The sequence below is a fragment of the Salmo salar genome, chromosome 20 (assembly GCF_965601325.2).
Source record: "Salmo salar chromosome 20, fSalSal1, whole genome shotgun sequence".
In the NCBI taxonomy this organism is placed as follows: domain Eukaryota; kingdom Metazoa; phylum Chordata; class Actinopteri; order Salmoniformes; family Salmonidae; genus Salmo; species Salmo salar.
Genome location: NC_138310.1, coordinates 33,903,922 through 34,048,100, shown reverse-complemented (window position 1 = coordinate 34,048,100; position 144,179 = coordinate 33,903,922). Strand labels below are relative to the sequence as shown.

The window sequence follows — 144,179 nt, the reverse complement described above, 5'->3', positions numbered from 1 at the left end:
GTGACTCCAAATCCAGACCTCCATGGGTTGATAAATTGGATTTCCATTGATTATTTTTGTGTGATTTTGTTGTCAGCACATTCAACTATGTAAAGATAGAAGTCCACCTGTGGTAAATTCAATTGATTGGACAGGATTTGGAAAGGCACACACCAGTCTGTATAACGTCCCACAGTTGACAGTGCATGTCAGAACAAAAACCAAGCCATGAGGTCAATGGAATTGTCCGGAAAGCTCCAAGAGAGGATTGTGACGAGGCACGGATCTGGGGAAAGGTACCAAAAAATGTCTGCAGCATTGAAGGTCCCCAAGAACACTGTGGTTTCCATCATTCTTAAATTGAAGAAGTTTTGAACCACCAAGACTCTTCCTAGAGCTGGCGGTCCAGCAAAACTGAGCAATCGGGGGAGAAGGACCTTTTTTCAGGGAGCTGACCAAGAACCCAATGGTCACTCTGACAGAGCTCCAGAGTTCCTCTGTGGTGATGGAAGAACCTTCCAGAAGGACAACCATCTCTGGAGCACTCCACCAATCAGGACTTTATGGTAGATAGGCCAGACGGAAGCCACTCCTCAGTAAAAAGGCACGTGACAGCCCACTTGGAGCTTGCCAAAAGGTACCTAAAAGGTTCTCATACCATAAGAAACAAGATTCTCTGGTCTGATGAAACCAAGATTGAACTCCTTGGCCTGAATGCCAAGCATCACGTCTGGAGGAAACCTGGCACCATCCCTACGGTGAGGCATGGTGGTGGCAGCATCATGCTGTGGGGATGTTTTTCAGCGGGTAGTGACTGGGAGACTAGTCAGGATCGAGGGAAAGATGAGCGGAGCAAAGCACAGAGAGATCCTGCTCCAGAGCACTCAGGACCCCAGACTGGGGCGACAACCTTAAGCACACAGCCAAGACAACGCAGGAGTGGTTTCAGGACAAGTCTCTGAATGTCCTTGAGTGGCCCAGCCAGAGCCCGGACTTGAACGCGATCAAACATATCTGGAGAGACCTGAAAATAGCTGTCCAGCGACGCTCCCCATCCAACCTGACAGAGCGTGAGAGGATCTGCAGAGAAGAATGTGAGAAACTCCCCAAATACATGTGTGCCAAGCTTGTAGCATCATATCCAAGAAGACGCGAGCGAGGCTGTAATCGCTGCCAAAAATGCTTCAACAAACTACTGAGTAAAGGGTCTGAATACTTCTGTAAATGTGATATTTCCGGGGGGGTTTTGTGGATAAATTTGCTAAAAAATCTAACAACCTGTTTTTACTTTGTCATTATGGGGTATCGTGTGTAGATTGGTGAGGAAGAAAAATGATTTTAATCAATTTTAGAAGAAGGCTGTAAAGTAATAAAATGTGGAAAAAGTCAAGGGGCCCGAATGCACTGTATCATCTGTATTCACTATTTCAGGGCATGGAGGCCGCAAGCTTTTCCGCCAATCTGTTTTGTAGGCTACTTTGGTTTTATAGCGGAGCATGTGCTTAGTATTTAAGCATTAAATATAAGAAAATGTATTTCACGCCATACATCAACCACTAATTGAGGAGCATGCTCTCGCTGCCCGATGGGATATTCCGGTCAAACTCTGTATGCCATGGGCTCTCCGACCCTGTACACATGCTTAATTTTGGAAACCATGTGAAATCTGTTTGGGAAAAACACAACAAAACATACACTACATGACCAAAGGTTTGTGGACATCAGCTCATCGAACATCTTATTTCAAAATCATGCGCATTAATATGGAGTTGTTCCCCCCTTTGCTGCTACAACAGCATCCACTCTTCCGGGAAGGTTTTCCACTAGATGTTGGAACAAAGCTGCGGGGACGTGCTTCCATTCAGCCACAAGAGCATTAGTGAGGTCGGGCACTGATGTTGGGCGATTAGGCCTGGCTCGCAGTCAGCGTTCCAATTCATCCCAAAGGTGTTTGATCGGTTTGAGGAGATCAGGGCTCCTCAAACCGTATGGACCTCACTTTGTGCACGGGGGCGTTGTCATGCTGGAACCGGAAAGGATCTTTCCCAAACTGTTGCCACAAAGTTAGAAGCACAAAATCGTCTATAATGTCAATGTATGCTGTAGCTTTAAGATTTCCCTTCACTGGAACAAGGCGGCCTAGCCCGAACCATGAAAAACAGCCCCAGGCCATTATTCCTCCTTCACCAAACTTTACAGTTGGCACTATGCATTGGAGCAGGTAGCGTTCTCCTGGCATCCGCCAAGCCCAGATTTGTCCGTTGGACTGCCAGATGCGGAAGCGTGATTCATCACTTCAGAAAACACGTTTCCACTGCTCCAATGGTGGCGAGCTTTACACCACTCCAGATGACGCTTGGCATTGCACATGGTGATCTTAGGCTTGTGTATGGCTGCTCGGCCATGGAAACCCATTTCATTAAGCTCCCAACTAACAGTTATTGTGCTGACATTGCTTCCAGAGGCAGTTTGGAACTCGGTAGTGAGTGTTGGAACTGGCCTACCACTTCGCGGCTGAGCCGTTGTTGCTCCTAGACGTTTCCACTTCACAATAACAGCAATTACAGTTGACCATGGGAGCTCTAGCCGGGCAGAAATTTGGCAAACTGACATGTTGGAAAGGTGGCATCCTATGACGGTGAAACATTGCAAGTCACTGACCTCTTCAGTAAGACCATTCTACTGCCAATGTTTGTCTATGGAGATTGCAAGCTGTGTGCTAAATTTTACACACCTATCAGCAACGGGTGTGCCTGAAAAAGCCAAATCCACTAATTTGAAGGGGTATCCACAAACTTTTGTATGGTATATTTACAACAGTTTAGTGTATTTAGTGTAGTTTAGTGTATTTCACTAAACTGTTGACAGCCCATCTGCGCGCTTGAGAAAGGAATAAAGGAGAGCGAGAAGGAGATGGAAACTCATGGTGGTGAGATATTCTGTACAGCTAAAGGTAATGTGTCACCCATTTCATTATGAAACAATTCTCTATTACTAGGCTATTCAAATACAAATTCACTAATTGTATGCTGCCCTGCACCATCAATGAACCAACAGCATCACCTAAGGCTATACGTTCTCTCCCAGACTCATGGATAGACATTTTGGAGCGTAGCATAAGCTAACCAGTCCATCCAATATGTATAATAATACAGTCCACACTCAAAATTGTTTAATTTTGGAGTGTAGGCTAGACCAAATATGTACCAAAGACATGTTAAATATGTTAAGTTTGATGTTTTTCTGCCATGCGTAATATGTGATAGGCTATGTATTGTATTACGGCACAATCATCATTTTAATTCCGATTTTTGGGGGGGAGCTTTGGCTCATAAACATGATATGCATAAGCTCTAATATGCATATGGATGTTTTGAATGAATCATCACATCAGAAAACGCTGTCCATTTCGTTGTTAGGCTTTGAAATAACATCCACAACAATCAGGTTTTACACTGTTTCAAACTGCTGTTGAACTTCTTTCTTTAAATTGATCATCACAGTGAGGTGAGTTTTAAAGTAAGATAGGCCTACTGTTTTGATGGTACGCTTTTGATGTGATTTTCAATAGCATTTGCACTGATGTCAGTGGTTAGATGAACAATAGAGCCCTGAGTACCAGGCCATTAGGACCTGATGGTCATTAGCAAGTTGGGTTCTACCAAAGCATGTCCAGAGTGCATAAAAGGAGATTACCATGACTCAACGGTCACGCAGAATTTGACTCATGATTGCCGGAGTGGTGGTAATACGGTCAACAGCCCCAGTCAGGTTACACATGGGGTGTTTCAGTGTGGTGTTGTCAGGGGAGTGTGTAGGCTTCACTATGGAGACCCGTTGTCTGGCGCCCTTGGCTTTTGGTAACAGCCTTACAGCACAGCAAGTGTTCCCTGCATCTCTCCCTAAAGGGCTTTATTGGCATGGGAAATATATGTTTACATTGCCAAAGCAAATGAAATAGATAATAAACAAAAGTGAAATTAACAATTACAAATGTACAGTAAACATTACTATATTCACAAAAGTTCCAAAGGAATAGAGACATTTCAAATGCCATATTATAGGTATGTATAATGTTGTAATGATGTGCTTAAAGTTAAAGTACAAAAGGGAAAATAAATAAACGTAAATATGGGTTGTATTTATAATGGCGTTTGTTCTTCACTGGTTGCCCTTTTCTTGCTGCTGTGATGGAACATTGTGTACTCTCATGAGTGTCATGTTCTTGTCCAGTTCTGACATTTAGGTCGCCACAGACTAGTACATGTCCCTGGGCCTGGAAATGGTTGATGTCCCCCTCTAGGATGGAGAAGCTGTCTTCATTAAAGTCTGGGGATTCTATTGAGGGGATATAGGTAGCACACAAGGACATTTTTCTCTGTTGACATCATTTCCTTATTCATTTCCAGACAGATGTTAAATGTTCCTGTTGTGACTAATTTAATAGTGAGTTAGGTCTGCTCTATACCAAATTAGCATACCCCTTGAGTCTATTCCCTGTTTCACACCTGGTCGCTTGGTGGATGGGACTACCAGCTCTCTGTAACCTAGAGGGCAACCAGTTGGTCCGTCTCCTCTATACTATGTTTTTTGTAGGATGACAATGTCTGTATTTCCAATTTTTTTGATGAAGTCTGTTCCTGCTCTTTAGGCCAAAGGCAGATAAACTCAGACCTTGTATATTCCAGGATGAGATAGTAAGCTTTGTGTTCCATAGTGTCTAGTGTTGTTTTCGTGTGGTTTAGGCTGGGACCATTACAGTAGGTGTGAGCAGAGCATGTTGAGCATCTGCTACATACCTCTTAGGTCACGGGATGGTGTTTGGGCGGGTGTACTAGTGGGGGTTGGGCCTGTTGCTCTGCTCACGGCCTGGGCATATGTGCGACTTTTATGTTGAGGTCCTTGCTGCAGGGGTGGGGGGCAGAAGGGGCATAAGACTGATCTGGGGGGTCTATATAGGGTATTGCTAGGGTTTGTTTGGGGAGGGGTCAACTGGTTGGGGTGGGGATGTGGCTAGTGGTGCTGTGGTCTGGGTGTAGGTCCTCTTGGTGTGGATCCTGTTGGTGCAGATCCTCCAGGGGGATCACGCAGTTCTGGGAGAGTGTATGGCTGGTCTGGGCGGGGTATCCGTTTCTCTGTTGCTCCTATATGAGGTGCTGGGGCTGCGGTTGAGGGTGACATCCTTCAGGGTCCTGGCAAAGGTGGGGACTGCTGCCTTGTAGAGGTGGACCTGGTCATAAAGGCTGGTGGAGTGGTGGGTCAGTTAAACATTTGGTTTTGAGGCACAGTCCCAGGTAATGCTTGCATTCACCTGCTGTATAGTGGCAGAGTGAAAGTATTTTTGTGATAGCAGGGTGGAGATACAGTGAGGGAAAAAAGTATTTGATCCCCTGCTGATTTTGTACGTTTGCCCACTGACAAAGAAATGATCAGTCTATAATTTTAATGGTAGGGTTATTTGAACAGTGAGAGACAGAATAACAACAAAAAAATCCAGAAAAACACATGTCAAAAATGTTATAAATTGATTTGCATTTTAATGAGGGAAATAAGTATTTGACCCCTGTGCAAAACATGACTTAGTATTTGGTGGCAAAACCCTTGTTGGCAATCACAGAGGTCAGACGCTTCTTGTAGTTGGCCACCAGGTTTGCACACATCTCAGGAGGGATTTTGTCCCACTTCTCTTTGCAGATCTTCTCCAAGTCATTAAGGTTTTGAGGCTGACGTTTGGCAACTCGAACCTTCAGCTCCCTCCACAGATTTTCTATGGGATTAAGGTCTGGAGACTGGCTAGGCCACTCCAGGACCTTAATGTGCTTCTTCTTGAGCCACTCCTTTGTTGCCTTGGCTGTGTGTTTTGGGTCATTGTCATGCTGGAATACCCATCCACAACCCATTTTCAATGCCCTGGCCGAGGGAAGATTTGACGGTACATGGCCCCGTCCATCGTCCCTTTGATGCGGTGAAGTTGTCCTGTCCCCTTAGCAGAAAAACACCCCCAAAGTATAATGTTTCCACCTCCATGTTTGACGGTGGGGATGGTGTTCTTAGGGTCATAGGCAGGATTCCTCCTCCTCCAAACACGGCGAGTTGAGTTGATGCCAAAGAGCTCCATTTTGGTCTCATCTGACCACAACACTTTCACCCAGTTGTCCTCTGAATCATTCAGATGTTCATTGGCAAACTTCAGACGGGCATGTATATGTGCTTTCTTGAGCAGGGGGACTTTGCGGGCACTGCCGGATTTCAGTCCTTCACGGCGTAGTGTGTTACCAATTGTTTTCTTGGTGACTATGGTCCCAGCTGCCTTGAGATCATTGACAAGATCCTCCCGTGTAGTTCTGGGCTGATTCCTCACCGTTCTCATGATCATTGCAACTCCACGAGGTGAGGTCTTGCATGGAGCCCCAGGCCGAGGGAGATTGACAGTTCTTTTGTGTTTCTTCCATTTGTGAATAATCGCACCAACTGTTGTCACCTTCTCACCAAGCTGCTTGGCGATGGCCTTGTAGCCCATTCCAGCCTTGTGTAGGTCTACAATCTTGTCCCTGACATCCTTGGAGAGCTCTTTGGTCTTGGCCATAGTGGAGAGTTTTGAATCTGATTGATTGATTGCTTCTGTGGACAGGTGTCTTTTATACAGGTAATAAACTGAGATTAGGAGCACTCCCTTTAAGAGTGTGCTCCTAATCTCAGCTCGTTACCTGTATAAAAGACACCTGGGAGCCAGAAATCTTTCTGATTGAGAGGGGGTCAAATACTTATTTCCCTCATTAAAATGCAAATCATTTTATACAATTTTTGACATGCGTTTTTCTGGATTTTTGTTGTTGTTATTCTGTCTCTAACTGTTCAAATAAACCTACCATTAAAATTATAGACTGATCATTACTTTGTCAGTGGGCAAACGTACAAAATCAGCAGGGGATCAAATACTTTTTTCCCTCACTGTAACCACTTATGCATTGGGGAAAATGGAAGAGGCTTTTTCAATCACTCCCTTGGGTGCTGTGGCCACACTTTCCTACTGGGCTCTCAGGTCATTTGTGCCTGTGTGTATTATAATGTGGCTGGGGGCACCTAGTCGGTCCTCTGACAGCAGCTCCAGGGGACGCCGGGTGTTCGGACACCAGAGTTTAGCCAAAGTTTCCTCTCATCAACGTATTTCCCATTTGCGTCAATTAGGAGTACAATCTCTGTCTTTTGTGTGTCCTCAGTGGGTGTGGGGGTGTGGGGGTGTTGTCAGGAGAGCTATCCAGTGGGCTGACAGAGGGATGCCAGTGGGGGGAGTCTGCTGAGTTGGTGGATCCTTCCTTGTCTGTCCTGCTGTGGCGTTAAGGCAGTGGTCGAGGTCTAAAGTGGGCTGTTCTGTTGGCTTCTCTAGGGGGATGGCTAGCTCTCAGCTTTCTCACCTCCTCCTGCAGTGCTGCTAGCTGGGCTGTGTGTTCCGGGGGGATGCTCGTCTGGCGTGTGTGTCTGTGCTACCTAGACTGTGGACTAGCTCTCTGAGCTCCACCATGTCTCTCTCCAGCTCGGTGAATTTATCCCTCTCAATGATGGAGGAGCAGTGCAGTTGTGGGACCTGGGTGTGTTCAGTGCTGGGGAGTGACTATCTTCGTCTGCAGGACAGTTTGAAGAGGTGTGATCAAACTCGCTCGGGGTGGGGGAGTCGTCACCAAGAGAACTTCTCATGCCATGATCTCGCTTTGATTAATTCTGTCTCTCTCTTCCTCTCTCTCTTCCCCACTGCGCTGAGCACACTAAACTGTTTAGAGAAACACTGGCTCTGCTTACCACTGCTGAACACTTACAAATGTTAAATTAACACACTATCAGACATTTAGACAACTGACACGGAACACTAGGAAACTTTGACAGTAGTGACTTACAGGACTACAATATATAAACATACACTGCTGTAGACTACATAAACTACTATCCAGGTCTACAGTATATCTACCACAGTACTTACTGTATATGTCAAGCTAGTCTCTGTATGTCAGAATCCGAGCAGTGGTCTAATTTTGACCAACGCACTAAATAGGAAATAGGGTGCCATTTGGGACGAAGTCAAAGAGACTGTATCCCACTCAGTCAGACATGTAGCCTAGACAGAGTGTCTGCTCTGTGCTGTCTGCCAGCCAGATCCACACAGCCACCCCACACAATGGACACAATGGCTGCCCTATTGTTACCGCTGTCTCTCTATGCACATTGCACTGTAGCTTACTGGAGAGTAGTGGCTCGGGACGCACATCCCGGCAACATACACACACCCACCCTGGCTGGCTAGCAACACACATTCTCAGACACACTCATTAGATGTCCAGCAAGAAGAGCTGGAGAAGAAGTGATTGGACCACCTGATGTACACCAAGCCTCTATACACCAAGAAAAAAGGGTTCCCACAGGAGAACCCTCTTAGGTTCCAGCTAGAACCCTTTTGAGTTCAATGTAGAACCCTCTGTTCAAAGGATTCTACATGGAACCGAATCGGGTTCTACCTGGAACCAAAAAGGGTTCTCCTATGGGGACAGCCGAATAACCCTTTTCGGTTATAGAGAGTACCTTTTTTCTAAGAGTGTACATTGGCTGCTGTATAGCCTCAGCCTCTGCTGTACAGTATGTGAAATGTCTTCTATTAACACTAAATGTATGCGATCATAGGATACACTTCCACACTTCATCCCCTAGGTGGCAGCAACCGGGTCTAGGTGCTGAGCCAATGAACCCTCCAGAGTCTAAGCCCGGTCTAAGCCGGGGGAGGGTCTAAGCTAACATATGGAAATGTTTTAAGATGGTCATACCAAGGATGATTTAGTTATTTGATTTAACATTTTAAGATACCAAGGATCACATTGGCATTACTGCTATTAGCCAATAGAAACACATTGAATAACAGATTCACTACAACAGATAGTCTCAAAAAAATCTAAAGGAAGTTTATTCTGAAGTATTTGTTTTTTTTTTTACATGTAATTATCCCTTTATTTTAGGCACTGGCACTGTATACATAGGTGTGTCCAAACTAGTCGAAAGTTTGGACACCTACTCATTCCAGGGTTTTTCTTTATTTTTACTATTTTCTACATTGTAGAATAACAGTGAAGACTTTAAAACTATGAATTAACATATGGAATCATGTAGTAACCACAAAAGTGTTAAACAAATCATGATATATTTTATATTTCAGATTCTTCAAAGTAGCCATCCTTTGCCTTGATGACAACTTTGCACACTCTTGGTATTCTCTCAACCAGCTTCATGTGGTAGTCACCTGGAATGCATTTCAATTAACAGGTGTGCCTTGTTAAGAGTTAGTTTGTGGAATTTCTTTCCTTCTTAATACGTTTGAGCCAATCACTTGTGTGTGACAAGGTAGGGATGGTATACAGAAGCTATACAGCCCTATTTGGTAAAAGACCAAGTTCATATTATGGCAAGAACAGCTCAAATAAGCAAAGAGAAAGTTTGTTCATCAGAGTTACCAGCCTCAGAAATTGCAGCACAAATAAATGCTTCGCAGAGTTCAAGTAAAAGACACATCTCAACATCAACTGTTAAGAGGTGACTGCGTGAATCAGGCCTTCATGGTCGAATTGCTGCAAATAAACCACTACTAAAGGACATCAATAATAAGAAGAGACTTGCTTGGGCCAAGAAACACGAGTAATGGACATTATGTAGTGTACCTCAATAAATTATTTTAAACTGGTACCGGGGACCTTAGGAAGAGTATTGTGAGGCGTGTGGGCATCCTAGAGCAAAACAGAGAACTCCATCATGTTCATGAGAGTCTCAGAGAACGATTTTCGGGATGTCTCACGGTCTGTCACCTTTCACCGCAGATGTGGTGGATTCAGACGCGACCCATGCAAAAAAATATACCAAATATCTCTAGCTTAAACTGACAGATTTTGATGGGGATTTTTTGTTGTTATGTTAATTAGAATTCAACGGGGCCGCGGCTGTAGGCTAAGGGTTAAGGCTGCTGGTTTTGGTTGCCATGAGGCCTTTCGTTTGTTTTGAATCTTTAGTTTGGGCATGCCTGTTTGTAGTTTTCCATTTTGTATGTTAATTTTTGTCACCATCTGAACCAACAATAATCCGCATGGACTGGCCGACCAAGAGGTCAAGATAGACAGAGCAGGCCCTGGACCAAGGTAAGGTTGCTGTCTCCCTGGGCATCTAACACCGTCGTCAAATGCTGATTTCTCACATTAATGCACACATCAAGACCATGTACCTAGGCCTAAGACCCCTAGACATAACAAGTGCAGAAAAATCTGTAGGCTAGTTATATACTTTTATTATATTCCAAATATACCAAAAACATTTGTGTGCAGCCCAAGCCCACACACTGGGAGTGTAAAGCCATGTGGAACTCTGCGGGGCCAACAGGGGTCTAAATGGAGCTACATTAAAACTGTTCAATACAAACACAGACACACACCACTCACCGACACAGTTGCAGGTGGGGAACTCAGCCTGGAGGTCCTTGGCGGGCATGTCTAGCAGGCTCTTAGTGGGCGTGTCCAGGTAGCGTAGTGGCGACTCCAGGAAGCCTTTTAGGGAGGGGTTAAGGGGGAATCCGTCTTTAGTGGGGGTGTCGTCCTCGCCCCCATCAGAGAATAATCCAGTGGTGGAGAGGACAGCTACGTTCCCATTGGTCTCAATCTTCATGCGTTTGGGCAGCGGGGACGAGGAGAGAGGCAGCTTGGTTGCCTCCCGCTGCTCCTCCATGGGGCTCTCAGTGGAGGGCTGTGTGGTGGAGGTTACTTTACTCATACCCCCTGACTCCTCCTTGTCCACCTCCATGTCCTGGTCTGCTGGTGGGGCTGTGGTAGGAGCTAATGGAGCAGCGCTGGAGGACTGAGTGATGGTAGCGCTGGATGGTGATGGGGGCCTGGCTTGTCCTGAGTTAACTTTGGGATGAGGCTCTGTCACCACGGGCTGGGCTGAGGCAGAGGGGGCCTGGTCCTGGGGCTGGCTCTGGATCTGAGAAGGGCAGGGCTCTGGGGCCGAGGATGAACTGTCCCCGAACTCTGCCTCAAACTGGCAGATCAGCTCCTCGAACTTAGGGTCCAGGGAACTGAGGCCTGGTATGGACTGAGAGATGGTGGAGGTCTGAGGGGTGGAGGCCTGTGTGGCGATGGCCTCCGCTGAGCTTGCTGGGATGTTCAGGGCTACAGTGAGAGGCTGAGGGGTTAAGACGTCTGGAGTGTTTACAGACAAAGTGGAAGCAGCAACAGGGGGTGCAATAGAAGAGTTTAAAATGGATACCTGAGATTGGGCTGGGGCAGGGAGGCCTGCGGCAGCCTGAGTGGGGTTACTGAGGAGGGGGAAGGTAGGGAGAGGGAGAGAACCTGGGTGGGCGCTGGCCAGAGGCAGGGCTCCGGTAATGGTGAGGGGAGACGGTTTCTGTATGGAGATCTGTCTGTGAGGCAGGAAGATTGGCAGGGAGACCTTCTGCTTGGTCTTCTTGATGACTATCGTCTTGGGTTTGGGGCCTGGCTGGAACAGCATCCCACTCCCTGGGTGCTGCTTGAGGAGCGGAGATGTCCCCGCTGTGCTCTTCCTCCTCTTGGTCTCCTTGGGCTCCTGCTTGATGGCCACGGGGACGGGGTGGCCCTCGGGGCCCATCTGTTGGGGCCACCATTTGCGGAGGTTTTGGCAGGCCTTGGCGGGCCGCAGAGGGCAGAGGCCTGGGAGGCCGGGAGAGTTGGAGAAGAGGTTCCTCTTGTGGTGAAGGTGCTGCTGCAGAGCTGTCTGGGTGGAGTGGCGGATAGTTGCGCTGCCCGGGGAGAGAGGTGGACCAGGGTACCTAGGCTGCTGTTGGCCATTCATCAAGCTGTAGCAGCCCCCCATGGAGGTGCAGGCAGAGCTCTGGTACTCCCCGGAGTCTACCTCCTGCTTGTCCCGAGGCATCCCTGGTTCCTGCTTGATGTGGTGGTGTGGGACGGGCAACTTGAAGGGACCGTTTATGTACTTTCCGCTGGAGTCCCCCAGTAGCTGTTTGAGCTCGGACATGGGGTCGCCAGTGCTGTGGCCACCGGACGGAGGGGCGAAGCGAGGCTGCTGGGAATCTGAGTTCATCCACAGGTTCCTCTGCTCTTGGGATCCCCCAGGGCCCTGCTGCTGCTGCCACTGCTGGTGGTGAGGCAGGCGGCTGCCTGCCTGGGGCTGCCCGGGGAAGGGTGAAGTGGAGGACGGGAGAGGGGAGGTGTGGGCCGGATGGCCATGGGACTGGGGTCTGTGCTGCTGCTCCCACGACACAGGGCTCTGCTGGGGCTGGGGGTATAGTCCAGGAGGGACGGATTGTGAACGCGAGGAGGACAAAGAGGAGAGGGGGTTAGGGGAGGAGGGGACCAGGCGGGTGCCATGCTGGAGGTGTGGAGGGGGGTGTTGGGGGTGGTGTTGAGGTTGGCTGGTGGAGGAAGCCTGGGCAGGAGGGACCACGGTCTGGGGGACAGTGGCAGACAGCTGGGTCAGGGCCTCGATGGCAATAGCCGTCTGCAGACTGACGTTCTTCTCCTTGGCAATGGAGAGGACCTGAGGGGAGCAGGGGATAGGGGCTAGGTGTTGGCCCTGTTGATGTGGGCGTAGTGGTGGACAGGAGGGAGGGTTACCTCCATTGACATGGGGTTGGGGGTGGGGGGGCTGCTGTGAGTGTGGGGGCTGTTGATGAGGCGGCGTATCAGCGGTCATCTTGGAGCAGGGCATGTTGTTGTCCCGCCCCTCCCCTGCCCCTGTCTGTTTGATCCTCTTCTCCAGCCACTCCAGGTAGTCTGGGCAGTCTGGCCCATCACAGTCACAGTTGGGGGGCTTGTGGCCGTGCCGTGCCTGGCTCAGGGCATTCTGCAGGGTGTTCAGGTCCTCTGGGGGGCTAGCCTGGTTTCCTCCTTCTGGGGCATGGAGTCTGGCTTGAGCCGCGGCCCCCTCACCAGTGCCCATCTCCTGGTTGAACTTCTCATACAGCTGGGCGGTGTGGGACTGGGGCTCAAGGTGACCTGAGGGGGGCAGGGAGCCCACACTCACGCTGGCTGAGAAGGCTACCAGATTTCGTGCAACCTCCATGTCTGCCTCATGGACAGGCTTCCCAGGAGTCCTACCACTACTGCTCCAGCCATTGCAGTGCTGCTGCTGATTGGGTTGGGTGGCTTTGAAGTGCCCAGGTACACAGCCCTGTCCTGGGGAAACACTCCTTGACCGCTGGGGCTCCCTCTGGGGCCCCAGGCCAGCTCCACCCTCCTCATGGGTGTCCCTGGGATGCCGGCTAACCCCATTGATCGGTTCCAGGCTCAGCAAACCGCCTTCCTCGATGCGGTCATGTGACCCAGTTTCCATCTGGCCTCCTCTTCTGGGGCCATCCACTGAACGAGCGTCCGAAACAGTCTGAGTGAGAGAGTGAGAGGACACAGGTTAGGGACAAGGAACCAGAAAAACTAAATAGGAACTGTGCATCAACATGGAATAAACAATAGCAATCAATATACAAAAAAATATAGTTTAAACATGTTTACAACTAGTTTCTTCAGTTGATCATCTTAATATAACATTATACTCAAACAAAACATTCACAGAGAACAGACAAATAATAATGATTATGATAGGGCACTGGCTAGAAATCTCTCTCTGAGTGTTAAAGTCACATCATTGCACAGTAATATGCACACTACTACAGTAGTCAGACCATGTAAAGGTTTACCATCCCCCCCAAAGACACAAAGGATAATTGAAAAAGTAGTCAAACACACACAATTCAGGGCCATTATCTCAACATCTATTCTATATGAGGAAGAACAAGTGAAAGGCGAAGGAGAATGAGGTGAACTACAGCATCCATTGTATAGTGCATATCTACCATTCACTTCTATAGTTACTGGTAATAAACTTGCAACTCAACTTCCCCATTTGAATGTCAACATACTGTATATTACCAGTCTATAAATGTCAATTAGCTCTCTGTGTTGTCAACGACTGTCTACTATATTGGACAAATGAACAGTGTTGTCTGAATCAGGTTAGCCAAGCAGGATTCCTGGTTTCTGATCCTGTGGTCCTGAACCTCTCCCCCCCTCAGGCCTTTATGACAAGGGACTATCTACTGTATCTACTGTACCTCTACAAGACTGCAGCATTCAACACCTGTATGTCATATCACCATAATGTAAGACTAGACACAATCAATGCATGATGTCTCAACAAATGCAATACACGTGTGAAGGATCGAGAGAGCAAAGATGTAGCAAAGAGTAGCTATTGTTAGTATATGGTTACGTTCTTGATGCCCTTTCACAAGTGTGCTTAATAAGATGATAGTAGCGACAGTCTTCGATTAGCGTCCATTAGAGATAGAGCATAGTGCTGATGATCTCATCTGGGGGTTGAACCTGCTCATCCAATACATTAGCTGTGATGACATCACTGTTTACTTGACCTGCAGAAGGGAGGCTGCAACACTATGGACAGGATCTGGTCTGGCTGATGATTTTGGAGGGAAAAACTAAAAGTGACATTTTGACAGTGCAACCAAAGCAGTGCTGTTGTCAAAACACTCTACACTGAGTGTATAAAACATTAAGGACACCTGCTCTTTCCGTGACATAGACTGACCAGGTAAATCCAGGTGAAAACTATGATCCCTTATTGATGTCACTTGTTAAATCCACTTCAATCAGTGTAGATGAAGGGGAGGAGACGGGTTAAAGAAGGATTTTTAAGCCTTCAGACAATTAAGACATGGATTGTGTATGTGTGCCATTCAGAGGGTGAAAGGGCAAGTCAAATAATATAACTGCCTTTGAACGGGGTATGGTAGTAGGAGCCAGGCGCACTGGTTTGTGTAAAGAACTGCAACGCTGCTGGGTTTTTCACACTCAACAGTTTCCCGTGTGTATCAAGAATGTTCCACCACCCAAAGGACATCCAGCCAACTTGACACAATCGTGGGAAACATTGGGAGTCAACATGGGCCAGCATCTCTGTGGAACGCTTTCAACACCTGTAGAGTCCATGCCCCAACATATTGAGGCAGTTCTGAGGGCAAAAGGGGGTGAAACTCAATATCAGGAAGGTGTTCCTTATGTTTGGTATACTCAGTGTACATGCTGCAGCCCTCTCAACATGACACTGACTTTAAAAAATGCAACAGATCTCTGCTTGAATCGTGTATCTGCACTGTTTCAAGCACAGTTAAAGGGATACTTTGGGATTTTGGCAATGAGAGAATGCCAAGCGTGTGCAAAGCTGTCATCAACGCAAACGGTGGCTACTTTGAAGAATCTCAAATATAACATTTGTTTAACACTTTTATGGTTACTACATGATTCCATATGTGTTATTTAATAGTTTTGATGTCTTCATTATTATTCTACAATGTAGAAAATAGTAAAAACCCTGGAATGAGTAGGTGTGTCCAAACTTTTGACTGGTACTGTATGTTCAACCACTTCTACACAGAGACACAAATCTATGTCACACTAAATATCAAAATAACCAAATAATACATTTAACATTTTTATTTGCCTCTGAACATCTTCAAGTCTTATTCTAGAAGTTGTACCTCTACAATAGCCTAAACTAAATAAGGAAGTATTCAACATGGCACTATCTAATGGACCTGCCAGAGCAGGCAGGGCAGTGACATTGAGGCTACAGCAGGTAAGTCCTGCCCTATTGTTCAGAAAGACAGACGTTAATAAAGCCTGAAGCATTGTGAGCTCAGACAGACAGAGCTCTATAAGGATTACACACAGTCATAATAATGTCCACCTCACACACATACAGTATGCTGTACACACACATGTACTACACACACATGCACGCATACACACACACAAACATTCACAGTTTACTGTACACAGATATACAGGTACACATAAAGGTAGGGTACACCATTAAACATGTCTAGAAGAGAGGAACTAGACTGGTTTGTTGTTTGAGTTATGACCCAACAGGTCTGTGTACAATGCTAGTCAGTTTACAATGCAGACTTGATCATATCTACAGTATGTTCACAGTGAGAACACAGCTCTCGTTTGTAGTTCCTATAGTTGGTTGACAGCTGAAGTAGAATGACTGCTTTTCCCGTGGTTTGAATATATTTAAATGGGACTTTTGAAGTGTCTTATTGGACGGGCCGCTTGCTCAGGCCCTTATAATTCACCTTTTGTTCCGGGTGTCTGGTGGGGGTCCCTGGAGGGGTGGGGGGAGGACAGCCGGCCGACGATAAGTGAGAGGCCCAAGTTGCCCTACCGCAGACTGATCAGACTGAACTGAGACGGGGTTGTGAGTAACAACAGTTTGGATAACTAGTCTGTTGAATCAGCGTAGTCACAAAAATGCACAACCCACAGTCAGTCACATTGCTGCTCTTTTCTTCTTTTCACACAGTTGATACACTGACACTCTTTTTCTCTCTTAAACACATACAATAACAATTGTATCGTAGCTTTGCACGTCTCAAACCGAAACTTACAGGGATCTACTGTGCAAACAATAACACCATAATGACAGTTCTCATAACCGGTTAACTGGGACTTTCGAGATACATTCCATTCAGCCACAAGAGCATTAGTGAGGTCGGGCACTGATGTTGGGCGATTAGGCCTGGCTCGCAACCGGTCTTCCAATTCATCCCAAAGGTGTTTGATGGGGTTGAGGTCAGGGCTCTGTGCAGGCCAGTTAAGTTCTTCCACATCAATCTCGACAAATAATTTCTGTATGGACCTCGCTTTGTGCACGGGGGCGTTGTCATGCTGAAACAGGAAAGGGCCTTCCCCAAACTGTTGCCACAAAGTTGGAAGCACAGAATCGTCTAGAATGTCATTGTATGCTGTAGCATTAAGATTTCCCTTCACTGGAACTAAGGGGCCTAGCCCGAACCACGGAAAACAGCCCCAGACCATTATTACTCCTCCACCAAATTTTACAGTTGACACTATGCATTCAGGCAGGTAGTGTTCTCCTGGCATCCGCCAAACCCAGATTCGTCCATTGGACTGCCAAATGCTGAAGCGTGATTCATCACTTCAGAAAACACGTTTCCACTGCTCCGATGGTGGCGAGCTTTACACCACTCCAGACGACGCTTGGCATTGCGCATGGTGATCTTAGGCTTGTGTATGGCTGCTCGGCCATGGAAACCCATTTCATGAAGCTTCTGGCGAACAGTTCTTGTGCTGACGTTGCTTCCAGAGGCAGTTTGGAACTCGGTATTGAGTGTCGCAACCGAGGACAGACAATTTTTCATACACTACATGCTTTAGCACTTGGCGGTCCCACTCTGTGAGCTTGTGTGGCCTACCACTTCGCGGCTGAGCCGTTGTTGCTCCTAGACGTTTCCACTTCACAATAATAGCACTTACAATTTACCTGGGCAGCTCTAACAGGGCAGAAATTTGACGAACTGACTTCTTGGAAAGGTGGCAGCCTATGACGGTGCCACGTTGAAAGTCACTGAGCTCTTCAGTAAGGCCCTTATACTGCCAATGTTTGTCTATGGAGGCTGCATGATTTTATACACCTGGCAACAACGGGTGTGGTTGAAATAGCCGAATCCACAAATTTTAAGTGGTGTCCACATATTTATTATATATAGTGTATATTTAGCCAAATGAGACTGTCACAAATACCTTCTCTCTCTTCATACACGCCGTACTACACACTGCACTATACACACTGTGGCACGCTCACACCTGCAGGTACCTACCACGGTGCATCTGACAGTGCAGACCACGTGCTCCAAAAACTATTTACAGCGTGCCAGAGCCTACTCTCTCCTGCCAGGACACTCAGTCACACACACACGGCGCTTCCATTCCAAAACATCAACACGCCAAACCAGAAGAGACTGCCTAACCTGTTAGACACCATAGTCACTGAGACTAGTCCCTTCAAACAACATGCAACTGTACCACTACACGTCCGTCCCCACCTCCACCAGACCAAAACAGATGCCCTCAAGGTTGACAGCACAAAGCAAAACATTAGGGAGGGAGGGGAGACAAGAGGGTGGGGAGGAGGTGGGCATAAAGCCTGGGAGTAGACAGCTGAACATAAATCCACACATTTAGACACACTCCCTCCCTCCTTCTCCAACCCCCAACCCAAACCCCACTCCCTCCCAAGCTTCTCCCAACCCCACTCCCTCCCTCCTTCTCCCACCCCCAACCCAAACCCCACTCCCTCCAAAGCTTCTCCCAACTCCACTCCCTCCCTCCTTCTCCAACCCCCAACCCAACCCAAACCCCACTCCCTCCCAAGCTTCTCCCAACTCCACTCCCTCCCTCCTTCTCCCACCCCCAACCCAAACCCCACTCCCAAGCTTCTCCCAACCCCACTCCCTCCCTCCTTCTCCCACCCCCAACCCAAACCCCACTCCCTCCCAAGCTTCTCCTAACTCCCCTCCCTCCCTCCTTCTCCCACCCCCAACCCAAACCCCACTCCCTCCCAAGCTTCTCCCAACCCCACTCCCTCCCTCCTTCTCCCACCCCCAACCCAAACCCCACTCCCTCCCAAGCTTCTCCCAACTCCACTCCCTCCCTCCTTCTCCAACCCCCAACCCAACCCAAACCCCACTCCCTCCCCCTTCTCCTACCCCCATACCCACTCCCTCCCTCCTTCTCCTACCCCACTCTCTCACTACACCCACTCCTTCCTTCCCTCCCTTACTCCTTCTCCCACCCCCAACCCCACTCCCTCCCCTGCCTTGTCACTCACAGAGAAACCGTGAAAGAGGAACCATGAGAAAAAAAACAGCAAAGAGCCCCAGACAGCTCCAGTACTTACATGGGTCTAGACGTCCTGACAGTCGTAGTGGAGAAACACAGAGGGGAGAAGAGGTAAAGAGGAGCATGGAATAGTGGTGCTAGGACACTAGCAATCTGGTGGAGGCTTTTTTTTATAGTCAGTGCGGCACACATTCACAAGAGCTGACACGCACGCGCGCACACACACCCACACCTCCCCCAACCAACACACGCTCGCTCTCTGTCTCTTCTTATGGCCGTCGTCGCTTTCGGTTCTCTCCCTTTTCCTCTCTCATTATCCCTCTCTGATCCTTCCTTCCTTTTTCTTTCTCTAACGCTCACAGTCTGGTTCTCCTTGCAGCCCCCACCTTCCCCTCTCTCTCTCTCCCTCTGCTCCTCTACCTCTCGCTCAGTCAGTGTCTTTCTCCCTCTCCTCCCCCTCTCTCTTCTGTGTGTGCAGAGTGAGAGGCCATTTTCTGAGGCACAGTGGGCACGTAAGAGGGAATGGAGGAGTGTGCAGCTAGCGCGGCGAGAGAGAGAGGGAGAGGGGGGGGGGGGGGTTGGAGGCTAGTGGCAGTCCTAGAAACAGCAGCACATTGCAGCAGAGCTGTTACCAGGCAATGCTCTCTCTCTCTCTCACACAAACCCTTATTGAAAACTAACACTTTGAATACATAACAGTGTGTTTCATAAAACATGATGTTATATGTTTTAGTCTATCTAGTAACGTCTAATAATTTGGATATCATCGAGCGGAGCGGTTTTTGAGCACGGAGGTGATGGAAGCCGCTAGACGCAGGCGAATGCCAATCTCAGCAGCCCTCTCTGGACATTAACAGGAACATTGAAAAAAATGAAAGAAAAACAACATAAGAATCTCTGTAGGTGGTTTGAATCTGACCAATTCAGACTCCTCTTTCTCCTGCGAGACAAGCTGTACTTCCATCTTTAGGTCTGTTTCAGTCATAGTCCATTGGCCGCCACAAAGCCGATGACCATCTCTCTGTTTCTCTGCCTTTTACCACAACTATGTTAATAATAACTATTTATTTATTTCTCTACAGGTCTGTTACCTTCACCGCCGGCAGATGTGTCGCTCATTGCGAGGTAATACCGGAGGAAGAGGAGCAGTCTAGGACTTGTGAAGGCGAGACAATGCACAGCGAGTCTCCTACATACCAGAGGATAGCGATGGCTTGAGATGACTTTAAAAATGGGCCAATACGTTTTACACTCAATCGTTTCTAATGCCTTTCATTTCCTGATTCATACACGTGAAAGACCAAGAGAATGGAGGATTGAATGTGATTGAGAGAGAGGGATAAAGACTAGAGGACTAGAGGCTGGGGAACAGGACAAGCAGCGGTCGGCGACAGTTTGGCAACATACTAACCACAGGGATAAAGGAAGCTAGAGAGACAGTAGAGAGGAGAGGAACATAGAGGGGAGAGTAAGGAGAGATGTTGAGCTACAGAAATGCAACACTCACACACACATAACAACCGAGTAAGTTGTCTTATTCATGTGACTTCGGCTCTAGCAAAAGAGTAAACCATGGATAAGAGAAGGAAGAGGGAACAGAGATCGAGCGGCTTGTCGCTTGACAGAGAACGTCCGCAGTGACATGGTGGTACTAGAGACATCGACAAACAGCAACATCATTTGCACCAAAGCCTAAGAGGACAGAAAGGATTCCGGCGTCTCTCCTTCTCCATGGCGTGGCTGCTTTCCCTCTCCTTCCAGTCGGCCGGGTTGGTCTTTCAGTCTCACTCGGTTCCTCCAATGTTTTTCCAACGTTATCCCCTCACCATTGCTCAGCTTTAGCACCATCGTCGCTGGCTCGCTCCACTTGTTCATGCTACCCCTCTGACCACCCTTCTCTGCACCTTCTCTTCTCTCTGTCCTCACTCAGCAGCATTGCTAGAAGTTTGGAATCGGATTTATGGAAGAGGGGGAAAAAACATGGCCGACGTCTCTTCTCTCCTCCATACAGATGAGATCGTTGTCGGCTCCTGCGCAGTGTCATTCTCTTATTATCCCTCACTGAGCATGCTCTGCGCTGCGCACTTGCTGGATTAACTTGAGTAACCTCTCCCTCGATCTCTCTCTTTCGCTCTTTTTTTTCGCTCCCGTTTTCTCTCTCTCTAGTTCGGTTTCTGTCCCTTCCTTTGCTTTCCTTCACTCCAGGTTCATCGCAGACAGTGTCTCTCCAACCCTTTCTGAGGCTTTTACTCTCTGGCCCTGTTGTTCACAGTCTTCCACCAGCGCTGTCTGGCCCACACTCACACACACAACCCAAAGACAAACACGGCACAACCCAAGCCGGTGCCTAGTAAAGGGAAGTTTGTTATGTCACATGCCCAGGAAGCACCAATGAGAGAGAGAGAGAGGGCAGGTGGGCGTGAGAGCTAGTGAAAGCATGTAGTTATGACATAGCTGTTACATCATCAGAATCTCACAACCTCGCTCCCACCCTGCCCACCCGCTGCACAGGCTGGGCGGATGTGTCATATGACAGTGTGTAGACCCCCCCCCCCCCCTTCCCCCATCACACACACACTCTCATTCATCCACCCTCCTGACTACGCTCGCTCTCTCCCCCAGTACAGTGACACAGCATTTCTTGCGCTTAGAGCGAACTTAACCCTCTCCATTCTCTAGAATAACACACACTCTCGTTGGCTTCGAGCAGATGAGCATGTAAAACAACAAAATAAGCTAACTGTGTGCCACCGCGTACCACTCGGCAGTTTTTAGAGCCATAAATGCTACATTATTTGACACTTGAATACAACATGAATATGAATTCACAATATGAATTTGATTAGCCAAACCTATTTCTAAAAAGCTGTTCTCGCTATGTCATATAGATAGTTCTCCCATAGGGAAAAAGTTGGGAGTTCAGTGAAATAATCGTGATGTTTTTAAGCAACTAGTTGGCCACAAAATACAGCAGATGCATCTACTAATAGCAGTCTACACTCCAATTCTCCTGTCAGAACTATACAGTTTTTTTATTCATTTATTTCCAAAAACAAGTAAGCAAACATAATCAATGTTTGTTACGGTAACCCTGAGGTAGTTTTAGGTTAGTGCTACTGTTTTGTGATAGGCCGCCTGGGAAGAGCAGACCAGCAGCCATCATACCTCAGACAACAGACCTACTTATCTAGTATGGCAAGACCGCCACCTCACTGATGAGCCCTATAGGCCCTGGTAGTCACCTCAATACGTCAGAGTCACTTCAAAATTGAAGGCCATGTCCGGACTGTATTGTGGACCCATAAAGGGCTGTTTTCTGGACACAGATTAAAGAATTTCCATTGAGTTTGTTTCTAGTCCAAGACTAGGCTTAATCTGTGTTCACCAGTGGTGCGTATTCATGGATGCCAAGGGAAGCCAGGCTTCCCATAAAGTAACACACTCCTCCCCTCCAGCTTCCCCAGTGATTTTACCCACGCACCCTTACTGGTGTGCGGTAAACCAGCCCTTTATGTGTAGGATGGGGACAAACTAACATCCAGTCTTTTCAAACTGAAATGTAAATAACACAGTTGAAATATTATGGGGTATTGCGTGTAGATGATTTTGATTTGTTAGTATCCCCATTAGCCCAAGCCAATGGCAACAGCTAGTTTTACTGGCGTCCGACAATGAAAAATGACATTACAGACAAAATAATTTACAATTGACATGAATTTAAAAACATGAACATGTAGTGTGCGTGCATCTATCAGTTACACATACATGTCAGTACATACACACAACAAGTAGGTCACTTGGGGGAGAGGTGTTGTGCCGTAATGTATTTTTGTATTTATTTTTTATGAAACCAGGTTTGCTGTTCATTTGCGCTATATTTGATGGAAGGGAGTTCCATGCACTCATGGCTCTGTATAATACTGTACATTTCCTTGAATTTTTGCTGGACCTGGGGACTGTGAAAAGACCCCTGGTGGCATGTCTGGTGGGGTAAGTGTGTGTGTCAGTGCTGTGTGTAAGTTGACTGTGCAAACAATTTGTTTCTTAGAAAAACAAGAAGTGACGCAGTCAGTCTTTCCTTAACTCTTCGCCAAGAGAGACTGGCATGGATAGTATTAGATGAGTGAGAAAAAAGATCAATGTAATCCATTTTGTATTCAGGCTGTAACACAACATAATGTGGAATAAGTCAAGAGGTATGAATACTTTCTGAAGGCCCTCTGTGTTCTCCTAAAGCCCTAACAGACATAACAACCTTGTTTACTCTCTAATCACAAAGCACACAACTAGCACATAGACGACTTTCAAGGACTTGACAGAAAATAGAAAAGTGAGCGCTCTGCTCTCAAAACAATACAGGGTAGTTCCATAGCAGCAAATGATAAACTGACGCCCTAGTGAATAATAACAACACAGGTGCTGGTTTGATGAGGGACACCTATATGTGAATGTGATGATTCCAAAAACAGAAGGACAATTCAACACGTACAGTAGGAGTACTCTATTTGAACATGAGGTGCGTGGTGTGTGGTATCTCAGAAATGAAATTAACTTAGTCAGACAATCATCAGAAGGTGTGATTCAACATCTCAACTCCTCCATCTCTGTCTCTCTCCATCTCTCACTCTTCCACACACACACGCACAAAGCAGAGTATTGGCCTTGTAGGAGTGCTGACAGTATAGAGAAGTGCAGCTGTGTTCACATTTTTACCATGACTACGAGCCTGACTCATCTTCTCATCCAACCATTCACCCACACTGACAAGAAAACAACACACACACACACACACACACACACACACACACACACACACACACACACACACACACACACACGTATGTACCTACTTTACCAAGACCAGTGGAGGCTGGTGGGAGGAGCTGTAGGAGGATGGGCTCATTGAAATGGCCGGAATGGAATAAACGGAACGGAGTCAAACGTGGTTTCCATATGCTTGGTGTGTTTGATACCATTCCATTTATTCCATTCCAGCCATTACAATGAGCCCATCCTCCTACAGCTCCTCCCACCAGCCTCCACTGATCAAGACAGGTGGGGTGAATCTCAACGATGTAAATGACAAAACATGACAGAGCATATGATTTATTGTACAGGGTACGGAGGAGCCCAGCTCTCCGTGTAGAAGATGGCAGGTGTAAGACATCAGGTATCCCTAGCGGATGATGCAACCCTCTCCTCTCATGTGTGTCAGAACAACCACCTTGTCTTCCATTCAGGTCCCATCTTCTCGAACAGCAGAGGACTATGCAGTATACAGTGCATATCTTCTTATGAGGAACACAGCCTAGGTCATCAATAGATGACAGAGTCCAGACGCCCAAATCAGATCATTGCTCTGTTTTCCTGACAGAGCAGGCTTAACCCCCTCACTAATGTCTTCCTGTCACTCCCTGACCCACATTACCACATTACACACCCTCCTCCCCTCCAGCCTCATACCATCAAGGTCATCTGTTCTGACACACATGCTCCATGTGACACACACACACACACACACACACAGAGACATGCATAAGCACACAGGCAGAGAAACAAACACAGGCAAACACACTAAGGGTCACACGAACAGGGGAACACACGCAAATTAACATTTTAGAGGATTGTTCCTCTATCTGTACACAGAAGAGTGAATACTGCAGAGTACAGGCTGGCTGGCTGGCTTGTGTAACACATTGGATTGTGCTCTCACTCACACACACACAATGACAGAGGGTCAGTGGGTGCATTGGTGAGGATGAATGGTGAGTGGGACTGAAAGTGTAGCATAGAAAACAGAATAACAAAAATATCTGAGAATCTATCCTCATCCATCTTTCTGCTCACTAGTTCTGTTTTTCCTTTCTTTCTTTTATTGATCCCTCTCTGCCAGTGATTTCACTATTCCTCTGTCTTTCTCCCTCCCTCCCTCCCTTTTTTACTCTGACCCTGTCCTCTCCTCTGTGTTGTCCCTGACCCTGTCCTCTCCTCTGTGTTGTCTCTGACCCTGTCCTCTCCTCTGTGTTGTCCCTGACCCTGTCCTCTCCTCTGTGTTGTCCCTGACCCTGTCCTCTCCTCTGTGTTCTCTCTGACCCTGTCCTCTCCTCTGTGTTGTCCCTGACCCTGTCCTCTCCTCTGTGTTGTCTCTGACCCTGTCCTCTCCTCTGTGTTGTCCCTGACCCTGTCCTCTCCTCTGTGTTGTCCCTGACCCTGTCCTCTCCTCTGTGTTGTCTCTGACCCTGTCCTCTCCTCTGTGTTGTCTCTGACCCTGTCCTCTCCTCTGTGTTGTCCCTGACCCTGTCCTCTCCTCTGTGTTGTCTCTGACCCTGTCCTCTGTGTTGTCTCTGACCCTGTCCTCTCCTCTGTGTTGTCCCTGACCCGGTCCTCTCCTCTGTGTTGTCCCTGACCCTGTCCTCTCCTCTGTGTTGTCCCTGACCCTGTCCTCTCCTCTGTGTTGTCTCTGACCCTGTCCTCTCCTCTGTGTTGTCCCTGACCCTGTCCTCTCCTCTGTGTTGTCTCTGACCCTGTCCTCTCCTCTGTGTTGTCTCTGACCCTGTCCTCTCCTCTGTGTTGTCCCTGACCCTGTCCTCTCCTCTGTGTTGTCTCTGACCCTGTCCTCTCCTCTGTGTCGTCCCTGACCTGTGGGCTCCTCCTCTGTGTTGTCTCTGACCCTGTCCCCTCCTTTGTGTTGTCCCTGACCTGTGGGCTCCTCCTCTGCTCTAGGCAGGAACAGAAAGGGGCAGAGAGGGACAGAGAGCGGGACAAAGAGAGAGGGACACAGAGAGAGGGACACAGAGAGAGGGACACAGAGAGATGTAGGATGGCGGTGTAGGTTATCCACCTGACTCTGCCCTCCCTGACACGAGGCATGTGCAAGTCAGCACGCGGACACACAGCCCACCTGGGGGTGTGAGGTCTGCCTGCCTGCCCCACTCCACCACTCCTCAGAAAGGGAGAGAGGAGGAGAGGAGGGATGAGGAAGGAGAGGGGAGGGAGAGGCCAGGGTGGAGCCACCAAAAACACTCCAGCACCAAGAGAGGGGAAGGAAAGTGAAGAAGGAATAGTGTTTTTAAAAGAGTAGTCTTTGTGGGAAAGACTTGGGACTGAATGGAAAATAGAGGGAAATATGAGGAGGCAAGGAATGGGTGGAGGGAAGAGGGTAGAGAGATGGAGGGAAGAAAGGGTGAAAGGGTTTAAAGTAGTGAACAAAAGGAGGAAATAATACCCTTACAAACGGTTCAAATACTGTATTTGACAAACAGTGGAATGGATAGCAGATGATGTCACTGTAGTTAGATGAAGTCATACTGTTTAAATCCCACAATAGCACTTTCTTTCTGTTGGAATACTTTCAGTTGGATTACTTTGGGTAGGAATCTGACCAAGACCCATGCATCAAAGACAGACAGACAACAAACAGTAGGCTACAGCAGTACAGTGAGGGAAAATATTAGAAAATAATACAACTATGGTGCAACAACTTAACACCAATGGGGGTGAGCTACAGAGAGAGAGAGAGAGAGAGAAGTGGGAGAGAGTACTAGAGAGAGGAAGGTGAGAGAACTAGAGAGAGAGAGAGGGGTGGTAGAGAGCTAGAGAGAGGGGAGAGAGTGAGAGGTGGGAGAGAGAGCTAGAGAGAGGAGGAAGTAGAGAGAGAGAGAGAGAGAGAGAGAGGAGGAAGTAGAGAGAGAGAGAGAGAGAGAGAGAGAAGGGAGAGGGAGCTAGAGAGAGAGAGAGAGAAGGGAGAGGGAGCTAGAGAGAGAGAGAGAGAGAAGGGAGAGAGAGAGAGAGAGAGAAGGGAGAGGGAGCTAGAGAGAGAGAGAAGTGGGAGAGAGAGAAATATAAATATATAGAGAGGGAGTTAAAGGGGAAGAATAGAGAGAGAACCTTCCCCTGCACAGTGGCATGTTGCCAGCCTTGTCTCTCCCAGGAGTCAGGCTAAGATTAGCTCCCCATATGTTCAAGTCAGGCGTAGCCCGTTTTAAAGGGCCAACGCTCGCCTTGCCTGTAGCACTGCAGAGAACACACCATCCATCCCTGTGCTCTGTCATGCTTTACATCAACCACTACATACCATACATATCCAATAACCACGACGTTTGTTGTAAAATATCTAACGTTTTCCAGCCATATTGTATCGTCTATATACCAAGCTTGTAGCCTTGCAGATTGTATCCATGTGTTTAAAACGTTTCCATAGAATCATAAACAATAGACATGTCACTTTTGGAGCTCCAACACACCAGACAAGACATCAAGCAACACACCAGGCATGATACCAAGCAACACACCAGACATGACACCAAGCAACACACCAGACATGCCTCCAAGCAACACACCAGACATGCCTCCAAGCAACACACCAGACATGCCTCCAAGCAACACACCAGCAACACACCAGACATGACACCAAGCAACACACCAGCAACACACCAGACATGCCTCCAAACAACACACCAGAGACATGACTCCAAGCAACACACCAGACATGCCTCAAAGCAACACACCAGACATGACGCCAAGCAACACACCAGACTTGATGCCAAGCAACACACCAGACATGCCCCCAAGCAACACACCAGACATGCCTCCAAGCAACACACCAGATATGCCTCCAAGCAACACACCAGACATGCCTCCAAGCAACACACCAGAAACACACCAGACATGACACCAAGCAACACACCAGCAACACACCAGACATGCCTCCAAACAACACACCAGAGACATGACTCCAAGCAAGACACCAGACACGACACCAAGCAACACACCAGACATGACTCCAAGCAACACACCAGACTTGACGCCAAGCAACACACCAGACATGCCTCCAAGCAACACACCAGACATGCCTCCAAGCAACACACCAGACATGCCTCCAAGCAACACACCAGACATGCCTCCAAGCAACACACCAGACATGCCGCCAAGCAACACACCAGACATGACGCCAAGCAGCACACCAGACATGAACCCAAGCAACACACCAGACATGCCACCAAGCAACACACCAGACTTGACGCCAAGCAACACACCAGACATGCCTCCAAGCAACACACCAGACATGCCTCCAAGCAACACACCAGACATGACGCCAAGCAACACACCAGACATGCCTCCAAGCAACACACCAGACATGCCTCCAAGCAACACACCAGACTTGACGCCAAGCAACACACCAGACTTGACGCCAAGCAACACACCAGACATGCCCCCAAGCAACACACCAGCAACACACCAGACATGACTCCAAGCAACACACCAGACATGACGTCAAGCAACACACCAGACATGCCGCCAAGCAACACACCAGACATGCCGCCAAGCAACACACCAGACATGCCTCCAAGCAACACCAGACATGCCTCCAAGCAACATACCAGACTTGACGCCAAGCAACACACCTGACATGACGCCAAGCAACACACCAGACATGCCTCCAAGCAACACACCTGACATGACGCCAAGCAACACACCAGACATGCCTCCAATATTGTATCATGAAAACTCAAAACAAAGCTACAGGGATACGTTCTAAATCGTGACGTGTGTAATCATGGTTTGGCAGGATTCATGACAGTACTGTACACAAACAGTTCCCAGTCTGAGAGGGAGAGTAGCCAGCAGAGGGGTGAGAGTTAAACACATGCCAATACAGCCTCTTCCTCCTCCTCCTCCTCCTTCTTCTCTTCCTCCATTCATTTTTCGTTAACTGCAGCAGGCACTGCTGGCCCTCAGCCATTCTGTACTCCAGGAGAAACCAGACACTGGCCGGCAGGGGCAAGAGCCACAACACTACAACCATGCTACAGGGCACCGTAAACTTAGGCCAAGCCATGGGTCCTCAGTCAGCCCCACAGACGGGTCCGATGAGGGGGAAGAGACACCACTGGCAGGAGCGTCCATTATAGAGCATTCATTAGAGCAGAAACATGCAACAGGGATGCTGATGATACTCAATCCCTTCTTGACGTTTGAGTGGTCCCTGTAGACTGCATCAGGGGAGGAGAATGAGTTGGTGAATATAGAACATGAATCAAAATGTCATTTAGGTTCCCACTGAGGCTCAATATGTTTCATGCACATCTTGGTTGAGGAGTATTATGGGGTGACAGACACTTGATTTCAAGTGGTATTCATACAGGTTTTATTGATAATTAAAGAATATCTGACGTAACCAATGGAAATACAACCAAAAGGAAGAATTGTTCTTCGTGCTCGACAGATGCGTTCCTAACAACTGTTTTCTACAGAAGACAGGTGCATTGTGATTCTTCATTGAAAGCCCTGACATTTGTTCTCTACATGTGGGCAGTCTGTTCAAAACTCCACCTTCTCAATCCAAGAAACAGTCCATGGCCTATTGCCACCAGGCATCACTTAACAGTGATAGGTCCAAGAAAACAAGCTGAATAGAATAGCTATCCTGAAACACCTCACGCTTCCTGTAAATACTACATACACACCGCTCCCCCGCACACACGCAACCCATCTCAACACATGACCATCCTAGAGGGAGGGCCTGGGTTAAAATTACAGCCATGATGTCATCTGCCACTCACTGTTGCCACAGAAACGAGGTCACTGCTAACCCTTTCTAATCAAGGGAGGGGATTCCGCAACATGGCACCATATTCCATATATTGTGCACTACTTTTGACCATGGCCCATAGGGTGCCACTTGGAACACACCCTGGTTAAACCAAACCTGCTAGCACTGTACTTTCCATCTGTAGTCAGAAACACAATGACTCAGTGTCTTTGTTCCATCCACCTTTCCGGTTTACAGTCTATGTGTATTTGCGCATGGTGCAGGTGCACATTTGATGAATGAAAAGGAAACACTGCGTTTGAAGAGAAATCACACCAGCGCAGTCTGTGGTAACTAACATTGCTCTAGCATTTCCTGAAAAGCTACTACAAAGTGTTAGAACCATACTACAAAGCCCAGTATAACCCTTCTAGAACTGAAAATGTATACATTGTATGCGTATATTTCTATATCGTATGTATATACAATGTAGAATTAAAGAGTGAAAACCAGACTTTTATAGAGTATGCTGAAGTGATTCTTCAACAGGGGGATGTTTGTATGGATGGTGTGAGCCGGCCTTGACTATTTTCCAGAATGACGTTTTAGCATTTGTGGCAAAAATCCCATTCAAGTCATGGGACCGATATTAGCATTTTTCGCACATCATGTCCAAATCATACAAAAATATCTCAAATTGATTGCGAAGCTCACCAAAGTCACGTATAGATGATTTGAACATGCGCGAACAATGCTAATAACGGCCCCATGACTTGAATGGGAATTGTGTCACGAATGTTAAAATGTTAACATTTGGAAACACTGCCAGACACTGACAAATAAACTAAACCCAAGCATGGATTGCGGTCATACCTTGTACATTTACTGCTTACAGGGTAAGGAAACCAATTTGTCATTTTGTAATTTGGGTGAACTATGTCTTTAATCATGACAACAGATGGTGGCCAAGAGCCTTAGCTGATAAGAATGTAGCCTATCAGCAAACCTGCGGAAGTTCACTGAGGTCAAAACTAACAAGACAACCATTTCTCTGACTGTCTGAACATGTCTAACTGAAACCGTGAAGACAGTCAGTTCAACAAGAGAAGCCTACATCTAAATTCTGCCCAAAATAAAGTGACTATACAGAGTGTACAGAGCTATACATGTCAAAACTCAACATTGACAGGCTAACAATGACAGAATGCTCCAAAAACAGACACGTGTCAGAATATTGGACATTGATCAGCTTTGCCAGTCTCCTGCTATAAACAGACTGCCAGTTCAGCAACAGCATGGACAGATTCTTCTGTCTGAAACCGTAGCAGAGATTCACTCCGTATATAAACACACAAGCGTGCCACGACTTGGTAGACCAGGGAACAGCAGCCTGCCAGCGTTTAGAGGCCACGCGCTACAGGTTACTACACACACACACACACACACACACACACACACACACACACACACACACACACTGCCAGACAAACACATGCTCATGCGTGCCTGTGTGACCCACTAACTTTTAGCTCGGCTGACTTCAGAACTCAGAGAGGAGGGCCCGCCCCCTGTCCCCTGAGCGTACGGTTCCTCCTCCTCTCCTCTCCTCCTTCTCCTCCTCTTCCTCCTCCTCCTTCTCCTCCTCCTCTCGCTGGCCGCCTTTCTCAGCACATGCCTGACTCTGCCGCCAATCGCAACCCAGCCCGGGACGCTTTAAAACCCGACCCAGCCTTAACGCCAGCCACTTAATCACAACAACCTAGTGCACAACGCAGCCGTCAGAAAGCCTGAACGCTGAACTAGCAGCCATGCAGCGAGCTAGAGGGGGAAGAGAACTAACTACACACTGCACTACAGTATGTGTTGGTTTGCACGCCTGACTTTAAACACCTCTCCTCTATGACACAGAGCTCAGACAACTCTGAACACAAACCAAACATGGTCACCGGTGTGAGCGCCAACAGACAGATGCCATGGGCACGACAGTGGATGTCTATTTACTGTCTGTCTGTCTGTAGATCAGGGGCTAGTGTAAAGCTCACTAATATGATGCATAAACATGAACATGTGCTTAAAAAAGCTGCAGCACTATATAGCCTACCTCCCTTCCCAATGTATGGAAACCTACTACTCTAAACCTACTAAACTACTCTTCTTTATTTTCAACCAACAACACCGAGACAGACAAGGGACATCCCAGACAGATGAGAGACCAGATGAGAGACCAGATGAGAGACCAGCAGGAACACAAGGACTGAAGCTCTCCAATCAACCTAATAACAAAGAAATAGAGCAGATATTACACCCACCAGCTCTGTCTATCTGACCCAGGGCGAGTCTCTCTTACCTCTGTTGCCAGACTGGCCTTTACAAACCAGGCTTTACTGTTGTCCTCAATATGTCCCACCTTTCCAGCCATTCAAAACAGGTAGAAAGAGAAAGGGGGAGAGAGGAGGGAGGGAGGGAGAGGGGGGAGAATAACAATCAATAGAATAATATGAGCTTTTTTAAAGAGGTGTCAATCCACACATGACTGCCTAAAGAATATTTATATTCATTCATCTTTACCTATATAATCCCATTCTCATATTCTCCCCTCCTGACAGAAAACAACCCTAACACATATCACTTCTATTTGTCTTCAAATGCGAGAGAGAGTGAGAGAGCAAGGATTCTGTTTTAATGATAAAATTATGTAATGCATCGTGAAAGAGGATAGCCTCTATTCACGATTGTAGCTACTGTATGTGCCTTTAAATATCACCATGACCTCATATCAATTTAATATTTCAGGTAAATGGTCATGCATTATTACATCTTCATAATCCATATACAGTTATATTCATGTATAGATTACTGTCAATAAGAGAATAAAAGCAACGTTCAGACACTGCAATGGGGTTGTTACATTTACAGTAACAGCAGTAATCATTTAAGTAATGAAACAATAGCAGCAGTTTACATTTGTCCCCCTAACCCTACCCCCATCTAGCTGTTTAGAGTGCCGGCAGTGTTTTGTCTCCAGCTAACCCTCCTGGTCTCTCCGCCCCCCTCTACTCTATCTCAAATATACCCCCCTCCAGGGCCAGGTCAGGCATTCTGCCTGGTAATTAATATTTACCCAGTGAGCCAATCTGCCTTGGTGTGCTTCTCTCTCTCTCTCCGTCGGCTGGCCGTATCCCCATCAGAAGACTCAGGCTTCCTCTCGTCTAATCCCTACTATCACTCTCTCTCTCTCTCTCGTCTTTGCTCCAATCCATTCAGGAAGCCATCTTGTGTTTTAAATCCTGTTTTACTTCAGCCCAAGTACAAACACACATTCTCTCTGTCCCTCCCTCTCTCTCTCGCTCGTTCCCCTACACCAATAGGTCTACCGCGCACACACACGGGAGAGGATTTTTCTTTTAAAGCCAGCCTCTGTGATCGCTTTCACTGCTGCACTACACACTACCTCCTCCCACTCCCTCTTTAATCTTTTAACCCCCCTCCTCCCTGTCTTTCCAGCGAGTAAAGCTAACTGCAATCGTGTTGTGAAAACTCCCCCCTACCCCTTCTTCAACCATACACTCGCATGAAAACACACACACACAACCGGCGAGACGTCACGCTACACATAGCACACAAAGAGAGTCAAGCAACCAATCAGCAGCCATCCTGAGCTCTGCTGCTAGGGAGAGAGAGAGAGAGAGAGAGAGAGAGAGAGAGAGAGAGAGAGAGAGAGAGAGAGAGAGAGAGAGAGAGAGAGAGAGAGAGATGGAAGGTGGACTGGGGGATGGGACCTCTCTATGGCTGTCAATTATCTCCTGGAGCTCGCCTTTCCTAAACAATGACTCTGGTATGTGGTATCACTGAGGACCATCTGTGTCAGGGCTGCCTGCAATAACTGGACTGGACTGCACAGTGCAGAGTGCGCATGCACACACACACACACACACACACACACACACACACACTCCCTGTGTAGCAGGGAACAGACACTTACACAGCACCACAACCATTTAAACATGCTGACTCAACATCCACATACACAGACAGTGTAATGTAGCAAACACTGGTCATTGACAAAAGTTAAGATGAAATTAAAGAAAAAACATTGCCTATTTTGTATCATTCTGATAGACAAAATAACCCCCAAGGTTATATACAATAAAAGTGCTCCCTCTCCATTCTGCAGAGGAGTTTCTCTTTTAGGAACCTGACCCTGCGAGACTAATACACCGATCATATCTAGGAGGTCTGGAGGGGAAGTGTTTTGCTTATGTTGGTTTAAAGGGAGAGAGATGTCCTGCTAGTACTGTCTCAGACCCAGGTAAAAGGTTCATATGCTCTCTGTTTAGTTTTTACTGACACTAGTAATGGGTCTGTGAATGCCAGTGAACTATTGGCATGAGCAGAGTTGTATCTAGGGTATGCAAGTTTCTTATACTTCCCAATCAGAGTGCCAGGCAACAGATGCTACGATATACTGTATATGGGCTTACCTGGATATAGTGTTGCTGTATAGTGTCAACATTTCTCTTTTTTTAGAAGTGACAATTCTTTATTGAAAAAGCACAAATCACCAAAACAGAATGACGAAAGAGAGAGTAGGAAACGGAAAAAAATGGCAAAGAGAAAAATGACTGAAAAAGAGAGGGTAAAAGTCAAACGGAGTGAACAAGTTCATGTTAAGAACAGACAGAGAGAAAGAGAGAGAGAGAGAAAGAGAGAGAGAAAGAGCGGGACTGGAGTGGTAGTAAAGCAGTCAGTCAGTGAGTAACACAGCGTTTGTAATGTCTGTCTGAGCCACAGCCTCTCATATGGATGGTGTGTGAAATCCCCTGCTCTGACGTCACTCACTGGAGACGCCCGCTGCCGCGTGTGTGAGAGTGTGTGTGTGTGTGTGTGTGTGTGAGAGAGAGAGTCTGAGAGTGTGAGTGAGTGTGTCATGTCAGCTCTCGCTCTTCCCCCCCCGAGCGCTTGAGGGCGCCAAGCTGCCCTGCATCACGCACTCCTGCCATCTATTACGCACACCTGCCTTCCCTCGTCAAGCGCATCAGCGATATTGGACTCACCTGGACTCATTCATCACCTGTTTATTTCCTCCCCTATATTTGTCAGTTCCCAGCTCTGTTCCCTGCTGATGCATTCATTGTTTTTGTCTTTGTTACCCTTGTGCTGACGCTGTTCCTATCTCGTTCCATGTCCGTTCCTTATTAAATGTTTGACTCCCCGTACCTGCTTCGTCTCTCCAGCGTCATCCCATGTGACAGACTGTGTGTGTGGGGGACAGCGAGAGCAGATGCGCAGCGTGGCTGTGATATGGGTGGTGACCGACCAACATCATCATACATCTGACAGCGTGCCATGGCTTTCTTGTGTGTCTGTGGCACGCGGGAGAGCATGCTCTCGCTCTGCAGCGCTTACATTAATCGAGTGTTAAAAATAGATCTGTAATAAAGTCTGTTAGACATGCGACTCTGAGTCGAGACTAATACAGAAGTGTGTGGACTACTCAGTCTCACGTAATGTACCGTATATCTCCAACCCATCTCAAAACTCAGTACTGACTGAGCTGGTCACACTACACCTGGCAACCTCAGACGGCCCTCACCAATTCTTTACACACACACACACACACACACACACATGTAAAATCCCATCTGCTCAATGACATTACTGTAATCCTGATATAAAAAAACAAGCCCCCCATAACTAAATCTCAGCGTATTCCCACGTACCCGGTCAGTCAGTCTCCCTCACCCCCACTCACACAAATGACAGTGCCTGGTAACACAGGCCTCACCATCCTCCCTATCAACCCTGCTTATACCAGACTGAACAAATTAAACAAGAATGAGTGGTGTTCAGTCTGGTGTAAACAGGTTACCAACCCCCAAACACTCTCCTCACTCACCCAGACCTGTGACAACCCACCTCCACACCCCTCTAGACTGAGGAACAGAATCAGGGGGAGGGAGACTCATTGCAACCCCTTCAATGATGAGTTGTAAATATCTACAATTCACAGGGGGGGGGGGGGGCTGTAATTACAACACTATTAACAGTAATATTTCAGGTCTGACTCCATCCACCCTGTCCTCTCATGTGACCATGCCTCTGGTCTCTAGAGCCTCCGGTTAATCCCTAATAACAACCACTCCCCTCCCTCTGCAACAACACACACACCACTGGCTGTCACCCATCAATACATTGGACTAAGAGAAGTGTGATCGCTCCTGTCATATGTACTCACACAGCTTACAGCTTATTAGGCCTGGTTCACAGTCGGGTATGTGATCAAAACCTGCCACATGGTTACTGTAAGAAGATGTCTTCTAAGTGACTTACTTTTTTTAAATGTTTAACTTGGCTTAATACAGGCTAAATAAAAGAGGCAGTAGACCTATAAAACACCATATACATCTTTAAATATGGAGTAATGTACAGTTGAAGTCGGAAGTGAACATACACTTAGGTCGGAGTCATTAAAACTCGTTTTTCAACCACTGCACAAATTTCTTGTTAACAAACTAACGTTTTGGCAAGTTGGTTAGGACATCTACTTTGTGCATGACACAAGTCATTTTTCCAACAATTGTTTAGACAGATTATTTCACGTATAATTCACTATATCACAATTCCAGTGGGTCAGAAGTTTACATACACTAAGTTGACTGTGCCTTTAAACAGCTGGGAAAATTCCAGAAAATGATGTCATGGCTTTAGAAGCTTCTGATGGGCTAATTGACATAATTTGAGTCAATTGGAGGTGTACCTGTGGATGTATTTCAAGGCCTACCTTCAAACTCAGTGCCTCTTTTCTTGACATCATGGAAAAATCCAAATAAATCAGCCAAGACCTCAGAAAAATAACTGTAGACCTCCACAAGTCTGGTTCATCCTTGGCAGCAATTTCCAAATGCCTGAAGATACCACGTTCATCTGTACAAACAATAGTACACAAGTATAAACACCATGGGACCACGCAGTCGTCATACCGCTCAGGAAGGAGACGCATTCTGTCTCCTGGAGATTAACATACTTTGGTGCGAAAAGTGCAAATCAATCCCAGAACAACATCAAAGGACCTTGTGAAGATGCTGGAGGAAACAGGTACAAAAGTATCTATATCCACAGTAAAACGAGTCCTATATCGACATAACCTGAAAGGCCGCTCAGCAAGGAAGAAGCCACTGCTCCAAAACCGCCATAAAAAAAGCCAGACTAAGGTTTACAACTGCAAATGGGGACAAAGATCGTACTTTTTGGAGAAATGTCCTCTGGTCTGATGAAACAAAAATAGAACTGTTTGGCCATAATGACCATCGTTATGTTTGGAGGAAAAAGGGGAAGGCTTGCAAGCCGAAGAACACCATCCCAACCGTGAAGCACGGGGGTGGCAGCATCATGTTGTGGGGTTGCTTTGCTGCAGGAGGGACTGGTGCACTTCACAAAATAGATGGCATCATGTGGGAGGAAAATTATGTGGATATATTGAAGCAACATCTCAAGACATCGGTCAGGAAGTTAAAGCTTGGTCGCAAATGGGTCTTCCAAATGGACAATGACCCCAAGCATAATTCCAAAGTTGTGTCAAAATGGCTTAAGGAAAACAAGGTCAAGGTATTGGAGTGGCCATCAAAGCTTGACCTCAATCCTATAGAATATTTGTGGGCAGAACTGAAAAAGCATGTGCGAGCAAGGAGGCCTACAAACCTGACTCAGTTACACCAGCTCTGTCAGGAGGAATGGGCCAAAATTCACCCAATTTAAAGGCAATGCTACCAAATACTAATTGAGTGTATGTAAACTTTTGACCCACTGGGAATGTGATGAAAGAAATAAAAAAGCTGAAATAAATCATTCTCTACTATTATTCTGACATTTCACATTCTTAAAATAAAGTGGTGATACTAACTAACCTAAGACAGGGATTTTTTAATAGGATTAAATGTCAGGAATTGTGAAAAACTGAGTTTGAATGTATTTGGCTAAGGTGTATGTAAACTTCCGACTTAAACTGTATATAGGCTAAAGTAGTCTTGCATGGCCATCCTTCCAAATGATATGCCTGGTCTCCCGAGGCTTTGGCAATAAGGGTGTAAACACCATGAGATGTGTGGCCAGCTCTCATCTGGAGAGGACAATGATGGATGGAGATATAAAATAAATCTATTATTATTTATTGCTCTTTTCATACAGAATCTCAAAGTCGCTTATAAAAGAAAAAGAAAAAATTATTTAAAAATTTCAGCGAGCTAGTAGTTGATGGGAGATGGCCTTCCACAGCCAGATCATGATGCAGTTCAGTACAGGAGTAGCGTGAGTGGAGGTGTTGACGATGGTTTAGCCAGGGAGGGAGAAACATCAGACAGGCAGGCCCGGAGCTTTTCATCAGGCACCTCTGTCTCTGAAGTTCACAGCTAGTACTTCTCCTCTGTAGGAAGGCTGGAACATCCACTACCGAAAGTGTAGCACGCACTTGTGATGCTTCGGCAGCTATAAGCGCCTGAGAGACCACCACACCTCGACAGTAATCTGTAAGTGTCCTACGAGGCGAGCCTCTGTCATCCCCTCACACAGTCCACATCCTTCCAGAAACAGGGGCAGGTGGAATAAAAAGCCAGTGCTGTGTTGATCAAGTGTTGATGTATCATTCGAATTAGATGTCTGTCAGACATATCAGTGTGGATGACGGATCACCACCTCAAGCTGAACCTCGGCAAGACGGAGCTGCTCTTCCTCCCGGGGAAGAACTGCCCGTTCCATGATCTCGCCATCACGGTTGACAACTCCCTTGTGTCCTCCTCCCAGAGTGCTAAGAACCTTGGCGTGATCCTGGACAACACCCTGTCGTTCTCCACTAACATCAAGGCGGTGACCCGATCCTGTAGGTTCATGCTCTACAACATTCGCAGAGTACGACCCTGCCTCACACAGGAAGCGGCGCAGGTCCTAATCCAGGCACTTGTCATCTCCCGTCTGGATTACTGCAACTCGCTGTTGGCTGGGCTCCCTGCCTGTGCCATTAAACCCCTACAACTCATCCAGAATGCCGCAGCCCGTCTGGTGTTCAACCTTCCCAAGTTCTCTCACGTCACCCCGCTCCTCCGCTCTCTCCACTGGCTTCCAGTTGAAGCTCACATCCGCTACAAGACCATGGTGATTGCCTACGGAGCTGTGAAGGGAACGGCACCTCCATACCTTCAGGCTCTGATCAGGCCCTACACCCAAACAAGGGCACTGCGTTCATCCACCTCTGGCCTGCTGGCCCCCCTACCTCTGAGGAAGCACAGTTCCCGCTCAGCCCAGTCAAAACTGTTCGCTGCTCTGGCACCCCAATGGTGGAACAAGCTCCCTCACGACGCCAGGACAGCGGAGTCAATCACCACCTTCCGGAGACACCTGAAACCCCACCTCTTTAAGGAATACCTAGGATAGGATAAAGTAATCCTTCTAACCCCCCCCCCCCCCCCCCCTTAAAAGATTTAGATGCACTATTGTAAAGTGGTTGTTCCACTGGATATCATAAGGTGAATGCACCAATTTGTAAGTCGCTCTGGATAAGAGCGTCTGCTAAATGACTTAAATGTAAATGTAATGTAGATTGGTCAGCTAGCTAGCTAGCCAAGCAAACAGACTTCCCATCATCAGTCCTGCAACTCCATGGGTCACCACCAGATATTTTAGCTCAACCTTCAACAGGTTCACCCCCCACAATTTTTATTTTATTTTAAATGCAACAAAAACCCCACTTAAAACTAACAAAAATATGTACAATATTTACAGAGGTCTCTGCCAAGGCTTCCTCATGGCTCCATGGCAACCACGGATCTCAAATGAGATGATGGGATGTGGTTGCCAAGGCGATGGGGACTCAGAGAAGACAGAGGTGAGGGGGATGGGAGGGAGCTGTTCAACCTCTGTGCTCAATACAGTTCACCTAAAGAGCACAGCTACAGCCTCTTCTCTGTCCATCCTACTCATGGCTGGCCATTACAATCTTATACTGTAAATACAGTCCGCGTATTAGCATGGCCCATACAAACACCCACCGCCCACACACTCTATCCCTGTGTGTTAGGTGTGTAAGAGTGACGGGGGAGGGGATTCTCAGGTTCAGACAGACATTATTAGTCACACATCACCTATAACTCTGATATCTCTAATCCCACTGTTACCAGGGTGCAATGGTTTGCTTCTAGAAGAAAATCACCATCAATATACAGGTAACTACCAAAATAAAGGAAATACTCCTGAATTTGTATAAAAATGACCAATTGGCCATTATTTTGTCTACCATGGCTAGAAGAAGAGATCTCAGTAACTTTGAAAGAGGGGTCTCAAAGGACCATAGGGGGTTTAAAGTGTGTGTGTGTCTCAGTCACCAGATCTCAACCCAATTGAACACTTATGGGAGATTCTGGAGCGGCACCTGAGACAGCGTTTTCTACCACCAACCAACAATTGTTTTTTTTATTGAAGAATAATGGTGTCACATTCGTCCAATAGAGTTCCAGACACTTGTAGAATCTATGCCAAGACGCATTGAAGCTGTTTTGGTGGCTTGTGGTGGCCCAACACCCTATTAAGACACTTTATGTTGGTGTTTCCTTTATTTTGGCAGTTACATGTATATACACTGTTAATTTGTTGGTCTAACTTATAATTAGATCTACAAAGCTAAAAAGACAGATACAGTATAAGACAGAAACAGACAGATACAGATCAGTATTAATGGTTAATATAACTGATTTAGGACAAACTGTCTGGATCAGACCCTAGCTAGGCCTACTCCAGGTTGAACAGAGGTAGAGTTCCCCTACGAGGTCACTGGTCTAATCTATGGTGGCCATAAACATTCTACTTCTAACAACAATGGGACTGAGTGAAAACCTCTGGCATAGGATCATATATCCAGTCCATAAACACTAGCTGGGCTGCTTCTGTATTCCTCTCTGAGACAGATAGAAGAGGTCATCATGAGTATCATGTTAGATATAGCTGGGTGCTTCTACAATGTTGGTCCCTGAATATACAGTTACTGTAAGTCAGGGGTGTCAAACTCATTCCATGGAGGGCCATGTGTCTGCAGGTTTTAGTTTTTTCCTTTCAATTAAGACCTAGACAACCAGGTGAGGGGAGTTCCTTACTAATTAGTGACCTTAATTAATCAATGAAGTACAAGGGTGGAACAAAAACCTGCAGACACTCGGCCATCCCTGGAATGACTTTGACAAGTGCTGTAAGTAATGCAGGATGATAAATTAGGATAAATCCATGAATTGAAGTCATTCCCACTAAAGCAGGACTACTGAAATGTCTGGGTTACAAGTTACAACTCCTCTCCATGACCCTCATCTTAAATATGACCACATTTGAGGTCTAGGTAACCAATCACAGACTGGGAAAGTGACCGTGTGAAAACAAAGAGGACAGAGTGACAGAGCAGGGGAGGGCAGTCCAGGAGGTACGCCAAGATTTCCTGTGATTGACTGAACCTCTTCCCCCCTCCTCAGATCTTTTCCTCTGTCCCCAAGGCTATAGGCTACCATCTCCAAAATGTTGTCCATGTCTCTGTGTACAGCCCCCCCCCCTCCCCTTTCTTAAACTCACACAGAGAGGGAAGAAGGGAGGAAAGAGTAGATGAGCAGCAGCCTCTTTCCTGTGGCCTTGCCTAGCCAGTTCAGTTTTTCCTGAGCCCTTCCTCCTCACTGCTGACTATTTATTTACATTCTTCCTGTCCTCCTGCCTCTTAGCCCCATCCCCATCCTGTGTACTCACCGCACACCCCCCCCCCCCCCCCCCTCCTCCTCTCCCCGGGGCCCTAGTTCTAAGGTCAACCCCCACACCCTCCCTCCACCGTTGCACTGACCCTAAGGTCAACCCCCACCCTGATCCTACCTTTTAACCCCATCCCCCGTCCTGCGTACGCACCGCACAAACACACACACCCTCCCCCTCCTCCCTATGTGACCCTGGTCCTAAGGTCAACCACCACACCCTCCCCCCTCCTCCCTCCCTGGCCCTAAGGTCAACCCTCACTCTGAGTGCCAGTGCGGGGCCTCAGGAGTCAGGGGAGAAAACGCAGAGGGAGCTAGAAGGGATTCTACACTGCTGCTGTTTGTTGAATGGAAGGAGGTACCAAACACGACCCTCATCTTCATTATTCCACAAACAGAGCTAATGGAGACAGTTGGGGTGGTTGCTTACATTGGCACAAAACCTCAGTGCTTGGCCAAACCAAAATGTCATGTATTAAGCTTTCTAGAAGTCAAAATCTTCTACAATACATGTATATCTAGTTTTTGTTTTGTATGTCTACACACGCACATTGCCACAGGCAAACACACTTCAGTGGACAGCTCATCTGTTTCCCTGACCTTTAATGACAAACCGCTGGTCAAACAGGCTGGAAATCTACTGAGTAATTATGACTGGTTTACAACTGTCACACCCTGACCTTAGAGTAGAGGTCGACCGATTATGATTGTTCGGCGCCGATACCGATACCAATTATTAGAGGACCAAATAAAAGCTGATACCGATTAATCGGACAATTTTTTTATTTTTTTTGTTGTAATAATGACAATTACAACAATACTGAATGAACACTTATTTTAACTTAATATAATACATAAATACTATCAATTTAGCCTCAAATAAATAATGAAACGTTCAATTTGGTTTAAATAATGCAAAAACAAAGTGTTGGAGAAGAAAGTAAAAGTGCAATATGTGCCATGTAAAAAATCTAACGTTTAAGTTCCTTGCTCAGAACATGAGAACATATGAAAGCTGGTGGTTCCTTTTAACATGAGTCTTCAATATTCCCAGGAAGCTTTAGGTTGTAGTTATTATAGGAATTATAGGACTCTCTCTCTCTCTATACAATTTGTATTTCATATACCTTTGACTATTGGATGTTCTTATAGGCACTTCAGTATTGCCAGTGTAACAGTATAGCTTCCATCCCTCTCCTCGCTCCTACATGGGCTCGAACCAGGAACACATCGACAACAGCCACCCTCGAAGCAGCGTTACCCATGTAGAGCAAGGGGAACAATCACTCCCAAGTCTCAGAGCGAGTGACGTTTGAAACGCTATTAGCGCGCACCCGCTAACTAGCTAGCCATTTCACATGGGTTACACCAGCCTAATCTCGGGGGTTGATAGGCTTGAAGTCATAAACAGCGCAATGCTTGAAGAATTGCGAAGAGCTACTGGCAAAACACACGAAGGTGCTGTTTGAATGAATGCTTACGAGCCTGCTGCTGCCTACCATCGCTCAGTCAGACTGCTCTATCAAATATCAAATCATAGACTTAATTATAACATAATAACACACAGAAATACGAGCCTTCGGTCATTAATATAGTCGAATCCGGAAACTATCATTTCGAAAACGAAACATTTATTATTTCAGTGAAATACGGAACCGTTCCATATTTTATCTAACGGGTGGCATCCCTAAGTCTAAATATTCCTGTTACATTGCACAACCTTCAATGTTATGTCATAATTATGTACAATTCTGGCAAATTAATTACGGCCTTTGTTAGGAATAAATGGACTTCACACAGTTCGCAATGAGCCAGGCGGCCCAAACTGCTGTATATACCCTGACTGCTTGCACGGAACGCAAGAGAAGTGACACAAATTCATGTTAGCAGGCAATATTAACTAAATATGCAGGTTTAAAAATATATACTTGTGTATTGATTTTAAAGAAAGGCATTGATGTTTATGGTTAGGTACATTGGTGCAACGACAGTGCTTTTTTCGCAAATGCGCTTGTTAAATCATCACCCATTTGTCGAAGTAGGCTGTGATTCGATGAGAAATTCACAGGCACCGCATCGATTATATGCAACGCAGAACACGTTAGATAAACTAGTAATATCATCAACCATGTGTAGTTAACTAGTGATTATGTTAAGATTGATACTTTTTTACAAGATAAGTTTAATGCTAGCTAGCAACTTACCTTGGCTTCTTGCTGCCCTCGCGTAACAGGTAGTCAGCCTGCCATGCAGGCTCCTTGTGGAGTGCAATGTAAGGCAGGCGGTTAGAGCGTTCGACTAGTAACCGGAAGGTTGCAAAAACGAATCCCCGAATCCCCCCTGAACAAGGCAGTTAACCCCCGTTCCTAGGCCGTCATTGAAAATAAGTATGTGTTCTTAATCTGACTTGCCTAGTTAAATAAAGGTGTAAAGAAAAATAAGATTTTTTTTTTTTTTAAATACAAAATTACAACAACAAAAAATACAATTACAAAGAAATTAAAATAAATCGGCAAATCGGTGGCCAAAAATACCGATTACCGATTGTTATGAAAACTTGAAATCGGCCCTAATTAATCGGCCATTCCGATTAGTCGGTCGACCTCTACCTTAGAGAGCCTTTTTATTTCTCTATTTGGTTAGGTCAGGGTGTGATTTGGGTGGGCATTCTAGTTTTTCTATTTCTTTGTTTGCCGGGTATGGTTCCCAATCAGCGGCAGCTGTCTATCGTTGTCTCTGATTGGGGATCATACTTAGGCAGCCTTTTTCCCACCTTAGTTTGTGGGATCTTGTTTTTGGTACTGTGCTGTATGCCCTACTGAACGTTACGTTTTCGTTTGTATTTGTTTTGTTTCGGGGGTTCATTTAATAAATTAAAATGTTCGCCTACCACGCTGTACCTTGGTCCAATCCTTCCATCGACGAGCGTAACAACAACGACTGTCTGGGACAAGGACAGGTCCACTAGTTGCTCAACAACTTAGCTTGAATTTAGTATACGTTGTCCATTCAGACATGTTATTTGGCGCACACCAACAGAGGTCCTACCTCCCCCATTGTTTTGTACTAAACAATGACAATGGTATAGCCTGGGTACCAGTCTGTTGAGCTAACATTCCACTCCTTGTACTCTGTGTCATATGCCAAAGATGTTTAGCATGACAGGAGTGGCAAGGAGTGGAATGATAGCTAAACAGACTGGTAAAGACTAACAATGGTAAGCTGTTCCTAGGTAAACATAGGTGAGTTTATGGATAGGTAAGATGAGGTGTATGTGTCATTTGGTTGGACTATTCCCATAGCCAGGCCTTGGGGTGCTGCCCGTCCAGACCTGACAACTAAATAATGTCCAGGGTGGATCCAGACAGGGGCTTTAACATCAGTTTGTTGTGACTTAGGTTTTCATCAGACCACCTAAGACAGCCAGCTACAAGCACTTTAAAATCTGTCTTTGTCAAACTCAAAAAGGAAAGTTAGCTGTTTTAAAATGAATGTGATTAATCAGTTATGGAACACAAATACCATCCTTCTCTGCTGTGGTTCGTCCACATATGGCCATTATCTGTATACAAAACTCAACCTAAACTGTTAAATTGATATGGATCATGACATTTACATTTTAGGGCCCTATATCTTAGAGAGACATTTTCTAGTAAAGATTTACAACTTCAATTTCCCTCAAACAGCTCCAAACAGTCTCACACTGACCTAGGAGAAACAGCCACTGGGAATATATCAGGAAAATGTGTGTTAGAAGTTTGGTCAGTCATTTACACTCACCTCCCAGTCCTTCTGTCCCTTCATCTTCAGCTGCTCACATTTACGCAGCTTACAGATCTGCTTCCCAATCTTACGGTTCATACAGTTGCTGCAGGTGCCACAGTTCTCCTTCTGCATACAAGGGCCACACACGCCGCACCGCCTCCTCTTCTTTCCCTGGGGGGCCGCGAGGGCCTCTCCATGGGTAGGGGGCCCAAGGGAGAAGATAACCCCCTGCTGGTGCTCAGTCTGGATATACTTGTGGTGAGGTGACAGGGGCAATCCCGGGCCCTCCATGGCTTTCCCCGGGCCCCGCAGAAAGATCTGGGTCGCGGTCTCGTCACCATCCAGGGAGAATTCATAGATGTCCTGGATGTGTGGGGGGCCAGGCCCTCCCTTGGCCCTGTGCATGCTGACAGACAGTCCAGCCTAAAGCCTAGCTGCACTGTCCTGGTGGCAATGTGAGGGATAAAAACAGCACAGCAACAGAGTAGTGTAGTCTAATGGTCTGGAGTTGGGGAGGTAGTTGTTGTAAGAGCTGAGAAGGGCTAATGACTATGTTAGTCCATCCTGTCCTGTCAGTCTCCTGGTTGGGCTGCTGGATGAGATAGGTCATTGGTGATAGGGCATGTTTCCCAACTACCCAGCGGGATGGACAGGAGTCAGCCATAACCACAACAGGGGAGCAGGTGTCAGAGGAGCCATGGTCTGGTCTCACCTGTCCAGCAGTAGCCTACCTGGGTGCTTTCTGAAAGTGGGAATAGGCGGCATGGGAAAGAAAGATGGAAAAGAACAGTTAGACCTAGTTACAATGAACAATGTAAATGTGTCTGTTCATAGCTGTGGGAAGATGTTTTGAGTTGGGGGTGCTGGGGGGGGAGAAAAAATAATTCATCTATAATCGCATTTGCTGATGGCATACAGTTGAGCAGAATCATTTTGGAGATTTCCATACAATGGATTTTTTGTTGTTGCATGGTCTGGGAAAAACATTTGCCTTTTTTAAACGCATTTCTACATCCATAGCAGAATATTTGTATATATCATACAAATGGCCAAATGCAGGCTACTGTGCAACTCGCTAACCAGGTTAAGATGCAATTAAAAAAAAAAAAAATCTTCTCGTATTTATAATCATTATTATAATCATAATCCTTATTATTGTATATCATTGTAGGCCTATTTATTAATCTAAACCAGTTCTGGAAATATGCAAAACATGTTTAGTTCCATTCTGTTGAGGCATTTTCATTGGCTAAATGAAGTTCGATATGTCTTTTCAATTGTGAGCTACGTATTTAGTTTAAGATAGGCCTTTTATTAGCCTATTGCTGTCATTTGTTGGGTATGGTAGGCACTAGCTTTTCTAGGTAATTGCTGCAATCTAACTTTTGTGAAGGTTTAAACTAGTTCACAAGTGTTTTGTTTAATTGTGTTGAGCCATTTTCTTTGCCAAATAAAGTTCCAACTGTAATGTTGTGTTTGCAGCGATATAATATCCTGCTTGTAGTTTCCTTATAAACAACGGCTTGATTTACTTTTGATATTACCCTAACACAATTTAGAAACTTTTCTGACGGTTCGGTGTGGTGTGGCTATTAGCCTATTATACCGCTGAACTACGCGACCGTTCAAAAGTTTGGGGTCACTTAGAAATGTTCTTGTTCTTGAAAGAAAAGCTAATTTTTTTGTACATTAAATTAACATCAAATTGATGAGAAATACAGTGTAGACATTGTTAATGTTGTAAATTACTATTGTAGCTGGAAACGGCTGATTTATGGAATATCTACATAGGCGTACAGAGGCCCATTATCAGCAACCTCCTGTGTTCCAATGGCACGTTGTGTTAGCTAATCCGAGTTGATCATTTTAAAAGGCTAACTGATCATTAGAAAACCCTTTTGCAATTATGTTAGCACAGCTGAAAACTGTTGTCCTGATTAAAGAAGCAATAAAACTGGCTTTCTTTAGACTAGTTGAGTATCTGGAGCATCAGCATTTGTGGGTTCGATTACAGGGTTAAAATGGCCAGAAACAAAGAACTTTCTTCTGAAACTCATCAGTCTATTCTTGCTCTGATAAATGAAGGCTATTCCGTGTGAGAAATTGGCAAGAAACTGAAGATCTTGTACAACACTGTGTACTACTCCCTTCACAGAACAGAGCAAACTGTCTCTAACCAGAATAGAAGTATGAATAGGAGGCCCCGGTGCACAACTGAGCAAGAGGACAAATACATTAGAGTGTCTAGTTTGAGAAACAGACACCTCACAAGTCCTCAACTGGCAGCTTCATTAAATAATACCCGCAAAACACCAGTCTCAACGTCAACAGTGAACAGGCGACTCCGGGATGCTGGCCTTCTAGGCAGAGTTGCAAAGAAAAAGCCATATCTCAGACTGGCCAATAAAAAGAAAATATTAAGATGGGCAAAAGAACACAGACACTGGACAGAGGAACTCTGCCTAGAAGGCCAGCATCCCGGAGTCGCCTCTTTACTGTTGACGTTGAGACTGGTGTTTTGCGGGTACTATTTAATGAAGCTGCCAGTTGAGGACTTGTGAGGCATCTGTTTCTCAAAGTAAAACACGTAATAATAAAACTAATAATAAATACACAATGAGTAACACTAACTTGGCTATATAATCGGGGTACCAGTACTAAGTTGATGTGCAGTGGTACGAGGTAATTGAGGTATACATGTACATATAACTAGGAATAAAGTGCTAGATAATAAACAATAGCAGCAGCGTATGTGATGAGTCCCAAAATAAGTTAGTGCAAAAAGGGTCAATGCAGATAATCCGGGTAGCTATTTGGTTAACTAACCGATTTGCCAAAACTACAGTTTGATAACAAGACATTTGTGGAGTAGTTGAAAAACGAGTTTTAATGACTCCAACCTAAGTGTATGTAAACTTCCGACTTCAACTGTATATTTAGCAGTCTTATGGCTTGGGGGTAGAAGCTGTTCAGGGTCCTGTTGGTTCCAGACTTGGTTCATCGCTACCACTTACTGTGTGGTAGCAGAGAGAACAGTCTATGACTTGGGTGGCTGGAGTCTGAACATTTTTAGGGTCCTTCTCTGACACTGCCCGGTATAGAGGTCCTGGATGGCAGGGTGCTCGGTCCCAGTGAAGTACTGGGCCGTATGCAGTACCCTCTGTAGTGCCTTGTTGTTGGATGCCAAGCAGTTGCTATACCAAGCGGTGATGTAGCCATTCAAGATGCTCTCAAATGGTGCAGCTGTATAATTTTCTGAGGATCTGAGTGCTCATGCCAAATTATTTGAACCTCCTGTGGGGGAAGAGACGTTGTGGTTCCCTCTTCACGACTGTGTTGGTGTGTGTGGACCATGATAGATCCTTAGTGATGTGGACACCATGGAACTTGATGCTCTCGACATGCTCCACTACAGCTCCGTCGATGTGAATGGGGGCGTGCTCGGCCCTCCGTTTCCTGTTGTCCACAATCAGCTCCTTTGTCTTGCTGATGTTGAGGGAGCGGTAGTTGTCCTGGCACCACACAGCCAGGTCTCTGACCTCCTCCCTATAGGCTGTCTCATCGTCGTCAGTGATCAGGCCTTACACAGTCATGTAGTCGGCAAACTTAATGATCGTGTTGGAGTCGTGTGCGACCAGGCAGTCATGGGTGAACAGGAGGGGAGTACAGGAGGGGACTAAGCACGCACCCCTGTGGTCATCTGTACTTTGTTGAAGCACCTTTGGCAGCTATTACAGCCTGGCGTCTTCTTGGGTATGACACCACAATCTTGGCACAACTATATTTGGGGAGTTTTTCCCATTCTTCTCAAGCTCTGTCAGGTTGGATGGGGAGCGTCGCTGCACAGCTATTTTCAGGTCTCTCCAGAGATGTTAGATAGTGTTCAAGTCCGGGCTCTGGCTGGGACACTCAAGGACATTCAGAGACTTGTTTCGAAGCCACTCCTGCGTTGTCTTTGCTGTGTGCTTAGGGTCATTGTCCTGTTGGAAAGTGAACTTTCGCCCCAGTCTGAGGTCCTGAGCGCTCTGGAGCAGGTTTTCATCAAGGATCTCTCTGTACTTCGCTCTGTTTGTCTTTCCCTTGATCCTGACTAATCTCCCAGTCCCTGCTGCTGAAAAACATCACAGCATGATGCTGCCACCACCATGCTTCACCATAGGGATGGTGCCAGGTTTCCTCCAAATGTGACACTTTGCATTCAAGCCAATGAGTTCAATCTTAGTTTCATCAGACCAGAGAATCTTGTTTCTCATGGTATGAGAGTTCTTTAGGTGTCTTTTGGCAAACTCCAAAAGGGCTGTCATGTGCCTTTTACTGAGGAGTGGCTTCCCTCTGGCCTATCTACCATAAAGGCCTGATTGGTGGAGTGCTGCAGTAATGGCTGCCCTTCTGGAATGTTCTCTTATCTCCACAGAGGAACTCTGGAGCTCTATCAGAGTGACCATCTGGTTCTTGGTCACCTCCCTGACCAAGGCCCTTCTCCCCTGATTGCTCAGTTTGGCCGGGCGGGCAGCTTGGTGGTTCCAAACTTCTTTCATTTAGGAATGATTGAGGCCACTGTGTTCTTGGGGACATTCAATGCTTCAAAAAAAGGTGCTACCCTTCCCCAGATCTGTGCCTCACACAATCCTGTCTCGGAGCTCTACGGACAATTCCTTCGACCTCATGGCTTGGTTTTCGCTCTGACATGCACTGTCAACTGTGGGACCTTATATAGACAGGTGTGTGCCTTTCCAAATCATGTCCAGTCAATTGAATTTACACCAGGTGGACTCCAATCAAGTTGTAGAAACATCTCAATGATGATCAATAGAAACGGGATGCACCTGAGCTTGTCACACCCTGATCTGTTTCACATGTCTTTGTGATTGTCTCCACCCCAATCCAGGTGTCACCCATCTTCTCCATTATCATGTGTATATATACCTGTGTTCTCTATTTGTCTGTTGCCAGTTTGTTTTGTTTCGTCAAGCCTACCAGCCTTTTCTCCTCTGTTCCTGTCTCTCGATTGGTCCTGTTTTCTAGTTTTCCCGGTATTGACATGTTCTACCTGCCCTGACCCTGTCTACCTTTGCCCCACCTATCTGGATTACTGACCCCTGCCTGCCCTTGACCTGTCTTTTGCCTGCCCCTGTTGGAATAATAAACTGTTGTTACTTCGACATTGTCTGCATCAGTGTCTTACCTCAAACGTGATAGAGCTCAATTTCGAGTCGCATAGCAAAGTGTCTGAATAACTATGTAAATAAGGTATTTCTGTTGTTTTTTTTATAACAATTTGCAAGAATGTCTAAACCTGTTTTCCCTTTGTCATTATGGGGTATTTTGTGCAGATTGATGAGGGGGGGAAATTATTTGATCCATTTTAGAATAAGGCTGTAACAAAACGTGTAAAAGGGGAAGTGGTCTGAATTCCCCCCCGAACGCATGCTCCCAAATTGTGGTCTTCCCAAGAAGTGCTTGTAATAACTTTATCCACAGCTCTACATTTTTTTTGAAGCTATTGATCCTCTGCAGCTAAATTATGCTCTCTGGTGTAGTATTTTGAATTATTGTATTTATGTCTGTTCAGACAGGAGTAATATCATTCTGGGCGGGGAAAAAATGTAGAGCCTTATTTTGCCAAGATTATTTCAATTTATCAGGGGTGCTGCAGCACACCTTCTTCCGGCAGCTTTGCGTCTGTTCCATTTAGGCCTATAAACTCTGGGAAAATATGACACGCCATAATAACAAAACAAACTCACCTGTCATTTCCCTCAACAAACCTTAATCAACAACTGCTTTACTGGGAAAGACATGAATCTCACCTAATGACAGATATTAGTAGTCTAGACCTGTAATTTGAAATGGCTGGGGATGCCAGACAGATATGCTCATGGGTCGATATGGGAATATGCTGAGTTCTATAATGGCGAGTCCTCCCATGAGGAGGCTTTGTTTGCCCTCTCTCTATGAATGAGAAAGGGGGTCTCGTTGAACCCGCGACGGTGCTCTTTGTTCCGCAGTCAGACTCCAGTCAGCCGTCAATAAACTGCAATGTTGTTTTAACTGTGTAGATAAACCCGCCGTAGGAAACTTGTTTCTCCGTGGCAGTAGCATTACGCTCATGTTGAATCACTGCTGTAGCATGCTGCTGTGCATATAAAAAGACACACTGAAATATGTATAATTAGACTTTTTAATTGAATGAGCTCGAACGACTGCTATAGCTTAGTTATTATTAGGCTCACTAATATACTGAATACTGTCAACGTGTCTGAAATTCGTATGAAAATGCTTTTTTGCCTTCGTAAAACGTAAAAGTATCAGTTGTGCAAATCGCCCTGGAGAACCGAACATTTTATTTCTACTTTACTACTGCAATATTGTCAATCATCCCAAACATTGTTTTTAAAGTCGTTATTTTTGCTACTTACTTTCTTCGTAGTCTTGCGCAGAATCAGTCAGATGCAATGGAACGTTTCCACAAAGTAACAAGCTCCGCTACCCTTCCCACATAAGCACGTGGCTTATTCAGCAATTTATAACCTGTCCTTTAACTGGCCGCAAAGCCACCGCTGCACAAGACTGTTACAGTCCCGTTATTACTTAACTATAAAACCATTTTTATATAGTTTACAGATGTGTCAGGTAAAAGGGGTGGAGGGGGAAAAACATCAAATAAGGAAGCCCCCCCTAGACTTTCAAAACATCACCCCAGGAAGCAAAATAGACAAGAACAATGATTAAAGGATAAAAGTGAGAAAAACATCAGATACAACAATACACAATTAGATGGGATCATAACATTTACATAAACCCTATTATCTGTCAGAACACGTTAGAAATCTGTTAGGGAATGTGTGAAGTCACTAATAATGGGGTTTATCAGTGGCCACAATGTGTATTTGACTAATTGCTTTACTGGTGAGAAACGACTTACTTTCACTGGGCGAAATAGCCTACACGTCTAGATTTCTTTTGACAACAAGCTCCTAGGCTGTTAGAAAGGCTGATGGTCATTGAAAGTAAAGTAAATAGAGAAATGTAGTTAATAGGATACATACCACGTTTGAGGGTGGTTCTTTAAATGGTTCGACTTTTCACCTTAGATAACGTTTTCGTTAAGGTGAGGGGGGAAAAAAGCAGCAAAAACTCCCTCTTCAAAGACGTAGCAAAAGTCTACATACTAATTTTGAAATGTTATTCGAAGGTGAATTATAATAATGTGAAAAGTTATTAAAAATTGCAATGGACAAGTAATTTAAACAGCAACTCAACTCCCAGAATAAAAACAAAAAACAACCAATAACCCAATAAGTGATCAGATGAAGAAAAAAAAATCGCGATTGTCTTACATTTATTTAAACACTTTTTCACGTATGAGTCGTCGAAAGTCTGAGGTCTGGTTAGAGTTAAAAGACGAAGAGGAGGAGGAAGAGAAGAAAACGTTGTGTTGCTGTTAAAGTGATCAGCAAATGACGGAATGGAGTTCGATAAACGCAGTGGAACCACAGGGTTAACTCTTCGACCCCTGGGACAATGTCCTTCTCATCTCAGACAGGACACATTGTTTGCGTTTTACACAAGCCTTCAATAGAATTCAAACATGAAATGTACAGTTATAAATTATGGCATTACTTTTCAGATGCTAAGTTAACACATATCAGATGGGCTATGTCCTCCTGATAAATTTTATGAAAATGTTATTACAATAAAAATAAGTATTGGCCATGATGGCATTATCCATAGATGGCCTAGCATTAGTAATTGGCGTTAGCCATGTCGTAATGTTAAGACAGAAGAATTTGAGAGTAATGTTCATTCTAGCCTATGCAGGAATGAAAGTCGATTTAATTTCTTACTGGTACAGGACACCCAAGTGTGCGCACGCATTTTTTTAATACTACAAAAATGACAGGGTAGCCTACTCTGCTGACACTGACAAACAGAGCTATAAAAACTATGTTGACTGATCCATCTAATCGGCTTATACAAATGGGAGACACAAATACAACATGACGTCCATATAACCTGGAGGAGGAAATTATTGTCCAAAAACAAACAAAAGTGGCACTGGCCCAATGATAAAGACAGTCAATATGCACACTCACCCGGATATGGCGGAAGTCTCAGCTGGTGCCAATAGGCTACTGTTCGCTCAATTAAGTTAAGAATTTTGATAACTGAAAGACAGATTGGAGTATTTTCATTGTCATCGCTTTACAACAATAGCCGTTTGCTTTCCAAACAGTTTTTCCGCGATTGTATTTTTAAATATTGTGATATGCCTGGTTGGGTCTCTCTGCTTTTCACCGACAGTCGCAATTTAACAATCATCTATTTGGTAATTGCAGCGCGCGCTGTCTAAATGACGGGCCCTTCCGACTGTAGGCTATCCAATATAAAACAATCCACAACTTTTTTTAAATGATCCTTTGAGGCAAAAACATGCTGTATGGGGTAGTAGCCTATTTTGAATGATTTATATTTATTTCTATACAGACAGGACTAAGCTAATTAGGTTATATAATTTTGGCAATTTACTTTAGGGAAAGCCTTACGGACACGCCGCCTATGGCTTTTAATGTGCAATAAACACAACCAGTCATGTTTTCATCTGATTGTCAAACAAGCACTTAACATAGGCGCTCCTGTAGGCTACCTGCACGCATTCGTTCACTCAAAAAATAAATTCAGCATCCAAACTCCAACAGTGCACTGTGCACCCACAATTTGATGAATGGAAAGAGACATCTGTTACAAAACACCTACGTGTAGTGTATTGAAATTCTGAAATTGTCATTAGGTCTACACTTGTAGCCTGAATAGATGCATCCACTGTTGTCCACGCACGCCTCCGTGTCAGCCTCTCTTCCCTGCCTTGACAAAATGTAAGTGTTCTCAAACCACAACGCAATTTGGAGCGTATACCACCCGGCTTCCAGTCAATTCACTAATTTGTCATGCTGCTGACATGCAGTGATGTTAAATAATGGTGCAATAGCCTACATTTGTTTGGGCATGTTGTATTAATTGTGATAGGCTCACGTTTTACCGGTACGGCATACCCCCACTATTTATTTAACCTGGAGGCAGTACCTGACCATACCGCCTTACTTTCACCCCTGAGCCTATGACATTGGGTAGAAAAGAAACAGATCCTATAACATTCGTTTCCCATTTTTGATGATACTGTACTTCAAGATCATTGTATTGAAATGAACTGAAACTAAAAAGGATGGCATGAACCTTTAATCAAACCTCCCACACATCATCAGAAATGGGTTCTTACAGTGGGGGAAAAAGTATTTGATCCCCTGCTGATTTTGTTCGTTTGCCCACTGACAAAGAAAGGATCAGTCTATAATTTTAATGGTAGGTTTATTTGAACAGTGAGAGACAGAAAGAATAACAACAAAAATATCCAGAAAAACGCATGTAAAAAATGTTAGAAATTGATTTACATTTTAATGAGGGAAATAAGTATTTGACCCCGTCTCAATCAGAAAGATGTCTGGCTCCCAGGTGTCTTTTATACAGGTAACGAGCTGAGATTAGGAGCACACTCTTAAAAGGGAGTGCTCCTAACCGCAGCTTGTTACCTGTAAAAAAGACACCTGTCCACAGAAGCAATCAATCAATCAGATTCCAGACTCTCCACCATGGCCAAGACCAAAGAGCTCTACAAGGATGTCAGGGACAAGATTGTAGACCTACACAAGGCTGGAATGGGCCACAAGACCATCGCCAAGCAGCTTGGTGAGAAGGTGACAACAGTTGGTGCGATTATTCACAAATGGAAGAAACACAAAAGAACTGTCAATCTCCCTCGGCCTGGGGCTCCATGCAAGATCTCACCGTGGGGTTGCAATGATCATGAGAACGGTGAGGAATCAGCCCAGAACTACACGGGAGGATCTTGTCAATGATCTCAAGGCAGCTGGGACCATAGTCACCAAGAAAACAATTGGTAACACACTACGCCGTGAAGGACTGAAATCCTGCAGCGCCCGCAAGGTCCCCCTGCTCAAGAATACATATACATGCCCGTCTGAAGTTTGCCAATGAACATCTGAATGACTCAGAGGACAACTGGTGAAAGTGTTTGTCAGATGAGACCAAAATGGAGCTCTTTGACATCAACTCAACTCGCCGTGTTTTGAGGAGGAGGAATGCTGCCTATGACCCCAAGAACACCATCTCCACCGTCAAACATGGAGGTGGAAACATTATGCTTTGGGGGTGTTTTTCTGCTAAGGGGACAGGACAACTTCACCGCATCAAAGGGACGATGGGCGGGGCCATGTACCGTCAAATCTTGGGTGAGAACCTCCTTCCCTCAGCCAGGGCATTGAAAATGGGTCGTGGATGGGTATTCCAGCATGACAATGACCCAAAACACACGGCCAAGGCAACAAAGGAGTGGCTCAAGAAGAAGCACATTAAGGTCCTGGAGTGGCCTAGCCAGTCTCCAGACCTTAATCCCATAGAAAATCTGTGGAGGGAGCTGAAGGTTCGAGTTGCCAAACGTCAGCCTCGATATCTTAATGACTTGGAGAAGATCTGCAAAGAGGAGTGGGACAAAATCCCTCCTGAGATGTGTGCAAACCTGGTGGCCAACTACAAGAAGCGTCTGACCTCTGTGATTGCCAACAAGGGTTTTGCCACGTAGTGCTAAGTCATGTTTTGCAGAGGGGTCAAATACTTATTTCCCTCATTAAAATGCAAATCATTTTATAACATTTTTGACATGTTTTTCTGGATTTTTTTGTTGTTATTCTGTCTCTCACTGTTCAAATAAACCTACTATTAAAATTATAGACTGATCATTTCTTTGTAAGTGGGCAAATGTACAAAATCAGCAGGGGATCAAATACTTTTTTCCCCCACTGTATAATACTCAAGATGATTTTTAGACAGAAATGTGTTTGTTGTTACAAACATGTAGACAAATTAGGTTATTTTAGTTGGTACAACCAGATGTACACTACATTGATTTGTGGTTTCCTAGTATCTATCCGAGGGGAACACAATGGACTGGATAATTCAATGTATATCATATCACTTCTTAATTCTTTAATGTCATAGCATTGTAAAACAACATTCCAATTCATTTGACAAACACACAAACAAAACAAACAAAAGCTTTCAACCCGAACCTTGAACATTCTTGATAGGGAAACCCAACCAACCGTGTCATCAAACTGCAGTATGGAGAACTTATAGAAAACATACCTACACAGAGGAAAGCCAGGCCACTGTGAGTAACAGCTTCAATAACATCACGTTTCATGTTATTGGTCTTCATGATGCTCAAGCCTCTGTAGAATTCACTATAGAGTAATAAAGATACATTTGAGCTGCATGATATGAGCTGGGTTATTCAGCATGCGATTTGGTGCTCGTATCAGGATTATATCATTGTTGAATAAATAAGAATGAAAAAAAAAAGGTCATCAGGAGGGATTAAGGTGGATAAAACATCAGGTAGGCCACAGCAAGGTGCTCGACCTGACGCCTTACATGATATAGAAAAAGAGAGAAAAACAGTAGCATACTGTGTCAACCTCACCCTACAAACCACTAGATTGTATTTGAGAATGACATGGTTATGCCTACAGTATTAACTGTTGACAGAACAATAGGCATGGTAGTGAATGATTCAGGCGGAGGAATTTCATGTCGCATTCTCAAACGCCAGTGCGTGACTCCAGAGTTGATAACAGAGAGACACAGAAATACATTTGGTTTGGAGGACCAAAGAGAGAAATTCAGAAAACAGGGAGCATTGGAATAAGTAAAGGGAGAAAATAGCAAGGGAATAAAGAATTTGGAATATATGTAATATAGGCAGAGCCAGGAACTTTTCCAGTCCTGCCCATGTGACCTGACCAGAAGAAACTCTGGGATCCCACTAGATAACACAACCACAAAGTCAGATTCTACAGCCTCAAAGTAAAAATTGATGGGGGAAAAAATATTTTGGGTCTTAATTTAAGGTTAGGGTAAGGCATAAGGTTAGCAGTGTGGTTAATGTTAAAATCAGATTTTAAGAAGATTCATTGTAGAAATGGGCGAGGCTTAGCCATAATTTCTATTTTGCCCTGTTTATCAAAAGTGTCAGAAAAAAAAAGACTTGTCAATAATCAACTGACTGGTTTTTCTTGATGTCTATAGTATTCTCTCTGGTATGCAATCTGGTTTCCGCTCAGATTATGGATGTGTCACTGCAACCTTAAAGGTCCTCAAAGCTTTCTTAGTGTCCAACAAGCTTTCTCTGCCCTTAACCTTATTTTGAACACCTCCAAAACAAAGGTCATGTGGTTTGGTAAGACGAATGCCCCTCTCCCCACAGGTGTTATTACCTCTGAGGGTTTAAAGCTTGAGGTAGTCATCTCATACAAGTACTTGGGAGTATGGCTAGACGGTACACTGTCCTTCTCTCAGCACATATCAAAGGTGCAGGCTAAAGTTACATTTCCTCTATCGTAATCGCTCCTCTTTCACCCCAGCTGCCAAACTAACCCTGATTCAGATGACCATCCTACCCATGCTAGATTACTGAGACATCATTTATAGATCGTCAGGTAAGGGTGCTCTCGAGCGGCTAGACGTTCTTTACCATTCAGCCATCAGATTTGCCACCAATCCTCCTTATAGGACACATCACTGTACTCTATACTCTTCTGTAAACTGGTCATCTCTGTATAGCTGTCACAAGACCCACTGGTTGATGCTTATTTATAAAACCCGCTTAGGCGTCACTCCCCCCTATCTGATATATCTACTGCAGGCCTCATCCTCCACATACAACACCCGTTCTGCCAGTCACATTCTGTTAAAGGTCCCCAATGCACACACATCCCTGGGTCGCTCCTCTTTTCAGTTTGCTGCAGCTAGCGACTGGAACGAGCTGCAACAAACACTCAAACTGGACAGTTTTATCTCAATCTCTTCATTCAAAGACTCAATCATGGACCCTCTTAATGACAGTTGTGGATGCTTTGTATGATATATTGTTGTCTCTTCCTTCTTGACCTTTGTGCTGTTGACTTTGCCCAATGTTTGTACCATGTTTTTGTGCTGCTACCATGTGTTGTTACCATGCTGTGTCATGTTTTGCTGTTATGTTGTTGTTTTAGGTCTCTTTTTATGTAGTGTTGTGTCCCTCTTGTTGTGATGTGTGTTTTGTCCTATATTTATATTGTATTTATTTTTTTAATCCCAGGCCCCCGTCCCTGCAGGAGGCCTTCTGCCTTTTGGTAGGCCGTCATTGTAAATAAGAATTTGTTCTTAACTGACTTGCTGACTTAACTGACTTGCCTTTTTTTAAACTCAATAAATAATTCTGACATTGTGGCTGTGTTAACTCGTGAACACCCAAACTCTGGGCCGTTGGTTATAAGGAATGGATGGGAACATAAAAGAGGTAGTAGCAGTAGAAGCACCCAAACCATTTTGCCTGCTATTCTCGCTCACAAAAGGAACTCAAAGGATATCAATGAGATTGGAAAAGGAACCAGAAATGACACACAACAGATAGACCAATTCCAGGCTTTAGCTTACTAAAAATGCTGTCGACACATTGAGGATGATAGTCTCTTATCGCCATCTATTTGACTGTGCAAACAACTCCATTAAATAGGCTTTTGTGTGTCGTGTCACACCTTCTGTGGTAGCTAGTTCAGTTAGACAGTAGAGAACACAGTTTGTGTGGATAAATCCTGAAATGCATTTACACAGGGAATGTACCATAGCCACTCCCTTCCCTATATTTTCTGTATTTATTAGTAGTATTGGTGCAGAGGCCAGAGAGCAGAGAGCCGAGCCTCTATGTCCGCACCTGGAATTTGCCGGCCTTGGTCATGTACTTGATGCCTTTGAATGGTTTGTATTTCTCCCCGTACATATCCAACCGATTCACCTTCAGTCCTAGAGAAGAACAAGTCAATTAAAAGAGAGAAGGTGTCACATTGCTATTTAATATGTACTCTGCAGAAAGTCATATAAATCATTGATTTGGCCATTGCAAGAGAAGTAGCCCACATCCCTTTTGGAAACAGATGCAAACCTCTGTGGGGATCCGATAGAGCAAATAAAAATACAAATAGAGTATCTTGTCTCCATCTAGTGGTACAAGGTGTCACTGTGAATAAACTGTGTGGATGTCATGTGGCTGACTAATATGGAGTTAGTAGATACAATATATGATCTAGGGTTAGATATTTCTTTAATCACAGAATTATTACGGTTAAGAATATGGGTAAAGTTAACTAATACTAGTTCAGCGGCTAAGGAGCAACTGCTACTCTAGAGTGTAATAACCAATTCTGATAAGGTGTGTTTAACCTGAAAGGGCCGACTGTTGGATCTTGAACTGAATGTTGATGGTGGGGTTCTCGTCTGGCTTGGAAGCCCCTGCCTGCAGGCTCATAGAGCCCTTTAGACTAGGCAGCTTCTGAGGGTTGATTTTACCCACGTCCCATGACAAGAGCTGCAAAGGGACAACACAGCAGCCTTCCACTGTTATTACCACACACAGGGAGAAGGGTATTGTTTTGAACGCAAACAGGTGGGTGGGAGGAGGAATGAACTAATCCATTAAATGTAAGATTATACAGTGCATTCGGAAAGTATTCAGACCCCTTGACCTTTTCCACATTTTGTTACGTTACAGCCTTATTCTAAAACAATCCCTCATCAATTTACACACAATACTCCATAATGACAAAGCATAAACAGGTTTAGAAATGTTTGCTAATTTATAAAAAATATCACATTTACAAAAGTATTCAGACCTTTTACTCAGTACTTTGTTGAAGCACCTTTGGCAGCGATTACAGCCTCGCATCTTCTTGGGTATGGCACACCTGTATTTGGGGAGTTGCTCCCATTCTTCTCTGCAGAACCTCTCAAGCTCTGTCAGGTTGGATGGGGAGCGTCGCTGCACAGTTATTTTCAGGTCTCTCCAGAAAGGTTTGATCAGGTTTACGTCCGGGCTCTGGCTGGGCCACTCAAGGACATTCAGAGACTTGTCCCGAAACCACTCCTGGCGTTGTCTTGGCTGTGTGCTTAGGGTCGTTGTCCTGATGGAAGGTGAACCTTCACCCGAGTCTGAGGTCCTGTGCACTCTGGAACAGGTTTTTAATCAAGGATCTCTCTGTGCTTTGCTCTGTTCATCTTTCCCCCCTGACTAATCTCCCAGTCCCTGCAGCTGAAAAACATCCACACAGCATGATGCTGCCACCACCATGCTTCACTATAGGGATGGTGCCAGGTTTCCTCCAAGCGTGACACTTGGCATTCAGGCCAAAGAGTTCAATATTGGTTTCATCAGAACAGAGAATCTTGTTTCTCATGGTCTGTGAGTCCTTTAGGTGCCTTTTGGCAAACTCCAAGTGGGCTGTCATGTGCCTTTTACTGCGGAATGGCTTCCATCTGGCCTATCTACCATAAAGGCCTGATTGGTGGAGTGCTGCAGAGATGGGAGAACCATCTCCACAGAGGAACTCTGGAGCTCTGTCAGAGTGACCATCAGGTTCTTGGTCACCTCCCTGACCAAGGCCCTTCTCCCCCGATTGCTGGGTGAGTCTAGGAAGAGTCTTGGTGGTTCCAAACTTCTTCCATTTAAGAATGATGGAGGCCATTGTGTTCTTGGGGACGTTCAATGCAGCAGACATTTTTTGGTGCCCTTCCCCAGATCTGTGCCTCGACACAATCCTGTCTCGGAGCTCTACGGACAATTCCTTCGACCGCACGGCTTGGTTTTTGTTCTGACATGCACTGTCAACTGTGGGACCTCATATAGACAGGTGTGTGCCTTTTCAAATCATGTCCAATCAATTTAATTTACCACAGGTGGACTCCAAGATGTAGAAACATCTCAAGGATGATTAATGGAAACAGGATGCACCTGAGCTCAATTTCGAGTCTCATAGCAAAGGGTCTGAATACTTATGTAAATAAGGTATTTCTGTTTGTATTTATTTGCAAACAGTTAAAAAAAAAAACCTGTTTTCGCTTTGTCGTTATGGGGTATTGTGTGTAGATTGACGACAATTTTTATTTAATCCATTTTAGAATAAGGCTGTAACGTAACAAAACGTGGAAAAAAATCTAGGGGTCTGAATACTTTCCTAATGCACTGTATACCCTTTTGTATGTTTACAGCATACACTAAACTGGTCAGGTAAATCCATGTCCACACACACACACACACACACCTTTTCCCACCACCTTACCTTAGTGACAGGGTCGAAGTTGTATGTCCCCTGGGAGGGGTTGAGGTTGGTGTTAAGGACTCCTCTGGGTAGCTGGCTACTGATTAGAACAGCCTCTAACCCCTTCCCCATGGTCTGCTTGGGGCCCAGGGTCAGCTCAAAGCGGCCCTGAGAACTACCCTCCCTAAACGTGATGTTGTGCTTGACGTACACTGGGATGGCCACCAGACTGAGGGGCAGACACAGAGAGTGTCAGAATAACACAGGTAGGATGGGCACAGAGACAGAAACAGCACACTGAACACAAAGTGTGCAAGTAAGTGAATAATACTGAAAGAACAAGTGAATTATTTTCTGCACAGATGGCAGTTTGTTACATTGTTATTACAACTTTCAAACATGAAACTTCAAACAAAAAATGTGGATATATAATGTAAACATTAGGAGCATTACCATACTGGCATTGCTGTAAAATATTGTTACTGGGTTTTCCCAAGCCAAACCACAAGTGAATAATGATCCAATCTATACCAATAGATGTCCCCTACCGACACTATAGTATTGTACTTACATCTAATGCTTTGCCAAAAACATCCATTTAATAATTAATGTAACGTTAAACCAAACACAGGACTTCATCTAGCTAACATTTTACAACAACTCGTTTTAGATCGAGCCCCAACTACAATGTCAATTTTGAAATACCTTGTTGACCTTAATGGGTGGAGACTGAATTAACACAATGAAAAGAAAAAGCAAACATTCAGATACTGTGTGTGTGTGTGTGTGTGTGTGTGTGTGTGTGTGTGTGTGTTATGCCTTGAGCACATAACATAATGTTTAGTCTGGCTTTGCAGAGGTAAAGAGAGCGCAGTACTGACTTCTGGCAGCTGACGTGATAGGAGAGCAGCCGGAAGTTTCCGTCTGGAGGGATAAAGGAGAGGATCCTCTCAGCTTCCCAGCGCTTGAAGCGCACACACGGGTGGAAGCTCACATCATCTAGCAGGCGAGGGTTCTGAGACAGGATCAGACAGGTGTATCAAGATAGAGAGGGGGAGAGACACAAACAGACAGGACAATTTTGACACAGTTATTCAGTACAACAGTTAAAAATATGGTTTCAAGACAGAAGAGAAACAGACAGGAAGTCTACAGTTATACAACACAGGTCAAAAACATTACAAACATGAATTATTTCATACGGAGAGGAAGAGAGGGAACGGTTATTTGCTAAGGACAAGAGTGGATATAAACTACTGGCTAGAGCACGAGTGGGCAAACTACGGATCCGGCCCGCAAGACCATTCAACGGGTTAAAAAAAAAAAACACTCCAGGCTACTCTTGAACATCTAAAACAAGATAGAAAGTATGTAGAAATTATAATGGACATCCATTTTCAAATAACTGCCCTTTTTCTTGACCTCAAATTGCTTTTGACAAAACAAATAGGTCTGGGGAAAATCTGTGCAGCCATCTGCTGTATTTTGAAACCCCGATGTGGCCCTCGAGCCTAAATGATGACCGACCCCTGGGCTAGAGAGAGAAAGAGAGGACCCACCATGAACGAGAGAGTGAGGTCAGGCATGCCTGTCAGTTTCACACAGGCATCAATCACCCCCTGGATCTCTGCTGTAATAGTGGAGCCTAAAAGTGTGTGAGAGAAATATGGAGAAAGAGGAGAGTCAATCAGAATGTCAAGTTCTGTGTTTCTGTTGTTTTTAATGGGTCAGGACAGGTTTAGCTGACAGCATAATGGGGCAGTGGGCCAACTATACCTGATTTATCAATGATGGCATCAATCTCCTCCACTACATCAAAATAGGCCTCGTTGTTGGTGTACTTGACTCCAGTGCGTCGCCATGGCACCACAGACAACTGTCCAGTAGGGAGCTGCTCCCCTACATTGGTGCTGCCTACAGACAACAGAACAGTCAAATATGACACAAACATGATGTACACATTCAGATAGTTGTGTACAGTGACATGGGTCTAAATGAAAAGTTTAAAAACATACAGTATTATTTCCAATGCTGCCAATAATATGTAAATAATGATGAATAATTAAGAAATAATGTAAATAATGAACACATATGTCATGACTAAGGGCCTGTTTTTCATGGTCAGGTGACGTGGTATAATACTATGAGGTTGAGGTTTTTCATGGTCAGGTGACGTGGTATAATACTATGAGGTTGAGGTTTTTCATGGTCAGGTGACGTGGTATAATACTATGAGGTTGAGGTTTTTCATGGTCAGGTGACGTGGTATAATACTATGAGGTTGAGGTTTTTCATGGTCAGGTGACGTGGTATAATACTATGAGGTTGAGGTTTTTCATGGTCAGGTGACGTGGTATAATACTATGAGGTTGAGGTTTTTCATGGTCAGGTGACGTGGTATAATACTATGAGGTTGAGGTTTTTCATGGTCAGGTGACGTGGTATAATACTATGAGGTTGAGGTTTTTCATGGTCAGGTGACGTGGTATAATACTATGAGGTTGAGGTTTTTCATGGTCAGGTGACGTGGTATAATACTATGAGGTTGAGGTTTTTCATGGTCAGGTGACGTGGTATAATACTATGAGGTTGAGGTTTTTCATGGTCAGGTGACGTGGTATAATACTATGAGGTTGAGGTTTTTCATGGTCAGGTTACGTGGTATAATACTATGAGGTTGAGGTTTTTCATGGTCAGGTTACGTGGTATAATACTATGAGGTTGAGGTTTTTCATGGTCAGGTGACGTGGTATAATACTATGAGGTTGAGGTTTTTCATGGTCAGGTTACGTGGTATAATACTATGAGGTTGAGGTTTTTCATGGTCAGGTGACGTGGTATAATACTATGAGGTTGAGGTTTTTCATGGTCAGGAAAAAGTGATGACATAGTGACTGTGTAGAGGCAGACATGGTAATCTTCAGGCACCTGTGATGGTGTTGACCACTGTGCGCAGGATGGTGGGTGGCTTGATGAGCTCTTTGAGGATGTTGGACTCTGTGGCCAGGGGGAAGCCATTGTCCAGCATCTCTTCTAGCAGCTCATATACTACCACCACATTGTCCTTGATCGCTGCCTCTGTGCACACCCCAAAATAGTCCTAATAACAGGGAGGGATGAGTATATTCTGATCAATGACTTACAACTTCCTTTGAAAAGTAAAAACACTTGTAACTTAACAATAAGACAATCAGTAACTCAGAGAGAGTTACCAGTTCGAAGACTTTAGACTGCTGGACAGATTACATTGTAAGGTAGACCTAGGTGGTGGTGATGAAGAGCCTGAACAAGTGAAAGGAAGAAAAGTTAGTATACCAAGTACAAACCTGGAATGTATCAACTACCCTGTGTAGGAACTCGATGACAAAGAGCGGCGGCACCTCGCTCTGGATGACCGCCACAAAGTAGATGCGGTGCCTGAGGACGCTGATGAGGTAGTGGTGGGGGGTCGGGATGACGGGGGGCACATTCTCTGGCTCACTGGCGCGCTCTTGCGCCTCGAAGAAGTAGTCACACACGGAGCGGCTCACAACGCTCTTCCAGTGTTTCTCCAGGAAAATGTCCCCCGAGGAATTCACGAGGAACAGGCTGTGGATCATTTTGGCTGGAGGCTGAGATAGGAAAATAAGAAGAATTTAGCGACTCTAAAACGGTTTTAGCTATACCATCCCATGCAGTTGGAATAAAGTCTGAGTTACACCGCGCTTGTGGTACCTTCATTAAATATAGACATACATCTATGAGCAGTGACAATGTTTCATGTAGGGTGACAGGTGACACGAGTTCAATAAATATTCGGTTCTGCTATCAGGTTCCGCAGTGGGCGGCCGTGCTACGGGTAGGTTACCTGCATGCACACGAACCTGTGCGGTAATAAGATGAGTCGACGGTAATATGGTATTTTACTGGAAGACAGGCCTGCATCTGTATCCCTACAACATCCGTGATTCAGACCCTCCTCCCGCCACACAGTTGTCTTGTGACAGCAGGCGATCCCGTCATTCAGCGATGGTGAATACCGAGAACGGAATTAATCATGCATTGCTCTCAATATTTTACTGCTATTCCGTCTGTTTAGAAAGTGTAATTACATACCAAAGACAATCTATTGGTGCTTTCCTCTCGCCTTCACCTTTTCTCAATGAAAGATTAGAAAAGGCCGTCGCTTCTTCTCCGTTAGCTGGAACGGAATGAGGAAGCTGACACCAGAGATGACCAATCGGAGATGAGAAACAGCAAGAATGCCCGCCTCTCCCAAATAGTGATTGGTCCATAGTGCGGAAGTTTCTTAACGTCAGACTTGGAATTCGATTGTAATTGGACAGCGCCTATTAAACGCCAGATGAACATGCACCTTGATTGGCTCACCAAGACGGTTGTATCTGACATTTTGTGTCAAGACATCGTCCACGGATCGTATCAGATTTCATCTTGTGGATACATTTTGTGGATACAAAATAGATACATTCTATTAATGAGAAATGCAATAGAAAATGGTCCTCTGTAGCTCAGTTGGTAGAGCATGGTGTTTGCGACGCCAGGATAGTATTATATTTTTGTATTTTAAAATAGTGAAGGCTACTTGAATATATGTTACACATAATAGGCCACGAATGTGATACTTACATATGTGCAATAGAGATAATAGGCCAACTGTTAAATCAGTATATCATCTGACCCTTTGACAGTTCCATATGTGATTCTGTAAATGATAAATAGGATAATAGAATCGTTCGCTCTGGCTTATATTGAAGATGTAGCAGGTGTCTTGACAAGTAGAAAGCTGTTGATGGGGATGAATGTGCATTTTCTTCATAGGGTTCCCTTGAATGGAATGTCTGACTTTTTGCAGTCACCGACTAGCCTTTGATCCACTCTACTGTGCACCGGATCTTATATGAACCCGCTTCGCATAGCAATATTTACAGGCTTTTTATCTGCAAAGAAGCACAAATAATGTAAGCAAGCAACATTAGTTTCTAAATAAAGAAAATATTATCATTGCCAAGGAACAGCAATTATTAGAATTGGTAGGAGTCAGAACAATAGATCCAAGAAATACCATGACAACATAAATGGCTCAACATAATTTATTTTTGTTTTATGTTAAAATGTACAGAGTTCTTTGAAAGTACTTGCTAAGAAAGAAAAAACTAATAAATGGAAATACATACAGGGACTAAGTAGAGAGATCGAGGCAGCCGGGCGCTATCAACCTTCACAAGGCACCCAGCCAGCCCCATTCCTCTCTATATCTTGCGCTCTCTCTTAGCTTACAACGCACCATGTACAATTACAAAGGATACAAAAAGGGAAGCGATATAAACAGACAAATATACTGAGCTCATTTTTACATGCCTCTTAAATGTAAAGAAGTCGTCCTATTCACACACAAATTATCCCCCAAAAAAGAACAGCTAAGTGACCTTTAGATATTTGTTTTTTCCTTTCGTTTTAAAATAGCATTAATATACTACACAAAGATAGAAAACTCTAGAGATGAGTGGAATGGAGAGGTTAAAGGCATCTTAAATTCACTAAAAGTGAGTGGTATTTTTTTTTTTTTTGAATTTCTTTATATTACCTCAAGAGTCAAGCTAAAAAATATGTATTGTTTTTGTTCCTGAAACAGAAGTGAAAAAAATGACAGTACCAATATCAACGTCAGAATTTCTTTATATTATAGAAAAAACATTCTCTACAATAGGTTCTAAAGTCAAAAAGAGTCAGCTTGTGTCATAAAAGAAAGCTGCCCAGTCTGATAAAATTCAGAGAAAATAAAACGAACAAACAAAAAACAATACACACAAATAATATACGAAACGTCAGGTCTGTAAGAAAAGTATCCTCATTTTGACTTTGAATACTAGAACACTGAGACAACTGGGTAAATTCTTAACCCACCCTCCCCATCCTAACACGGTAACCATCCAGATGTTTGCATGTGTGGTGGGCGTACACAATGCACAGTATTTGGCATTGGCCACCTCTCCAGATGCTGATGGTCCATAGAGCTCAGACATCTCTACTAGTCAATGGGAGTGCACGCTAGACTTGCACAGATTAACTGGTTAACAGAAAACACCCTTCAGAGAGGATGCCTGTCACTAACACTTAACGAAGCGGCTCAGCTGATATCCAACAGCTGATGTTCCTTAAAGCAGTGAGTTTGACCTCAAATCTCTGTGTATATATTTATTCCATGGAAGGTAAACTGCATGGGGCTGACAGATGTACACCATCAATGGGGTAAAAAGGCCTAATAGCCTTCTGTGGAGTGTGATGAAAAATGTGTGAATGCTGCAATGGGAGACTGGTGGACTGTGCTGTGAATCAACAGGAAGTACCAGAACATTTACATCTAATCATTTCAGAACAAACAGCTACAGCATCCTGTGGGTGATGCTGAGAACACTACTGGTTTGTTTATTTATGGACAGACTAATGGACAGTGACCCCTCGTCTCTCCTCCATCACTGTATTCCTCTGTTCTGCCCTGATACACACCGTCCTACCTGGAAGACCCTCCACACTTGTTACTATGTCGTTCTCCAATGAGGCCCCACTTCTACTCATATCTGAGACAAATGCCACGGCTCACAGAAGCAATGGAGACATGTGTGTGAGAGAACGTGTCGGAGCTAGAGGGTGAACCACCATTCCAGTATGCCACGATCAAAGCATAGACAGGTTGGACTGCACACAAGTTCTTTTCAACAGCTGTCAAAATAAAAACAAAAGTATTCAAAATAATAATAAAATAAAAAAAACAAGTCCATCTACAATTATAATCATAGTCTCTTTTTTAAAGGTAAGGCTTCCTATTTCAATTAAAAGATTGTGTGCATGGTTTCATATATTTAGTTAACCACTTTTTTTTCCTTTCTCAGTTTTGACAATGTAAGGTCCTCCAAAGTCCCTCTTCCTCTTCCACCTCCTCCACTCTCTGCCAGGTAAACAGTGGAGGAGCTCTTCCGTTAGCGTAGAAACTGTGAGAGAGGAGCATGTCGTTTAGGTCTGACTAGACTAGAGCAGTCTGCCATACAGTACCAGGGGACCATTTAGCTGTGATGTATCGCCCCAGCTCTGCCAGCTCACTCCCTACACAGCCAGCTTGGGGGGGAAATGTGTCCAACTGAATGGAACAAAATGACAACATACAAAACAGAAAAACATAGTCCTCCCTCTCTCTTTGCGCTCGCTCGCTCGGGCTTTGGAGAGGGTGGATACAACAGTAAGTGATTCAGTAAAGAGAGGCAGAGTCCCTCCCTCCATCAGCGAGTGTCAGGTCAGGTTGGAGAGTGTTCCTCCCATCTCTGTCTCTAGAGCTGCGATGTTGTTCTTCGGTGCTCTGCTCATCTGCTCATGTAAGGCGACTGTTTGGGGACGCCGGCGTAGCTGTGGTGGGTGGGGCCCGTATACATCATGTTGCCGTGGTGATTGGGCTGCATAGGCTGCTGTGGGTACCCCTGTCCCCCCATCATGCCCATCTGCATCTGCATGGGGTACTGGGCGGGCTGGTTCATGTAAGGGGGGTTCCCATGGTAACCGCTGTTCATCATGGGCTGTGGCATGCGGTAGCCAGCCGACATGGCGTTCAGCTGGTTCATGTTCATGGTGTTGTAGCCGGCCGGCGTGGGCATGAGGTTGGGCATCATGCCACGCTGCACAGCCAGGGTGCGGGGCGAGCCCTGCATGGCCACGGCCCCAGAGCTGCGTCCGTACAGTTGCTGCTGGTGCGGGGAGGGAGCGGGGGCTAGCTGGGCCTTGGAGCGGATGGAGATGTGGCCCTTCACCGTGGCCATTTGGCCCTGCAGCCGCTGGGTGTGGGGCGGGGGAGGCAGGCCGATGTTGCTGGAGGGCATGTTGCACTGCAGCTGCAGGGAGCCCAGGTTCATGGAGCCAGAGCTCAGTTGGGGAGGGGGGGTCATGGTGGCCTGGCCCTGGGCTAAGGGAGGGAGTGGGGAGGGGGAGAGCTGGGCCAGCCCGGGGTTAGACAGAGAAACACTGGTGGCGTAAGATGTGACAGAGGCCGAGTGCGAGTAGGGCATAGCGTGGGGGTCCATGATGGTGTTGGTGAGCTGCTGCAGCTTAGCCAGGCTGAACGTGGCCGAGGGCTGGGGGTAACCCCCTGCACCAAAGTCCTGGCCCATCCGCTCGTACAGGCTGCGGCCCCCTCCCTGGGAGGCACTCTCAGGGATCTCCATGATCATAGGGGTAGAGCCAAAGCCGTTCCCCATACTGCACTGGGACAGAGGTTGCTGCTGCTGGGGCGGGTGGGGGGTTGGAGGGGCCGAGGGCGGGGGGTGGGGAGCCTGCTGCTGCTGAGGGGGCTGATGCTGCACCTTTTTCTGAGACTGCTGGCTGGCGCTGGGCAGCCTCTCGATCACACAGCTCTGAGGGGACTTGATGCCTTGGTGGGTGTTGGCAGATGGGGGACGGGGTGGCGGCGGGGGCACGCTGTTGTTGCCACCATTGTTGCCTCCCGGCCCGTTATTGGGCCCTGGTCCAGTTTGTTGGATGAGACTGCAGCTGCCCATGGCGAGCTGTGATGTCACTGCGCCGCTGGAAGACGTGAGACAGGGCGCCGGGACAAAGGAGCAGCTGCTGCCCTGTGAGGAGGGTGTGACCGAGCTGGAGGAAGAGGAGCCCGTCGACGACGAGGAAGAGGCAGCCACAGCCACCGCTGCATGGTTACTGCCGTTGTTCCCTCCCCCGTTGCCCCCACCGCCCATGGTGGAGTCGTAGCTGCTGGGATTGTCGTAGTTCTCCGTGGTGCTCTCGATGCTGCCCAGGTCGCTGAAGCCACTGTCCACCACCTGCTGGGAGTGGTCAGACACTGACGGAACGTCCATCATGGGACTGGTCTCCATGTTGTGCTGGGATGGGGCCGACAAGGAACTGGGGTGCTCAGGAGTGATCTGGGTGTACCCTCCTCCTCCCGTTGCCCCTGTTCCCCCAGTAGGGCCTGGTGTGCCCCCTCTTTGCTGCCCCAGCCCAGATTCCATCATGCCTGCTGGGCTGTTGATGGAGCGGACTGACTGGCTGGGTAATGGGGGCATGGGGGGGTTAGTGTGGGGCAGGGGGCTGCTGTGCTGGGAGGCTCCACACTCCTCCACCAGGGCAAGGTGGGTAGTCTCCTCCTCGGCCTCCCCGGCGTGGCTGTAGCTCTGCAGGGTGCGGCAGGCGGCCAGCGTCTCTTCACAGTCCTGGTAGGCTCCGTGGGAGACCCCGTGGCTCTCTGGTTCCTCGTCCTGGGCCTCTCCCTGGGTCAGAGACTGGACCGCCTGCACCGTCTCCAGGTCCAGCTCGTTGCTGTGGTGGTGCTGACCATGGTGGGACCCGTGGTGGTGGCTCAGCTCCTCCTTGAAGGAGTCGGGGTGCTGGTGAGGGTGCTGGGGCTCCATCAGCAGCGTGACAGTCTTGTCCTCGGGGTGCAGCAGCTGCAGCTCAAGGGGCTCAGAGGGGACTGAGATGGCTGTCACCGTCTCCACCGCCGCGGCCGCTGCTGCTGACTCCTCTGCCTCTCGCCGCCTTCTCTCGTCCTGTGCCGCGTCCAGAGGCCGGCACTTCACCTCCTGCAGCTCCTCCGCCTCTTCGTCCTCCTCTTCGTCCTCCTCCTGCTTGCTGACGTAGGAGTCTCTGGCCTGCACACTGCCCTGCATGTCTAAAAAACATTCCCCGCCCTGGGGTTCTTCTTTGACGGGTGGAGAGCTGGCTGGGGAGGTAGGTTCTTCCTCATCGTCTTCATCCTCTTCCTCAGAGTCCTGGCTCTTCCGCTTTTTGCTTTTGCTCTTGTCCTCCAGGTGTCCGTCTCCTTCATCGTCTGCATCGTGGTCGTCGCTGCGTCTGCTGCCTGAGCCTGGCGTTGTCGCAGTCCTTCTGCTGCTGGTGCCCAGGGTGGCACACTCTTCATCCTCCCTCTCCTCGTCTTCCTCATCCCTGTCGGCCATGACTCTGTCCGTGTCTGGTCTACTGGGCTGGGGAGCCCTGGGGCCTCCGGTAGAGGACGGAGAGAGCAGGGAACGGGACGGTGGACGGCTGGGCTTGTCCTCTACCCAGCTCCTCTCTGTCTCCTCCTCCTCTTCTGGCTCTGAGACAGTGGGCTGCTTTGGGACAGGTTGTTGTCGCAGGGCTGGGTTTTTGGGCGGTCTCCCCCGCCTCTTGGGGATTCTCTGCTCCACGGGCTTGGGGAGGTAGTCATCCTCTTCATCAGAGTCTTTGTGTTTGTCGTTGTCGGTAGCTGTAGCTCTGGAGGCCCTCTTGCATGCTCGGTCCTCTAGCTGCTGGAGGGGCTTGTCTAGCTGCTGCACCCCTCCCAGACTCAGCCTCTGTCTCTCTGCCTCCTGCCTCTCAGCCTCCTCCTGGGCCCGCTGTAGGTACCAGCTCCGGGGCTTGCGGCCCGGCTTCATCTTGATCTTGGGGGGTGGAGGGTCCCCTGAGTTGGTCAGGCTGGTGTCCCCTGCATTCTGCTTTGCCCCGCTGCCAGGGGGTCTGCCCGGCCGTTTCTTCCAGTGCAGGGGCTTACGGGGCTTGCCCTTGGGCCAGCCTTTCTTCTTCTTGACGGGAGCCTCTGGGTTGGCCGCCGGAGTCTCTGCTGAGGCCGTGGACTCTGGGTTCCGTAGGAAGGACGGTGGCTTCAGAACAGGAGTGGGTTCTGTACAAGAACAGAGAACGGGAGAGAAATCCATTGTTACACATGCATATCTACTCAAGCAAGTACTTTATATCAATGCCTAGCTAACATACAGCTCTGCTCCAGCATGTACTATACACCAACACCTTGGTATATAAATAACTGCTCTGTTAGCCCTAAGGACTCCGGTGGCCTCACCATCCTCCTCTGACTCTGTGAGGTTGGCTCGTTGGGCTCTCTTGGGCGGTGTCTCTGTGTGTCGTAGGGCGGGGCGGGCCGGGGGGTAACACCTCAGGGGGTGTCCCAGGGGGCTCTCCTCCTCCAGCCGGGGCATGGGCCTCTCAGAGTCAGAGTCTACGAAGGGCTCGTCCAGCACCTCGGTGGTTTCAGAGATGGTCTCTGTCACCACGCTGCTGTGGGCGTGGCTGTGGCTGCGCTGACGCATGCGCCTCTTCCTCAACGGCTTCTGTGGAGACATGGGAACAGCTATTGAAATATCATTCTTTTGCAAACAAGCAGTAACAAATAATCTTGCAAATGTTTCTTTAGAGGTTCCTACTATCTCATCATTTCAAGTGACCTGAATAACTTTATTCTTTCCATTCACCTTGCATTTGAGCCCCAGGGTGGGCTTTGTGAGGATGGGTGGGGAGTGAGTCCCCCTCTCCTCGTCATCATCATCTTCATCATCCTCCTCCTCCTCCTCTTCCTCGCTGCTTTCACTGAAGCAGCTCCGTCTGACTGGAGGCGGGTCGCTGAGCCTGGGCGCCAGGGGCAGCTGGGGCAAGGTTTCTCCGGGACCCTCACTCAGCCTGCGCTTGGGGCCCCTCTTCTTCCTGGGAGGGCGCCCTCTGCTGCGTGGGGGAGGGACAGCAGGGTGCCTGCCAAGCATCTCTAGGGGCCTGAAGGTACCTGTAGAATCAGCCAGCTGTCTGTCTAAAGAGAACAGGGAGGGTGGGCTGCTGCCAGAGGTGGGGCTGATTTTAGTGCCCTCAGCCCTGTCCTCCTCCTCATCGAAATCCTGCACCTCCAACCGCATCTTTGGAGGTCGTCCCGGTCCCGGCCTCCTCTCAGTCCGTGGCCCGTCCTTCACCTTGCCCCAGGGCCAGTTCTTGGGTGGGCGGCCCCTGCCCCTGCGCTCTCCGTTGGCGGGGGGAGGGGACCGGTGGTCGAGGACTGGCGGGGGACAGCGGACTGGGGAGGAGGCCGGAGAGCTTTGGCTGGTGGGGAACCCCGGGAAGCACTTTATCATCATCTCCTCCTCCTCTTCCTCTTCTCCTCGGACGAGCCAGGAGAGTGGAGACACCTTGTGGCTAGGCTTGATCTGTAAAATAATAACTACATTTACCTCTAATCCATTCAAGTCATTGTTGTAATGTCATTCATCTGAAATCAAAAAATATACTGAAGCATCATTGTCTGCACCTCCTTGCAGGTATCATCTCCTTCCTCCTCCTCCTCCTCCTCTGAAACCACGGTGTTGGTGACGATGACGGGGGTCCAGCGGAGACAGTCCGGGTCCACCTCTAGCAGCCGGGGCCTGGCGGTGAGACAAGCCATGTGGCTGGACACCAGCTTCTCCTTACGCACCAGGACTAGCCTACAGGGGGACAGAGACAGTTTGGTTATCCCTACAGGGAAGGAAGAACTACTCTGAACAAATGACGGCTGCCAAACAGACGCGTTCTATGCTGTAGAATTGTCTCGCCAGCTTTCAATGGGCTTGTAGTTTAGCATGTTGTTGCTAATTTCTGCATCGTTGAATTTGTGTTGTCATCATGATTATGCCTCTGAGTGTGTGTGAGAGAGTTTCTCACCGCTCCCCTCTCTGCTCCAGCATGTTGAGGTGGTGCAGCGTGGCGGTGATGTCCTGGGGGCAGATGCCAGTGATCTTGCTGAGGCGTCGGATGGTGAGCTGGCGGTCGCGGACCTCATGGAGACACTCCAGCACCACGCTGCGCCAGTAGGCCATGTAGGACAGACGACCCAGGTCTGACAGGGGCTTCTCTGGGGAGCCGGGCTGGCCCTCCTGCTTGGACAGCAGGTAGCCTGGAAGGGAAGGGTGCAGGGTGAGAACAAGATCAATGTTAAAATCGGTAGGCTATACAAGGTCAATTGACATTGGTGTATACAATTCAGTCTATGACTGCTGGTGTATACAATTCAGTCTATGACTGCTGGTGTATACAATTCAGTCTATGACTGCTGGTGTATACAATTCAGTCTATGACTGCTGGTGTATACAATTCAGTCTATGACTGCTGGTGTATATAATTCAGTCTGACTGCTGGTGTATACAATTCAGTCTGACTGCTGGTGTATACAATTCAGTCTGACTGCTGGTGTATATAATTCAGTCTGACTTGGTGTATACAATTCAGTCTATGACTGCTGGTGTATACAATTCAGTCTGACTGCTGGTGTATACAATTCAGTCTGACTGCTGGTGTATATAATTCAGTCTAACTTGGTGTATACAATTCAGTCTATGACTGCTGGTGTATACAATTCAGTCTGACTGCTGGTGTATACAATTCAGTCTGACTGCTGGTATATACAATTCAGTCTGACTGCTGGTGTATACAATTCAGTCTGACTGCTGGTGTATATAATTCAGTCTGACTGCTGGTGTATATAATTCAGTCTAACTTGGTGTATACAATTCAGTCTATGACTGCTGGTGTATACAATTCAGTCTATGACTGCTGGTGTATACAATTCAGTCTATGACTGCTGGTGTATACAATTCAGTCTATGACTGCTGGTGTATACAATTCAGTCTATGACTGCTGGTGTATACAATTCAGTCTATGACTGCTGGTGTATACAATTCAGTCTGACTGCTGGTGTATACAATTCAGTCTGACTGCTGGTGTATACAATTCAGTCTGACTGCTGGTGTATACAATTCAGTCTGACTGCTGGTGTATACAATTCAGTCTGACTGCTGGTGTATACAATTCAGTCTTACTGCTGGTGTATACAATTCAGTCTTACTGCTGGTGTATACAATTCAGTCTGACTGCTGGTGTATACAATTCAGTCTGACTGCTGGTGTATACAATTCAGTCTATGACTGCTGGTGTATACAATTCAGTCTAACTTGGTGTATACAATTCAGTCTGACTGCTGGTGTATACAATTCAGTCTGACTGCTGGTGTATACAATTCAGTCTGACTGCTGGTGTATACAATTCAGTCTATGACTGCTGGTGTATACAATTCAGTCTATTACTGCTGGTGTATACAATTCAGTCTGACTGCTGGTGTATACAATTCAGTCTGACTGCTGGTGTATACAATTCAGTCTATGACTGCGTATTATAAATAAATGCTACTATTTCTACCACAACATGATAGTGGTGCAGCTTTCCTCAAAACAAGCACCTTCTAAAGCATCCCATTCCAAACAGCTAAGCAGAGTAAGAAGGGGCCAATGAGGTTTCACTTATTCAACTCAACAAGGAATTGGACCGGACATTATTCATTACAGCCACTTTGAATCAGATCCCAACGTGGTGCTAGTTCAATTCAATGGGATTGACTGCTATTCTGATGGCATTGACCCACAACTCTACAGCAGCTTAGAGCAACTTGCACTGCATCAAAGAGGACTGGGAAGAGGAGCTGTAGCTGAGCCTGAGAGGAGCTCCTTACTGAAGTCGATGAGGAAGCGACCGTAGCCTTTGCGCTGGTACTGGGGAAGAATCATGATGCAGGACACGTTGTACTTCTGTTGACAATGCTTCTCCTGGAGGGGGAAAGAGAGCGTGAGAGAGAGAGATTCCAATGAGGGGGAAAAGGCATGGTAATGTACTCTGAGAAAGACTGTGCTATCACAGTAGAGGCCTGTGTGTGTGTGTGTAAAGATCATTGCAGTGTTTTGGCAGCTATTCTGTATGTTAATTAGAGCACCTGCATCCGTACAGACAGTAAGCAGTGAGACAGAGCATCAAAGCAGCAGAGGTTTTTCTGCATTCTACGGTATTTCACTAGAACAGAATGAAGGTGCGTCCAGACACTGATCTAAAGACAACTTGTGCAATTCCACTTATGGTTAAGGTTAGGATTTGGGAAGGGTAAGCTGATCCTAGATCTGTCCCTAAAGGCAACTTTAGGGTTTAACCGGTTGTGCTTATTTATGGATGTGTTTATTTGGATGATTTGGTGGTTAGACGTACCTTAGAGAAGTAGCCCACCAGGTGGCAGCCCTTGCTGTCGTTCTGTGTGAGAACGTAGAAGAGGAAGGGCTCCACATCGTAGTACAGCGTCTTGTGGTCCAGGAACAGCTTGGCCAACAGACACAGGTTCTGACAGTAGATTGTGCTCACGTTCCCATCCACCTGAGAAAACAAAACAAACACACCATGAATAAATTAAATGACTGAAAACCTGTATTGCCCGAAAGGAATCTGATTTGCGCGACATGAGCACAGAGAGCAACCACCAAGCTGCCGAGGCAAACGTGCACATGAATATAACAAATACAACTATTACACATGAGTTTGACTACAATGATCCAAGTTCAAAAGGACAGTCTTGACTGCACCATTCAGCCCGTTTCCGAACCTTAAAATGAGTAACTATGAGACAGACACGTGGGATATGGGAGGAGGGGAGTAGTCAGACAATAATGCCAATGATGTGAGCCATGGCATCTCTGGTGTCCCTGGCTGGGAGAGAGAGAGAAGGAGAGAGGGGCTCCCTGGCACATAGCCTGACATCCCAGCTATTCTACTCTGCTGCTGAGTGAGGATGAGTCAGGAGCGGACGAGTCAGGACGGGACGGGCTGCAGAGGCAATGAAACCAGAGCTGCAGACGCCATCCTACCACACAGATGGACTGCCCCTCAATTAGGCTGCGTTTACACAGGCAGCCCAATTCTGATCTCTTTTCCACTAATTGGTCTTTTGACCAATCACATCAGATATTTTTACATCAGCTCTTTTTCAGTGCTGATCTGATCGGTCAAAAGTCACATTTGTGAAAAAAAGATCACAATTGGGCTGCCTGTGTAAACGCAGTATGTAGCGTTCTCAATTCTCAACCTTCAGTCCACAGAGTCTCTTTGTGACACTGAGCACAGGATGTGGCAGGAGCGGTGTGGCTTGTGGCAGGGCGGTGGCCTCCATCGGCTTCTCTCTCTTTCTCTGTCTGTATTCCTCTCTCTCTCAGTCTGTCTCACCTCGAACACGGAGACACCATCCTTCCTGTAGATCTCATTGGCTGGAGGGTGGAACCAGGCACACTTCCTCATGTGCTGGAAGAGGATGCTGCGACTCTTCACATAACGCAGGCAGAACTCACACAGGTAGAGCTTAGGCAGTCTGGGACAGAAGATGGAGGGAAATTGATGAGGACCAGACAAGAGCAAAGCTGACTAAGTCATTAACATCAATTATACGAACACAAACTAACAGTGGAGTGACTCAGAGTGGAGCATGTGAAATGTTTGTGCTCGTTTACCTGCTGTACTCTTGCGGATACGGAGAGGAGTACCAAGTCTGGATCTCAAACTTGCCAAACTCGATGACAGACGGACAACGCATTTGGGGATCTGGAGGGCCGGTCACCCCCACTTTCTGCATAGGCAAGAGAAAGAGAGAGAAAACGAGAGCAGAGAAGGAGGGTTCAGGTTTGGAGCTCCAGTATCAAGTGAAGGCCAGGTTTTCCAACAGGGGATTAAGAAAAGAACATGGATCAGACTGAGATTACACAGCAGGGATTACTGGGCCTCTGACTGGCCCTGCCTAACCCAGCACGGTATGCCCGCCACACACACTAGGGCCTGGCACGCACCGGCACTCAAACACACAGTGACAGAAAGACATATACACACGCCAAGGCACACCCACACAGGCACAGTAAAACAAACAGGCACACCCACTCCGGCTCCTGTGCAGCTGGCACCCTGACGCCTGCTTACATAATTATTATTAGCTCTCTTGAGTGGAAACGCCAAGCATCTGCCACTGGGTTCTGCTGACACGCGCTGGTAACCACACGCTCCCAAACAAACAAACACACACACACACACACACACACACACACACACACACCTACCTAAGGCCAGTCACCCCTGCCTACAGTCAGGTCTGCGTTGAATCTTTTTCACTGACTGCTGTGAGAGAGGATCCACTCTCAGAGGAACACAATCAGTTTCACAATGTGTCTAGTCTACAATGTAATTGGAAACAAACCACAACAGGAAACCATCAATTATAAAATACAAAGTTGAAATAACGCTGAGCTTGCACCTACTTTTCACCAGCCTTCCCTATTCTCCTACTGACCAAGACAAGAATAAAACCCTTCGTTGGGACCGAGCGTTTCTCCTGTGATGTACGGCAGTGATCTGAAGCTCTGCTATGTCTGTGCCAGTGAGGGATCACAACCGAATAGACAGATCAGCTCTGCCCTGACAATGCACTGAACCACAGTGCCCCCTCTCTCACACACACACACACACACACACACACACACACACACACACACACACACACACACACACACACACACACACACACACACACACACACACACTTTCTTTGTCTCTGTGGTTACCTGTAGCGCCAGCTCCTGGATGTGTCTGAAGAGTTCCACGTCTTTCTCTGTCAGGTTCTCGTGTCCTGGCAGCTTGTCCTCATCCTCACGCCAGTCACTACTGTCCTGATTGTCTGTGAAGGACAAACAAAGGGGGACAGTAAGTCAGTGGGACACTTCCAGAAAGGGGACAGTATATTCATGTTTTAAGGTTCTGACTGACACACAAAGTGCTGGAACTGACAACTGTGTGGACACTGGGCCAGTTCTCAGAGACCAACAACCACTATGCAGGTGTTGGGTCTGTCTGAAGGACATAGTATGAAGTGCAGCTTTTGACTGATACAAATACAGCCACTACAACCCCTCATTCACACTCAGTATTCAATGCATTATTCAGCATACCCTCCTCACCTGTCCTGTCGTCCCCCTCTTCCTTGCGTATGGCCTTCTTGCGGATGCGGTATTGCTGGGAGTAGTCCACCTCGTGCTGGGCCTTGCGTCCGTCGGGCGAGGGCGTGAAGAACTTAGTGAGGGCGTCAATCAGGCCCTTGGTCTTCTTGTTGAAGCGAAGGCCTCCCTGCTCCGACGAGTCCTCTCGTAGGGAGAACAGCAGCCGGTCGTCGCCAGGATAACCCTCGCAGGACGAGCTGGACGACGAGTGCGGGGAGGAGGAGCCCTGCGAGCGACGGCCCCCCTTCCGCCTGCCACGCCCACCCGGCCCTCGCAGCTTCTTGAATGGCCTGCCCGGTCTGCAACGGGAGACAGGACTATTCAGACACCCACCAGCTAATAGCAACACCCTATATAGACTAAGGCCTGGTCATTTGCAAGACATTTACATAGTAACAAGAGCAACAGAAGACAGACATAAGTGTTTTGGCTTTGTTTCCAATGACCAGTAGTGTCAACAAAAGAGAGTTCAGCTAGGTTCCCCACTCCCACATTAAAACAACTCCATTTGGTTGATCAGCGAGTGTCATATAGCTAGATTCTATGCTCCAAAGAAGCTTCATTTATGGCATGAAACTCAGCTCTTAGACCAATAGGCAGTCATTAAAAACAGTCTGACTGGCTGATCTGCTGTGTTTTACAGGTCTAGCACCGTGTCGTACTGCTAGCTCCCAGACGGTGCTGCTCTCTCCATGTCGTTACCAACCTGTTCTTGGGTCGTCCCAGTGGTGCGTTGTAGCGCCGTTTGATTTGTGCTGCCTTTTCATGCAAGAGCTTTCTTCCCTTTTTCCTGGGCTGACAGATCTGACAGATCCACATGCCTGGGGGGAGAGCAGAACAGAAGAGATCCGATCAGAAGAGATCAGGAGTGTATTAGCTTAGCTGGCCTGGCATAAAACCGCTTCTTCAGTACCACCATACACTGACATGAAGTACACAGTACCACCAGCATTAAAACCACAATAAAGATCCATGTCATTACACTGGTGGAAAGAGGTACCGTCTTGGTTTGTGGTCCTTCTGAGCTTTGTCATTTGTTCCCAATTATCTCATGGCCATAGTCGTTTAGATGTACAGTGGATCCATTTACTGCACAGAGGTAGGAATTTCCAGGGACAGCGCATGCTTAAGTGGGTTTTATTAGGTACATTAGGAGGGTCAGGGGTAGGAGATAGAGAGAGGAGGAGGAGAAGTAGTGGAGAAGGGGGGTTACCTTTTGGCATCCGCATCAGTGGGGGGTCACAGCACTCCATGTGGAACCCCCGGTCACAGGAGTCACAGAACAACATGTTCTCCTAAACGCACGCACACACACAGTAAACATTTGGTCACTCCCTGCCGTCATATTTACATAGTTGACATTTCCACCATTTGCATATTTCCCTCCAACCAGAACTGTACTGTACTTGGCAGGTCTGAGGAGAGAGAGAACCATCTGCAGCAGCTGTCTAAAATAGTTCTCAGTTTGTTGAAAAACAACAGATCTGATTCCTACGTATTGTGCTGAAGTACAGGCAGGCACACTGGCTGACACAGAGACACATGGACACAAACACTCACTGCGTTTTTGCCTTGATCTTGACAGTTGCTGCAGGTCTTGCATTCGATGCACTGCCACCACAGAGCTTTGACTCGCACAGTAAGCTCTGGTGAGAACTTTAGACAGGACGGGTGGCCTAGGGGACACAGATCCACACACTCACTATCCTGACAACCACAGGACACCACCACCTCACAATAGAAAAAAATGACTCAAAAGGCCCTATAGAGCCAAAATCAACCATGACAACAAACTACCAAATGCAGACATCTACGAGACCCAACCAGTCAAATTATAACTTCAGTTAAACCTAAGACAAATCCAATAGAACAAGGTGCAGGCAGAAGTAGCAGGCAGTGCTGCCTTGATGTCTCAGCGTATAGAAACCGTGCTGCCACAGTGCGACTCACCGCTGTTGCCACAGTCTGCACAGGAGATTAGCTCCTCTGGCTTCTTGTCTCGATTCGACTCCGTAGTGCCCAGGCAGAAGCTGCAGATAGGGATGGGCTCTGCCACAGGCTGAGAGATGGAGAGAGAAAGAGGGAGGGGGGGCAGAGAGAGAGAGAGAGACACACACACAAACAGAGGGAGAGTCACTTATTAACAGCTCCATTGTACCAGACAGAGGGGTAAAACACATTCAGATCACTGTCAATGAGCCTGCTGTGAGAAGGTTTGAACCAGCCACAGAGACAGCAGTTAAAGTTCAATCAGACAGGAAATGAACACAGTTAATTTGTCAGTGAGATTGTCATTCACTTAGAGGCAGCAGACTCTTCCCTGGTGAGGTTGTTGTGATCTAACAGATGACCATTAAAGGCTATGACGATGATGATGATGATGAAAGCCTGCCTATACTACAGAAGATCAAGGCCCATATTATTCAGAAAGTGTCTCAGAGTAAGAGTGAGGATCTAGGATGAGTTTAGCCTTTTTGATCATAATGAACGGACACAGGGGACATGATCTTAGATCGGCAGTCCAACTCCAACATGACTGACTGCTTGATCAGACCTGATCTGATACTAGAGCATGTCGCATGACCTGAATGAACCGTCCCTCCCTTGACTCAGCTTGAATGGCTGCACAACATTCCCATTTCATTTCCAGAGCAGCGCTGTGCAGTGTGAGTAGGAACGGGATACCTGTTAGTATCATGGCAAGGAAACAAAACAACAAGCGGATTCAACTTCTTTAGTAGAACAGCCCTAATGTTGGAAACATGTTGTAATCACGAGTCACAGGTATTTATTTTCCAAGCTATAGCACACAATATTTTATATACAGCAGGTTTTTAAAATGACGGAACAGTTACATCTGCTTCGTGACTTCATTTTTGCCTTGGAAAAAATATAGTGATCCTGGTATCGTCCCAGCCTCGAGTCTGAGGCCACTGAAGGCCATGTTCTGTTTTGATGCTTATACTGTAGCACACCATCTGACATGTGCTTCTGGGACGCCATAAATCATTCAGCATGAGAAGAGGAGAGCCACCCAGGACCCTTTCTCTGAGAGACAGACACACACACACACACACACACACACACACACACACACACACACACACACACACACACAGTCATATCAGACACAGGGCAGCTACACAGAGTGAGTCACACACAATTGTCTTCCCTGCACATAGAAACAGGAGGAGGGATGGGATGGTTCTCCTTCAATGTCCCTGGAGCCTTGGAGCCCAGGGGAGTAGTCAGTGGTGGAGGGAGGCTGATGACTAAAGCCCAGGGGGCTGGGAGGTAGGAAGCCTGGACTGGGGTCAGGCTATAGAGCTGGCGCAAAGGGCTGGATGCTGGAGGGGGGGGGGGGGGGGGGGGCTTTCTGTAAGCCGGGCCCAAAAAAGAAATACAATTGTTGCCAGCCAAAATGTCTGCAAAAAAAATGTTTCCATCACAAAATAATGCGTTTCAATCATTGATGGAAGAAGTCAATGTGCTCCAACTTAAATATATTTCATAGACTAATAAATCGTCAAGCTACTTGGAAATTAGTGTGTTTATTTTTAATCTGGGCATAATTTAGCAAAATTGGTGAAGATTGTGTTGATTATCCCCGTTTCCAGTGTGCCTGACGAGAGGGAATTCTTTCTCCAAAACCGATTAGAAGACGGCCTCAAGATCGCACCGTCTTGAGGACAAAGTAACAAGGCTGATGCACATCTTAAGCCGCTCCAAGGAGTTGGACGGTTTTGACTTCCCAACAGCAGCGGCTCACTTTGAGCAGGTCAAGGTCCGCCACAAACTCAAGTAAAGTAGAGGCATATTATTGTGTTGGTCAGGCCCGGTCCTTGAAGTTCCACTGCCGCCCTAAGCAAGATATCAAGCCCGTGTCATGTATAGATAGTATAAAGATTTGGATTGGACAGACTCGAGTAGAGTAATAATGTGGATCATGCGCAATTGGTGCATTTCAGTTGAGCTTATTTAGTAGCACTTGGAAACAACACATCGTTGAAAACTATTCACGTCGGAGAGTTACAATGATGCAATCACTAGGCAGCCAACTGCCTATAGTAGGAAACAGAGTTATCAATAGCCATGTATATCACATGACCAGAGTCATGACCCCACGATAGTTCAAATTACAATAAACATAACATTTATTAACATCATCCAGTAGAACTGGAAAAAGTGCTTTCACAGGCCTTGTTTCACAGGCCTCGTTTCACAGGCCTCGTTTCACAGGACCGTTGGAAAAATCAGCTTTCTGTCAATGAACCAGCCTTAACGAATAGTTTATTTACATATTGAATTTGATTGTCCAACATCAGTTTTCTAATTTCTTCATTTTGTGGCTGCCTAGAGCAGCCTCTTTCCACTGCTGTGGTGCTGAATCGCAGCGGGAATGGGAAGTGGGACGGGACGGCCCGGCTCTGGTGTTCCTAGACAGCCACGTTTTGTTATTAGGCCTAATTAAAATGTTCATGCCTAGGCTAAATTTCTTAATTAAAATGTTCATACATTTTATAGGTCAGGTCGTTTTCTATACAAAATGTATATTTTGAAGTTGTGTTTTATTACTAACTTGTTCTGGGCTAAATGTTTCTTTCTGCTTTTAAATGATATTAATGTATGATTTATAGGAGGAATGAAGACTTCAATAAAACCTGTCATGTTGGTATAAGAACATCGTTGTACTTTATTACAACTTTCTATTCTTTTAAGATGAATTACAATAATGGAAATGTCATTGTGAGCACCGTGGCTGGACGCCCTAATACATATGGATGTCCGGTAAATTTCTCAAATGTCGCCAAATGTTCCTGACGGAAACCCTGCTGGGTAGGATAAGGCTGGGGGCTGGGGCAGGTGCAAAGACATTCCTGGCTGACTGCACATAGCTCCACGCAGGGATGGAAAAGCAGGTCCAACCAGGGGAGAGGAGGAGAAGAGACAGTCCGAAGAGCTTGATTTATTGGGTTCATTTCCCTCTGACTCAGGCTCCCGCTTGCATGCAGGGACACCTCACATTGAGAACAGAGAGAGAAAGCAAGAAAGAGCGAGGGAGAGAGAGAGCGAGGAGAGAGAAAAAAAATGTAGAAAAGAGAAAGGAGAGAAAATAAGGCAGCAGTCCTTTGTGCAGTCTCCCAGAGACCAACACCTCAATCATTCCTGCCAGTTAACCCCATCCCTCCCAGTGGAGGTTGCCCTGTGTGTGCTCACTCACTCGCTTGCTCTCTCCACGCTCGAGCAGCTAGTGCATGCAGAGCACAGCCATCGGGTTTCATACATACACATTACAGTGTGGGGTTTCATTGGTGATATGACTCAATTACTGACACTAAAGAAGAAATAAATCGTTTTCCAAGACAATATGTGTGTGACAAATGGTATACATCTCCCTGACATTCCTTACGGAGGCATGCTTTCTTTTTTAAAAGCCCCCAAAAATGCTATTATCACATACACCAGATAGGTACAGTGAAATGTGTTGTTTTACAGGGTTGCTTTTATAGTAGTACAGCACCCCTGGAGCAAATTAGGGTGAAGTACCCTGCTCTAGGGAACATACACAGATTTTTCACCTTGTCGGCTCGGGTATTTCGGCCCAACGATCTTTCGCTTACTGGCCCATTGCTCTAACTGCTAGGTTACCTACAGCCCTAACCTTCTGTAAGGTTAGCAATACATTTCCCTCAAGAGATAGTCTTGTACTTTATTAGCCATAAACTTACAGACTGGTGAGTCAGTCACATGGTCCAGAATTCCCACAACTGTGTCGTTGACCTGTATGCTACTATGTACACACTAAATAAGAGATGATTTCTGCAGGAAACGTTAGTTGCAACACAGACACGCCTATAACTCATCTCACCATGTCAACGCAACAGAGTAATCTCTACATGCTTGAACAACTACAGACAGAGACTTGATAAGCATCCTTCAGGTTAGAGTGAGGGCTCGAGCCCTTTGGTATAAAGGGTAGAAGTAACCCTACCCCTACTCTGTCCTGACATCTAGCCCTCTGTCTTACTAAGGCCGACACTTGAGCAAAAACAGAGCCTAGTTAATAAGGATTTATAGTATAGGCCTAGATTTTCCACGTTAGATGTCCCATTACGAAAGATACACTGGCTCATGCTATGGTAGCAGATGTCCGTAGTGTACAACAGTGGATCTCAACTGGTTTTGCCTCAGGACTCAAATTGAACCAGGTTGTCTCAGTCGCAATCCAATATTCACATTGGGATATCATAAGGTGAATGCACCAATTTGTAAGTCGCTCTGGATAAGAGCGTAGGCTAAATGACGTAAATGTAAATGTGATTTTTTGGTTGGCAAAATGCAATCTGGAAAACAGATGTTTTACTGTTTAATGCTATATTGATAGTAAATGTACCAATTATATAACAAGGGAACAATAGTCCCACCTTTTTAACTGTCAATAATTTCACTTTACCCATATTCTTGATGCAGAAGGTTAAGCTCATTTTGTGGTTTGAGACCACAAAATCAACCAAATCCTCTAAATAGCTCTGCTAATAACCCTATATTGAAGATACTGTGATTGAAGAAAAATTGCTTAACTCCATTAAATATTTAAAAAAATTGATGAATTATCATTGGTAAACACTTTCTACCTGGTTTTAATCGTTTATAAGATAGATCACGACCCATTCAAAATCTCCTGCGATCTAAATGTGGGTCTCGACCCACCAGTTGAGAATCGCTGGTGTACAATACCCTAGCTGAGAGATGCACTGTGAGAGTTGCCTGGTTTCTCCTTGTCCATTTGCATTGGGTGTAATAGAGAAGGGACAAGTGAAAGGGAGAGGACAAAGGAGGAGATAATGAGAGAGAGAACAATGAAGAGAGGACGAAAGGATAAGGATGTAGGGTGGGAGGAAATAGGATGAGAGAAAGAGAGAGAGGGAGAGAGAGAAAAGACGCCCTGTTGTCCTTGTCTCATCTCAAGTCAAGGTTCTCATTAACATGTGAAACCTATTTCACCATCCAACCACCAGGCAGCGCTGAGCTGCCCCTCCTCCCGTCCCCAATACAGACTTAGCCCCCTCACCACAACCTCATTGATCACTGTTACAGGCCAGTCGCTCCGCAGCACACACTCGGCCACTCGCACACTCTCGTCACGAGGAACACACACGAAACACACAACCTCCAGGCCATAGCAGGAATATGGAGTGGATGACTTAACATAGCTAGCTATACATCTTCCGATGGCTCAAATGGTTGAGTGGAGAATGGTGTTAGGAACACCCAAGAAGTGGGTTTGACTCCTGCATGGGCCAATGGACTACATATCCTGAATCACTGTATTACTGGCTGAAAGTCCATTTGGATAACAGCATTAACTAAATGACCTTATTATACGCGCTGGGATTTTGGTTGAAATAGACGTGCTTCCTGCCGGTCTAGCTGTTAGAAGCAGTGAAGCACCATACAGTAGGGAGGTTAACGAGGTAAAAGGCTAAATCAGTAATCACTGTATCAAAAAGGTATGAGTTGGCCGTGTGTGTGCCAGCTAAAGACTTCCCAGAGGGAGAACACATTGGCCCTCTTTGCTGGGTTCTAGTTCTACATAGCCCTGCAGTCATTCTACGCCAACAAGCATTCTCATCACTCTCTCCTGCCGTAGCCACTTTAACCCCAGTCAGGCTGATAATGGCACTCCACCAGACTACTGCCCAGATGCTGTCTGTGCGCACGCGTGCGTGTGTGTGTGACTCATAACCCTCCGGTGTCACTAGGGCAAGTGGGAACACCTGGCCAGTGAAATATGAGCTCTGTTAGATTTCATTAGTGACAACACTAACAACCTGCTCATAATACATCCCTATTTAAAGGCCAAGCATAGGCTAAATACATCCATAACCTGAGAGAAGTATAGGTCAATGGACATGGCCTTTGAGCACAGAGTAGAAGCAAATTCAAATGATGTCCCCTATCTAAGGACTCCAGGTAATGCATTGGGTTAAATGTAAACAATACCTGTCTCCAATGCAAATCAACCTGCACTTTCCCCAGACTCCACACTTCGCCATAATATGGTTTAGTCTACTAACAAATAAATCAGCCCTGTATTGTCCATCAATACTTTCCTAAACTCTACTTGATCCATTGGTTTAGCAGACTGCTAACAAACATCTGCTCTCTCTATTGCAAACCTGATACTCAACGGGCTTCAAAGACATTGTCATCATGGCTCTGGGATATGGCCCTCTTTCTGGACCCCAGTGGTGTCCACTGTCCACTACTGAGAGAAATGTCTCACTTCTCAGTCCAGACACCTCTCTGACCTGGCCAGCGCCTCTCGACACACAGAGACACCGCAGCGGTGGGGGAGACCGCGCTGACGATGCAGCGGTGGGGGAGACCGCGCTGACGATGCAGCGGTGGGGGAGACCGCCCTGACGATGCAGCGGTGGGGGAGACCGCCCTGACGATGCAGCGGTGGGGGAGACCGCCCTGACGATGCAGCGGTGGGGGAGACCGCCCTGACGATGCAGCGGTGGGGGAGACCGCGCTGACGATGCAGCGGTGGGGGAGACCGCCCTGACGATGCAGCGGTGGGGGAGACCGCGCTGACGATGCAGCGGTGGGGGAGACCGCGCTGACGATGCAGCGGTGGGGGAGACCGCGCTGACGATGCAGCGGTGGGGGAGACCGCGCTGACGATGCAGCGGTGGGGGAGACCGCCCTGACGATGCAGCGGTGGGGGAGACCGCGCTGACGATGCAGCGGTGGGGGAGACCGCGCTGACGATGCAGCGGTGGGGGAGACCGCGCTGACGATGCAGCGGTGGGGGAGACCGCGCTGACGATGCAGCGGTGGGGGAGACCGCGCTGACGATGCAGCGGTGGGGGAGACCGCGCTGACGATGCAGCGGTGGGGGAGACCGCGCTGACGATGCAGCGGTGGGGGAGACCGCGCTGACGATGCAGCGGTGGGGAAGACCGCCCCGACGATGCAGCGGTGGGGGAGACCGCACTGACCCAAGGCACATAATCCTTGTTTACTGGTATGTTGTGTTTATGTCCTGTGTTGCACTAAGCCTTTACTTAGCAGATAAAAACACTAGAGGGTTGTAATGTTAGCTAAAAGGGGGAGCTAATATCCATGTGAGACGTTTCAGTAATTAGCCTACACAGGGCGAGCGGTACATATGCCATTACGGTTTGAAAGTGACTGAGATAAAAACACAATCAGGCTCCAATTAGGCCTACAACTCATTCATAGGCAGACAACCAACCTGCTAGCACACTGAACAGAACAAATCAGGTCAGTGAGAACACTACACGGTCACTCCAATCCAATCAGTTGCTTATATTTTCACACGTCCCTCCCCTGACACAGCAACATCAGTGAAGAGAACTCTGCTTCACCCGGGTCCAGCTGCTGTGAAAAGGGCAAGCACAGGGCCACAATCGCTCTTCGCCTCAGCTCCCTCCCCAACGCCATAACAACTCCCATCCTGTCCCCGTCCCATAGCCTCCTAATGGCCCACTAGGCTCATAACTACAGCTGGCTCTGGGTGGCTCATCTCAGGAAAAGCAATGAGGTTTGCTATCTATACATCTGTGACCCTTGACTGACTCCACACCCCCCTTGCCTCCCCCAATATGGCCCGGTAGTGACCCCCTATTAGGGGGAGAGAGTGGGTCTGCAATAATGTTTGAATGGAGCTGTGTGACACAGTCATTCCGTGTTGAGTACACAAATCTTCCCTGCCATGGGGTCAAAGCCGGTGCTTATCCATTTGTTTTTCCCTTTTTCCCCTCCCCTTCCATCTCTCCCCTCACCCACCGCTCCCTTTCTAAATTACAACCACTAGCAATCATGAAGGCAATATGGCACTGATGAGCCTTCGCCTGAGTGAGAGCGAGAAGAGGGACGCGTGAGCGTCACACACCACCAGTCACACACACAAACACACAGTGGGATAAGCTAGAGGACATGAGGCTGACAGAGGCTCTATGGCAGAGACATGGTGAGGCAGCTCCTTTAATACTGCAAATAGCAGCATAAGAGGAACAGAGCTGTCTGGTCTGGAGGTTGCCTGAATGCCAAAGAGAAACATTCAAATCACTCTCAGCCAGCAAGGAAGCTGCTTTAGTATTAGTACATCCAGAGTTCACCATGCAACGGCTCCAAACAACAAATGAGCACCACTACGAATGAGCCTGTTTACTCAACTAAGTCAAAGAGGGATCACTGTCTTAAAAGGATAATCCACCCCAAACCACTAATTCCAATGATTAACAGTGTTAAATAATACTAATCAGGGCTGGGAATTGCCAGGGACCTCACGATACGATATTATCACAATACTTAGACATTTACATTTCAGTCATTTAGCAGACGGTCTTATCCAGAGCGACTTACATTAGTGAATGCATACATTTCATACATTTTTTTTCTGTGCTGGCCCCCCATGGGAATCGAACCCACAACCCTGGCGTTGCAAACACCATGCTCTACCAACTGAGCTACAGGGAATTGTATCGGCACTTAGGTGCCGATAGAATACGTATTGCGATTCTCACCATTCTATATGTATTGCGCTTCCGATACTGTGATTTTATTGGGATTCGATGTTCCAAACATATTGCTCACCATATGTTTGCTGCAGAAGGCCAAAAATGCCATGAGAAAATTAGTTTTGATCAGTCATGGAAATAAAAGTGCTGGGCCGAGTTAAAGTTGGCTGTCAGAAGTATTACAATGTAAATGTACTTTTAATCCATCTGTCTGCATATTACAAGACATGGCATATGAGGGTGCAGTGAGACACTTTTCTTGTTAACACAATGGAAAGTTTAAATGCTTTATTATCTAAATGTTGAAAGTGCGTGGGCAATGGAGAGAAACAAAATGGTGCAGTTTGAGGCCATGTGGCGCAGAGTGATGCAGGCACTTGAGATGGGGGTGTGAGCATGTGGGTCTGGGCAGGTGTGATGTAGCTGATGTTGGTGTGATGTCTTTTGTACAGTGCATTCAGAAAGTATTCAGACCCTTCCCTTTTTCCACATTTTGCTAATTTACAGCCTTACTCTAAAGTGTTTTTTTTACATCAATCTACACACAATACCCCATGATGACAAAGCAAAAACAGGTTTAGAACTTTTTGCAAATTTATGAAAAAAAACCCAGAAATAACTTATTTACATAAGTATTCAGACCTTTTGCTATGAGACTCTAAATTGAGGTCAGGTGCATCCTGTTTCCATTGTTCATCCCTGAGATGTTTCTACAACTTGATTGGATTCCACCGGTGGTAAACTCAATTGATTGGACATGATTTGGAAAGGCACACCTGTCTTTATAAGGTCCCACAGTTGACCGTGCATGTCAGAGCAAAAACCAAGCCATGAAGTCAAAGGAATTGTCCGTAGAGCTCAGAGACAGGATTGTGTCGGGGCACAGATCTGGGGACCGGTACCATTGAAGGTCTCCAAGAACACAGTGGCCTCCATCATTCTTAAAAACTGAAGAAGTTAGGAACCACCAAGACTCTTGATAGAGCTGGCCGTCCGGCCAAACTGAGCAATTGGGGGAGAAGGGCCTTAGTCAGGGAGATGACCAAGAACACGATGGTCACTGACAGAGCTCCATAGTTCCTCTGTGGAGAAGGGAGAACCTTCTAGAAGGACAACCATCTTTGCAGCACTCCACCAATCAGGCCTTTATGGTAGAGTGGCCAAACGGTAGCCACTCCTCAGTAAAAGGCTCATGACAGCCTGCTTGGAGTTTGCCAAAAAGGCACCTAAAGGACTGACCATGAGAAACAAGATTCTCTGGTCTGATGAAACCAAGATTGAACTCTTTGGCCTGAATGCCAAGTGTCACATCTGGAGGAAACCTGGCACCATCCATACGGTGAAGCATGGTGGTGGCAGCATCATGCTGTGGGGATGTTTTTCAGCGGCAGGGACGGGAGACTAGTCAAAATCGAAGGAAAGATGAACGGAGCAGAGATATCCTTGATGAACGAAGTAGAGAGATGCTTGATGAAAACCTGCTCCAAAGCACTCAGGACCTCAGACTGAGCGAAGGTTCACCTTCCAACAGGACAACGACCCAAAGCACACAGCCAAGACAATACAGGAGTGGCTTCGGGACAAGTCTCTGAATGTCCTTCAAAGTACTGAGTAAAGGGTCTGAATACTTATCACATTTACATACTTAAATTTTTTTTTTTAAATGTGCAAAGATAAAAAATAAAAAACTTTTAGTTTTGTCATTATGGGGTATTGTGTGTAGATTGATGAGGGGAAAACATGTAAATCCATTTTAGAATAAGGCTGTAACGTAACAAAATGTGGAAAAAGTCAAGGGGTCTGGATAATTTTCTGAATGCACCGTGTATGTGTATGTTTTGTATTGTTAATTTTATTTTATAATCTTACAAAGAAAGGAAATGAAAGTGCTGAAAACAAATTGGCTCCTTATTTAACCTGGAGAACAAGCTATGAAGGAAAAATACTGGTGTTTTGGTGCAAGTACAGCCAACTAGTGCAATAATGTTGAATATTGTCAAAATGATACGATAGAGAGCATCAAAAATAATATCCTGATATGTAACTGTATCGACCCCCCCATCTCTAACACTACTACGTGAAAACTATATTTTTGGAGAACAAATGTTTCATTTTGTCATTAGAACAAGATTGGTTAGGAACATGTTGGTTGAAGCTCAAGTGGACTACAAAACCCATAATGCAAAGGTTGCTACCAACTAGCGTAGCTACACACATTAATACAAGTCAATATCAGCATGTGAAGTACAGTAGCAAGCTACCTGTGAAATCTCCTAAACAAACTGCACTATGAATTTAAGAGTCTCACCAAGTTCAGCTTGCAGTTCCTCTCTGCCTAGAGTACGTTGCTATGGCAACAATGGCCAGTTCCCACGTTTCCCACAGACACACAAGCCGCATTGCAAGATGGTACTTGAAAGAGAAACTGAGTTGAATAATTTGGTACACTGTATAGAATGAGCACATCTAAGCTAGTTGGGCCCAGGCTTTCTGTACAACATTAAAACACCTTCAGTCTGTCTACAAACAGGCTCTCAAAGTGCTCGATAGGAAGCCCAATTGCCATCATCACTGTTACATCCTCAGAAAGCATGAGCTCCTGAGTTGGGAAAATCTTGTGCAATACACCGACGCATGTCTTGTATTCAAGATCCTAAATGGCCTGGCTCCCCCTCCACTCAGTATTTTAGTTAAACAGAAAACCCAAACATATGGCAGCAGATCCACAAGGTCTGTCATGAGAGGTGACTGTATAGTTCCCTTAAGGAAAAGCACCTTTAGTAAATCCGCTTTCTCTGTGAGAGCGTCCCATGTCTGGAATAGACTGCCATCAGACACACATAACTGCACCACATATCACACTTTCACAAAATGCATGAAGACATGGCTAAAGGTCAATCAGATTTGTGAACATAATCACTAGCTGTGTATTGCCACTTTCCATGTTGTCTGTTGTCTGTAGCTTGTGAGGTGTGGAAACACTTTGTTGTTTTTATGGATTTTGTCTTGTTGCTTTTTGTTCTATGTTACTCTGTCTGTATGCTACATCTTGCTTGTCCTATGTTGCTCTGTCTGTATGCTACATCTTGCTTGTCCTATGTTGCTCTGTCTGTATGCTACATCTTGCTTGTCCTATGTTGCTCTGTCTGTATGCTACATCTTGCTTGTCCTATGTTGCTCTGTCTGTATGCTACATCTTGCTTGTCCTATGTTGCTCTGTCTGTATGCTACATCTTGCTTGTCCTATGTTGCTCTGTCTGTATGCTACGTCTTGCTTGTCCTATGTTGCTCTGTCTGTATGCTATGTCTTGCTTGTCCTATGTTACTCTGCGTAAGCTCACTGTTCAATGATTGTCTGTATTGTAATTGTTTTTAATAACCTGCCCAGGGACTGCGGTTGAAAATTAGCCGGCTGGCTAAAACCAGCACTTTTACTGAAACGTTGATTAATGTGCACCGTCCCTGTAAAAATAAACTAAACTTAGTCATGAGGATATAAAAGGATGTGTTTTAGACAGTATATCCATACCATCTATTGGCTGATTTGGCAATCTGGAAGTAGGTAATTGTTTAAAAAGCATTATTAAATGTTATCCCTTATCTACAGTGACAAGAACCAAGTACAGTAGCTATGATGCGTTCCTACTCCATTTCCGGATTTCACAGACGGACCACATAGAAGTTAAATCACGGGGAAAGTTTTTATTTTACCCACTGAACACAGGCGTGACAAATGACAGGAGTTTGATGTTTTCATTGTATTTCTGGTGGTGGATCATCCCTATAAGTGGAGGCCATCTGGGCCAGAGGGTCAGTCAAACAACCAGCAGGTCAGTCAGGCACGTGACTCCTGGCTGCTCCCACCACCTGGCAGAAATAATCCTAGTGTGCGTACCAAATGGCACCCTTTTCCCTATATAGTGCACTACTTTTGACCAGAGACCTAAGGTTCCTGGTCAAAAGTAGTGCACTGTATAGAGAATAGGGCAGCATTTGGGACAACGCATTGCAGTATGAACTGAAAGACAAACCCCTTGTACGGCAGAGAAGAGTAGAGCAGAACCGAAACGTACAGAGTCTGGCTGGAAAGCAGGAGGAGGACCTTTCAGATCCCTATACGCTGCAGCCCTGTCATCCCTGCTGTGACCTGGATATCATCCCATGGCTGATAAGGGTGTGTACTGCACACAGTGTACAAAACATTAGGAACACCTTCCTAATATTGAGTTGCAACCCCTTTTGCCCTCAGAACAGCATCAATTCACCAGGGCATGGACTCTACAAGCTGTCGAAAGCATTCCATAGGAATGCTGGCCCATACAGACTCCAATGCTTCCCACAGTTGTGTCAAGTTTGCTGGATGTCCTTTTGGTGGTGGACCATTCTTGATACACATGGGAAACTTGTGTGGAACACCCAGCAGCGTTGCAGTTCCTGACACAAACCAGTGAGCCTGGCTCCTACTACCATACCCTGTTCAAAGGCAGTTCAATCTTTTGTCTTGCCCATTCACCCTCTGAATGGCACACCTACACAATCCATGTCTCAACTGTCTCAAAGCTTAAAAACCTGTCTCCCCTTCATCTACACTGATAGAGATGGATTCAGTGACATCTATAAGGGATCATAGCTTTTACCTGGTTACACTGGTCAGTCAGTCATTTTGTACACTCAGTGCATTAGTGTAAGGGTGCGTATAAGCACATGGTTGTCTGTGTACATGTGTGTACAGTATGCCAGCTTGCGTGCACTTGTGTTTGTTCACAGTGCACACAGAGGTGCGTATGCATGCCATACGTGTGTTTGCATTCCTGAATGTAATGTATGTTAGCTAGTGTGCAAGTATGAGTGCGGTCCTGCCCCTAGGAGAGGTTAGTTCCCATCCGGCTGATGTCTATCGGGTTACATTGTGGGTGTGTCTTCTGTCGCCTGCATGTCTGCCTCTTCTTTCTCAGAACATGCATCAGCCAGGCCTCTTCCTCTGGCACCATGCCTTTTCTCTCTCCCACCACTCCCTCCCTCCCTTCCACTCTCCCCCCACTCCCTCCCACCACTCCCTCCCTCCACCAATCCCTCCCACTCTCCCACCACTCCCACCACTCCCACTCTCCCACCACTCCCTCCCTCCCTCCCACTCTCCCACCACTCCCTCCCTCCCACTCTCCCACCACTCCCTCCCTCCCACTCTCCCACCACTCCCTCCCTCCCTTCCACTCTCACAACACTCCCTCCCACCACTCCCTCCCTCCCTTCCACTCTCCCCCCACTCCCTCCCACCACTCCCTCCCTCCACCAATCCCTCCCACTCTCCCACCACTCCCTCCCTCCCACTCTCCCACCACTCCCTCCCTCCCACTCCCTCCCTCCCACCACTCCCTCCCTCCCACTCTCCCACCACTCCCTCCCTCCCACCACTCCCTCCCTCCCACTCTCCCACCACTCCCTCCCACTCTCCCACCACTCCCTCCCTCCCACTCTCCCACCACTCCCTCCCTCCCACTCTCCCACCACTCCCTCCCTCTCACTCTCCCACCACTCCCTCCCTCTCACTCTCCCACCACTCCCTCCCACTCACTCTCCCACCACTCTCACTCTCCCACCACTCCCTCCCTCCCACGCTCCCTCCCACTCTCCCACCACTCCCTCCCTCTCACTCTCCCACCACTCTCACTCTCCCACCACTCCCTCCCTCTCACTCTCCCACCACTCCCACTCTCCCACCACTCCCTCCCTCCCACTCTCCCACCACTCCCTCCCTCCCACTCTCCCACCACTCCCTCCCTCCCACTCTCCCACCACTCCCTCCCTCCCTTCCACTCTCACAACACTCCCTCCCACCACTCCCTCCCTCCCTTCCACTCTCCCCCCACTCCCTCCCACCACTCCCTCCCTCCACCAATCCCTCCCACTCTCCCACCACTCCCTCCCTCCCACTCTCCCACCACTCCCTCCCACCACTCCCTCCCTCCCACTCCCTCCCTCCCACCACTCCCTCCCTCCCACTCTCCCACCACTCCCTCCCTCCCACTCTCCCACCACTCCCTCCCTCTCACTCTCCCACCACTCCCTCCCACCACTCCCTCCCACTCACTCTCCCACCACTCTCACTCTCCCACCACTCCCTCCCTCCCACGCTCCCTCCCACTCTCCCACCACTCCCTCCCTCTCACTCTCCCACCACTCTCACTCTCCCACCACTCCCTCCCTCTCACTCTCCCACCACTCTCACTCTCCCACCACTCCCTCCCTCCCACGCTCCCTCCCACTCTCCCACCACTCCCTCCCTCTCACTCTCCCACCACTCTCACTCTCCCACCACTCCCTCCCTCTCACTCTCCCACCACTCCCTCCCTCCCACTCTCCCACCACTCCCTCCCTCCCACTCTCCCACCACTCCCTCCCTCTCACTCTCCCACCACTCTCACTCTCCCACCACTCCCTCCCTCTCACTCTCCCACCACTCCCTCCCTCCCACTCTCCCACCACTCCCTCCCACCCACTCTCCCACCACTCCCACTCTCCCACCACTCCCTCCCACTCTCTCTCAATTCAAGGGGCTTTTTATTGGCATGGGAAACATATGTTAACATTGCCAAAGAAAGTGAAGTAGATAATATACAAAAGTGAAATAAACAATACAAATGAACAGTAAACATCACACTCACAGAAGTTCAAAAAGAATAAAGACATTACATGTCATTAAGTATATACACAGTGTTGTAACGATTCTCTCTCCCCCCTCCATGTACGTCCACCTCCCTCCCTCACTCCGGACGTGTCCACCCCCCTAACTCCGTCCCTTTCTCCGTCCGTCCCCACCTCCTCCCTCCCTCCCTCCGTCCGTGTCCACCTCCTCCCTCCCTCCCTCCGTCCGTCGGTGTCCATCTCCCTCCCTCCCTCCGTCCGTGTCCACCTCACTCCCTCCCTCCCTCCCTCCGTCCGTGTCCACCTCCCTCCCTCCCTCCGTCCGTGTCCACCTCCCTCCCTCCCTCCGTCCGTGTCCACCTCCCTCCCTCCCTCCGTCCGTGTCCACCTCCCTCCCTCCGTCCGTGTCCCTCTCTGTCCGTGTCCACCTCCATCCCTCCGTCCGTGTCCACCTCCCTCCCCCGTCCGTGTCCACCTCCCTCCCTCCCTTTGTCCGTGTCCACCTCCCTCCCTCCCTTTGTCCGTGTCCACCTCCCTCCCTCCCTTTGTCCGTGTCCACCTCCCTCCCTCCCTTTGTCCGTGTCCACCTCCCTCCCTCCCTCTGTCCGTGTCCACCTCCCTCTGTCCACCTCCCTCCCTCCCTCTGTCCGTGTCCACCTCCCTCCCTCCCTCTGTCCGTGTCCACCTCCCTCCCTCCCTCTGTCCGTGTCCACCTCCCTCCCTCCCTCCCTCCGTCCACCCCCTCCCTCCCTCTGTCCACCCCCCTCCCTCCCTCCGTCCGTGTCCACCTCCCTCCCTCCCTCCGTCCGTGTCCACCTCCCTCCCTCCGTCCGTGTCCCTCTCTGTCCGTGTCCACCTCCATCCCTCCGTCCGTGTCCACCTCCATCCCTCCGTCCGTGTCCACCTCCCTCCCCCGTCCGTGTCCACCTCCCTCCCTCCCTTTGTCCGTGTCCACCTCCCTCCCTCCCTTTGTCCGTGTCCACCTCCCTCCCTCCCTTTGTCCGTGTCCACCTCCCTCCCTCCCTCCCTCTGTCCGTGTCCACCTCCCTCTGTCCACCTCCCTCCCTCCCTCTGTCCGTGTCCACCTCCCTCCCTCCCTCTGTCCGTGTCCACCTCCCTCCCTCCCTCTGTCCGTGTCCACCTCCCTCCCTCCCTCCCTCCGTCCACCCCCTCCCTCCCTCTGTCCACCCCCCTCCCTCCCTCTGTCCGTGTCCACCTCCCTCCCTCCCTCCCTCCCTCTGTCCGTGTCCACCTCCCTCCCTCCGTCCACCCCCCTCCCTCCCTCTGTCCGTGTCCACCCCCTCTCTACCTCCCTCTGTCCGTGTCCACCCCCTCTCTACCTCCCTCTGTCCGTGTCCACCCCCTCTCTCCCTCCGTCCGTGTCCACCCCCTCTCTACCTCCCTCTGTCCCTGTCCACCTCCCTCCGTCCGTGTCCACCTCCCACCTCCCTCCGTCCACCCCCCTCCCTCTGTTCGTGTCCCCCTCCCTCCCTCCCTCCCTCCCTCTGTCCGTGTCCACCCCCCTCTCTCCCTCCCTCTGTCCGTGTCCACTCCACCCCCCTCTCTCCCTCCCTCTGTCCGCCTCCCTCCCTCCGTCCGTGTCCACCTCCCTCCCTCCCTCCGTCCGTGTCCACCTCCCTCCCTCCCTCTGTCCGTGTCCACCTCCCTCCCTCCCTCTGTCCGTGTCCACCTCCCTCCCTCTGTCCGTGTCCACCTCCCTCCGTCCACCTCCCTCCCTCCCTCTGTCCGTGTCCACCTCCCTCCCTCCCTCCCTCCCTCCCTCCGTGTCCACCTCCCTCCCTCCCTCCCTCCCTCCGTGTCCACCTCCCTCCCTCCCTCCCTCCGTGTCCACCTCCCTCCCTCCCTCCGTGTCCACCTCCCTCCCTCCCTCTGTCCGTGTCCACCTCCCTCCCTCCCTCCCTCCCTCCGTCCACCCCCTCCCTCCCTCTGTCCACCCCCCTCCCTCCCTCTGTCCGTGTCCACCTCCCTCCCTCCCTCCCTCCCTCTGTCCACCTCCCTCCCTCCGTCCACCCCCCTCCCTCCCTCTGTCCGTGTCCACCCCCTCTCTACCTCCCTCTGTCCGTGTCCACCCCCTCTCTACCTCCCTCTGTCCGTGTCCACCCCCTCTCTCCCTCCGTCCGTGTCCACCCCCTCTCTACCTCCCTCTGTCCGTGTCCACCTCCCTCCCTTTGTCCGTGTCCACCCCCCTCCCTCCGTCCGTGTCCACCTCCCTCCGTCCACCCCCCTCCCTCTGTCCGTGTCCCCCTCCCTCCCTCCCTCCCTCCCTCTGTCCGTGTCCACCCCCCTCTCTCCCCCTCCCTCTGTCCGTGTCCACCCCCCTCTCTCCCTCCCTCTGTCCGTGTCCACCTCCCTCCCTTTGTCCGTGTCCACCCCCCTCCCTCCGTCCGTGTCCACCTCCCTCCGTCCACCTCCCTCCCTCTGTCCCTGTCCACCTCCCTCCCTCCCTCCCTCCCTCTGTCCCTGTCCACCTCCCCCCCTGTCCACCTCCCTCCCTCCCTCCCTCCCTCTGTCCCTGTCCACCTCCCTCCCTCCGTCCGTGTCCACCTCCCTCCCTCCCTCCCTCCGTGTCACCCTCCCTCCGTCCGTGTCCACCTCCCTCCCTCCCTCCCTCCGTCCACCTCCCTCCCTCCGTCCGTGTCCACCTCCCTCCCTCCCTCCGTCCGTGTCCACCTCCCTCCCTCCCTCCGTCCGTGTCCACCTCCCTCCGTGTCCACCTCCCTCCCTCCCTCCCTCCGTCCACCTCCCTCCCTCCGTCCGTGTCCACCTCCCTCCCTCCCTCCCTCCCTCCGTGTTCTCCCCTCTCCCTCTCCCTGTGTGTGTGTGTCCACCCCTCTCCCTGTGTGTGTGTGTCCACCCCTCTCCCTGTGTGTGTGTGTGTGTGTGTGTCCACCCCTCTCCCTGTGTGTGTGTGTCCACCCCTCTCCCTGTGTGTGTGTGTGTGTGTGTGTGTCCACCCCTCTCCCTGTGTGTGTCCACCCCTCTCCCTGTGTGTGTGTGTGTGTCCACCCCTCTCCCTGTGTGTGTGTGTGTGTGTGTGTGTGTGTCCACCCCTCTCCCTGTGTGTGTGTGTGTCCACCCCTCTCCCTGTGTGTGTGTGTGTGTGTGTGTGTGTGTGTGTGTGTGTGTGTCCACCCCTCTCCCTGTGTGTGTGTCCACCCCTCTCCGTGTGTGTGTGTGTCCACCCCTCTCCCTGTGTGTGTGTGTGTGTGTGTGTCCACCCCTCTCCCTGTGTGTGTCCACCCCTCTCCCTGTGTGTGTCCACCCCTCTCCCTGTGTGTGTGTGTGTGTGTCCACCCCTCTCCCTGTGTGTGTGTGTCCACCCCTCTCCCTGTGTGTGTGTGTGTGTGTGTGTCCACCCCTCTCCCTGTGTGTGTCCACCCCTCTCCCTGTGTGTGTGTGTGTGTCCACCCCTCTCCCTGTGTGTGTGTGTGTGTGTGTGTGTGTGTGTGTGTCCACCCCTCTCCCTGTGTGTGTGTGTGTGTGTCCACCCCTCTCCCTGTGTGTGTGTGTGTGTGTGTCCACCCCTCTCCCTGTGTGTGTGTCCACCCCTCTCCGTGTGTGTGTGTGTCCACCCCTCTCCCTGTGTGTGTGTGTGTGTGTGTGTCCACCCCTCTCCCTGTGTGTGTCCACCCCTCTCCCTGTGTGTCCACCCCTCTCCCTGTGTGTGTGTGTGTGTGTCCACCCCTCTCCCTGTGTGTGTGTGTGTCCACCCCTCTCCCTGTGAGTGAGTGAGTGAGTGAGTGAGTGAGTGAGTGAGTGAGTGAGTGAGTGAGTGAGTGAGTGAGTGTGTCCACCCCTCTCCCTGTGTGTGTGTGTGTGTGTGTCCACCCCTCTCCCTGTGTGTGTCCACCCCTCTCCCTGTGTGTGTCCACCCCTCTCCCTGTGTGTGTCCACCCCTCTCCCTGTGAGTGTGTGTGTGTGTGTCCACCCCTCTCCCTGTGAGTGTGTGTGTGTGTGTCCACCCCTCTCCCTGTGAGTGTGTGTGTGTGTCCACCCCTCTCCCTGTGAGTGTGTGTGTGTGTCCACCCCTCTCCCTGTGTGTGTGTGTGTGTGTGTCCACCCCTCTCCCTGTGTGTGTCCACCCCTCTCCCTGTGTGTGTGTGTGTGTCCACCCCTCTCCCTGTGTGTGTGTGTGTGTGTGTGTGTGTGTGTGTGTGTCCACCCCTCTCCCTGTGTGTGTGTGTGTGTGTCCACCCCTCTCCCTGTGTGTGTGTGTGTGTGTGTCCACCCCTCTCCCTGTGTGTGTGTCCACCCCTCTCCGTGTGTGTGTGTGTCCACCCCTCTCCCTGTGTGTGTGTGTGTGTGTGTGTCCACCCCTCTCCCTGTGTGTGTCCACCCCTCTCCCTGTGTGTCCACCCCTCTCCCTGTGTGTGTGTGTGTGTCCACCCCTCTCCCTGTGTGTGTGTGTGTCCACCCCTCTCCCTGTGAGTGAGTGAGTGAGTGAGTGAGTGAGTGAGTGAGTGAGTGAGTGTGTGTGTCCACCCCTCTCCCTGTGTGTGTGTGTGTGTGTGTGTCCACCCCTCTCCCTGTGAGTGTGTGTGTGTCCACCCCTCTCCCTGTGTGTGTCCACCCCTCTCCCTGTGTGTGTCCACCCCTCTCCCTGTGTGTGTCCACCCCTCTCCCTGTGAGTGTGTGTGTGTGTGTCCACCCCTCTCCCTGTGAGTGTGTGTGTGTGTGTCCACCCCTCTCCCTGTGAGTGTGTGTGTGTGTCCACCCCTCTCCCTGTGAGTGTGTGTGTGTGTCCACCCCTCTCCCTGTGAGTGTGAGTGTGTGTGTGTGTGTGTCCACCCCTCTCCCTGTGTGTGTGTGTGTCCACCCCTCTCCCTGTGTGTGTGTGTGTGTGTGTCCACCCCTCTCCCTGTGTGTGTGTGTGTGTGTCCACCCCTCTCCCTGTGTGTGTGTGTGTGTGTGTGTCCACCCCTCTCCCTGTGTGTGTGTGTCCACCCCTCTCCCTGTGTGTGTGTGTGTGTGTCCACCCCTCTCCCTGTGTGTGTGTGTGTGTGTGTGTCCACCCCTCTCCCTGTGTGTGTGTGTGTGTGTGTGTCCACCCCTCTCCCTGTGTGTGTGTGTGTGTGTGTGTCCACCCCTCTCCCTGTGTGTGTGTGTGTGTGTGTGTGTGTCCACCCCTCTCCCTGTGTGTGTGTGTGTGTGTGTGTGTCCACCCCTCTCCCTGTGTGTGTGTGTGTGTGTGTGTCCACCCCTCTCCCTGTGTGTGTGTGTGTGTGTGTGTCCACCCCTCTCCCTGTGTGTGTGTGTGTGTCCACCCCTCTCCCTGTGTGTGTGTGTGTGTGTGTGTGTGTCCACCCCTCTCCCTGTGTGTGTGTGTCCACCCCTCTCCCTGTGTGTGTGTGTCCACCCCTCTCCCTGTGTGTGTGTGTGTGTGTGTCCACCCCTCTCCCTGTGTGTGTGTGTGTGTGTCCACCCCTCTCCCTGTGTGTGTGTGTGTGTGTGTGTGTGTGTGTCCACCCCTCTCCCTGTGTGTGTGTGTCCACCCCTCTCCCTGTGTGTGTGTGTCCACCCCTCTCCCTGTGTGTGTGTGTCCACCCCTCTCCCTGTGTGTGTGTGTGTGTGTGTGTGTGTGTGTCCACCCCTCTCCCTGTGTGTGTGTGTCCACCCCTCTCCCTGTGTGTGTGTGTGTGTGTGTGTGTGTGTGTGTGTGTGTGTGTGTGTGTGTGTGTGTGTGTGTGTGTGTGTGTGTGTGTGTGTGTGTGTGTGTCCACCCCTCTCTCTCTCCCTCACCCAGCCCAGCTGGTCACCAGTCTCTCTCGTCCTGGCATGATACTCACTGGGCGCCACGTGACTCTTCCCCGACCACCTCTTTTCCCTCTCTTTCTCCTCCTGCTGCAGGCCAGAGACAGAGGGCTGTAGAGCAGCACTCGCCCCTGGCAGCTGCCCACAGAGAACTAAGCACACTGCTTATAGGGCACTCCGCTCACCCTGCTTCCTCCTGGAGTACACACCACCACTACACGCTGACCCAGCCCCCTGAAAGACAGTGAAAGCCGGACCCACGGACTGCCACAGCGATGCTACGCTGGTCGTCTCCCCCATGGTGCTTCTCTAACCTGTGGACGGACCTGTTCTACCTAGGGTTTCTCTTTCACAGCTCTCCAACTGGCTGTCTGCCGGTCAAGGGCTAATTTGGCTACAACGTGTTGCTTTAAGTCGGTCATGTAAATCTCACAAAAACATGCACTAGAGCTCAGATCTCTTTATCAGCTACGTCCCCTGCTTATATTCACAAGCTAATCTTTGAAATGTATTAAACCATTTAAGGGCTCTAAACTTACTTTTTTGTATTATTTGTTTTTACAAGGAACACGTGTACACCTAAGTTAAAAAATGTAGGCGGACACAAACATTTAAGAACATAAATAATTGGAGATATTAGAGCTAGAATCCTTAAATATTTCTAGGCGCACTGCCCACAAATGTCAAGTCACACAGGAAAATATTTAGGTGCATATGTGAGTAAAATGGTTCCACTGTAAAGCCCTGCATTTGACACCACTCACTCCAACAAAGACATTATCAATCAAACCACGCTGAGCAAACAGTGTGATCACGCAATATGGAAGTTAATGCCCTGGAAGCAGCTCGAGGGATTTTGTTTGTGTACTGTGCACAGACTGGTTAAAAATGAAAACCAGTTCAACTTTTGACATTGTGGCTGCCCGACCTGGCTACTAGTTGCATGAGATAAAGTTACATTTTTGGCATTACTTCTTGCCTGGCAGCTCTACAACCACATGGGAAAGCACTTTATAAAAGATCATTCTAGCTCTGCTAAGATTGATCGTGTGGTGTGCTGCCTTCAGCCTTCATTGTTTGTTTACTTCTACATGATCGTCACTAGACTTCAACCAGCTCCCTGACCACCTTCCTCTGATCAAGCCATGGACTGTCCCTCCATCTCTGGAGGATGCATGCTCTCAGACTTGGCCTCTATTGCGTGACCTAACTAAGGCTAGGCTACTCATAATGTATCGCTTGTTTGTTTTTTGCTTTTGAAGCGCTTTGAGATTTTATAAAAAGTGATATAGAAATGTAATTCATTATTACTTATTCTTTCCACTGCCACAGGGGACAAAATGACAGATTGCTCTTTTTACAGTTAACCGTTTTCACTTACACTGTAGGTTTACAAAGACATCACATTGTGTTTATATTTGAGAAAGTGAATGTAGGTGCATGGCTTACCTTGTCCTTTTCGTGTGGCAGCAGGCGGACAGGTGGGAGGGAGTCCAGCGCCACGGTGCCTGTCCCGTCCAACTGGGAGCTACGGCTGATGAGGTGGAACAGCGGCCCATTCTTGGCCACCCTGCCGTGGGCACACGCCCGCTTCAGTGCCACTCTCAGCTGCTGGTGGAACAGCCCGGGCCCCATGGAGCCACTGCCAGACAGGTAGGCCGCCACGTCCCCCTGGCACTTGAGGAAGCGCTCAACACTTTTTAGGGTGGAGCCCCCTGGCTCATGGAGCCCCTCCAGGGAACGCTTGATCAGCTTGTTCCAGTCCAGCCCTGGTTTCTTCCCAGAGCGATGGTGGCTCCCGCCGTGGCCCACATGCCCATGATGACCACCCCCTCCTCCACCGCTGCCCAGGCGGGGCTTGGGGTAGGCCAGGCGGCCGGGGTTCTCCGGATCCTTGTAAGAGTTGAGCCCCTTGTTAGAGACTTTGAGGATGGTTCCATCTTTGACGCTGAGCTCCAGCTGCTCCAGTATAGTCTTGCGGTCCAGCCCGTGGGACATGGACACAGCGTTGCATATCCTTTCCTCCGACGGCCGCTGCTTCTGCTTCTTCACCTTCTTGATGGCCTCCAGGATCCAGGTGGTGTACATTGGGTTGGCCAGCTTCACCATGACTGCGGCTGGAGGTCGCAATGACGACACACACACAAACACACGCCCGTAGCGGGCAAAGGGTAAGAATCCCGCGGCCCAGGCCGCCTCCTCCTAGCCCCTCTGTCCGAAGACTATCCTTTGTCCCGGGGCCGCACAGAGAGTCCCTCAGAGCCTGGTCCTGAGCAGCACGGCAGGGAACAGCTCACCATAGCATAGGCTCCCCCGCCAACCCCCCCAATAAAGCTTGGTCCACCCACTACCCTCTCCCGGCAGGGTCAGTTAGCCTGGGGGAGAGCAGTGTCGTGGAGCAGCAGGTACTAGACTAACTCTGGAGCTGTGGTGGACCCACACACACTACAACAATAACACTTAGGTTTCTCCCACTACTGCCTGTTGCAAAGGGCCGAGGGACAAACGGCAACAACCTGACGATTCAGTCTCCCCTCAATGTAAATAAGAGGCTCTCAGTGTGATGTGGAAACCTTGACTGTCATCTGAGTTGAAGATCAGTTGTACTGTAAGGGTAGAGTCAGGACAGTGGGGGAAAAAAATGTTTTCTGTAGATTATTGGAATAAACTCTTTTGCAGAAGGATGTAAATGTATTTCATCCGTGCGGCTCCAGTCCTTCACCCTCTTTCTCTCTCCCTCGCTCTCCAGCGGTATCCACTTGTTCTCCGGCCTGGAAGGGGACAGATATCACCCCAGGGAGCAGCGAGGGCTGATCACCTTCATGCACAGTCAACTTCAGCAGGAAACGCACCCTGCAGAAACAAAGGACACACACGGAAGGGTCAGAAACTGTGTGCAAGAGAGAAAGCAGCAAGACGGACACATTCTGCAGGCAAAAACTGAAAGAAAAAACATCTTTAAGTTTTGTATTAGAGTTCAGGTAATTCTGCCGTTTCAAAACATTTGCTTCCTTTAGTGCCTACTGAATGTAACCCTCAAAAGACATGTACTAAGACACTCCTAAAACAACAGCAGCATGTAAACAAAGTCATGCTTGGCAACTAAACACAGACACACAGTTAGGGAGCACACATCTTGTATGAGATGGATACATGCTGCCTGAAGTCTAGATCAACATTACCTGACAACTGCAACGTTTATAACACTCAACATAACAAAAACATTTAGGACGGGAAGAGAAAACCCTGAGCAGAGGGCATAGTTAGCTCAGAAGGACGGTGCCAGACTAGCTTCTGAGTAGGTAAACATCAGCCACTGTGATGATCTCTAATGTAGATATGGAGCTAACTTTACATTCTGTTCTCCAGTTTTGTGTAAATGCAGATTCTTTAAACCACAAAACCAGAGCAACTCCCATAAGTGTCATAGTAAACAATACGGAAGAAAGCCCTACCTACTTTATTTACATGTTATAGTATATTATCTTTATATACCTAAGAATTTCACAACATGGGCTCATGAATTGGGTTAGAAACAGACATTGATAAAAGGTCATAACAACAACAGGCCAGATTATGGAGAACGGGAAACATTGTTGTTGAATCCTTGACATTATGATTTTGCCAAGACACATGGTTCTCACAACAGCAAAACAAATCAACTGAAATAACTAAATAAACAGCACACTACTAGCTATCCACATGTTTTCAGTGCCTTGGCTTGATATCAGCAAGCATGCTAACGTTAGATATATTTGTATTCCATGCACAACAAACATGATCTTGGATTACATTTGTGCAGTAGCTGATTAAGATACATCGTGACCCAGGGTAGCTAACGTTAGATGTGTTCGTTATCTGGCTAAACATCTGTCTCATTACTGGTAGCTAGCTATAGTAACCATGTTAACGTTAGCCATTTATTTCTAAACTGATTGGTGTTACCGTTACTATAGCACAGTTAACTAACTGTAGTTAACGTTAGCTAGCTAGCCAAGCAATAGGCAAGTGTCTCACTTTCTCAACCTACTCCTGTTTACTCTCACTGATATGATAGGCAATTAGCTGTGTTGCTACAAACCTTCCCGCGAACTGATATTGCTAATTTGCTTGCTAGCAGTAACGAAATAGCTCAAAACAGTAACAACGTGTAGCTAGCTAGCTGTCTTAAGGAAACCAGTGCTTTGACACAATCAACAATGACAGATTCCTACAACGCCCGAGGTTTCAAACAATAACACAGGCAACAATCACAAGGATCAATCTAATTTAGAATAGAATGGATGATATTCATGATGAGATCGCTGACTGCAAATGCACAATGTAAGTTGTAAACGTCCATAACCGCTATCGGGAAAGTGCCAAAATGACGACTTCATAGTGGATAATTTTTCAACGTTACAATATATGTTCTATGGCCGTTCGGCCTCCTTCGCCTCGGCTCTGGGTGAAAATATTTCCCGGCAAGACGCGTCTCTACACACGGCTACCAATTCCCTCACCTTTCCTTACTTCCTTCCTGCATCACCCACCCACATAGTGCCTGCGGACTGCGTTGCGGTGAAGACAAGGCCGTTGGAGCGAAGTAGGCCTCGGCTCGCCCCCTCCCTCCCCCCCTCGCGATCTTCATCTCCCCGTACCCCGTTCCCTCTACCTCTCGCGGTTCCCAGAAAGCTAGGACTGGTCCAGTTCGGGTTTCAAAAGGAAGCTCGGAGACCTTGTAATATCCTCTCCCCAGTAGCCGCTACTCACCGGAATTTCGTGTCGAGTTGCCGAAGAGAATGTGCCAAAAATCCTTCGAATCCGAGACAACAACAAGCCCAAAAATGCAGCCAGAGACCAGAGGCTCCAAAGCTGACGCCATCTTTGAGTGAAACAGCAGCTCAGTTAGTGGGGGAGGGGGGAACAGTCGGGGCCAGGGACCGTCTGCGTCGTTCAAACTGCAAAGCCGAGTGGACAGGGAAACTCAATGCAAGGGGAGAGGGGGGAACAACGGAGTTGTAGCTGTGAGGGGTGGATATCGGTTGAACACATGAAATGGAAGAAAGGGAGGGACAGATGGTGGAGCAGAAAAAAAGGATAGAAAGGTGTTCTTGCTGTCTCCACTGGGCGCGCGCGCACGGAGAGTGTCATTTAGGGAACGTCTGAATTTATACATTTTACAGCTGGCTCGTGAGAGAAAAATCAAAGCAACTGAGTGTGGTTTTAAATGAGAGGGTATTTAAAGATCAAAGCGAGAGCCCTCTCTACACAGCCCGGTAGGTTCTGCAATCTATTGTAGAGGCTCTGTTATCTATTAGAGCAGGAGAATGAACCAGCAAAGATACAGTGCCCCAAATAAATATCGGAGGCTTGTTACTAGTATCCGACTACACTAGTATCATTCGACAAAGCATATCTGTTTAGGTTGATCGCTGGTTCCTCGCCAGTCAGATTATTATGGCTAATATTATCCTCCCACAAAAAAACGATTATGTTAAATGAGCGCAATGCCGAGCGACAGAGAACCACACCAACCTACACCGGAAGAAACGACCATAAATTGGAATTGACAGGTGAATCTTGTAACACCTTTTCCCGCTCATGAATGTTCTGCATTTCAGAAGGGGAGCTGTTTTCAAACAATATGGTATTGTTTGAAATAATAGCATATTTTCATTTGCATATCATTTGGACATTTAGGGAAAATGTATTGATATCTCACTACACGATCTCTGAATCTACAAGTGCCACATTATGTGCTAAGTGCATTATGTCTTCTAGGGCTACATCATGCATGGATCAGTTTAATGCTATCAGTGAGTGATCTTATTTATACGATTTTATATGATCATATCAACAATGTATAATACATTAAAATTGTCACATCATACTGGTCACAGAGGTCAATTCAACGTATTTTTCACATTGGTTCAACGTAATTGAATTGAAATGACGTTGAAACAACGTTGATTCAACCAGTGTGTGCCCAGTGGGTTGGAACTGAAGAAATGAATTACATTCTTTAGTTTGCTCTTTGTTGAATAGAAAACATCAACGCCTGCCTGTATATCAACCAGGCAAAGACCAGCCCTCCCTATTAAAACTCCCTATTCATGATGATCTTATGATCTCCCTGGACGCTCAATTAAATTATGTGAAGCTTTGTTTAAAATGATTAGCACCCTGCAGTCCTCAGAGAGGGATTATCAAGTCATAAAGGGAGCAATTAGATCATAGGAGGTTTTCACTGGTTAGAAAAACCATATGAGACAAAACATATGCACATTAAAGTAGCTACTCGTATGACACAGTAAGTAGGTAGGAATGTAGGAGGCAGGCTATTGTAGTAGCTTTTGACAGAAGATAAATATATGAGTGCAATAAACATTCTAAACCAGCATGAAACTACCATCACATCAAATCACATTTTATTGGTCACATACACATATTTAGCAGATGTTATTGCGGGTGTAGCGAAATGCTTGTAAATGGCATACATCTTAAAATATTACAAAATGGTATCTTTCAAATATTTCAGTACTATAGTGATCATTAAATGAAACTGAACATAAGTTTGTTGTGATATGTATTGAGACCATAACCCCCCAAGTGCACAACATGAACATAAACATATAGCAATCAACATCAATGAATAATGTCATGCACTATGACAGAGATCTATGACAGAGATCATATCAATTGATGCAGAAGTCTGGTTTAACAAAAACAGTGGAAACACCCCCGGATGCGAGTAAAAGGATGCATGGTTTTCTGCCAGACAGATCAACAGTGGGACTTTTGTTTTGGTCCATGCTACTGTTTACACACTGGCCTATGAGGGGTTCAGAGAGGGCATTATATATATCCAGACTGACATTGCTCATTCTGATATTTCTTTTTTTCTTTCCTTTAAAAAAAAATTGCTAGGTATTATTACTGCACTGTTGGAGCTAGAAACACAACTTTTTCGCTGCACCTGCAAATCTGTGTACGTGACCAATGGGATTTGATTTGATTCGATTTTTACAGACAGGCAGGGTGCACAGACAGGAGGATAGGCACTAACCAATAACTACCAATAGCCTTGGCAGCTATAAAGACGGTCAAACAACTGGATTTTGAGCAATAGAGAAAGACAATATCACAGAGTATCAAATAACGAATGAAAACATAAGGGAACATGAAAAGAAAATCCTTCTATGCCTGTTGCATTTAGTCAAAGAGAATACTTTATTTTGTAAACACAATGAAGACAAACACTGCTGACATTACATACATGCATTCATGTGTAAAGAGGGTTGAATAGTCAGTGCAGCTGTGAGTAACTGACTGCAGTCAATCTGTGCAGTGGTGCCGCCGGACCCATATAACTGTGCAAAGTTCCTGTTTTGGGGGTTGGGTGAGTGAGGGCTGTTGAGTCCTGAACAGATAGCTAGGCAGTGGCCAGGACTGCTTTTGTCCATGTGAACTAGCAAGCTTCCTGCTGTGGCTGGCTCCTAGCCAAGTCCCAAAGCCCCACAGCTCACACCCCTCCCATCCTGGAATGGGCTGCTGAAACATAAAAAGGACATTTCCAGGCCTGTCCGGCAAGAGCATGCCCCCACCCATCTCCACCCCCATGGCCCCTATTCCCTCCCCTCCCTCAATCCAAAGGGGACAGAGAGCAGCTGGAAGGTAAAGTGCAGCTTGTTGGAAACCCAGAGCCAGGGCCCCGCCTGACTGGACACACTCCAGGGATTGAGGTTTGAATTTAAAGTCAAGCCAGACACCTCTCACACTCACAAAGTGGTGGAGAACTCTTTGCAGTCTTTCCTTTTTCAGAAATTCAGCTGAAAACACAAACTCCTCGGCTAGTAACTTAAAGTACTTTTAAAGTGCCTTGAAGAACACTTCTCTGTCATAGACATTGCCCAATTGAAAGATAAAGGAAGAGGTTGTTTGGAAAACTCTGAGGTTTGACAAATCAATTGTCTCGCTGAATGTGCCTTGCAATCCTTTCAGTGTGAGTACATTTATAGATGTGCCACTGACAAGGTAATTTACATGAACAACTAATTCTGACTCTAATATAATTCATCCTAAATGGTGGAGTTCTGTATTCAGAAACAATGACAGACAATAGCGCTACAGTACTGACATATCTATGACAAAGAGCTTTGTCAACTGTAACAAATCTGCATGTCCATGAGGGAACCTGTTGGTTGAAAACAGGAATAATACTCTGTCATAATGCAAGGCATTACTGTGACATACTCATTGTTGTACAGGCAATTTGGGTCCCTTTGGTACTGCTACCATAGCCAAACCCTGTTGGAGAGAATCCATTTGCCAAGGCATCATTCCAAAACACTGCCAGTTTGCCATACCCCAAAATCACAGAATTCTCAGACAAGTCTAGACCTTACAGCGGGATGCATGTCATAATTTAACGCCTCCCTTTTCATGTGTTAAGAGAGGAACATTATTGAAGGTGGTAAAACACATTTGGTGGTTTAACTCTGGCTTAGCTCCATTTCTGCCATGGGCATGTTCCTAGGGGGATAAACAGCCCCCAGTCCATTCAGTGTGTTGTTGGACCCCCTTTGTCTTTCCCAGACACAAACTGGGTTAAGGCTAGGACTCTCCCCTGGGGCTATAGTCCCTGATACACAGTGGTACCACATGCCGCTCTGCCTGAGAGGAGTCAGCCAAGGGATATCGAGGCCCCAAGTTGTATTTATCCGGAAGGTTCTTCAAACAGAGAAGAATGCTGCAATATCCTGGATGATCAGTGTTTCTGTTTACTATTTACATATTTATTTAGATTATTTCAAAAGAAAAAACAAACATGACACACAGAAAAAGTTGCGAGATTGGTGTACCCCACGTGATTTATGTCTTCTACAGTATGTCTTCTTCCTACAAAAATAAGCTTGAGTATTCCCATGGACCAGTCAGTCTATAGACCTTGAGTTGTAATGTGTAGTCTCAGAAACTGAGCAGGATGCACCTCAGACAACAATGCCCCCTCCAAGACCCTTTCGCATTCCTGTGGGCCCTATTGGCGGGCTGGGGACTTAACCTCTGGAGCTCATTGTCTGCACTGCTTCTCTTCCACTCTGTCTTTGCAGACTCCCATAGTATATCCCCATTTTCTCCCGCAACACTTACTTTCTCAATAATCTCCTCATAGGCCTTCTCAATAACTAGTATCACCACTGCTTCTGCTTTATTAGCTTCATTATGAGTTGGGATGAATGACTACTGGGGGCTTGTGGGTTTGTCAATGAATTAACCTATAGGTAATGGAGAGTTCTTTGATGTTCTGTGGATGTGCCTCTCTCCTTGAATACTCCCTGTTAACATCATTGATACGTATTCAAGATTATGACCCATATGAAATTTCAACATGGGTTACTTTGAAGTTGAGCCCTTATGTCATAGATCAAATAAAACACATGGAGTAAGTCCTTGCTAAGTATTCTATGATCCTCATTATTCATTTAGCCATTCAAGATAGCACATAATTAGGCTCAGGTTTGTGTACAGATCTGTATGTTTGTCTCCCCCCTGTGTCGACCAGGGGAAACTAGAAAGATCGGGGAAAATACGTTTAGAGCATATTTTTCTCATAAGATGCAGTAACGTCTCCCATAATGTACTATAGCCATGATGTCAGAGATAGTAGAATTGTTCAAATAAACAGGAAATGGGCATGTCACAGCTAATCTACAGGCCCTCTGTCCGCTGCCACATGCCCATAGAAGACCATTGCCTGTACTTCCTCTATAAGGTCATCAGCCCGCCACAACGTAACCTTTCTCCATCTACATCACAGACACAATTTACCTCCAGGCTAAGTCCCACTCCCTCCCAACCCACTTGGAATCACAACAACCCCTTTTACTGCGGGCAGCCAGCCAGGGCCTGGACCTCTTCACTGATACCACCACAAACAGAGAGCGCTTTAAGGTTGTCAATAATGACTCCATTTACTTAACACCGACCCAAACATCTGCTAATTTATCATGGTTGACATCTGTCATGAACGGAGACAGATCATTTCTCACAGTCACAACCCCAAAGTTCATTTCTACAGATTCAGATCAGGGGCATATTCATTATGGCACACCGTAGCAAAACCTAATGCAACAACCAAAATGAGCGTTTGTTATTGAACCAATGCATGTAGTCCATCCATCTCTGTTTCCGACTGTTTTCTTCTGTTTGGTGTCTAATGAATACGACCCCAGTATATATTTTCTGCAAGCCTTCTTGGGTAGTCTACTTCTATTATCCCTTCAAGGTCACACAGCGTCTAGTTAGTATCATCCCTGTGGTGGGCTAGTCATCTCTGATATGGAGCCTTGTCCAGTGTCATGTTTATATTGACATTTTAGCCATTTAGCAGATGCTCTTATCCAGAGCGACTTACAATTAGTGCATTCATCTTCATTAGTGCATTCATCAGGTTCTGAACCACACGAGGCTGGTGAGGGGAGGACAGCTCCAAATAATGGCTGTAATGGAGTGAACGGAATGGTATCGAACACATGGAAACCATGTGTGTGATGTGTTTGAAACCATTCCTAAAATTCTGTTCCAGCCATTACTATGAGCCTGTCCTCCCCAATTAAGGTGCCACCAGCCACCTGTGTTTTGAACCATGATTACGTTCTCGTCTAGGTTCTCCACATCGAAAACCTCATGCTATAATAGGTCCACTGGGGAATGAGCTTCCCTCAGAAACACACAGAGATACACACAGGCGAACTACCCACTGAGCACAGACTTCATCAGTTCAACGTCTAGTTTTGATTTATCTGGTTGAGTTGTCAACTAACGTAAATTCTACGTAAAATACAAATAAAATGTCACCATCTCATTGGATTGACGTTAAAAGTTAGGTGATAGGAAATGGCCTTACGTCGATTACTTTTTGCAAATCCAATCATTTCCCCACATTGATTCAATGTCATCACATATATTTTTGGGGGTTGAAAGGATGCGGAAAGAACTTTGATTCAACCAGGGTATGTTCTTCACCTCATCCCAAAGACACACCTTGTCAGATTGTGTCTCATCTAGTCCAGACATGCCCAGAACTGTTCTCTTAGAGGTGTTCTATATTCTTCAACTGGGCAGCAGCACAGCTCTTACGTTTAATGGCTGTCCCTCACGCAGAACATCTTGTATGTTGGTTTGGCTTGTTAACATACCGCAAGTCACTTGTGAATCAAGTGACCACCACAATTATATTCTACTTAATCTTCTATTCAAATTAGACTTTTGTGTTATTTACTCATATAAGAGCCCTGGGGCGAGTCACCTGCCAACTAACACCACTACAACCATAGCAGCTGGACAGATCAAGAGAAAAACACAAATAGATTGGAGGAAGCCCACTGAGCACAGACGTCAATTCAACGTCTATTCCACGTTGGTTCAACGTCATTTTATTGAAATGCCGTGGAAACAACGTTGATTCAACCAGTGTGTTCCCAGTGGGAGGGGCCCTAGGAGCCCTTGGTGTTGCAGTAGTCTCCTCCACTCTTTGTTTCCCTCATCCTTCTGCTGTCCTTAGCTTTACAGGAAACCCATGCAGAGCTGAGGGAGAGCGACACCACGCAGCATGAATAATAGAGAGTTGAGAGCACAGATCCTCATCCTACTATAACACTAAGATCCCGAGGAGCAGATATGAACAAAACTGTTAACACCATTCACCTCCTTAGCAGAGAAGGGATGTGTGTTGTAGAATGTATGTAACATTATATAAATCAAGTGTTATCTTGTTATTAAGGAAAGTTTTCTTTTGTTGGAATAGCTTTTGCACAATGTGTAAAAACAGATGTACTGCAAGATCTTGTAAATCACTCATAAGTATCAATGACCCCATTGGTAAATGTCATTGTTCCATGAGCAGGAAATAACAATTGTGTTATTTATCACCTGGTGTCACACTCACTTTTTATTTAAAAGAATAGGTCGGCCTGCCAGGCGTATATAGTATATTAAAACCTGAGATCATAAAGTGGACCTATCCAGCAACAGCTGGAAAGTGCAGTGTAACATATAGGCCTACTACATACACACACGTTGATGATTGAGAGAGGGAATGATAGAGTAGACGAGGAGAGGTTCAGTGGAAAGAATGGACTCCATTTTTGTAACTCTCCCTCTCCAGCTGTCAGCCCGCTCGCTATCCCATGGGGGGTTGCCACGGTGACAGGAGGCCACATGTCTTGGGGGCGTCTTTTTGGTCAAAGGACTCCATTGTTCTTGTGTTAAGCCGTATTCTCTATGCCCGTCTGCCAGGCCCAGGGACAGGGGCTTCACACCCCGACACTCACACCACACACACAGCCCCACTGAACCCATTATGTAGTAGGAGACGACACATTCAGCCCTACACTGCAATTACAGCACATATCACTTTTATAGACAGAAATTAAGGAACAAAGCTATTTATATGAGTCCAACTACAAGGATAGAACAAAGACAAATTGATCAATGACTCAGATTCTAATAATGATCTTATGTAAAAAATACAAACTTCTAACAAATAAGAATGTGTGTTGTAGTATTTCTTAGCGTGTTTTTAAAATGGCAGATTATTCCATAGTAGTACAAGGGCAAAATATCCAACGATGGTTGAATGTCAAGTAGTTGAGTAGGCCTGATGAATTGTTCAATGTGTGTATTGTCCTACTGGCTCCACCAGATGGTGACATGTACCCACCTGGTCAAAAAAACGAGGGATCTTGAAATGAAAAAATAGGTAATAAATCACTGCTTTACCCTTAGTTTACACACTTGACATAGACAAACTATATTTGTCTTGTAATACAGGAAACAGAGGAGCGAGCACGCCCCCATTCACATCGATGGGGCTGTAGTGGAGTGGGTCGAGAGCTTTAAGTTCCTCTGTGTCCACGTCACTAAGGAATTATCATTGTCCAGACACACCCACATAGTTGTGATGAGTGCACGACAGCGCCTCTTCCCCCTCAGAAGGCTGAAAAGATTTGGCACGGACCCTCAGAAAGTTCTACAGCTGTACCATTGAGAGCATCTTGACTGGCAGTATCACCGCTTGGTACGGCAGCTGCAAGGAACTTGACCTCAAAACGCTATAGACGGTGGTGAGTACGGCCCGGTGCATCATTAGGGCCGAGCTCCCTGCCATCCAGGACCTCTATACCAGATGGTGTCAGAGGAAGGCCCAAAACATTTTCAAAGATTCCAGCCCCCCAGACCATAGATTGTTCTCTCTACTACTGCACGTCAAGCGGTACCAGAGCACCAAGTCTGGAACCAACACTACCCTGAAGAGCTTCTACCCCCGAGCCATGGCTGCTAAACCGTTAAATAGCTAAATCAAATGGCTACCCAGACTAGCTGCATTGACCTTTCTTTTTTAACTCTCCTGCATTGGCTCTACCCACACACTCAAACATATTTACACTGACTACCCAACACACATACTACATACGCCCACACAACAAGAACACACATGCATACAGACGCCACACACTCAAACATATTTACACTGACTACCCAACACACATACTACATATGCCCACACAACAAGAACACACATGCATACAAACGCCACACACTTGCAACATATGCTGATGCCACTGTCTATTATCTATCATGTTGCCTCGTCACCCCAACCTATATGTACATAGCTACATCAATTACCTCGTACTCCTGTAAATCAACTCGGTACTGGTACTCCCTGTATATAACCATGTTCTTTTTACTCATTGTTATTCACTGTATTTATTTCCTGTGTCACTATTTCTATAATTTTTATATTCCACTTTAACTCTGCATTGTTGGAAAAGGACACGTAAGTAAGCATTTCAATGTTAGTCTACACCTGTTGTTTACATATGACAAATATTAGATGTTATTATTATTGGATGGGTTGGATATGGCTCTGGCTACATCTATTATTAGAAATACATACAGTCATGTGAAAAAGTAAGTACACCCCCTGAAAAGTAGTAATTTTTTGTAAATATTTGGACAGATGTATATGAAGTCTTTACTTCAACACTTGACATATAAAGGTAACCTAATTTAACAAATGAAACAGATTATACTTTGCAATAATTTATTCATAAAAAAAAAAGAATCTACAGAAATGCAATACCATAGTGCGAAAAAAAGAAGTACACTCCTAGCTTCAATAGCTGGTGTTGCCCCATTTTGCTGAAATAACTTCATGTAGCCCCAAACCATAATGCCACCGCCTCCATGCTTTACGGTTGATATGAGGTTCTTCTGTTCAAAGGCCGTGTTTCGTTTTCGCCAAAGATGCGGCCAAACAACTCCACCTTTGACTCATCTGTCCAGAGGTCATCGTTCCAGTAGTTTTGGTCTTTACCCAGGTGTTGTCTGGCAAACGTCAGTCTTGATATTCTTTTTTTGAGAGCAGAGGCTTCTTCCTTCCTGACCTCCCATGTAGGCCAAGTTTGTGAAGTCTCTTTCTGACAGTTGACTCATGCACTTCGATATTGATTGTGGCAAGAGAGGCCTGTAGATCCCGTGATGCACCAATTTGTAAGTCGCTCTGGATAAGAGCGTCTGCTAAATGACTTAAATGTTACCCTGGGGTTCTTTAGAGACTTCTATGCGCATCTTTCGGTCAGCTCTTGGGCTGAATTTGGTGGGACGACCTGTCTTAAGTAGATTGCCAGTGGTCTGGAATTTTCTCCATTTGTAGATGATCCATCGGACAGTGGAACAATGTACTTCAAATTGCTTGGAAATGGATTTGTAACCCCTCCCAGACTCATGGCATCAATAATGTTTCTTCTGAGGGCCTCTGAGGTCTTCTGATCTTGGCATGATGTGTTACTACTATATGGTTAAGACAAAACCAGACCAATTTTCTAATCTTTATGGAAGGTTGGATCCTCCCAATGTACTCTCTAATGATTTCCTAATCATTTGCACCTGTTTTGGGCCATTTTAGGTGATGGTAAAGGTAGGGGTGTACACATTTTTGTGCATTTGATTGCATTTGTGTTTATTTTAATTGTATAACATTTTCAAAGCAATTGTTTTTGTGTGTGGTTGGAATTTAGCTGAAATATCCATGTGTCCAAATATGTAAACCCCCCAAAAAAGACCACTTTCGAAAGGGTGTACGTACTTTTTCACATGACTGTATATGGCTCTGGATGTAGCCAGTTACAACCATCTACATAATTATATGGTCACCACACCTACCTATGAAAATATGGATTTCTCCAAAAGTTTTATCATGAACATAGGAGACCAATATTCAATCTACATTTCTGTGGTTATGTATATTCTTGTCACTGCACTTGTCTTTGGGATTTAGATGAGGGGACAGTGACCTCTACTGGCCAACTTTCAACATACAGAATTAACTGTCCTATTAAAATACAATACACGACCAAATGTATGTGAACACCTGCTTGTCGAACATCTCATTCCAAAATCAATATGGAGCATTGCTGCGGGGACTTGCTTCCATTCAGCCACAAGAGCATTAGTGAGGTTGGGCACTGAGGCATGGCTCGTTCGATGGGGTTGAGGAGGTCATGGCTCTGTGCAGGCCAGTCAAGTTCTTCCACACCGATCTTGACAAACCATTTCTGTATGGACCTCGCTTTGTTCACGGGAGCGTTGTCATGCTGAAACCGGAAAGGGCCTTCCCCAAACTGTTGCCACAAAGTTGGAAGCACAGAATCATCTAGAATGTCATTGTATGCTGTAGAGTTAAGATTTCCCTTCACTGGAACTAAGGAGCCTAGCCCAGGCCATTATTCCTCCTCCGCCAAACTTTAGTTGGCACAATGCATTGGGGCAGGTAGTGTTCTCCTGGCATCCGTCAAACTCTGATTCGTCCGTCGGACTGCCAGATGGTGACGCGTGATTCATCACTCCAGAGAACGTGTTTCCACTGCTCCAGAGTCCAATGGCAGCGAGCTTTACACCACTCCAGCCGATGCTTGGCATTGCGCATGGTAATCTTAGGCTTGTGTGCGGCTGCTCTGCCATGTAAACCCATTTCATGAAGCTTCCAACAAACATTTATTTAGCTGATGTTGCTTCCAGAGGAAGTTTGGAACTAGGTAGTGAGTGTTGCAACTGAGAACAGACAATTTTTACGTGCTACGCGCTTTAGCACTCGGCTGTCCCTTTCTGTGAGCTTGTGTGACTTACCACTTCGCGGCTGAGCCGTTGTTGCTCCTAGACATTTCCACATCACAATAACAGCACTTACAGTTGACTGGGGCAGCTCTAGCAGGGCAGACATTTGGCAAACTGACTTGTTGGAAATATGGCACATAGGAGACCCCTCCTGTCTCAGCCTCCAGTATTTATGTTGCAATAGTTTGTGTCGGGGGGCTAGGATCAGTCTGTTTTATCTGGAGTATTATCCAGTGTCCTGTGTGATTTTAAGTATGCTCCCTCTAACTCTCTCTCTTCTCTCAGAGGACCTGAGCCCTAGGACCATGCCTCAGGACTACCTGGCCTGTGACTCCTTGCTGTCCCCAGTCCACCTGTTCACCGGACGTGCTACCTTGTCCCGGACCTGCTGTTTTCGACTCTCTCTCTCTCTACCGCACCTGCTGTCTCTGACTCTGAATGATCGGCTATGAAAAGCCAACTGACATTTACTCCTGAGGTGCTGACCTGTTGCACCCTCTACAACCACTGTGATTATTATTATTATTTGACCCGGCTGGTCATCTATGAATGTTTGAACATCTTGGCCATGTACCGTTACAATCTCCACCCGGCACAGCCAGAAGACTGGCCACCCCTCAGACCCTGGTTCCTCTCTACCTTTCTTCCTAGGACGCTGCCTTTCTAAGGAGTTTTTCCTAGCCACTGTGCTTCTACATCTGCATTGCTTGCTGATTGGGCTGTTAGGCTGGGTTTCTGTATAGCACTTTGTGACATCGGCTGATGTAAAAAGAGCTTTATAAATACATTTGATTGATTCTATGACAGTGGCATGTTGAAAGTCACGGAGCTCTTTAGGCTATCCTACTGGCAATGTTTGTTTATGGAGATTGCATGGCTGTGTGCTCAAATGTATACACCTGTCAGCAACGGGTGGCTGAAACTGAATCCACTACTTTTGTCTACATACTTTTGTATATAGTGTATATGACCCCTGCAAAGACCATTTTTTTAATCGCATACACCAGTCACCTGCTATTTTATTTATTTCTGTATTTATCATATCAATATGTAGAGCCGAATGTTTTCCTTTCCATTAGCTAAAACATCAATTTCATAACTATACATAGGGTGAAAAAGTATGATTCAGTTTAGGCTCTCTGTAATAGCCAAATTAGAGACAAGGAAAAATACATCCAGTCCAAAGAGGAAATGAATACCAGTAAGACTAAATACAATGGTATTTAATGCTGACATTTAATATTCACTGTGATTACCAGTTGAGTTAGTATTGATTGGTAGGTCAGTAGATAACTGTGTGTATATTGACTAGCTTGGTTCGGGAAACCAGCTACAGATCACTGCAGTCTAATCTATTGTAGGAAATAACTATAGCAGTAACTTCAATTGTTTTTCCACTAGAATTTAAAAAATATACAATACCAGTCAAGTTTTAGAAAACCTATTCATTCAAGTGTTTCTTTATTTTTGACTATTTCCTACATTGTAAAATAATAGTGAAGACATCAAAACTATGAAATAACACATGGAATTATGTAGTAACCAAAAAAAAGTGTTAGACAAAATATAGCCGCCCTTTGCCTTGATGACAGCTTTGCACTCTTGGCATTCTCTCAACTAGCTTTTTTATTTAACTAGGCAAGTCAGTTAAGAACAAATTCTTATTTTCAATGAGGGCCTAGGAACAGTGGGTTAACTGCCTTGTTCAGGGGCAGAACAGATTTTTTACCTTGTCAGCTCGGGGATTCAATCTTGCAACCTTTCGGTTACTAGTCCAACGCTCTAACCACTAGGTTACCTGCCGCCCCAAGCTTCACATGGTAGTCACTTCAATTAACAGTTGTGCCTTCTAAAAGGTTAATTTGTGGAATTTCTTTCCTTCTTAATGCATTTGAGCCAATCAGTTGTGTTGTGACTAGGTAGCGGTGGTATACAGAAGATAGACATATTTGGTAAAAGACCAAGTTCATATTATGGCAAGAACAGCAAAGGGAAATAACAGTCCAATACTTTTTTGGTTACTACATGATTCCATGTGTTAGTTTTGATGTCTTCACTATTATTCTACAACGTAGAAAATTTAAAAAAAACCTTGAATGAGTAGCTGTTCTAAAACTTTTGACCAGTAGTGTACATATTTATAATTCTACTTTTAAGACATTTGTAATGCATTTCTATTTCAAGAGAGGCCTGTATAATGTTCAGACAATTAATAGTTTGGAAGATCCCCATTTTATTTAACGAATACAGGAGGTACACATTCAAAGAGTAAAAAATGCACTGTCTGTACATCTCCTACTCCATGAGCCTTGGTAAATGACAATAACTGCCAAACTGTTAAATCACAAAAGGTAGATCTTATTCCATTTATAATACTTAATTACTAAAAACAAAAACAGTGCTTTATAAAACTCACAACAACCAATAGCTTTTCTAACAGTATCAAAAGCAGGTGGACATGGTCAACCCTAGTCAAGAAAAGTAACGACCTTCATAGTGAATAGGGTGCCATTTCATTCATAGCCAAAGTGTCCAGGTAGTGGACAGGCTAGCATTGGAGTGGCTCATAGGTCAGTATGGTCCACTTCCTCCAGGGGAGGGTGTAGTAGAGCCTGGATGGAGCTGCGTCTGCCCCTGGTCTTCCTGCGGACAGCACTAATGGAGTCCAGAGAGGTGTGGGGTAGCCAGGCCAGGCCGGAGGCCTCCAGGGTGCTGCTCTGGCTCTGGTTCCTCAGGCTGCGGCGGACAGACCGATGCCCCCTGCAGGGGAGAGGCCTTAGCACATCATCAATGTTGAACTCTTCCTGTGCCCAGGGGGGAAGGAGGGAGTCTGGGTAGGAGGTGGAGGCCTGTTCTATAACGTTACCCAGCTCCATTCCTGACCTGTGGTTATCATTCACCTCCTGCCCTCTCTTCTCCACTGCCTGTGGCCCATTTCGCTGGGAAGCCTGCTCCTCCTCTCTGACTTTGCTGGCGTATATAGAGCTCCTTCTACCCCTGGAGCGGCCTGGGCCCTGAGCTGCTCCTCTCTGCCCGCCTTTGTTTGGACTCTGTTCTACATGGCTCACTGCCTTCTGCTCTGAGGGAGCCACTGTGGTGCTAACCTCATCTGGAGGAGGGCAGGGTGTAGTAATATCAGTGTCAGCTCTAGCTGGACTATCCCCTCTCCTACCTGCATCTGAAAGTGTGCCAGTGCATTGATCTGTAGCTACAGGGTCTGAGGTACATGGTGCGTTAGGTTCACCAGGTACTGTGTGCTTGGCTGGGCTGGACACTAAAACCTCTGGCTGGGTTGTTTCTGTTGGGTCTTGTTCTGTATCAAAGTTTTCTACCTGCTCCTCGGTCTCTTCACTCAACCAGTTATCAACAGGAACACTGACCTTCCTGCCCTTCCCTCTACCTACTCTAATAACACTCTGCCTTTTGGTTCTGGAGGTCTTTGTTGGACCTGACCATCTTCTCCAGATCTGTGCTGCTCTTCCAGTCCCAGAGCTGTCTGTGGTGGAGCCTACAGGGCTCTGGCAATCTACTGAAGGTCCATCAGAGGGCTCTGCAGCTGGGGTGGTGTCTTCTGGTGAGTCCTCACTGACCGGGGGGCAGAAGCAGCTTGACCACAGGGCTGCAGCTGTGACCACTCTGGTGACGGGGTCACTGTTAACGTAATCTTCTAATAGGATGGAGTCTTCTTTGGCTGTGGCGGGAGGACACACAACATGGGTTACTACTGAACATGATACATGTTCTCAGAACGTTAGTTAAATACCTAAAATAACCTAGAATTTCCGTTCTCAGAAGATTAATAAAATCGCCCAGGAAAACTTTTGGGGAGCCATAGTAAAATGTTCTCAGAACCTCCCTGCAACCTGTAAAATGTACGTTCCCAGAACAGGCAAAATATAAAAAAAGGGCAGCAGGTAGGCTAGCGATTAAGAGCGTTGGGCCAGTAACTAAAAGTTCATTGGTTCAATTCCCCGAGCGGACTAGGTGAAAAATCTGTCGATGTGCCCTTCCTTGAGCAAGACACAACCCTAATTGCTCCTGTAAGTCGCTCTGGATAAGAGCATGTGCTAAATAACTTAAATGTACTGTCTAGGGCTACTAGCTACTAATACAGACTATCTGGACATGCACATAGAGTGAATGGCCTATACAATACACAGTAGTAGCATTTCTATTGACTGAACTTAGTATTTTATCTCAAGTGTGAATCAGTGAGAGTAGTTGAACGTGCCTTGACTTGAGTGGTGTATCTAAGTCAGGGAAAGGCAACTAGAGAGTCAGCTGCAGCTGGTCAGGGGCCAGAAAATAATGACACTTTACACTACAAATTGACCACAATTAAGCCCCCCAAAAAATGGTATTTGAAAATAACAAATGGAGACCTGTCCCAAAGCCACTCCTGCATTGTCTTCGTTGTCCTATTGGAAGGTGAACCTTCGCCCCAGTCTCAGGTCCTGAGCGTTCTGGAGAAGGTTTTCATCAAGGAGCTCTCTGTACTTTGCTACTTTCAGCTTTCCCTCAATCCTGACTAGTCTCCCAGTCCCTGCCGCTGAAAAACATCCCCACAGCACTGTAAGGATGGAGCCAGGTTTCCACCAGACATGAAGTTTAGCAATCAGGCCAATGAGTTCAATCTTGGTTTCATCAGACCAGAGAATCTTGTTTCTCATGGTCCGAGTGTCCTTTAGGTACCTTTTGGCCAACTCCAAGCAGGCCGTCATGTGCCTTTTACTGAGGAGTGGCTTCCATCTGGCAACTCTACCATAAAGGCCTGATTGGTGGAGTGCTGCAGAGATCGGAGAACCTTCCAGAAGGACAACCATCTCCACAGAGGAACTCTGGAGCTCTGGCAGAGTGACCATCGTGTTTTTCTACCATTTAAGAATGATGGAGGCCACGGTGTTCTTTGGGACCTTCAATGATGCAGACATTTTTGCTACCCTTCACGAGATCTGTGCCTCGAACACAATCCTGTCTCGGTGCTCTAGGGACAATTTCTTCAACCTCATGGCTTGGTTTTTGTTCTGACATGCACTGTCAACTGTGGGACCTTTATATAGACAGGTGTGTGCCTTTCCAAATCATGTCCAATCAAATGAATTTACCACAGGTGGACTCCAATCAAGTTGTAGAAACATCAAGGATGATCAATGGAAACGAGATGCACCTGAGCACAATTTTGAGTCTTACAGCAAAAGGTCTGAATACTTGTGAAAAAAAAAAAGGTATTTCTGTATTTAAATGTTTAATACATTTGCAAAATTTTCAAAACTTGTTTTCGCTTTGTGATTATGGGGTATTGTATGTAGACTGACGAAAATAATGAATTTAATCCATTTAAGAATAAGGCTAACGTAACAATGTGGACAAAGGGAAGGGGTTTGAATACTTTCTGAATGCACTGTATGTCTCCATTTGTGGGAATACTTGGGAGCATATTTCTTTTTTTTTTTTAATGGTGATTTTAGTATTTTTAGGCCAACAATTAATAAAAATTTTTACAAAACACTCGGGGAGACCCCAGTGCCGACTCCTGATCTAAAGTGTCTTCATAAGTGATTGTGGGTGTAGTCCAAGGCCTGTTCGAATACTTCCTTGATGTATACTGTAAATCCAACAGTGGAAGCCTGGCTCTCACCAAACATGTTAGATCAATGATTAGTTCATGGAAGGAATGATTCTTCCTGGGTATTCGAACAGAGCCTAACAGCTGTGTGCTTACCTGTGCGTTTGCAGTTGTGGGGGTGTTGAGGAGAGTGGCTAAGGGAGGACAGGATCTCTGATGGGACTGAGTGTGGGATTCTTGGATGCATAGTCTCTCTTCCCATACAGAGAACGGTCCACCGCCTTCTTCGCAAAGCAACGCTTTGCTGAGTTCTAGAGAAACAAACACAGTGAACACCTAAGCTGGTTTGCCCCATTCTTACATCACTCCTTGTTTATTCATTGTTTTACTGTCACCTCTGAGGAATGCAGTTATTACAAGTGTAGCTCAGTTGGTAGAGCACGGCACTTGTAATGCCAGGGTAGTGGGTTCCATTCACAGAACCACCCATACGTAAATCGTATGCCAACATGACTAAGTCGCTTTGTATAAAATCTTATGTTAACTGGTTATACTACAGTGCATTCAGAAAGTATTCAGAGACGTTGACTTATTCCACTTTGTTACGTTATAGCCTTATTTATTCTAAAATGGATTAAATAAAATGTTTTCCTTATCAATCTACACACAAAACCCCATAATGACGAAGTGAAAACAGGTTTTTAGACACTTTAGCAAATGTGTATATATATTTTTTTATACAAAAATACGTTATTTACATAAATATTCAGACCCTTTGCTGAGACTCAAATTGAGTTCCGGTGCATCCCGTTTCCATTGATCATCCTTGATGTTTCTACAACTTGATTGGAGTCCACCTGTGGTAAATTTAATTGATTGGACATGATTTGAAAAGGGCACACACCTGTCTATATAAGGTCCCACAGTTGACAGTGCATGTCAGAGCAAAAACCAAGCTGGTTGAAGGAATTGTCCGTAGAGCTCCGAGACAGGATTGTGTCAAGGCACAGATCTGGGGAAAGGCACCAAAAAATGTCTGCTGCATTGAAGGTCCCTAAGAACACAGTGGCCTCCATCATTCTTAAATGGAAGAAGTTTACAACCACCAAGACTCTTCTTCCTAGAGCTGGCCGCTCGGTCAAACTGAGCAATCCAGGGAGAAGGGCCTTGCTCAGGGAGGTGACCAAGAACCTGTGTTTTAATAAAATCAACTATGTGCATTGAGCTTGTCTGATGCCTCAAGAGGGCGCCATAGCTAGATAACCAGAAGAAAAAACAACCCAACTACTCTCCTCCTGCTGGCTTACGCAGATTCTGCCATTACTCTCCTGAAGTTGCCGGTAATAGGCTAAACGAAGAGTCGGCAACCTTTCTCATGTAGAATACTATTTCTACCGATCTGCCTGCCAGTTATGGTTTCACATATGCACATTTGTGAAAGTTTAATTTATAATAATAATGCCTTTCATTTAATTTATAATAATGCCTTTATATCTCAAAATCATTGTCATGTGGTTAATAAAAATTCTATCCAAATTAATTAAAATGATAAAGCTAAAAAGCAACTTCTATTTCCATCTATGTAAGAACAGCCTACATAAAGCCAACAAATAACATTGCAGCCTGCAGGTAGAAAATATCCAGATTAAAAATAAATATCCAATAAATCACATTGGCTACACATTGCCCATCTGCAATGAACTTGAAACATTGTATCAACTATTAACTTGGGTCCTGCCCAAAGCTTGCCTAGCGAACATTGTAGAAAATATTCTCAGCCCTCATTTGCCCATGCCAGTGAGCTCTGGACAGACACAGCTGTTGGCTATTTGCGCAAGGGATAAGAAGCAGTGTTTGACTTAGGCAGTAGCTCGCTGAGTACTGGCACCTCAAATGTTCTACTGCTTGGGCTCCTGTTCCTCTTATAGAATATTAGCTCAAAACTATTGTGGAGCTCCTGCACCTAAATATAAACAGTACCCGCAGCCAAAATAAGTACCGGAACCTATTTCAGTCCAAGTCGAGCACTGATAAGAAGCCTATTTTATGACATTTCCACTGGATAAGAGCATTACATTTTCCCCTTTCATGCCAAGTGGTTATTGAAAGGGAGAGAGCTGGAAAGATTTTTCAAATACATTGAGGAACTATTGTAATTCTCAATGGATGTAAAAACAAACTTTGTTTGCTTACTGTTTGAGGTGAAGAAAACATTACTTTGGGAATTTCCACAGGTTATTAGTAGTGGTGCATTAAGCCAATCAGAAATACTATCAGATCCCCAAATGGGCACATTTATATACCTACATTTGCACACAGGCTAGGTAAACTATAGGCCTACTTCTATACGTGCGCGTCCTTACTCAACATTGACAGGAGAGCTCCAAACAAAAGACAATGACTCAATTGACAGAACTAGTAAATGGAATGAAATAAACCAAAACGTGTTTCTCACAAGTGTAGCATAGGTTGTGCACTCTGCAAACAACGTGTCCACTCCGACAATGAGAACAGGGAGACTGAAATAATAATATTGAATGCATTAAAAGAAATGACCGTAACAAACATTGTAGATTAGAAATGACAAGAATTAACAGTAAATGTACAACTGGTGATATACAGTACCAAGAAACACGAGCAATGGACATTAGACCGGTGGAAATCTGTCCTTTGGTCTGATGAGTCCAAATGAGATTTTGGGTTCCAACCGCCGTGTCTTAGTGAGACGCAGAGTAGGTGAACAGATGATCTCTGCATGTGTGGTTCCCACCGAGAAGCATGGAGGTGGTGTGATGGTGCTTTGCTGGTGACACTGATTTATTTAGAATTCAAGGCACACTTAACCAGCATGGCTACCACAGCATTCTGCAGCGATAAGCCAACCCATCTGGTGTTGCGTTTAGTGGGACTATCACTTGTTTTTCAACAGGACAATGACCCAACACAGCTCCAGGCTATGTAAGGGCTATTTGACCAAGAAGGAGAGCGATGGAGTGCACAATCACCCGACCTCAACCCAATTGAGATGGCTTGGGATGAGTTGGACCGCAGAGTGAAGGAAAAAGCAGCCAACAAATGCTCAGCATACGTGGAAACTCCTTCAAGACTGTTGGAAAAGCATTCCAGGTGAAGCTGGTTGAGAGAATACCAAGAGTGTGCAAAGCTGTCATCAAGGCAAAGGGTGGCTACTTTGAAGAATCTCAGATATAAAATATATTTCTATTTGTTTAACACTTTTTGGGTTACTACATGATTCCATTTGTTATTTCATGTTTTGATGTCTTCACTAATTATTCTACAATGTAGAAAATAGTACAAATAAAGAAAAACCCTTGAATGAGTTGGTGTGTCCAAACTTTTGACTGGTACTGTATGTAATGGGGAATTGATATGCACCAACAATCAAATGCAAACAATTCACACAATGAAGTTGTATAACAAGGAATATGCACAAATTGGCAAGAGAGCGCATTCTGGAGAGAACAGTGCATTGTGCATCTGGGGGCATGATCAATCCCACGTCTGCATTGGCCATGCTGCATTTACGGTGATACGACCTCAGCAGAAGTCAAGCCATTCATACTTCTTGCACTTCGCAGAGCTGTTATCAAGGAAGTGAGTTTGTATTTATACAGGATGTACCACCCCCACCTACCGTCAACCAATCATGTCAATGCGGAGCTTTACAAAGCCCTCCGCATTGTTACAACATTTGGGAGGCACACAGCGATGGGTACAGAGCTGGATTTAGCCTCTGCATGCTCCGCAATTGCGTCACACCCTCCATATGGAGACTCCGACCACATTTTCGTATCAAGCATAAATTGGCTTTTAGTCTTGGCCTCCGCAATAGATTAGTTCACTGAGATGGGTGCAAATGTTACCGCTCGACTAAAACAAATCTCGGTCGACCAACAGCCCAACGACCAAACAATCGACTAATTGGGGTCAGCCCTACCAGAAGGACAACCATCTTTGCAGCACTCCACCATTCAGGCCTTTATGGTAGACAGACTGAAGCCACTCCTCAGTAAAAGGCACACGATAGTCCGCCAAAAGGCACCTAAAGAAACAAGATTCTCTGGTCTGATGAAACCAAGATTGAACTCTTTGGCCTAAATGCCAAGAGTAAAGTCTGGAGGAAACCTGGCACCATCCCTACAGTGAAGCATGGTGGTGGCAGCATCATGCTGTGGGAATGTTTTTCAGTGGCAGGGACTGGGAAACTAGTCAGGATTGTGGCAAAGATGAATGTAGCAAAGTACAGAGAGATCCTTGATGAAAACCTGCTCCAGAGCACTCAGGACCTCAGACTAGGGAGAAGGTTCATCCTTCCAACAGGACAATAACCCTAAGCACACAGCCAAGACAACGCAGGATTAGCGTCGGGGCAAGTCTCTGAATGTCCTTGAGTGGCCAGCCAGAGCCCAGACTTAAACCCGATCAAACATCTCTAGAGAGTACTGAAAATAGCTGTGCTGCGACGCTCCATATCCAATCTGACAGAGCTTGAGAGGTTCTGCAGAGAAGAATGGAAGAAACTCCTCAAACACAGGTGTGTCAAGGTTGTAGTGTCATACCCAAGAAGACTCGAGGCTGTAATCGCTACCAAAAGGTGCTTCAACAAAGTACTGAGTAAAGGGTTTCAATACTTATGTAAATGTGATCAGTTTGTTTGTAATAAATAAAATAAAAAAACATTGTCTTTATTCAGTATTGTGTGTAGATGATTTAATCTATTTTAGAATAAGGCTGCAACGTAACAAAATGTTGAAAAAGTCAAGGGGTCTGAAAACATTCAGAATGGACTGTATATATTATTATAACAATCCCAGTAGTTTCTTCTTTGGCCCCTCAATGCTCATTCCCTTCCTTTCCAAAACTAAAGTAAATACCACAAGTACTCCAAACACCACCACCTTCTAAATTAAGTTTAATTCTTGCAGAAATTTGAATGAAGTAACCACCTAAATTCCTTGAGTATGAGAAAGGCAGATTGACTGTGGCTTACAACGAGGCAAGTAGCTTGGTATATGTAATACCTCCCTGAGGCTTAGCTCACTGTACTACCCACAGCCACAGTGTGTAATATTATACATCTCTGTAGAGAAACTTATGAGTGATGAGCAGAGCCCAGACTGACCTTCATCCTCCCACAGGCAGACTTGGCAGCAATACGAGACGACCTCTTCTTCACAGGCTCACTCTTCTCCTCTGGTTGCTGAAAGATCAGAGATAGATAAGAGATATGAAGAGATATACAGTTAGAGAGGTGGCATTAGGATAGGATCTATTTGGATACACTCACAAACTCTTCCATTGAGATTAACCCTAGATCATCAGATTAACCTGTTGGGTCTAGGGGGCAGCATTTGCACGTCTGGATAAAAAAAATGTACCCGATTTAATCTGGTTACTAATCCTACCCAGTAACTAGAATATGCATATACTTATTATATATGGATAGAAAACACTCTAAAGTTTCCAAAACTGTTTGAATGGTGTCTGTGAGTATAACAGAACTCATTTGGCAGGCAAAACCCTGAGACATTTTCTGACAGGAAGTGGATACCTGATGTGTTGTATTGACTTTAAAGCTATCCCATTGAAAAACACAGGGGTTTAGGAATATTTTGGCACTTCCTATTGCTTCCACTAGATGTCACCAGCCTTTACAAAGTGTTTTGAGTCTTCTGGAGGGAGATCTGACCGAACAAGAGCCATGGAACGGTGATGTCCCATTAGACACCTGGCGCGCTACTTCATGTTGGGTACCCTCGTTCCAATACGTTATAAAAGGCTATGCATTCGTCCACCTTGAATATTATTCATGTTCTGGTTAAAAAAGGCCCTAATGATTTATGCTATACAACGTTTGACATGTTTGAACGAACGGAAATATATTTTTTCCCCTCGTTCATGACGAGAAGTCCGGCTGGCTTACATCATGTGCTAACGAGACGGAGATTTTTGGACATAAATGATGAGCTTTTTTGAACAAAACTACATTCGTTATGGACCTGTGATACCTGGAAGTGACATCTGATGAAGAGAATCAAAGGTAATGGATTATTTACATAGTATTTTCGATTTTAGATCTCCCCAACATGACGTCTAGTCTGTATCGCAACGCGTATTTTTCTGGGCACAGTGCTCAGATTATTGCAAAGTGTGATTTCCCAGTAAGGTTATTTTTAAATCTGGCAAGTTGATTGCGTTCAAAAGATGTAAATCTATAATTCTTTAAATGACAATATAATATTTTAACAATGTTTTCTAATTTTAATTATTTAATTTGTGACGCTGACTTGACTGCCGGTTATTGGAGGGAAACGATTTCCTCAACATCAATGCCATAGTAAAACGCTGTTTTTGTATATAAATATGAACTTGATAGAACTAAAAATGCATGCATTGTCTAACATAATGTCCTAGGAGTGTCATCTGATGGAGATTGTAAAAGGTTAGTGTATCATTTTAGCTGGTTTTATGGTTTTGGTGACCCTGTCTTTGACTTGACAAAACATTACACACAACTCTTGTAAATGTACTGTCCTAACATACTCTAAATTTATGCTTTCGCCGTAAAACCTTTTTGAAATCGTAAAACGTGGTTAGATTAAGGAGATGTTTATCTTTCAAATGGTGTAACATAGTTGTATTTTTGAAAAATTTGAATTTTGACATTTATTTGGATTCAAATTTGCCGCTCTTGAAATGCACCTGCTGTTGATGGAGTGCACCACAGGTGGCACGCTAGCGTCCCACCTAGCCCCAAGAGGTTAAGATAGTAATAATATTATGATAATCTTATCTCTGGACCAATATTATCTAATTGATGTGTAAGTGGAGGGAATGAGGATATCCTGTTCAGTGAATGAGTGGTGTGTTACCAGACCTTTCTCTTTCTGCTGCGAGAGCGGGCTGTGGCGGCTGGTTCTGGCTCCAGGGCAGGGTCAGGCACTGGGGCAGCATCTACAGCAAACACACCTCCGCTTAAGCCTCTCATTTGACCTCACTGACACCCCTGTAAACACTAAGCCAACGACTTGAGGCTGAAAGGTGCTGTTACATAAGGGGAGGGAGTGAAAGGTGGGTGGAATAGAATTTGAAGTCTGACCGTACGTCCCAAATGGCACGATATTCCCTATATAGCGCACTATTTAGGAAATAGGGTGCAATTTGAGACACACCACCAGTCTAAACTGAAGTAGCTAGATCTCACCTGACATTTCCTCACAAACAGAGTCCTCCTCTTGAAAAGCTGAGGTCAGATCCAGAGGTCCAGTCTCCAGCTCTGGAAATACATACAGCAAGTGACAACAATGTGAAGTTTTACACAGAGCTTGACTAGAAACAGCTTCCTCTCAGCAATGATCACCGTTCAACAACCAACCTGCATTGTCCATCCATGAACTGTCAACATCTTCTTCCATTGAAGGGAAAGGGATCTGAGGGCATAGCGAATTACTGCATTATTTACATTGGCAATAACTAACCTACATGCTGGATTACCAGAAAGAACAATTCAATGATTGGTCGTACTCATTAGGGAACACTGTAGCAAAACGTTTGGCAAAGGAATACAAGTGTTTCTTATTGGAAGTTCAGGTAGTCCCTTCCTGTTTCAGTACCCGTCTGCTTCCGTTTGGTGCCTAATGAATACGACCCTGGCCTCATTTTGGGGCAGGTCAATCACTGTGTTGGTGATTGACAGGTACCTTTCCCTGAGTGTGGGCGCTCTCCTGTTCCCCACAGCAGGGTCCCATAGTGAGGGGTGGGGAGGCTCCAGTTAGAGAGGGGCTGCTGAAGTCCGGCTGAGCCAGGGTTAAGGGGGTCTTCAGCAGTGACCTCAGCTGGGACCCCCTGCTAGATGTTAGGGCGCGGGCCGGGGTTCCCCCTTTCCGTAGAGGGGTGCTGGGGGGCAGGTTCTTGTCAAACAGTTCAGGGGGCAGTAGGATCCCGAAACGCACCTGCTTCTGCATAGTGGAGTTAACGTTACCACCATCAGCTTCATCTGAAGGACAAATAAATATTGTTTACTCATCAACATCACTTGACCATAACAGCTTTATTCAACCTCCTGCTTCTCGTACAGAAAAATGTTAGAGGAATCATGACCAACAACAGCCTTTGCTGCTCTCAGAAACAAGCCTTTTCTTGCTTAGTCAATATTGTCTGTAGTATGCTTAACTTGCACTGGGCTTCAAAGCGTGATAAAGATGAAAGGATAGGATCCTCTTAACAGAGGAGAGCAGCATATTTACCAGTGGTGTTCATCTCCAAAAGAGATGGCATGGCGAACAGCTGGGGCAGAGTTGTCCTGACTCGCCCTGAATGCAAAACCAGAGGTTGGCTGGGGCTGTGCAGTTCAAAAGAGCACTCCTGTGGGGTGAGAGGGAACCAAAGATAATGTTTGTGAGCCAGGCAGGAACCTGTGGTGAAAGTAGCAGTTGTGTTCGCTGCAGAACTGTGAGGGCTTCACAGAGAGGAAAGGAGGCTGGGGTGTTGTGTCCCAAATGGAACCCTATATAGTTCATTACATTTGACCATTCTACATTTGACCATTCTTCGGCCCTGGACAAAGTTATTATTATTATTTTTTTTACACCAGGTGAGTTGACACTACATACGGAATAGGGTGCCATTTGGAACACATATTGGTGTGTGTGTGGATGAGGCTAGATGAAATCTTACCTGGTCCTGCTCCTCCTTGGTGGGAGTGGAGTGCTGCTGCTTCATAGGAGAGGGCTGTGACTTGCCCTGGGTGATCTGGGACACAGCATCAGTACCCAGGGCTGGTGACAGAGACACACTAGAAGGTTCTACATTGAGAGCTGACTGATGGTCCTTGTTCTGGGCAACTGCAACCTGAGGAGGTGATCATGATGGGTTAGTGGTTGTCAGGACATAGTGGTCACAGTATAATGGTTCATAATAATTAATTTAGTTTATAAAGACTTTTCTTACCAGTTGCTCAACATGCACACGACAAAGTTGAAAAAAAGACACCAACAGATTCTGAATGGTTTGCCAAGTTATATTAGTCATTTAACAGACAGGAATGTTTTGCCAGTGTGATGAGGTTACCTCCTTGTTCTGTTGCTGCTTCAGTATGGTGGCAGTGCGTTTGAGGACAGGAGTGGTGGCCTCCCTAATCTCCTCCACACACTCCCCCAGAGTGCGTGCTGTGCAGCGCCTCTTACTGGGTGGGGAAGTCAGAGAGGGATGCTGGCTCACTGGGGACATGTTCTCCTTCCCACCACCATCACAGCTCCACCCACCTGATAGTTAAGACAACACCCATCAACAACTATAGCCCAGAATAGAAAACTCTTAAAGAATATACTAAAAGGGACAATCTGTAGTATCTGGATGAGACATTTTCAGGAGCTCCAAAAACATTACACAAGAAAAATGCTGGTTTCTCCATGCCCTCACTGAAGTATAACACATATATTAAAACTTAAAGGTGCTACACATAGGATTTGTATTTTTGCATTGTAATTTCAGAAAACATCCATAATACATCTGCTAATAGTGGAATGATAGTGTTTCACAGTATTACTTACCCACCAGTGTTGTGATTGAGAAAACAAGCAGTGAATAGTGTAGGGAATCATTGTACCACAAACTGAAATTGAGGGAACAGTGTAGAATTTTAGCAACCAGGAAATGACAGAACAGCTTTCCCAGTTCGACAACAAATTCTGCTCCTTCTGGAAAAATCAATAGGCGAATATCACAGCCAATCACAACACTGGCGTAATACTGTAAAACACCATCATTCCACTATTAGCGCCAGATACTGTATATTATGGACATTTTCTGAAATTACAATGCAACAAAATATCTTACAAATCCTGTGTGTAGCACCTTTAAACATTTTGGGGGGAAAAAGTCCAACATAATCTGATAACTTTTAACTTCTTTGGGATAGGGGCAGTATTTTCACGGCCTGATAAAAAAAACGTACCCGATTTAATCTGGTTACTACTCCTGCCCAGAAACTAGAATATGCATATAATTAGTAGATTTGGATAGAAAACACTCTGAAGTTTCTAAAACTGTTTGAATGGTGTCTGTGAGTATAACAGAACTCATATGGCAGGCCAAAACCTGAGAAGATTCCATACAGGAAGTGCCCTGTCTGACAATTTGTTGTCCTTCTGTTGCATCTCTATCGACATTACAGCATCTGTGCTGTAACGTGACACTTTCTAAGACTTTCATTGGCTCTCTAAAGCCGCCAGAAAGTGGAATGGGGTGTCTGCTGTCTCTGGGCAAAGTACAGCAGCTCTGTTTGTGAGTGGTCAGCCTGGGGACAGCGAGACTGGAGATGCGCGGTCACGAGACTTCTCCATTTTTTTCTTTCAGCCTTTGAATGAATACAACATTGCCCGGTTGGAATATTATCGCTATTTTACGAGAAAAATAGCATAAAAATTTATTTTAAACAGCGTTTGACATGCTTCGAAGTACGGTAATGGAATATTTTGAAATTTGGCACGAAATGCGCTCGCGCGTCACCCTTCGGAGATATTTGGATATAACTATGGATTATTTGGAACCAAAACAACATTTGTTGTTGAAGTAGAAGTCCTGGGAGTGCATTCTGACAAAGAACAGCAAAGGTAATCCAATTTTTCTAATAGTAATTCTGAGTTTAGTGAGCCCCAAACTTGGTGGGTGTCAAATTAGCTAGCCTGTGATGGCCGAGCTATGTACTCAGAATATTGCAAAATGTGCTTTCGCCGAAAAGCTATTTTAAAATCTGACACCGCGATTGCATAAAGGAGTTCTGTATCTATAATTCTTAAAATAATTGTTATGTATTTTGTGAACGTTTATCATGAGTAATTTAGTAAATTCACCGGAAGTTTTCGGTGGGTATGCTAGTTCTGAACATCACATGCTAATGTAAAAAGCTGGTTTTTGATATAAATATGAACTTGATTGAACAAAACATGCATGTATTGTATAACATAATGTCCTAGGAGTGTCATCTGATGCAGATCATCAAAGGTTAGTGCTGCATTTAGCTGTGGTTTGGGTTTATGTGACATGTATGCTTGCTTGGAAAATGGCTGTGTGATTATTTGTGTCTATGTACTCTCCTAACATAATCTAATGTTTTCCTTTCGCTGTAAATCCTTTTTGAAATCGGACAATGTGGTTAGATTAACGAGAGTCTTATCTTTAAAATGGTGTAAAATAGTTGATTGTTTGAGAAAATTGAATTGTGGTATTTTAGTTGGTTTTGTATTTCGCGCCGTGCGATGCCATTGGCAGTTGGCTAGGGGTTCCGCAGGCGGAACGGGGTTCCGCTAGCGGAACGTCTGTCCTCAACCGGTTAAATAGTATACTCAGACAAAGCACCGGTTTCAGTTCACGTAATAATATATGATTAATAACTGATTTATCTTTTTTCATTGAAGCAGACTGACCATCAGACAGAACATCTCTTGTTTTGATGCATCCCCCTGTGTGATTGTCCTGTTTCAGCACTGCTTCATTCTCCACATTCATAATGCTCTGGAAGATGGCCATCTTCTGCTTTAGAGTAGAGGGGACTCTGGGAAAGAAGGGGATGGCTTGGGTATCCTACGAAGAGAGAGAAAAAAGAAATGCACGGTAAACACAAATGTCTTCAAATGTTATGTGATGCAATTGGTTAATTTTCAATGACAAATGCAGTGTAACAAGAGACAGCTTATAGGCTTGTCATAAATGTAACTAAGACTATTATAGCCTCAACTCAGATGAACACAAACAGTCCTAGAGGAACTTTTATCTGCAGTGCACTAGTTATGTTTATTGCAATCTTTGAGTATGAATGAATGAGCAAACTCATCTCACCTGTGGTGTTGTGGGGGGAGTTTTCATCCTTTGTTGGGCAATGTAGCGGATTAGGGAGTTGGTCTCTGGTGAACTCCGTACCCCAACATTGGACCTCCGCTTCACCTTCAGCTGAGCTAGGCGAGATTTTTCTGGGGAAAGACAATACATGCACCATTCAATGGGACATTCTTGATTCAGGAAAAACAAACAATTGTCTTGTGTCTTGACAAAGCAATGTCTAGACCTTGAACATATAGCTAGCTACATTGCCCAGATACATTTGTGTTTTGGGTTATAATAATGAGTTAATTGCAGGGTAAAGTCGGAAAGAGCAGTGGACCCAGTGGAATGATATCAACAGAGTCAACTAATTTCTTCTATCTGAATTACCTTTGACGTTAGAAGATGGCGTGAAGCTTTGAGTGGAGATACCCAGTTGGGAGGGTGTGAGCAGGGTGAAATCCAAGGGTGATGTGATGTTGCTCATTGGAGAAAGACACGAGGCCTCCAGTAGAGTCAAGTTGTCCATTTTCAACTCTGAACTTAACGTTAACTACCTTCAACAGAAAGGATTGGAAGCACCTTAAGTGGGTTCTGTCATCTAAACCAAGAAAGCACGCAACTGTTGTCAATAACAGTTGATAAAATTGGGTCGATAATGCATTCAAGGGCAAGAAGGCTGACAAACCAAGCAACGACTGATGATCACACAAAAGTTTAAACGAGTGCTAGCGAGGAAAGGTGATGCGACAGGCGTTTGTAGCTTGCAAGTTATTGACGCTATGCATCCAACAAGTACATATTAAAACGAAGTAAAGCCATTTAACACCTTTATAAACCAGTTGTGAGGTTAGCGAAATACAAGTTCACATTTACGTTACAAAATGGCTAGCTAACGTTAGCTCAGAGTTTCCTGGCCAGCTAACTTTAACAATACATTCACTGAATTGACAAACATATTACCTAGCGAAACAGATCAGCGACCATAATAATAATAAGCTAGCTAAATGACTAGATAGCAACAACGAAACAGTTTCCAGCTAGCTAACATGTTATAGCTGGCAAGCTACCCTAGGTCCCTAGCGAAATTTGAATTTCGCAACACTCACTGTAGCCGTGGCACGAAATTCCTTCCGCGACTCGAATAAAGGAGAGCATCTTGTTGAACGTAAACATGTCCAACAAAATCATTACATGTTTAACAAACGTAAAAGTAAATTCAAAAACGTTTGCATTCAAACGTATCAAGATACTGACATAATGCGATAGTTATGGACATTTGGGGACTATTTCGTATGTCTACAGAAGGATCTAATTTCATACGAACTCGCCAATGAATGTGAAAACACATGTCACGTGTCTCTGCAATATCCAATGAATCACATTTTATTTAGTACTCCAAAATGTGTCCCTACGCATTCAAAATAAGTATGAACAGCTCAAGTATCCCAACGTATTCCCTGAAACAAATCTAAGCTAAAGAAACGTCCCGACTGTTCAGAAATACAGTGGTATTTTCATGCACTCTTCTTTGTATTACAACTTAGTCTCACATAGCCTATATAATGCATCTAAAATGTCAAGAAATTGTGATGAAAACCAAATAGGCAAACAGTTGGATTGGTTAGATCCCAAACTTGTTATAGTCCCGTGCCTTCAAACATACAACTTCCATCTGCGTACCCCCTCTAGCACCAGGGTCAGCGCACTCTCAAATGTTGTTTTTTGCCATCAGTGTAAGCCTGCCACACACGACATATTTATTAAACATAAGAATGAGTGTCAGTTTTTGTCACAACCCGACTAGTGGGAAGTGACAAAGAGCTCTTCTAGGACCAGGGCACAAATAATATAATAATAAATCAAAAAATCACTTTATTTAGCCATTTTACATATAAAACCTTGTTCGTTCATCACAAATTGTGAATAACTCACCACAGGTTATGAGAAGGGTGGTCTTGAAAGGATGCACATAACTCTGCAATGTTGGGTTGTATTGGAGAGAGTCTCAGTCTTAAATCATTTCCCTATCCAGAAATCTGTCAGTGTCTTCTGATTAAATTCAATTTTCACAGAACGCTTGTTGCAATTTCGATGAGGCTCTCTCGTTCAGATAGCGGTAAGTGGACTGGAGCAGGGCATGAAAATAACGAATCCAGTTGTTTATGTCATCCGTTTCGGGAAAGTACCTGCTTAATTGCGCACCCAGCTCACTCAGGTGCTTCACTATATCACATTTGACATTGTCCGTAAGCTTGAGTTCATTTACACACAAAAAATCATACAATGATGGAAAGACCTGTGTGTTGTCCTTGTTAATGCAGACAGAAAAGAGCTCCAACTTCTTAATCATAGCCTCAATTTTGTCCCGCACATTGAATATAGTTGCGGAGAGTCCCTGTAATCCTAGATTCAGATCATTCAGGCGTGAAAAAACATCACCCAGATAGGCCAGTCTTGTGAGAAACTCGTCATCAGGCAAGCGGTCAGACAAGTGAAAATTATGGTCAGTAAAGAAAACTTTAAGCTCGTCTCTCAATTAAAAAACATGTGTCAATACTTTGCCCCTTGATAACCAGCGCACTTCTGTATGTTGTAAAAGCATTACATGGTCGCTGCCCATATCATTGAATAATGCAGAAAATACACGAGAGTTCAGGGGCCTTACTTTAACAAAGTTAACTATTTTCACTGTAGTGTCCAAAACGTCTTTCAAGTTGTCAGGCATTCCCTTGGCAGCAAGAGCCTCTCGGTGGATGCTGCAGTGTACCCAAGTGGTGTCGGGAGCAACTGCTTGCAAGCCACTATGTCTCCCTGTCATGACTTTTGCGCCATTAGAACAGATACCAACACATCTTGACCACCAAAGCCCATTTGATGTCACAAAGCTATCCAGTACTTTAAAAATATCCTCTCATGTTGTCCTGGTTTCCAGTGGTTTGCAGAAGAGGATGTCTTCCTTAATTGACACCCCCCCCCCCCCCCCCATAAACGTAATGGACATATACCAGGAGCTGTGCCAGGCCCGCCACATCGGTTGACTCATCCAGCTGTAACACATAATTCACTGGCTTGTATGCGAAGCAGTAATTGTTTCAAAACCTCTCCGGCCATGTCAGTGATGCGTTGTGAAACAGCGTCGTTTGATGATGGCATTGTTTGTTTACTTTTTCGGCCTTTACCGCCAGCATTGTCCCAGCCATATCCGCGGTAACAGGAAGAATGAAGTCCTCCACAATAGTATGGGGCTTGCCTGTCCTAGCCACTCGGTAGCTCACAATATAAGACGCTTCTTGCCTTTCTTATTTGGTATCTGTTGCTTTTATACATGTCTTACTACTCGAAAGTCTTCTTTATTCTCACTCAAAAACTCCCATGGCTTATTTTTCAAATGCTCATGTTTCGTTTCTAAATGTCTGCGCAAGAGTGAAGGTGATTGGATGTTAATTATTTGACTAGGCTACCTGTATTTGACATTGTGTTATTTCGCTGAACACTAGATGGTTTCATTTTATTTTTGGCAGTGAAACGAGACTAATCAGGCGAGAAAAAAACCTCACCCAAATGTATTGCCCCATTGGAAAATATAAATGTACTGTTTTAAAATGTGAAGAAAAAAAAAATTTGAATAACATTTTTATTTGGCGTACATCCGACGGCATTGCACGTATCCCTGGGGGTACTCGTACCCCAGTTTGGGAATACCTGGGTTAGATGAATTGGTCCCTCTCCTGATAGGCCCTACTCTGACTCATCTGCTGCTACTCACACAGAGTTGTACTGTGTATTTCTCCTCAGTCTGTTCACAGTTGACTTGATAATTGCCTCCTCCAATCTGTCTGCCGGATAAACATCTTTATGCATTTACCTTTTTCTAAACAGGGAAGGGAGAGTTTGTGTTCCTATCTCTGTAGCATTTGTCTATGAGTACAAGACCGAGGACATCCAGGATTGTAGGAAGAAAGACTACAGAAAATCTGATGTACTGTTTTCTTCCTTCCACTCACTATCTCTCCCTCTACAGCACATCCACCTCCTAATTCACATCTGCAGAGCAGTCTGCTTCCCTTCATGTCTTCTCAATTCAGTTCCAATTCAAGGGGCTTTATTGGCATGGGAAACATATGTTTACATTGCCAAAGCAAGTGAAATATATAATAAACAAAAGTGAAATAAACAATAAAAAGTGAACAGTAAATATTACACTCACACATGTTCCAAAATAATAAAGACATTTCAAATGTCATATTATGTCTATATACAGTGTTGTAACAATGTGCAAATAGTTAAAGCACAAAATTGAAAATAAACATAAATATTACACTCACTGTCGTGTCTTTGGCTATGCCAGATTAAGTGATATGACATGCTATCCTATAAAATCATTTCTCTGTAATTAACATCACCTGATTAGCTAATCATGTAAATGTAATTAACTAGAAAGTCGGGACACCACGGAAGAGTGTTCATAGAGCCGTTATCTTCCGAATAAACTCTTAAAAACGTAGTATTATTTTACATTGATAGCAGTCAATATTAATCGTCACCTTATTTTCAGTCTCATAATGAAAGTTGTAAATTCTTGGTTATCTTCACGAACCCTGGCTAACAAGTTGAATCAGCAATACAAAATTGGGTTTAATTATTTATTTACTAAATACCTAACTAATCACACAGAATTACATATACACAGAATACAAATGATGTCATACAGAAAACGACTCTGGTGGACGGGGCCGACATGGCGGCTTGTTACACAAAGAAAGGGGGTTGGGCTTGAATGAAAGAGCGGGAAGACTGAGGAACAAAAAAAACAGCAGCTATGCTATAGTAAATAGGGATCTTCCTGTTCTCGGAAGAATGTCAATGGTGGTAAAGTGGATACGTTGTAGTATCTTCATCTGTGTTAGACTGGATCCGTCGTCCGTCCTTTCCTAGCCCACGTCTACAGCGGCCGCTGCTAACTCAATGGCTAGGAAGTATCATTTCTGTAGTGAATAAGTTCAAAGTTCATACCATTCACAACCAAAGCTCACGCCGAGGTTGGCTTAGTTCTGTACTTCACATGTGTGTCCTTGTAACGCAGAGGCTGCAGACCTCACGTAGTGGAACTCCTGGTTACATTGTGTCATTGTCTTATATAGTGGCGAGTGGAGAAGGGTGTGTTTCATCGTTTATAACCCCTGTCTCTTCACAAGGGCGGGCCACTGATTTAAGCAGGGCACTTTCCTTATGAAAACCCAATTCTTTCATTTGGAAGCTAAAATTACATTTAATCTCCTAACAAACAATCTCAATATCAAACATGTAAATTGCTCAACAATTCCATGTGAATTTGAAAACTAGAATTTGTGGACTTTCCCAGGTACAGTTTATGTCGTCCTGTCATCAGTCATAATGTCTCAGATGACAACCGAACTGACATCCATACTCATTAAGTTCCAACACATATTTCCAACTGGTTCTATTACCGAAATATGGTTCCTTTTCCCCATTTGTTTGATGTTCCCAGACTCTCTATATTTAACAAATGCTATTCAACAGTCCTTCAGTAGGGTCAGAGAGAGAGGGGAAGGGGGAAAGGTATTTATGGGGGGGTCATAAACCTTACCCACAGGCCAACGTCATGACACTCACACAAGTTCCAAAATAATACAGACATTTCAAATGTCATATTATGTCTATATACAGTATTGTAACAATGTGTTAATGTCACGACTTCTGCCGAAGTCGGTCCCTCTCCTTGTTCGGGCGGCGTTCGGCGGTCGACGTCACCGGCCTTCTAGCCATCGCCGATCCACTTTTCATTTTCCATTTGTTTTGTCTTTGTCTTACACACCTGGTTTCAATTCCCCAATTACTTGTTCATTATTTAACCCTCTGTTCCCCCATGTTTGTTTGTGAGTAATTGTTTATTTGTATTGCGGTCTGTATTTGTGGCCTTGTATTTATACAACGTGTATTGTGATATTATTGAGTAAATTGCTTTTATTACTCATATCTGCTGTCCTGCGCCTGACTCATCTCACCAGCTACACACAGACGCTTTACAGAATTACTCACCTGAAATGGAGTCAGCAGGAGCAGACGACCCCCCTTTTGCGGTCGAAGAGCGCGTCCAGCAGCACGCGACTATGTTACAATGTCTGGGCACCGCCATGGATCGCGTGCTGCAGACGATGGATAGATGGGAGAGAGAAGGAGGTCTTTCAACGCCTCCACCAGCCCCACTACAGCAGGCTCCACTGTCCACCACTCCTTCACATGGTCCCAGCGGGATTTGGCTCGCACTCCCAAGGGAGTATGATGGGACGGCTGCCGGATGCCAGGGGTTCCTACTCCAGCTGGAGCTCTACCTGTCGACCGTCCACCGGCTCCTTCGGGACGTGAGACCGTGACTGCCCTCGTCTCCTGCCTCTCAGGCAAAGCCCTGGAGTGGGCCAACGCCGTATGGAGTGAGGGAGATGCAGCGTTGGACCATTACGCGGAGTTCAACCACCGCTTTCGGGCAGCTTTTGACCACCCGCCTAAGGGTCGAGCGGCGGGTGAACGTCTGTTCCACCTGAGGCAGGGGATGAGGAGCATGCAGGATTTCGCTTTGGACTTCCGGACCCTGGCCAGCAGCGCAGGATGGAACGACAGGGCCCTGATCGATCACTACCGGTGCAGTCTGCGCGAGGACGTCGGTCGGGAGTTGGCCTGCCGAGACACCACCCTCACGTTGGACCAGCTGGTGGACCTGTCCATCCGGCTGGACAACCTGCTGGCCACCCGCGGACGTCCGGATCGGGGCCCGTCAGTTCCATACCCCAGCACCTCCGATCCGATGCCCATGGAGCTGGGAGGTGCTGCGTTTAGGGCGACCGGAGGAAGGGTCATTCCCTGCACCATCTATGGCCGCAGAGGGCACACTGCTGGTCGGTGCTGGGGGGGTTCCTCAGGGAGTCGAGGCAGCAGGCAGGGCACTATCGTGTCACCCCAGGTGAGTCGGCACCAGGCTCACCCAGAGCCCCCTGTTGCTCACGAGTATGTGTTTATTACATTTCCTGAGTTTTCCCCGCATTCCCAGCATAAGGCACTCGTAGATTCAGGCGCAGCTGGGAATTTTATTGACTGTTCATTTGCCCATAGTTTAGGGATCCCCCTTGTTCCTGTGGATATGCCCTTCCCTGTGCACGCCCTAGATAGTCGACCTTTAGGGTCAGGGCTGATTAGGGAGGCCACCGCTCCACTAGACATGGTTACGCAGGAGGGTCACAAGGAAAGAATCCGTCTCTTCCTTATTGATTCTCCTGCGTTTTCCGTGGTGCTGGGCCTACCCTGGTTGGCCTGTCACGACCCCACTATTTCGTGGCAACAGAGGGCTCTCAAGGGGTGGTCATGAAAGTGCTCAGGGAGGTGTGTAGGGGTTTCCATCGGTGCGACTACGGTGGAAAGTCCAGACCAGGTCTCCACCATGCGCATCCCCTCAGAATATGCCGATTTGGCTCTCGCCTTCTGTAAGAAGAGGGCAACTAAATTACCACCCCATCGACGGGAGGATTGTGCGATAAATCTCCTGGTAGATGCAGCACTTCCCAGGAGTCACGTGTATCCTCTGTCACAGGAGGAGACGGCGGCTATGGAAACATATGTCTCCAAATCCCTGGGGCAGGGATACATTCGGCCCTCCACTTCACCTGCCTCCTCAAGTTTTATTTTGTAAAGAAGAAGGATGGGAGTCTGCGCCCGTGTATTGACTATCGAGGTATCAATCAGATCACTGTGAGGTACAGCTACCTGCTGCCTCTCATCGCCAGTGCGATCGAGTCAATGCACGGGGTCGTGCTTCTTCACAAAATTGGATCTCAGGAGCGCTTACAACCTGGTGCGTATCCAGGAGGGGGACGAGTGGAAGACGGCATTTAGTACCACCTCAGGGCACTATGAGTACCTCGTCATGCCGTACGGGTTGAGGAATGCTCCATCAGTCTTCCAGGCCTTTGTTGACGAGATTTTCCGGGACCTGCACTGGCAGGGTGTAGTGGTGTATATCGACGACATTCTGATATACTCCGCTACACGTGCCGAGCATGTGTCCCTGGTGCGCAGGGTGCTTGGTCGACTGTTGGAGCATGACCGGTACGTCAAGGCTGAGAAATGTCTGTTCTTCCAACAGTCCATCTCCTTCCTAGGGTACCGCATTTCCACTTCAAGGGTGGAGATGGAGAGTGACCGCATTTCAGCCGTGCGTAATTGGCCGACTTCCACCACGGTAAAGGAAGTGAAGCGGTTTCTAGGGTTTGCCAACTACTACCGGAGGTTTATCCGGGGTTTTGGTCAGGTAGCGGCTCCCATTACCTCACTGTTGAAGGGGGGACCGGTGGGGCTGCAGTGGTCGGCTGAGGCGGACAGGGCTTTTGGTCACCTGAAGGCTCTGTTTACCTCGGCTCCCGTGCTGACTCATCCGGATCCCTCTTTGGTGTTCATAGTGGAGGTGGACGCGTCTGAGGCTGGGATAGGAGCCGTGCTCTCTCAGCGCTCGGGCTCGCCACCAAAGCTCCGCCCCTGTGCTTTCTTTTCGAAGAAGCTCAGCCCGGCGGAGCGAAACTATGATGTGGAGGACCGGGATCTGTTGGCTGTTGTCAAGGCTCTGAAGGCGTGGAGACATTGGCTTGAGGGGGCTAAACACCCTTTTCTCATCTGGACTGACCACCGCAATCTGGAGTACATCCGGGCAGCGAGGAGACTGAACCCTCGCCAGGCAAGGTGGGCCATGTTCTTTACCCCTTTTGTTTTCACTCTGTCCTACAGACCAGGTTCCCAGAATGCTAAGGCAGACGCGCTGTCCCGGATGTATGACACAAAGGAGCGGTCCATGGATCACACTCCCATACTTTCGGCCTCTTGCCTGGTGGCACCGGTGGTGTGGGAGCTGGACGCGAACATCGAGCGGGCGTTACGCACAGAGCCCACTCCCCCCCAGTGTCCAGCTGGGCGCCTGTACGTTCCGTCTGCTGTCTGCAACCGTTTGATCTATTGGGCCCACA

The 144,179-nt window shown here is 46.4% G+C and overlaps 4 protein-coding genes across 14 annotated transcripts in view; all 4 read right to left on the bottom strand.

Annotated features, from left to right (window-relative positions):
- Positions 1–51,269, bottom strand: part of LOC106580493 (methylcytosine dioxygenase TET3) — a 71,184-nt gene extending 19,915 nt beyond the window's left edge. The window contains exons 1-3 of one of the 3 annotated variants that reach the window (XM_082966386.1): positions 51,197–51,269; positions 44,793–45,519; positions 10,443–13,377 (exon numbers count right to left, since the gene is read on the bottom strand). In XM_082966386.1, coding sequence (XP_082822512.1) covers positions 10,443–13,377; positions 44,793–45,182 — 3,325 coding nt within the window. In that variant the 5' untranslated portion in view covers positions 45,183–45,519; positions 51,197–51,269. Of the gene's footprint in view, positions 1–10,442; positions 13,378–18,774; positions 21,157–31,594; positions 31,655–32,368; positions 32,832–44,792; positions 45,520–51,196 lie in introns of those variants that run through there. The other 2 variants (XM_082966387.1, XM_082966388.1) reach the window with 2 other exon arrangements.
- Positions 51,270–55,814: 4,545 nt separating this feature from the next.
- Positions 55,815–65,184, bottom strand: LOC106580492 (AP-3 complex subunit mu-2). 3 transcript variants are annotated; one of them, XM_014161623.3, is made up of 9 exons: positions 65,078–65,184; positions 64,309–64,593; positions 63,911–64,082; positions 62,759–62,896; positions 62,542–62,627; positions 61,864–61,997; positions 61,004–61,211; positions 59,112–59,256; positions 55,815–58,694 (listed from the first exon to the last, which is right to left on the bottom strand). In XM_014161623.3, the coding sequence occupies exons 2-9, from the start codon at positions 64,579–64,581 to the stop codon at positions 58,594–58,596; spliced, it is 1,257 nt and encodes a 418-aa protein (XP_014017098.1). In that variant the 5' UTR covers positions 64,582–64,593; positions 65,078–65,184; the 3' UTR covers positions 55,815–58,593. The 3 variants fall into 3 exon arrangements, with proteins under 3 accessions (XP_014017098.1, XP_014017097.1, XP_014017099.1); XM_014161622.3 differs by having other exon boundaries at positions 64,830–65,163; XM_014161624.3 differs by having other exon boundaries at positions 64,846–65,163.
- An 872-nt stretch (positions 65,185–66,056) lies between these two features.
- kat6a (K(lysine) acetyltransferase 6A) lies at positions 66,057–106,695 on the bottom strand. Of its 4 annotated transcripts, none has more exons than XM_014161617.3 (17): positions 106,338–106,695; positions 103,035–104,438; positions 80,566–80,674; positions 80,176–80,291; positions 79,829–79,910; positions 79,322–79,436; positions 78,568–78,914; positions 78,184–78,296; positions 77,086–77,201; positions 76,805–76,946; positions 75,800–75,961; positions 75,276–75,369; positions 73,436–73,667; positions 73,044–73,218; positions 72,226–72,942; positions 71,817–72,084; positions 66,057–71,639 (listed from the first exon to the last, which is right to left on the bottom strand). In XM_014161617.3, the coding sequence occupies exons 2-17, from the start codon at positions 103,692–103,694 to the stop codon at positions 68,338–68,340; spliced, it is 6,750 nt and encodes a 2,249-aa protein (XP_014017092.3). In that variant the 5' UTR covers positions 103,695–104,438; positions 106,338–106,695; the 3' UTR covers positions 66,057–68,337. The 4 variants fall into 4 exon arrangements, with proteins under 4 accessions (XP_014017092.3, XP_014017096.3, XP_014017094.3 ...); XM_014161621.3 differs by having other exon boundaries at positions 78,577–78,914; XM_014161619.3 differs by lacking the exon at positions 106,338–106,695 and adding an exon at positions 106,088–106,223.
- Positions 106,696–119,956: 13,261 nt separating this feature from the next.
- On the bottom strand, positions 119,957–136,453 carry cdca2 (cell division cycle associated 2). 4 transcript variants are annotated; one of them, XM_014161615.3, is made up of 14 exons: positions 136,260–136,453; positions 135,541–135,707; positions 135,169–135,299; positions 134,757–134,913; positions 132,400–132,593; positions 132,007–132,180; positions 131,577–131,694; positions 131,031–131,326; positions 130,706–130,760; positions 130,535–130,606; positions 130,208–130,284; positions 128,453–128,530; positions 123,466–123,620; positions 119,957–121,434 (listed from the first exon to the last, which is right to left on the bottom strand). In XM_014161615.3, the coding sequence occupies exons 2-13, from the start codon at positions 135,677–135,679 to the stop codon at positions 123,504–123,506; spliced, it is 1,608 nt and encodes a 535-aa protein (XP_014017090.1). In that variant the 5' UTR covers positions 135,680–135,707; positions 136,260–136,453; the 3' UTR covers positions 119,957–121,434; positions 123,466–123,503. The 4 variants fall into 4 exon arrangements, with proteins under 4 accessions (XP_014017090.1, XP_014017089.1, XP_082822509.1 ...); XM_014161614.1 differs by lacking the exon at positions 136,260–136,453 and adding an exon at positions 136,114–136,253; XM_082966383.1 differs by lacking the exons at positions 119,957–121,434; positions 136,260–136,453 and adding exons at positions 124,068–124,166; positions 136,114–136,253 and having other exon boundaries at positions 123,482–123,620.
- Between the last annotated feature and the right edge of the window lie 7,726 nt (positions 136,454–144,179).

Excerpts from the sequence above, each read along its gene's own strand:
- kat6a (XM_014161617.3), bottom strand. The coding sequence starts at position 103,694 with ATGGTGAAGCTGGCCAACCCAATGTACACCACCTGGATCCTGGAGGCC. Across the intron at positions 80,675-103,034 it reads TGCCACACGAAAAGGACAAG|CCTGTGGCAGAGCCCATCCC; the intron begins GTAAGCCATGCA and ends TCCATCTCTCAG. Across the intron at positions 76,947-77,085 it reads TATCCGCAAGAGTACAGCAG|ACTGCCTAAGCTCTACCTGT; the intron begins GTAAACGAGCAC and ends CTTCTGTCCCAG.
- cdca2 (XM_014161615.3), bottom strand. The coding sequence starts at position 135,679 with ATGGACAACTTGACTCTACTGGAGGCCTCGTGTCTTTCTCCAATGAGC. Across the intron at positions 131,327-131,576 it reads TTTGGAGATGAACACCACTG|ATGAAGCTGATGGTGGTAAC; the intron begins GTAAATATGCTG and ends TTTGTCCTTCAG. Across the intron at positions 130,761-131,030 it reads GCGCCCACACTCAGGGAAAG|ATCCCTTTCCCTTCAATGGA; the intron begins GTACCTGTCAAT and ends CTATGCCCTCAG.
- LOC106580492 (XM_014161622.3), bottom strand. Across the intron at positions 62,628-62,758 it reads TGCCATCATTGATAAATCAG|GCTCCACTATTACAGCAGAG; the intron begins GTATAGTTGGCC and ends ACACACTTTTAG. Across the intron at positions 61,998-62,541 it reads ACCTCACTCTCTCGTTCATG|AACCCTCGCCTGCTAGATGA; the intron begins GTGGGTCCTCTC and ends ATCCTGTCTCAG.